Source organism: Cornus florida, unplaced genomic scaffold (genome assembly GCF_030987335.1).
Source record: "Cornus florida cultivar Cherokee Brave unplaced genomic scaffold, ASM3098733v1 CherokeeBrave_3.0.0_Hap2_Chr09, whole genome shotgun sequence".
In the NCBI taxonomy this organism is placed as follows: Eukaryota; Viridiplantae; Streptophyta; class Magnoliopsida; order Cornales; family Cornaceae; genus Cornus; species Cornus florida.
The window spans coordinates 93,324,059-93,468,237 of NW_026775579.1; the positions used below are offsets into that span (position 1 = coordinate 93,324,059).

Consider the following 144,179-nt stretch of genomic DNA (forward strand, 5'->3'; position numbering starts at 1 on the left):
AGTTGCTGGATAACAGAATACAAGTTAGATGTTTGCATCATTACAATTGAAAATCAAAATCAATTATTTACCAAATTGAACTAGTTCCATAATTGTATGTCAAACAAAACCAGGATCATCTACATTGATCTCCCAGACAAAAAAACAATGGTATATCACACCAAGCCTAGAACAGATCTCCAAAATTGCTCAGAGATTAATGAATGTGAATTGATTGCCGCGTTGTATTTCAAACAAAAGCATATTCACAACCCAAGAGTAAATAAGTATAGGAAGCACTATGTGACTAACAAGCTGCAAGGCAAGAAAACGCTGTAATTTGCCATGATTCAAACATCATAGGACCCCACAGTCTCCAATTGGGGATAACTCCTATATTCTAGAATAAAGCAAATTATTAAGTACTTGGAGAGGTGGATTGTTGATGGATGGGACAATGTGTGTTATTCAAATTTGATCAAGTCTTTATTAATTAATGGAAGCTTGTGGAGTCTTGTGTTCATAAACTTTGGCTGTGAAAAGTGTGTGCTTTGTGAACTTTGTTCAAACAATAGCTCTAAACTAAATATAAAAGAGTAGAAGATGTCACTTTTGTTGTTCTCTTTTATCAGAATCCTAACAAGGAAAGAAGCATGCAGTCATGTGTGAAAGAGGGCTCCACAATCCCAAGGACTTGAAGCCATGTCTGAGGAAGCGAGGAAAAGAACAAAACAAAGTCTTGCTTAATTTTGTGGTTTAGAGATGGTAGCCGTAATTGCTTCCTATTTTGTGGTTTACAGAATCTCTTACTTTCCCATTTAATCCCGGTACACCTGATATCAGAATATACCTATTCCAATAATATTTCAGTGCGTCATGTCTTAGAACAAAATGGCACATCAAAAAGGAAAAAAATAGAAGATATAAGCTTGAGCCTGTAGTAAATTCTATCTTCAAAAGTCAATAATACAAACTTTCCCATATATGTAAGTATTGAAAACAAGATGGCAAGGAAACAGAGGGTACAATCATGACATACCAGATGAAGAAAGGAAGTGAGTCTAACTTCATTAAGGGCGGGAAGTGACCATCGAGCAATATAGTCGCGATCAAGATGAAGAAATAATATATAAATGCTACCATGTTTGGGAGCTTTTATTCTGAATTTACAGAAACAAAATCACCTTTCCTTCAATTCTTCCCTCTCATCTTTCTCCCTCTCCTCTCTCCTCTCTCCTCCCTCTCTAATGGCTCAGGCCTGCAGTTGCTCCTTGAAGGTTCAACGGTCACTGTTACCAAGAAATAATATCTGTCGGGAACTTAAGTGGGGATAGCTTGTTAATTTTGTGGCCGTTACTTAAATTCTCAGTTTGGAAAGTCATTCAGCTTATCCTACAGAGTCAACTTCCTTTGATTCTTCTTTCAGAACGTCATTCATTTTCGCTCGTGTCTACTTTCTCTTCACTCCTCTCATTGCATGCTCATAGTTGCTTGTATTTCCTTGAAGGCACCCCTTGTCTACTCTTTCTTGTCAAAACATGCACTCTCTACCTGTAATGCATACATAATCGGTGGAAGAGGCTACCGTGGCCATTTAACACAGAAGAACTTGATTCGTTACTTAGTGGCTATGGTTTAGTGTCTTGAATAATTTTGTGGTTTCAGTTACTGTTTTGGAGATGGTAGCTGTAAGTGCAGCCCAATCAAAGCTTTGTCAAATTCTCCTTGAACTTTTGTGATCATGTGTGCTCCAGAGTGCAGAGTAGAGAGAGAACTTCAATATTCTGGTGGCTATTAAAGCGGCATGTTTACAGGTAGTTGAATGAGTGCAGTGGCTCAGTGCAACAGGCAGCGGCAAGCAATCGATAGCATGGTGGATGTAAAATATTATACTATTATTGTAATGTTGTGATATATATATATATATATATATATATATATATATATATATAATTAATGTTAAAAGAAATAAAGCAAGTGAGCCCCACCCATGTTATAAACACACATAAGGCCATTACACGAGTCCACTTTTCTCTCTCTCTCTTGCTGCAGCCAGACTGCTCTTGGTAGTTTCCATTTTTTTTTTTTTTTTTTTTTTTTTTCCTTTTTGCAACTTCAAACCTTGATCTTGCTTTTTCCTTTGGGAATTTGGTAGAACATTGTAAAGCAAAGTTGTTGAGCTCTTCGAGGCCGTTAATTTGATAGGAGCCAATCATCATTCGGTGCACTCTAGGGAGTTCAAAATTCTAGGGTTCTTAGGCTCAAATTGGGGGTTTTCATCAATTTGAGGTAGGGGTGTTCTAATATACAATTTCTTGGCCTTTGGTGAATTTTTCCCTATAAATTTGATCCTAAGCATGTTAAATTTTAATTACTTAGCTTGCTGTTGTTATAGTTCTGTGTAATTACAATGATAATTGTGTTCTATGTGTTATTTGAGTTTATATACATGTCTATTTTTATTATGGTAAATGAGCATGCTTAGTGTTTGATGTGTTGTATGTTCCATAATTATTTATTTATTGTCTTGAAGAAAAATGGGTGCTATGGTTCTAAATAAATAAATAAATAAAGGAAATGAATGTTTAGAAATTTTCATTAAATTGTGACGATGATGTAAATGGAAATGTGTAAAAATATATAGTTAAATTAATGATTAGAAGCATGAAACATTCATGCATCCATTGGGAAAGAGAAAGGGGGAAAAATATTTGTTAGAATAAATAAAATTGTTTTGGAGAAAATAATTTATAAAAGTGTTGCGAAAACTGGACGCCTAGGAGGCGCATAGTGGTCCGTGATGTTGGTGCAGTCTAGAAGGGAATGTAGTTGAGTTAACTAGGCCGGATGTGACGTCTTGGAGGTGCCTTGTGGTCGTGGATAGTTAACCAACCTTCCTTTCGTGACGCCATGGAGGTGCCTTGGGTCGGACTGCAATAACGGTTTGGTTGTTGAAACGAAATTGTTTCAGAAATGGGAAGTGACATTTGCATAACATTGCACTTTATGACATTGTGGTAAATTGGTGATTGGTTGATATTTGTTACATACTTGTTATTGTGGTTAAGAATGTGCGTTTCCCGATGGCATGATCCCGTTCACTTTTTATCTATTCATTATATGAATTCACGGGAACATAAAAAGTGTGTCTTAGACACTTCCTACTGAGCTTATTGTCACGCCCCGCCTATGGAGGTTGTACCACGCAGGCGACACACAGACGCTGAGGAGGACGCTGCATGGCAAGTGGAGTTTCTAGAGTCTTCCAGAGTAGTCTAGAGTTGTGTGGAAGATTCTATATATGTGTAGTATATTCTAGAAGTGTGTAGAAGGTTCTAGAATTCTCCAGAATTGTGTGGAGTAGTATGGAGGGTTCTAGAATGTTGTAGATATGTATGGAGATGTGTAGAAGGTGGAAGAAGATTCTAGAGAATCAATCTCCACCGTTGGTTAGAATGCATCCTAGCCATCCATTAGGGATGAGGATGTCTATAAATGGGAGTAGGACCTCATTTTGCAACCAACAAGTCCTAGAGTGAGTCTTGAGAGCCTTGTAGAGAGCTTGAGTGCTAGCCTTATACAAAGCATTCTTTGAAGTAATAGAAGTGTTCTTTCCTTGCCAACTTAAGTGTCTTAGTGTGTGTGAGTGTGCAAGCCAAGTGAGGAGAGGGCGAGTGCAACTACAACACTAGTAAGCGCACGAGGGGAGTGTGTTGGCTAAGGTGTGCACGGGAATTAGGCTGACCAAGTACTTGCGAGAGTGGAAGCAACATCTTGGTGCCGCACGGGAGCAGCTAGAGTGGTGCTGAAACTCTAAGCCCGTGACAGTTGGTATCAGAGCAAGTTCATCAAGGGAGCTTTGTTGGAGTAGACATGGCTAGCGGAGGAGACCACCAAGTCCACGTCTTGGAGCAGAGCTTAGAGGAAAAGCTTGCCACACACTTGGTCTACACGGAGACCAAGTTTAATAGGCTCGAGAGAAAGATGGTAGAGCTCTACGATCTGATTGATGGCATCGCTAACAAGGCACAAGAGAAGGAAAGGGACTTGCATGATCTGGTAGACGACTTGCGCGTGGAGATTGCCGAGTGCAAGAAGGAGTTCTCCCAGGCGCGTGAGGTCGTGGTGAAGCCAAGGAAGAAGAAGGCGCCGGAGCCCAAGGAGTACGATGGGGCAAGGAATGCGCGCCAGATTGACAACTTCTTCTGGCACATGGAGCGGTACTTCGAGTGCATGGAGATCGAGGATGATGAGGAGAAGGTGCAGACAGGCACTATGTACCTCACGGACACTGCCGCTCTATGGTGGAGGTAGCGCTTCACAGGTAGAGGCGCAAGAGCAGTTGACACATGGGAGGAGTTCAAGAGGCAGCTCAAGAGGCAATTCTACCCTGAGTGCGTTGAGGACCTGGCCATGATCAACCTAAGGCGCCTGAAGCAGAAGGACAGTAGAAGGGAGTATGTGAAAGAGTACTCCAATTTGATGCTGGAGATCCCAGAGATGCCGGAGCGGCAACGCGTGTGCTTGTTCATTGATGGGCTGTAGTCTTGGGTGGCCACGGAGCTAAGGAGGAGGGAGCTTAGAGACTTGGCATCCGCAATGGCTATAGCGGAGCGCCTCGAAGACTTTAGGCGCGATGACAAGAGGGCCACGTCTCCCAGGAGGGACCACGGCAAAGGTGGGGGAGACCGTCGCTTCAAAAAAAGGGACTCGCCCAAGTCAAGTGATAATGAGCACAGCGATGAGGAGAGACGCCCACGCCATGATAAGGGCAAGGACCATGGAGAGAGGTCTAAGGTTAGTGGCAAAGGGGAGCGCCGCGATAAGGGCAAGTGGGAGCCGAAGTGCTATTTGTGCGAAGGGCCGCACATATTGCGACACTGCCCCAACAAGAAGACCATGAGTGCCCTTGTGAAGGATAAGGGCAAGGGCAAGGTGGATGATGCGGGCAGCGATGAAGATAGGTGCATGGGGGCTATGCAGATGCTGAGTAGCATGGTGCATGACACCAAGAAGAAGGGCAAGGCAAAGAAAGTAGTTGGGGTGCGCTATGTGGATGCGTAGGTTGGTGGCAAAGCCGTGCAAGCGTTGGTGGACACGGGTGCCACGCACAACTTCATTACCCCAGAGGAAGCGCAACGACTTGGCTTGGAGATGCGCAAGACGAAGGGATGGATCAAGGCCGTCAACTCCGAGGAGGCACGCGTGAGTAGAGTGTGCAAGGAGGTGGAGCTATGCATGCAAGGATGGAAGGGCAAGGCCGACTTCCAGGTTGCAGAGATGGACGACCATGATATGGTGCTGGGGCTGGAGTTCATGGACAGGAACAACGCTGCGCCACTATCATGCCTTGGTGCGTTAATGATACTTGGAGGTGAAGAAGGCAAGGCCGCATGCATGGTGCCGCTCGTGGGCAGGAAGGAGAGTCCAGAGGTGGCAGTCAACACGATGGAGCTCGTGAGGACCTCACATCTCCCAAAGGGCGCTCGTACGTTTGGGCCAAGGACATATGCGCAAGTGCTGATGACCTGCGAGAGGCTGGGTCAGCTGAAGAAACCGTGACGAGGGCGTCACGGAAATGGGTGGGGGAGAATGTCACGCCCCGCCTATGGAGGTTGTACCACGCAAGCGACACACAGACGCTGAGGAGGACGCTGCATGGCAAGTGGAGTTTCTAGAGTCTTCCAGAGTAGTCTAGAGTTGTGTGGAAGATTCTAGATATGTGTAGTATATTCTAGAAGTGTGTAGAAGGTTCTAGAATTCTCCAGAATTGTGTGGAGTAGTATGGAGGGTTCTAGAATGTTGTAGATATGTATGGAGATGTGTAGAAGGTGGAAGAAGATTCTAGAGAATCAATCTCCACCGTTGGTTAGAATGCATCCTAGCCATCCATTAGGGATGGGGATGTCTATAAATGGGAGTAGGACCTCATTTTGCAACCAACAAGCCCTAGAGTGAGTCTTGAGAGCCTTGTAGAGAGCTTGAGTGCTAGCCTTATACAAAGCATTCTTTGAAGTAATAGAAGTGTTCTTTCCTTACCAACTTAAGTGTCTTAGTGTGTGTGAGTGTGCAAGCCAAGTGAGGAGAGGGCGAGTGCAACTACAACACTAGTAAGCGCACGAGGGGAGTGTGTTGGCTAAGGTGTGCACGGGAATTAGGCTGACCAAGTACTTGCGAGAGTGGAAGCAACATCTTGGTGCCGCATGGGAGCAGTTAGAGTGGTGCTGAAACTCTAAGCCCGTGACATTATGCTCACCCCATTATTTTTAACATTTTTCAGGATATGGAAAAGAGGTGGCGGACGATGATCCACCACAAGTTTAGACGAGCTTGGGGATCTATTTCATTTTTGTTATCTTTTGTATTAGAACTTTGATATATATATATTTTGTAAATATAATCTTAAATATTTTGGGAAACTTTAGTTTAGTTGATATAACGTTGTAAGTTATAGACTTTAAAATTTTAGCTACAATTATGGACTGTAACTTGAAGTAACGGATGTGTCCCTTGTTTGGATGAGATGGAGGAATGGGAATTTTATATGTATGTAACCATTTTGGGAATGTAATATAATATCTGAATTGTGCGTTGGGACATGATAAGTTGGATTTAAGGCCCAGTGAGGCCATTGCATTTATTTTTTTGTATTTCTACAGGTTGTTGAGGGACATTTTCTGCGGAGGTCATGCCGAAATTTTTATAGATTTTTATTATTATTTTGGCATCTTTTCGGGTCGTTACAAATTTAGTATCAGAGCGATGGTTCGAATACCATTAGGACGACGGGTAGAGGCCTACCTAGGATTGCATGGGGAGTTGAGTTATTTGCTTACTTGTTTAATTGCTTACGTGATTGCATACTTATATGTTTATGTGTTAAGGTATTTAATTATTTGAAAGGCATGCTTAATTGTTTAAATGCTTATATCTTTACGTGTTAAGTGGTTAATGTTATTGTATATTATTATGATTATGTTTATCCTTAGTTGGGTATTTTGGAAGTATGGAAGGTGTTTAAGTGTTTCCATTCTTGTCAAGTCATTCGTGTGAGGACTCCGTTCTCGTGTGTATTTTAGTGTCATCGTAATTGATCCGTTTCCTTTTCTTATAGCTTCATGGCAACACGAAGGGATCCCAGGGAAAGTTCTGGCTCCAATTCCGTGGAAAGGGATCAGGAACAAGTTGAGGAAGATATCTTATTGCGTGATTTGGTCCCACCAAGAGAGGGACAAGCGAGGGGGACCGTTGATCCACCCTTTCAGATAAATAGGGAACAGTTGAGGTTAGCCGTTCAGGCGGCTATTTTTGATGCATATCGACCGACAGGTGCGTCATCGTCACAGTTTGTGCCACTACCGGCACCACCACCACCACCTCCAAAGAAAAATGAGTTAGATGATACTCTTTACCACATTGTTTATGAAGTTAATGTCAACTCTGTTTGAGGGTGGTCCAGATCCACTTGTTGCGGATAGTTTCATGGATAGGGTGGAGAAGCATATTAATGCCATGAATTTGGCAAATGACAAGTTGAAAATTACATTGGCTACTTACAATTTTGTGGGCGATGCGGAGATTTGGTAGAAGACCGTTTCTCACACCCATAATCTAGATACTATGACATATGCTACTTTCAAGAAGTTGTATTATGAGAAGTACTTTCCGGTGCCTAAGCGAAGGGAACTAAAGAAGGAGTTTGATGGGTTGAAGTAAGGAAACATGACAGTTACAGAGTATGAAAACAAGTTTACATCACTTTTGAGGTTTGCACTGGGAATTGCTAATGATGAAGAAGGAAAGATAGAGAAATTTGTTGATGGCCTTGATCTTACCATTAGGCCAATTGTAGCTGCTTCAGAACTGACAGAGTATACAAAAGCAGTGCGAAAGGCTTTAGTGGTTGAGGCTGAGAGCAAGGACAGTAAGGCTATTAGGGAGTCCTACAAGCACAACAGGGGTACGAGTACTTTCTCCGAGGGTCAATCAAGTAAGAAGCAGAAGCATGAGCAGTCAGGGTTCAGGGGATGGTAGCCAGTCAGATCTGCACCCACAGCTTCAGTGTCCATGGGGTCTTTTAGACCGAATGTTACTTGTTTTAGATACGGGCAGTTAGAACATTACAAGTCCCAATGCACTCAGACTCAGGTAGCTCAGGTGATTTGTTTCAAATGTGGGCAGCCAGGGCATCACAAGTCCCAGTGAACCCAGATTCAAGTGGCGTCTGGTGGATGTTTCGGGTGTGGCCAACAGGGCCATAAGGTGAAAGATTGTCCACATCGGGGTAGTGGTTTGGGCAGAGGTGGAGGTTCACAGCAGAGGCAGATGCAGTCTGCCACAGTTCAGTCAGGGTTTCGACCGCCACCACCACCTCAGCCAGCTGTGTTAGCCCAGAGTTCTCGACCTGGTAGGGGAGCTTTTTCGAGTGCACCCACTCAGCAGTCTGGCTATTAGGCAGGCAGTTCTCAGGGGCAGAGGACCCAGGGTCGCGTGTTTGCACTTACTTCAGTCGAGCCACCATTCAGTCCTTCAGTTGTCAGGGGTATGTTTCTTGTGTCCCATTCTTGGGCTCGTGTATTGTTTGATTCCGGTGCTTCTTATTCATTCATTACTTCATCATTTGCACGGGCATTGGGTTTGGAGGTCAGTCAGTTAGACAGACCGCTTTGTGTTGACACGCCTATTGGGGGTTCAGTTACTCTTAGTAGAGTTTGTAGGAGTTGTTCCATCACAATTGCCGGACGTGTTCTTGAGTTCGATCTCATCCTTCTCGAGATGACGGGATTTGACGTCATTCTTGGGATGGACTGGTTGTCATCCTTCAGAGCTGTTATTGATTGTTTCAGAAGCAGAGTTTCAGTGTGTACCCCGGATGGGGATTGTTTCTGTTTTGTGGGAGATCGGTGTGATCCTCTCACTCATTCGTTTTATGGTGTTAGGGGTCGAGATCGGCAGGCATTCTTCTTGGCTAGTCTTCTTGCCGATGATGACGTTAAGTTTTACGGGGTTGATTATCCAGCGGTTATGCGTGACTTTCTTGATGTGTTTCCAGAGGACTTGACTGAGTTGCCTCCACACCGAGAGGTGGAATTTGCTATTGATTTGATGCCTGGTACCGCGCCAATCTCTATGGCACCGTATCGTATGGTACTGATTGAATTAGAAGAATTAAAGAAACAACTTGATGATTTGAGAGTGAAAGGCTTTATACGACCTAGTGTGTCACCGTGGGGTGCACCGGTCTTGTTCGCTAAGAAGAAAGATGGTTCTTTGAGGTTGTGCATTGATTACCGAAAGTTGAATCATGCCACCATCAAGAACAAGAATCATTTACCAATGATAGATGATTTATTTGATCAGTTGAGGGGAGCCAGTTGTTTTTCGAAGATTGACTTGAGGTCAGGCTATTATCAGTTACGGGTTAGAGAGGAGGATATTCCAAAGACCGTGTTCCGTACGCGGTATGGACATTACGAGTTTCTTGTTATACCTTTTGGTTTAACCAATGCGTCGGCGGCATTCATGGATTTAATGAACCGTGTTTTCCACGATTACTTGGATCAGTTTGTAGTAATTTTCGTGGATGATATTTTTGTGTATTCACGGACTCGGGAGGAGCACGAGGTTCATTTGGATATAGTGTTGCAGATTCTATGGGAGCACCGTTTGTACGCCATGTATGAAAAGTGTGAGTTTTGGCTACAAGAGGTGAAATTTTTGGGACGTGTTGTCTCGGAAGGTGGGGTTTCAGTTGATCCTTCAAAGATAGAGACAGTTTTGAGTTGGGAGCAACCCAAGAATGTCTTTGAGATCCGAAGTTTCCTTGGCCTAGCGGGTTATTATCGGAGATTTGTGAAGGATTTTTCCCGTTTGGCAGCTCCTATGACCAGATTGAGCCGGAAATGGATCAAGTTTGCATGGAATGAGGCCTGTGAGTCATCCTTTCAAGAGTTGAAAATAAAGTTGACTACAGCTCCAGTGTTGGTGATACCCGAGCGTTGCTTGGGTTATGTGATCTATTGTGATGCCTCACGTGATGGTTTGGGTTGTGTACTGATGTAAGATGATATAGTAATGGCTTATGGGTCGCGACAGTTAAAGACTCACGAGCTTAACTACCCTACTCATGACTTGGAGCTAGCGGCAGTCGTTTTTGCCTTGAAGTGTTGGAGACACTATTTATATGGTGAAAGATTTGAGGTGTTCTCGGACGACAAGAGTCTCAAGTACCTTTTCCCCCAAAAGGACTTGAACAACAGACAGAGGCGATGGGTTGAATTCTTAGAAGACTATAACTTTGATTTGCAGTATCATCCCGACAAGGCAAATGTGGTAGCTGATGCTTTAAGCCGGAAATCTCCTGGGACTTTGGCTAGTTTAGCCATTCGGAAATGGAAGATGCTGGAAGATTTGGCTGAAATGGGATTGTATTGCTTTGAGGATGATGATGGCAATGATTTAGCATTCTTATTTAGTCTCGTGGCTCAACCCACTCTTGTTAGACTGGTGATTGAGTCACAGAGACAGGATTCAGATTTGGATGCCATTTACACTTTGATCTCCAGTGGTGAGACCGTGAAGGATTGGACCTTACGTGCAGATGGAGGTCTACGGTTTAGGGGTTTGTTGGTTGTTCCTACAGTTTGTCGTGAGGACGTCTTACGGGAGTTTCATACTTCCCGCTTTGCAGTTCATCCGAGTGGTACCAAAATGTATCACAATCTGAGACGTCAGTATTGGTGGAATGGAATGAAGAAGGATGTTGCACAGTTTGTAGCTAAGTGCCTTACCTGTCAGCAGGTGAAGGCCGAGCACCAGAGACCAGCTGGTTTATTGCAGCCGTTGCCGGTAGCGCAGTGGAAATGGGAGGAGATTGCAATGGATTTTGTGACAGGTCTTCCTAGGTCATGGAGGGGAAATGAAGCCATATGGGTCATTATCGATAGATTGACTAAGACGGCTCACTTCTTGCCTATTAAGGCAACAGATGACGCAGAGGCATTTGGTGTACTTTATATGAAAGAGATTGTGAGATTGCATGGAGTTCCAGTGGCTATTGTGTCGGATAGGGATGCTAAGTTCACCTCGAAGTTCTGGGAAGGACTTCAAGCATCTTTTGGCTCAGCGTTGCACCTTAGTACGGCATTCCATCCACAAACGGACGGCCAGTCGGAACGTACCATCCAGATCTTGGAGGATATGCTTCGGGCCTGTGTACTTGACTTGGGTGGTAGTTGGGAGGATCACCTTCCACTTATTGAGTTTGCCTACAACAACAGTTATCAGGCGAGTATTCAGATGGGTCCATTTGAGGCGTTGTATGGTAGACCTTGTAGGTCACCTGTCTGTTGGACTGAGGTGGGTGAGACAGCAGCCTTAGGACCCGACATCGTACTCGAGACTACTGAGAAGATTAAACTGATCAGACAGAGATTGCTTACAGCTCAAAGCCGACAAAAAAGTTATGCAGATAGGCGAAGACGATCGCTATTCTTTGAGGTGGGAGACCACGTTTTTCTTCGGGTTTCTCCACGGAAAGGGTTGATGAGGTTCGTGAAGAGTGGCAAGTTGTCGCTACGATTTATTGGACATTTTGAGATCTTGGACCGTGTAGGAGAGGTTGCCTACAGACTAGCATTGCCACCGCAGATGGACAGGGTTCATAATGTTTTTCACATATCGATGCTACGAAAGTACGAGCCGGATCCGTCTCACATTTTGAGTTGGGTTGATGTGAACATTGATGAGGATGTTTCCTACGAGAATGGACCAATTCAGATCCTTGACACACAATAGAAGGTGTTGAGGAAAAAGACGATACCGTTGGTAAAGGTTCTTTGGAGGCATCATGGAGTTGAGGAGGCTACTTGGGAGCTCGAATAGGAGGTTCATTCCAAGTATCCAGAGTTGTTTTCTTCCTCAGGTATGGCTTGTTTCGGGAACGAAATCTTTTAAAGTTGGGGAGAATGTAATGTTGTGATATATATATATATATATATATATATATATATATATATATAATTAATGTTAAAAGAAATAAAGCAAGTGGGCCCCACCCATGTTATAAACACACATAAGGCCATAAGGCCATTACACGAGCCCACTTTTCTTTCTCTCTCTTGCTGCAACCAGACTGCTCTCGGCAGTTTCCATTTTTTTTTTTTTTTCTTTTTTTTTTTCTTTTTGCAACTTCAAACCTTGATTTTGCTTTTTCCTTTGGGAATTTGGTAGAACATTGTGAAGCAAAGTTGTTGAGCTCTTCGAGGCCGTTAATTTGATAGGAGCCAATCATCATTTGGTGCACTCTAGGGAGTTCAAAATTCTAGGGTTCTTGGGCTCAAATCGGGGGTTTTCATCAATTTGAGGTAGGGGTGTTCTAATCTACAATTTCTTGGCCTTTGGTGAATTTTTCCCCTTAAATTTGAACCTAAGCATGCTAAATTTTAATTACTTAGCTTGTTGTAGTTATAGTTCTGTGTAATTACAATGATAATTGTGTTCCATGTGTTATTTGAGTTTATATACATGTCTATTTTTATTATGGTAAATGAGCATACTTAGTGTTTGATGTGTTGTATGTTCCATGATTATTTATTTATTATCTTGAAGAAAAATGGGTGCTATGGTTCTAAATAAATAAAGGAAATGAATGTTTAGAAATTTTCATTAAATTGTGATGATGATGTAAATAGAAATGTGTAAAAACATATAGTTAAATTAATGATTAGAAGCATGAAACATTCATGCATCCATTGGGAAGGAGAAAGGGGGAAAAATATTTGTTAGAACAAATAAAATTGTTTTGGAGAAAATAATTTCTAAAAGTGTTGCGAAAACCGGACGCTTAGGAGGCGCCTAGTGGTCCGTGATGTTGGTGTAGTTTAGAAAGGAATGTAGTTGAGTTAACTAGGTTGGATGCGACGCCTTGGAGGTGTTTTGTGGTCGTGGATAGTTAACCAACCTTCCTTTCGTGACGCCATGGAGGTGCCTTGGGTCGGACTGCACTAACGGTTTGGTTGTTGAAACGGAATTGTTTCGGAAATGGGAAGTGACATTTGCATAACATTGCACTTCATGACATTGTGGTAAATTGGTGATTGGTTGATATTTGTTACATACTTGTTATTGTGGTTGAGAATGTGCGTTTTCCGATGGCATGATCCCGTTCACTTTTTATCTATTTATTGTATGGATTCACGGGAACATAAGAAGTGTGTCTTAGACACTTCTTACTGAGCTTATGCTCACCCCATTATTTTTAACATTTTTCAGGATATGGAAAAGAGGTGGCGGACGATGATCCACCACAAGTTTAGACGAGCTTGGGGATCTATTTCATTTTTGCTATCTTTTGTATTAGAACTTTGATATATATTTTGTAAATGTAATCTTAAATATTTTGAGAAACTTTAGTTTAGTTGATATAACGTTGTAAACTATAGACTTTAAAATTTTAGCTACAATTATGGACTGTAACTTGAAGTAACGGATATGTCCCTCGTTTGGATGAGATGGAGGAACGGGACTTTTGTATGTATGTAACCATTTTGGGAATGTAATATAATATCTGAATTGTGTGTTGGGACATGATAAGTTGGATTTAAGGCCCAGTGAGGCCATTGCATTTATTTTTTTGTATTTCTATAGGTTGGTGAGGGACATTTTCTGCGGAGGTCATACCGAAATTTTTATTATTATTTTAGTATCTTTTCGGGTCGTTACAAATATTTTGGTTAATCATTGGGATTTGTCTTTTAAGATGCCATGGCCTGTATGACACCATTTTTACAGTCTAGTCAACTAAATAATAAGCTAGTATGCATAAGGCCGGTCTATCCACGATATAGTGAGTCATGTTCTGTTGCCTATATTGCAGGTTTAAGTACTTCCATTTTGTTTCTATTCAGTGTATTTTTGTTTCTTTTAGTAAATGGTTGAAAACATAAATAACCAAGTATTTATATACACCTAGTATGTCGAAAAACATAAATAACCAAGTATATATCTCTATGTTAGAAAAACATAAATAAACTTGTTAATTTGTTGGAAGAAACTTGTTACCAGAAGTCCCTGCAAGTACAGGACCCATCTTTAAAATGATGAAATCTATTCACATCTCTAACAACAAAATCCCTCTCCACAATCTCACTGATCAGCTTGAAAGCCTCATGACAGTCCCTACACATTCTCAAGTTCTTCATCACTCTGATAGTCACTCCTTTAGGTATGCTTATCAACCCAAAACCCAATGCCAATCTCTCACTATGAAGACCCACTATTTCCTCCTTGGTTTCCTCGTCCACATCAAAAAACACCAAACCTGAACTCCCTCCCACATACCCCCTTTCCTTCATTCTCCTCTCCAATTCCCTCAACAAACTCACCACTTCACTACCCCGTGCACACGAAGACACATCCCCAGCATAGAATACATAAGTACAATCCTTTATCTCGAGCCAACTACAACCGGGTTCTTTAGAAACTCCATAACGCTTCATTTCAGACCGTATACTATGAACATTATCCCACCTCCCAGCCAATGCACAAGTGTTTGACATTGTAACATATGCAGCTGCTACTTGTTGGTTTGATTCTATAAGCCACTTACTGGCTTCAAAAGCAATATCTACCCTTCCATAAAGCCTGCTGGTGGAAAGAAGAGTCCCCCACAAGAGAGCCCCTTCATCCGGTTTGACTTGGATAGACTTCGCTATGTCATAAGCCTCATCAAGTCTGCCAGTTCGGCCTAGCATATCAACAACACATGTATAGTGCTTTGAGTCAGGTATTATCCCATGTCTATCAAACATGGACTTCAAGTGCTCAAGACCTTCATCAATGAGACCTGAATGGCTACAAGCATGTAAGACCCCCACAAAGGTGACATCGTTTGGAGTTACCCTTCTCTCGAGCATTTCCTGAAAGAGTTCAAGGGATAATTTGCCAAGTCCATACTTTGCAGCTCCCACAATCATTGAGGTATACGGAATTACAGAGGGACAGTGGATTCTTCGAAAAACCTTAGAAGAATATTCAATGCACCCACATTTTGCATACATATCAACAAGTGCACTCGCAACCACATCACTTGAATCATGCCCATGGCGAATCACAGCTCCATGTGTGACCTTCCCTGAAACTAGCCTGCCTAAACTAGCACACGCGTTTATGACACTAGCCAGCATGAAATGATTAGGATGATCTAAGGTCAACTGATTGAATTCTCTAAACAGTTGGAGAGCATTGTGGCCTTGTGCGTTCTGGGCATATGCAGTAATCATTGAAGTCCAAGAAACAACATTTCTATAGCCCATCAAGTCAAAAACCAGGCGTGCTTCATCAACATCATTGGATTTCCCATACATGTCAACGAGTGAAGAACCCACCACAAGGTTAGATTGAAAACCGAAAATCTCAACCTGGGCATGGACTTTTCTGCCAGTTGATAGGTCAGCGAGAATTGAACACGCATTGACGATAGTTGCAAATGTGAAAGCATTGGGCATGACCGTACTACTGGACATATTTCCAAAAATCCAAAGCGCCATTTTAGGCTGTCCAGTGTTAATATAACCAGCAATGAGAGAAGTCCATGACACAACATTGGGTTCGGACATTTCATCAAACAGTTGATGTGCAACACCAATTCTTTGCAGTTTTATGTAACCATTTATGAGATGATTAGTGGTAAAGGTATCATTTGAAAACCCTAGTTTTACTACATTGGTGTGCATAGAGGTTACAGAAACAGAATCAGTAGATTCTTGAAGAAGTTCAATGATTTGGGTTTTGGTATGAAAAAGTGACAGTCTGATTTGACGGGAAAGAGAGGAGGATGAGAGGGCAAAGATGAGATTTTGGTTTAACAGCTTCTTCATTTGACCCAAAAACTTTGGTGAGTGAAAGTAAGGGCATTTATTTATTTATTTTTTTTAACCCAAATGGGTGGCACAGTGGTAAAGGATTATGCGCATACCATAAACTCGCGAGTGATTGTAGTTATTTAAAAATTCAAAATTTACTTTGCAACCCTTGTTTGTATATTTGAAGTTTATTTTGCGACCCACGCACCAAAGGTTACTAGTTTAGTAAAGAATCTCTAATCTCTATAGTTGTATCCCATCCGCACACTATTGTTTTTTTGTTTTTATTCATTAGATATAATGGGTTAATTTAAGTATGTACCAACGCAGTGTAACATAATGACATTTTTTTATTTTTTAAAGTAGATGGTATGAAGGTTAAGTCTCGCAGGAACATGGGGTGTGCAAGTAAATTTTTTGTCATGGAAAAGAAGAAAAAATAAAAAAATAAATGTAGATCCTATCCACTACGTCACAAGAATAAAAACCATTGCATAAGTTTGAGTAAATTTAAAAATCATTTTTCTTATTTTTTTTTATTTACTTTTGCTGAATGGTCCATAATACTTTATATATCAGCTTATTTTACTAAAATATTTTTGTATTTGAGAGTATCGAATTGTAGTTTTCAATTTAAAATTATAAAGAAAAAATGTAGTTTTAAATTTAAATTAATTTTTTTCAAAATTTAAATTCAAATCACCAACTCGCAAATATAATTTAGGGAAATTTGCACTCACACCCTCTCAGATTTGTAATAAATATATATGTAGATATAATTTAGAGAGAGTGTGATCTAATTGCCCCCTCAAGTTTGCAAACTTGAACAACACCCTAACCATAATAAGAGTACGTAATTACCCTTAGACTTCTACCAAAAATGACCCTTGACCAAAAAAAAAAAAAAAAAAAAAAAAAACAATACACTTCCACCATTAGCCTCCCAATTTTTTTGCAAAACCTAATAGTATTAAATTAAAATTATTTATGGTAATGTTTTACACAAAAATTAAAGTTGATCCCCTCAAATTTTTTGTAACACTCTATTTATGGTACTGAATCATAGATACTAATAGCTGTTTTCTATATAAAAATTAAAGTTGATATCTCTAAAAATTTTTAAAAAAAATCTTTGTGGCTCCCTAATATTAAATATAGTTTAATAATGAAATTACTTTTAACCCCTTCAAATTCCAATAAACCCCTTGTTATAAAAGATCAAATTTAGTAAAAAAAATTTATTAATTATTATGGTAATCCTTATAACAACATATTATATTTACACACACATATATTCACACACATACATAAATATTATTAAATATTGTTGTTCAAGTTTGCTTACTTGAGGGGGTAATTAAATCACACTCTTTTTAAGTTGTATCTGCCTGACCTTATTGCGAATTTGAAGGAGTGTGAATGCAAATTACCCTATAATTTATTTTGAATAAATTCATGACAACTGGATATATACAAATGAGAGGGATGGTTGACCATGTTGTTGGGTTGTGGACTTTTTGAATAGTGGGGATTTTGGACCCCTCTCAGTCTCTCTCCTGCCTTTTCTTTTCAGTCCTTGGTGTCCGTCCATTAACCATTCTCAATGCAACTTTAACCTACAATTGAATTGTGACCTGAAAACTTTTTCCCATGCCTACATTGAACTTGGTTGTTTTGGAGGTAACTTGGATCCCTCTCTCTCTCCTACCTTCTTTTTCAGTCCTTGGTGTCCATTCTCAGTGCAACTTTAACCACTATTGAATTATGACCTGAAACTCCTGATAAGTTTCTCATGCCTACATTGGACTTGTTTGTTTTGTCTTTATTTTCATACCATTTTATGCCACCAACTTCCTTTGTCCCATGCCATTGTCCAAATTATTTAGTTATAATTTTATTTTCAAAGCAATGTCTCCTTCCTAGGACAATATTATATAATAATGTCCAATCAAATGTTTCACGGTAACTTGTTTCAACAAGTAAATATATATATATATATAAATTATCTAACAAGAAACTCACACAACTATTTTATCCCATGGAGGCTTGAATGCTCGAACACTAAGTTACGGCTTTTAGCTTCGATTCAAATTAGACAAAAAGCTACTTAATGCTAAAATTTTGGTTAGTTTAGTAAGTAACAACTAATTAGTAAGAAACTAAAGGTAAAAAAACTCTTAGAGAAGAGGAATTATGATGCTGCCATGAATCCCCAAGAGACTAGAGTGGCGGTGTTAAAGAGGGTTTGGAAAGTTTCTAAGAGTGGCCTGCCAAAGGGGTGTTCTCAGAAGCACTTTTTGAGCACCAGAGGTCAATTGCTTTTCTTAAAGTCTCAAGTTTGTCATAGATTTTTTATTTTTCATTTGTTACTTTTAATTTTATTGGTGCTTAAGAGCTCTTACTAAATGTGGAAAAGGGGAGGAGGACAAAGGGATGATGACAACACACTAGGTCTGGTCTGTAGAAATGGAGACATCTACTCGCAATTGAATATGGCCCCTACTACTACTAACACTACTTATGTGACAACCATAGTATGTACTAATACTAGTACCAGCCCCATTTGATTCCACTTTCTTTCTCAATTTCCCTTCCCCACTCAAGTTTTGCACAAATTCCATGCATATGATGAGATAGATACATACAAACACATATATATATACACACCCACACAAACACATATTGATATAGTAGTTATGAACATTAGTGTTAATTAGAAACAGAGACATCTACTTGCAATTGAATATGGACCCCTACTACTACCATTTTAGTTCTGTCACAAAGAGACACAACCATATTATGTACTAATACTATTACCCCCCATTTAATTCCACTTTCTTTCTCAATCTTCCTCCCCACTCAAGCTATGCACACATTCCAGGCATATGATGGGATACATACAAATATATATATATATATATATATATATATATATATATATATAAATCCACACAAACAAATCTTGATATAATTGTTATAAAAACCTAGTGTTAATTCTAAAAAAATATATTTACTACTTAAACACAGTATTTCACCAAGTTTTTGTGTAAAATTCTTAGAAGTTGGTGAGGTTTTGAGACATGGAAATTTTGGGGTTGCTTATGACTAGTTGGTCCTCCAAACATATAATTTTTGGCTCTGTCCCGGGATCATATTCCAAGAATATATGCGTTAGCACGACATACATATACCAAGTGCATGCCAAGCTGAAAATTAAATGTCGTTATTCGGTGTTCACAGGTGGCACAACCATAAGGCAATTAAGGTGGTCGCCTAAGGCTCCCAATAAGAGAAGAGGCCCATATTTCATTATACTAGTTATATCTTTCTTATTATATTAGTGATATTTTGCTTTTAATGGATTAATTATGCTTGGTGTATTGTATTAATTACCAAATAATTCGGTTCTTCTATTGGTAAATATATATATATATATATATATATATATTATTTATATTAGTTATTTATTTCTTTTAATGCATTAATTATGCTCTGTGTATTCTATTAATTACCAAATAAATACTTGGTCAATATAAGGTTGATTTATATTAGTTATATATATATTTTTAATGAATTAATTATGATTTGTGTATTCTACTAATTATCAAATAAATACAAATGTTATTCTATTGTTCAATACAAGTTTATTTTCTATTAGTTATACTTTTATTTTAATGAATTAATTACGGTAGGTGTATTGTATTAATTACCAAATAAATACAACTGCTGCTCTTCTATTGCTCAATACAAGTTTCTTTTGCCCTTCTATTAGTCAAATACAATTTTCTTTTATAGTAGTAATATAATTCTTTTAATGAATTACTTAAGCTTTCATGTGTTGTATTATTTACTAAATAAATACCCTCTTTTATGGGTCAATACATATTCCTTTTACTTTTATCATATAATTGCTTCATTTTTTCTCTAAACAAATTCACAAATTTTGGATATCTTCTAATTTTTAAATTCTCTTATATATGTGTTCAAAATTTTGTACTTGGTAATTTATTGGCTGTTGGGCTGAATTTTATGTGAGTGCATTATCAGGCCCCCACACACATTGAAGACACGCATTAATGTGCATGATGACTTCACACTGATTTTTCTTCCCTCTATAAATACAGTCCCATGTCCAAAGGCAGAGCAACCAAGCAGAGTTCCTCAACATTCTGTTAATCACTTACCTCTAAATTCTGTTTCCATGGCTCCAGCACCCCTTTCTCCTATCAAAGTTGGTCAAATCGACGATGTCCAAGAATTGAGGAAGGCCAAATCAGTGGCCATTCCTCAAAGATTCGTGCGCGATATGGCTGAAAGGCCAACACTCACTGCAGCCTCTTCTTCTAGCAACATTCCGGTTATCGACGTCTCAAAGCTTATCAAAGGCAGCAAAGACGAGTTCCATAGTGAAATCTTGAAGCTCTCCACTTCCTGCAAGGAGTGGGGTTTTTTTCAGGTATGTGTACATACAAATATGTCCATTTTATTAAGTTAGTTTCTGAACTATGGGCTTGGAAACTAATGTTTAAGTTAACATGGTAGGTGATTAATCATGGGATTGATCTGGTTTTGCTGGAGAGCATTGAGAAGGTGGCTATGGAGTTCTTCATGCTACCTCTAGAGGAGAAAAAGAAGTATCCAATGTTACCGGGGACTGTTCAGGGGTACGGTCAGGCTTTCGTGTTCTCGGAGGAGCAGAAGCTAGACTGGTGCAACATGTTTGCACTTGGAGTTGAGCCTCACTTCATTAGGGACCCAAAGCTGTGGCCAACAAAGCCAGTCAAGTTCAGGTAATATCTCTAGGTCCACACTCCACCATACTAAAAAAATGGTTCCCATATGTCACAAACTTTATTTTATTTTAATATTTTTTTGGTTTCTCATTGCAGTGACACCATAGAGGAATACTCAAGTGAGATAAGAAAACTAGGCCAAAAGTTGCTAAAATTTATAGCTACAAGCCTTGGCTTAAAACAGGACATGTTTGAAGAGATGTTTGGGGAGGCAGTGCAAGCAGTGAGGATGAACTACTACCCACCATGCCCTAGACCTGACCTTGTTTTAGGTCTAAGCCCCCATTCTGATGGAAGTGCCCTCACAGTGTTGCAGCAAGGGAAGGGTAACACAGTAGGCCTTCAAATACTTAAAGACAACGGATGGGTGTCCATTCAGCCCATCCCTAATGCACTTGTCATCAACATTGGAGACACCATTGAAGTAAGTTAAAACCTCTAAATTCCTCAACAATTCTTTTATGATAGGCATTATGAATTTTTCTTATTTTTTTATTTTTTTATATAACAGGTTTTGACAAACGGGCGCTACAAGAGTGTGGAACATAGAGCAGTGACTCACATGGAAAAAGACAGACTCTCAATTGTGACATTCTACGCTCCCAGCTACGAAGTTGAGATTGGACCAATGCCGGAAATGGTAGATCAGAACAATCCTTGCAAGTACAGAAGATACAACCATGGAGAGTACAGCAAGCACTACGTGACTAACAAGCTGCAAGGCAAGAAAACATTGGAATTTGCCAAGATTCAAACTTCATAAAAAAGGATATAACAAAATGTTACTATTAAAGCTCTAGCTTAGGTCATGGATGTAGAATAAAGCAAACACAAGTAGTGGACAGGGTTGTTTATTATTAAATATTTAGAGAGGTGGATTATTGATGGACAGTAGTGTTTGTGTAGTTCAATTTGTACAAGTCTCTATTAAATTAATGGAAGGTTGTGGGGTCTTATGTTCATAAACTTTTGCTGTTGAATGTGTGTGTGCTTGCGAGAACTTTGTTTAAAAACAATAGCTGTCTAAACTAAACATCATATAGAAGAAGATGTCACTTTTACTGTTCTCTCTCTCTCATAATCTCAACAACAAAAGAAGCATGCAGTGATGTGGAGAATCCCAACACCATTACCACACTACGTTTCTCACAAAATCATTCACAACGCGGACAAAATCATCGGTTTTCCATTGTTTAAGAGGGGGGAGAGCTTTTTTCTCAGTGGACGGCGAAAGGAGAGCCCACAAATTGTATGCATATTATTTCTAAGTTGCTCATATTATTGGCGTGAGTGTGAGAGAAGCACTAGCCAAGCAAGTAGTGATGTGTTTTTGATGATTCCAAGTTGAAAGGACAAGTGAGTGCCAAAACAAAGAGCACCAAACACAAATCAAAGGTATGAGTCCAGAGTCCTGATGTCATAGAGAAAATAATTAGCTGGTTTATAATGATTGACAGAGGACTACTACTATTAGTTTCACTAGGAAATAAAAATAATGTGTTAAAGTCGACGAAGTCAAAGATCTAACAGAAAAGGGAATGGTGAGGCAGTTAGTTAAGTGGAAATATTCCAGCAAAGATGACATATTTGAGAAGAAAATTTGATGATCTTAGAATGATTACTCCACCCACATCAATTCCCCAGTACATGGGAACAAGAACAAGGTACTGATATTCATATTCCCCAGGGAAAGAGAGAAAAATGTAATATATATATATAAATACATATCCTAATTTTACTATTCTTCAATACTCACTGAATTAACAATCAAGAATTAGGCTTGAAGGTTTTTAGATGTTCATGTTCACAGAGATAAACAACCGGTCAATCCGGTTTATAAAAGAAAGATTGTATTGTGAAGCAGAATCATTCCACAAACTATGCAACAATGATGATGAAAGAAGAAGTGATCAGAAGTGAATCATTTCAATGCTATAACAAATGGGATTCATTTCATATACTGTATCAAACATAATATTGGTAGTGTTTTGATTTGTTCCAATCAGTACTCAAATATGTGAATTCCTTTTGATATTTTGTGGACACCATGTTTGATTCTCATAAAGAATGGTAAGAAGAAGAGAAAAATGCTGAATCATTTTATTCCCACTCAGAAGAAAATTGGTTTTAAGGTCTAGAAATTAAGCTCGGATTTCTAGTGTTTAAAGCAAACTTAGCTTGTGAATCTGTTGATGGATTCTCTAAAAATGGTCCTAAGTGATAAAAACTATCTTCTTTGTATTGAATGTTAACCAGCTACTTTCTTCAAAATATGCTAGTCACCTGCTTCTATTCATGGAGTAACTTTAAATCCTGGGACACACCCCCTTCATGTATTGTCTTTTTTCTGTCCAACACGTGTTTAGGTTTAGGGGTGAGTCGGGTGACCATGGATTGGATAGGTGTATATGTTAAACCTAAACCAATTCGATCCCTACGGATGGATGAAAATTAAAACCAATCTGATCCGTGGGAAGCTCTAATCCGAACTGATCCAATTCGTAAAATATCATACTGGTTCTACAAATTGGATTTTTCTAAACATTATAGTGATTTTTTTTTTTATTGACCATGGGCCAATAGATGACTTATCAATGAGACAATGAGTACATATTTTTGAAAGTAACAAAGGAATATGCAACAAATGATCATCATTATTAACTCATTCAGCAACATGCAATAGCCACCAAAACAGTAGCCACTCAACATCATAACCAATTTAAAATAAAAGCCTCAGTAGCCAAAACAGCCCCAGTTACTACTTGGAATGATCATTAACACATTCGACAATATATTACATTATTAACAGGTCAGACTCGATTTTTGAGACCCTAGCGTGAACCAAACTGATTCCTAGTTTATGAATCTGCAACCGAACCGATGGGTTAAAAAACCAATTTGGATAAGATTGGAACGGATCAAATGAAAGAATGTGAAGTGTGGGTTCCACAAACACAAGGGGCCTGAAGCCATGTATAAGGAAGTGAGGAACAAAACAAACACAGTAGCAGTATTGACTCTTGGACTCTGTTACAACCCACCAAAGTGATGTAAAACCCAACCATGCCTCATTGCTCACGCTTGCTTGCTTGTTCTTATAAAATTCGATCAATTACCATTACATTTAGCAATTGAGTGTGGTCACACTTAAAACTTGCTTTTGTAAGAACTTTTCTGCATTTGAGGATTGTGATATCAGCAGGTGGGTCCCAAAGTAAACAGGTTTTTGACTTTATTAGTGGTAAATTGCAAAGACTCTGGTTTAAGAAACGTGTGGAGTTTTTGTGGAATAACTGGTGTTATTTGTTTCAGGGTTAGAGAGCCGTTGTTTTTGGTTCATTAACTAGTAAATTAATTAATTAATTATGTGGCACCAATTTTGCACTTTGGGTGCTTAACGCAAATTCATTGAATCTTCCTTTCAACCCTTCCTTTTCACATATATGACACAAGTCACAAATCCCCACTAACCACCATGCTCAAAGCACATTGGATTCTTGCCCGGTTGCGTCACGTTTTGAAAATATCACTTAATTTAGTTCGAAAAAATTTAGGTTGACTAAACGATAGAGTTAAAAGATGATCGATAGAGTTAAATTAATTAATTAATTATGTGGCACCAATTTTGCACTTTGGGTGCTTAACGCAAATTCATTGAATCTTTCTTTCAACCCTTCCTTTTCACATATAGACACAAGCCACAAATCCCCACTAACCACTATGCTCAAATCACATTGTATTCTTGCCCGGTTGCGTCACGTTTTGAAAATATCACTTAATTTAGTTCGAAGAAATCTAGGTTGACTAAACGATAGAGTTAAAAGATGATCGATAGAAGTTTCATTAGAGTTCATATAATGTCGTTCTCTCAGTATTCATGCATTTTCATTCTATGTTATGGGAACTCTAATGATGTTTTTGGAGAGACTTGAACCCTTTATCTTTTACTTTTCAATTAGAGAGATTTGAACCCTTTATCTTTTATTTTGAAAAAAGAGAGATGCTATCAAGCCACAAACTTGGACAGATCTAAAAATAAATAAAAAATTACTTATGACGACGAATTCACAAGAATCTGATAATAAAATAAATTAATAGACAAAGTTCAATAGTGCAAAGAAATATTTACACCTTTATGTTTAAATATGGCCCTAAAAGAAACTAGACAAGAATTTCAAATTCTGTTTCTAGATTCCGCTTTGATTTGAAACTTGATAACATATTGAATCCAAACACAATATTATGCTATGTTTAGTGGCATCAAATCACCACATTAGATATGAGATTGAAAAAATATTAAACTAAACTTCTTCCGATCCTAAACCTAAAACACACCAATTTGACACTCACAAACATAAGTACACTAGAAACTTGGTAACAAAATGGATGAATTTGAATTTGAATTTCATCTAAATTATTTGAACCATTTCTATATTCTGTAGCTTTTTGGAAAAATATTAATTTAACACGGTATTAAAGCTTTTGTCTAAGAGGTATTGGATCAAGTCTTCACATTACCTTTTGTTCTATGTTTGGCTCGGTGCACTATATTTAGATTAAACCTTTGGGGCAAATCGTACCTTACAGGAAGATCATTCTGATTCGTTAACGTTCATCGGAGCATGTAACTCTTCTATATTAGTTGCTTTATTGGGCCATCGGGTCATGTTTGTAAGGTTATCTAAACTGTTTTGGCCCAATGGGCCTTGTAATATTCAGCTAAAGCTGAAGCCCACTTTTAATTACTTTATATTTATATCTATAGCTTAACATTCTCTAGAAAAAAAAAAAAAAAAAAAAAAAAAAAAACACCATTGAACTCTTGCAGAGATACAAGTAGAAGATAATGCTCAAAACATGACATAAAATCAGAAGCTACAAGATCTATGTTATTATAAAATTCATGATCTATAAAATACATTTTGATGCCGAAGAAGAGAGCATTATTTCATGTCAAATTTCTAAATAGATATTACTCAACACAACCACGTGGAATCAGTGCATCACCAAATGAAATCTCTATGTATAAAAAAAAGGAGCATGTACAATAATGCATGTAAAACTCAAGAAATGATGAAGGAAATGTAAAATTAAGATCAGTTCTCTCCCCCATACAAGCAAAAATGAGAGGGAAAAGAAAAGAGAATATATCAATAGAAGTGTTCAGGAAAAAAAAAAAAAAAAAACATTTTTTTTCCCCTTTTTTACAATGGTAACATGCTACAAGGGCATAGAAGCTTTGGCACATATGTAACAATACATTTTGATGCCAAGTTATGGAGATTTGTGTAGTTACGCAACTCTCTATATAATCACACTGGGGTGCACATTCATCACTGAGAAAATGTAACCAGCACTGAAGAAGAAGAGAGCATTATTTCGTGTCAAAATTCTACGGAGATATCACTCAACACAACCACGTTAAATCGATGCATCACCACATGAAATCTCTAGACTGACAAATGCTAAAATAAAATATTAGCGCATACAAAAAATGCATGTAAAACTCAAGAAATGATGAAGAACATGTGAAATTAACATCACAAACAAGCAAAAACAAGAGGGAAAAGCAAATAAAATATATCAATTTCATGCTAATTCAAAACGTGTTTAAAGATCTCCCGTACAAGCATGAGAATGATAAACATTTCACAACACTTGCTCACTAAATAAGCCATCATGATAAAGAAAGGAGATAAATATTAATTCCATAAAATATCCCAGAAACATATAAAAACAAAGCAATTCAGGGGGGAAAATACATTTTTTCTTTTTCTTTTTTACAATGGTACATGCTATAATCTGAATTAACTAAAATACAAGTGTCAACAGTCATGCAAGAGGATGGCAGTAATAAGATGGTAAAAAGCTGGATGGTCTCATTGTATACTGGAAAGCATAACTAAATCAAATTACATATTTTTCTCACACAAACAATCTGTAGAAATTATCCTCACCTGGCTTCAAGAGGGAAATGTACAAGAATACTTGAGCTCTCAGGTCTACGTAATCATCAAAAGAGGCAGTCAAAGAGCGGAAGCATTTACAAGAGTTTGTGCTGAACCCATTCGGCAGATTGATATATCATCTTTTGGAGCTATTTGCAGCTGCAATAGAGTCACGAATTCCTTTGGACGGACAATCAACAGCCAAATCATGCCAAGTACCTGAACAAGTTCGGGTTGTCCTTGTCTCTTTCTAGATAGTCCCGAGTGATTAGATCTTCAAGCCTCTTCTTGATTGCTTTAATGTCGGGCTACATAATTGCATTTTAATTAACACCATTAAGTAAAAACTGAGGAATCAAGTGGGCTGAGGATAGAAATGGAGAAAAGTGCTTCAATATACCTTGAACATGCGACCCAACTGCTCAACGCACTCCATGACCAACTGCTGATAGCCCAAAACTTTGCGACTCTTCATGATACGAACAATTGCAGCATCAATGGCATACCGTCTGTCTTTGTCAACATCTTCAATCACCTTTTTCTTCTCATCAACAGGAGGGAGGGGAATCTGCAGTACAAAGCCATTTTTCGTCCCTCATAAAATCAATAAATGGAAAGGTAATAAAAAGCAATATTGAGATTGAACTTGAATCTTAATACCTTGATCCTCCGCATCTTGTCAGTGAACTTGGAGTTGAACTCAAAGATGTCAGTAGGAGAGATTGTCTTGGTGTTTGGTTCTTTTTTAAGGATCTTATACTTGGCGCATGACAGAGAATGAAGAAGTCTAATAACATCATCGTCGGTTAAGTTTAACTGAGTCATGATTTCCTGATAACTTAATCTATCTGCGGCATTAAATAACAGCAGCGCAGAAGCCTATAGAGAAGAATTGCTAAAACTCAAGCCTCTGTAATGATAATCACGAAAACATACAAAAACTAAAATAAATGTTATATACAAAAACCTGGTAGGTTGTCACAATCAGCTCTATCGTTTTTGGTTCAAATTTTCCATTGATGTTACAAGTACCCAATGAGTATATCCATGTGATTTTTCTGTGTTTTGTTTTTGTGTGATAGAATTCTCTGAAAACTTCGACACACCTAACCTAAAACAGCAATCATTAGATAGAGAATATGGTTAAGCTTTCTCAAACATTAGACTCAACATTCCACAAGTTCACATTAGTATGAGGAATTTACATTTTAGTGGTTAGAAGAGTACCATCTCCGCTGGAAGGTTCAGATCGAAAGACTTGTAACTTGGCCAAAAACCGGTAGTTAAGACAGTAACAGTCAAGTCAATCCCAGGATTTGTATTTGGATTATTGCCGAGATACTCCTCAAAATTGGCTTGATTTTCCCTAGCCAATGTCAGATCTGTGACCTAAAAGATAGGAAAGCAAGAAAAAGAAATTTCATCAGTAACCCAGATGTACCATAAAAAAAAAAAAGATTTCTCATTGCTCAAGAATCTAGGACAGTCTTTTGCCGGATACCATTCCCTCCATCTTCGAAGTGAACTGACCACCGCATTGTTGTTTCAGCTTTGTCAAAATACTTCTCTCATGCTCATCATTTGCACTCTTATCAAAAAGTAGCCGCCGAGCAAGTTTTTTCCTGCCGGCAATGGCAACATCAAGTAATTATAGCCAACTAACGATTCCAGATTGACCAACCAAAAAATTAGATAGTTTACCTATAGAATTCACCGAATAGGTCCTTATCGCTAATGTAAGCAAGCAGCTTCACTACCTGTAGATTATATGCAAGTTCCATTTAAATTTCTACATCCTGCAAATATGTCAAACAGAATACTACAAAGAGTGAGTAACATACCTTCTCGAGTGTTTCCTCGATGGCTTCATCACTCAATTTTTCACTGCCACCTTTCTTAAGAATATTATCACAAAATGTGGCCAGTAGTTCTGCACTTGAGCTTCCAGAAACACCCTTGTTACAAAAGACTTCAAAAGCCTCCTTGAGTGCCTAGCGGGGGAAAAAAAAAAGGAAAAAAATAAAATAAAAAAGAGAGATAATATGGGAAATATAGCATGGAGGTAACTATCATGTAGCAATTCTATAGTACAAACCTTGTGAAAAAGGGTATGATTCATAAAACAGTCATTTACATATGCCAGATACTTGTCATGCAGCTCAATCACTTTTCTAACAAAAACCTGAAGGTTCTAAGCCATTAGTTCCAACATATAAATGCTTCTGAGAGTACAGTGGTACTAAAATTACCTGTTCCTGCAAACCGACCACATCTTTCTTATCTGGCTGTAGAATAAGCAAATTGTTAGCAATACAACCAAAGATAAAAGTTGAATAAATTTCTACTAACACAATGTCTTTATGTATATCTTCTGACAGAAGAAAATTTAAGTGAACATAATTTTGGTAAGAATAATAAAAATAAATAAATAAAAATAAAAAGAAGAAGAAGAAGAAGAAGAAGAAGAAGAAGAAGAAGAAGAAGAAGAACAACAACAACAACAACAACAAAAAATTCAAAAAAGGTAAATGCCGGTTCACAAAGAGGAGAAGCAACTAACAATTCAGAGGGAATAATTAGATGTGAGTTCACTAAGATGGACATTACATAAACTCAAAAGAAGGCGGTATCCCAAACACTTCTATAGAGAACTTTTCCACCTAAGAGATCTTCACAAACATACGAAACTGGGAATGTCCAGACTCTGCACATTTTAAATTGAATGCATGAAAGAGGAATTAAGAAGGGACAACTATTTATAATTTCATATGATGCTGAATGATATACTTAGCAGATAAAGCTCCAATTGGATTGGATCTCCAAAAATGGAGAACAAAAAAGGTTTGATATAGTCTTACCTTTTTGCTTCAATGATTTAAATAAAATAACAATAATAGTAAATAAGCATTATGAAATATGCTTCAAGAAAGTTTCAAAATTAAGACTTCTACACGGTAACACGGATAACATATTCTTTCCACAAGTCATCCCTATCTTAGCTTCTTAAATAACCACATTTGTCTCATTTGAACCCTGAAATAGTTTTATCTCACTGGTTTCAGAAGTTATTCAACATTCATGATTTGGTATCAGCTAACACAGATCAGCTAATTTTTTGCAATATTCATGGGTAAGCTCTTCAATAAGGAGGAAACACGCTCTGCTTGTGGAACATACCTTGCATTTTCTCTTATTTGCATTCATTTTTCCCCACTATCTATTACAACTATGTTACCTATTGAAATCCTCTCACATTGCCAAGTTACAACACGTTAGGCAGACTTACAAAACCAAACCAATCGGACCAAAAGAGTGTTCCCTTAAAATAAAGGTACAAGATTTCAGGCTACACCACAAAATTATCACACATGGGTTAACTGCAATTCAACTTGGGGCTTCCAAACCAACCCAAAAGATAATCAGAGTTAGGGATTGTCAACTCTTAGTCGTTAGGTGTACTAATTAAGGTTATAATTATATAATATGCATAACAGTTTTAATGGTAAAATTAATACAGCTTAGATGCAGTTGCAAAGGAAAGAGAGACATGACTCATGGGTAAATGAACAATCAATAGCATCTGATATAACCACAAATAAAGAGAGAATTTGTCAAAAAATTCAAAAGAAGAACAAAATGGACAATCAATAGCACCTGATATAACCGCAAATAAAGAGAGAATTTGTCAACGAACTCAAAAGGACATTTTTTGGGGAAAAATTAGATAACATTTTTTGTAGTCAGAACAAAATAATATTTTTGAATTTACAAAATGTTTTTGAGAAAGGCCAAGAATAACAAATGACAATTCACATGGAAATCATTAGACAAGACAGAAAAGAAAGAGAATACTTAAATTGTCAGCGCAATGTCCTAAAGCCAAACTGGTGGAAACCTTGCAAGTTAATGACTCAGAAAACCATCTAGTTCTACTTTCTTAGTCCCCAAAATTGAACATAGTATATTGAATAACATTATATAAATTTATCAAAAAATTGAAATGACAAAAATATATTGAAATTATGAACACGAGAATTGTCACCTATACATTTGTAATTAAGACTACACATCTCAAACCCAAATAAAAGCTCCAACTTCCAGACTGCAACTATGTAATAGAAAACCCTAGTTTCCTCGGAAGTCATGTGAAAAACCAAATTAGAATATAGTCAAGGATTTAATGTAAGAATTGTTGTCACCTAGCCATCAAATTGAAATCTAACAAACCTTTTATCTAGTATTAAGACCAACAGAACTAGTTTGAAGCCAAAATTCCAGCAAAATTTTAATTAAATTTCTATGATTAACAGCACGCCAGCACAGCAGATGAAAGGTTGTTATAATGGAACATTATAAATGCTTACAGATAAACAATTACCAGATAAACAATAATATGCAACACACTCACGGATATGTTATATATGACATGCAAATTATTTGACCACCTCAAGTAGCACGCCTAGGCAATTTTAACAAGATTCACCAAGACTTTTTGACATGTATGCTACATAGCATTCCAGGCCTTTCATATCAGCCAGATATGTGTCAACCCTAATATAAATTACATGTGTTTAATTCTCGTTTATGTTGTTATGAAAACCTATAATGACAATTGATATAAGTATATAACCAAACATAAGAGACATTATATTAAAACAAAACATAACACAAGGGATCTAGATCGAATTTCAAATGAACAGTTATCTTACAATAACAAAACGAAGAGAAATATAAGGAAGACTAAAAGAAAAATCATATCTTTATATATATATATATATATATATATATTGTTTCTCTCTGCCAGTCTTGAAACCTTGACCTATGACTTGGAAGTTAAGACCCAAAGCCACCAAGATAGAGGTAGACCGGTAATCATATATTCTTTTCATTAAAGAAAATAGATCCCTGTATTGATCATTTGGCGCAGGAAAACAAAAAGCAACAAGTATTTGACCAACATAAAGAGGAATGTATTGTTGAAAATTCGCAGGCTATATGTGCACAAAGAAACTTATAGATGACGGATTGATTAACATTTTAATTGTAAAACAACAATAATGGAGAAGTAACATGAGACTATACTTACCTCAAAATTTGCTAGATATGGAAACAATGCTTCGAATGAAAAAAAACTAAATTAAAAACACATTAAAAAAAATAGATATATTAACCTTTACGCCCTACTTTTTATGAGACTTTGGCTAGTGAAGAGAATGCTAGGATTACAATGAGTGACACAACCAATTCAGAAAATCATATTTACTTCTTTTTTTATTTTTATTTATATATATATATATATATATATAAATCAGCAAATCATATTTACTTTAAAGATTCAAATGTGGTGCAGAATTTCTACATAGTCATTCAAATGAATTTAATTCCATTTTTTTTTTTTGGTTACTGTTAAATTCCAGCTTATTTTATTCTTTTTGCAAAAAATAGCAGATAAGATGTTCTAATGACAGGTCTATTATCAGCCATATGACATGTACCTTCCAAGGAGACAAATTGCACAAAGACCAAGGAAATGATGGAATCTGATATAAAACAATCAAGATACAGACCTTCTTAGTGCTTGCTGCATCTTCTGCTTGTTTAACCAAGGCTGTACCTTCGGCAGTAACATGCTGCATTAAAGAAACCAGAAAATACTTTAAACTAAAGAAGAGGAAGAAACAAATTACAACAAAGGGATGTCATACTATAAGTTCTTTTTCATTTTTCAGCAAAACAAACTGTAATATATAAACTAATAAACCTGCTTAAATATATTTGAAACAGGATCTAAGCCTCGAGGTACTTTAGAAAAGAGCCTATACATCCTCGACAAATCCTCCACCTGAAAAAAATAGACAAAATCATTAATGAACTTAATAAGTTGCAATTAAACTACACAGCAAAGGGCTTGCATAATACAGCATCCAACGAAGTACCTTGTCATCTCTAAGCAATGCATGACATCCAGAGTGCTCCTTCTCGAGCAACTGGGTTGCATATAAGGACAACAACTCATTTTGAACTTTCTGTAGAAAAAAACAAATGACTCAGATACTAATATTGATTTTAACATAATAAAGGTAACCATGGAAGGCACTAATCAAAAGTGAGTGTCTGACTGTCAAGTAGTTCAAATGACATCCTCCATTCTTCAGATTAACTAACCAAAAATAAAGGCAGATTTCTGTTATTGTGATATTATGAGAACCAAGAACAAACCTCCAGCAACTTTTGCTCACTACTAGAATGTAGATAATGAGAAACCCTATCCTTCTCTCGCTTCAAACATTCCTCGGCCTGGAATTCCAAGAAGATCCCATAAATCATCTAAATGATCAAACAAATGTTTTCTAGAGCTAATTAAAAAAAAAATGTAGATGTTTACTTTCAACATATAATCTGGACAAGAATCTTCTAAGATCCAATTTGAAGCCTTCCGAGAATAGTAAGCAGCAGTATCTTCGAGCATAGCTGATTCAAAGTCGTTGTCATAGTAATCCATTTGCCCCATTCCGATCTCCACAAATATATCTAAAACATTCTTCAATAAAGCCCGGTCAATCTGCTCTCCTTCACGCTCTTTATCAATCTGGTTAAAATGTATTGTTGATTAACATGAATAAGAAATGTGGAAAGAAGAAAGCTGCAGCAATGGAACAAACATACCAGTGCTATTACAGCATCTCTTACTTTCCCATTTAACTCCTGGTAGACCTGATATCCGAATATTAGTTCCAATATTATTTCAGTGCGTCATATTTTACTATTTTAGAACATATGGCACAACAAAAAGGAAAAAAATAGAGTATATAAGCTTGAGGCTGTAGTAAATTTTTCTATCTTCAAAAGGCAATAATGAAAACTTCCCCATATATGTAAGTATTGAAAACAAGATGGCAAGAAAACGGAATGGAACAATCAAGACATACTAAGTGACGAAAGCAAGTGAGTCCAACTTCATTGAGCGCTGGAAGTGACCTTCGAGCAATATAGTAGCGATCAAGATAATGGAAGAAACGAGAAAGCCACCTGACCATAACTTTGTGATTCGACCACCTTTTCACAAGCTCTCTCAACATGAACTCATCATGTTTCTCTCTTAAAGAAGGCAATACCTATATTACAAAACAAACAAAGAATTATCTCCAAGCTTTAAATGATAAAAAAAAAAAAAGAAGAAAAAAAGAAGAAGAAGAAGTATATTGCAAAAGTGAGAATAAAAGAATTCTAAATTAATCCATCAAAGTTAAGCTGGATATGGCATATGACAGGGTCGCATATTGTAGACATCTTGTAATTTGTTTACCTATGGCAGCTTTTTTAATGCATCATAATGACTAATGGTACACACTTGTAGATAAAACTTAACAAAGAAACATGGATTTTTAATGTAATAATTGTTGGGAGTCCTAAGGCTTTGTTTGGGTAGCTCCTGTTGTGTTTTCCTTTTAATGGAAATATATGTTAGGTCCAGAAATTTATTCTCTCTCAGTGTGGTCAACAGTTGTTTTTGATTCATCTCAATGGCATTTCAGCAACAAATACTTCCTTCTTGTTTCGTGGGAGTTATGTACGTCACAAGCTGAGAGGGTATCTCTTTCTTTTCTCTCTTTATCAGTTGCTAGAGGGCAGTGTTGTAATTTCCTTTCAAATGGGATTATTCAAAGGCATATATCCCAACGGTTCTTTTAACCGTTTGTTTCAAATAGGCCACATGTATATGCTTATATCTTTCTCTGTAACGGATAGTTTTTTGAGGAATTATCTCTTTGAAATATTTATTTATTTATTTATTTTTTTGATAAGTAAGATTTTATTAAAAACGCTCAAAAGAGGAGCGGAACCCAAAGAAACAAAAGGGCCAAAGGGCACTTTAGACCTTCAAAGAGGCCAAAAAAACAATAATCTCCTCCGTAAATCTATAATCTCTCCCCGAGACCCAACAAAAAAGAGTGGAAATAATAGAGAACTTAAGCATAGAAATAGAAATTATCTCTTTGAAATATGAGCTAACAAATCTAGAATCTCATGCAAGTTTTTCAGTAACTTGATAAATAAATAAAAAGGCAAAAAGAGAGAAAAAGGCTATGGGTTGTTGCTGCTATTATTGCGAAGAATTCACTCTGTTAATTTGAAGAATTAGCACTTGAGATAAAAAAATTCAGCACGAGATAAAAGGAAGTTTCCCGGTGATCAAACTCCTTACATCAAGAAAACGATTTGCCAAGTATTAAGTGCTAGATGCTCATGAACGTAAAATTCTGACTCAGCCAAAGAGCCTCAGCATTACAAACCAAAATAGAGACTCTGATTCAAGATTGACTTTATTCTATATTGAGTCTCATCTACATGTCTTGTATAATTGCGTGGTCAAGCACTGCTCCATAGCTCTATAATTGTTTATCTCACTGTATTTGTATCCTAGAACAGAGCTGATGCTCAATTTAGGTGTGAAAAGCTTCATGGTCTAGAAGTGGGTTTTTGGTTAGCAATGTGACTGAATATTGGTTGAGTGAGCAGTGAGTGTATTCTGGGAATCACTTGTAATCTGATTGATAATTAGTGGATTGGTTTCAGAGCTTAATAGCTCCGTCAGTCTCCGTGGATGTTTCCCCATTTTGGGGTCTTACCACGTAAAAACTGTGTGTTCAGGTGTCTTTCTAGCTTTTGATAATTTGTTTTAGGAAATTTTGAAACCACTCCCCCCCTTGATTACTACAATAATCCAAAAATGTTGAATCATGTTAGCTACTTAGATAAGGGTTAATTTTTTGTAGATCTAGATTGCTACTTCTTTATTTTTGAATATTCTAATAGATATTTTATATTTCAATTAATATTCTTAGATTTAGGATGTTTGAGTTTAGTTTATTTCGTGTCCATTTTGTTTATCATATAATTTCTAAATTTTCATCTTCCTTTTTGGACTTTTTGAGCATTGTATAGAATATCATTCTGGCACGTTGTAACTGACAACTTTGAGGCCGTCAAATCAACAACCGATAACACAACTTTGAACCATGATACCGACAACATTCTGACTTAAAAAAAAAGAAAAAAAAGAGTGTAGATCATAACCATATCCCGTCGTTTGTCTTGCATAGGACAAAATGACTAAATTTGTCCCCAATCTGAACACTATACACACACTACAAATACATAACTTTCACATTGTTACAAATATAAATAATAAGCAAGCAGCCTTAGACATTCCATTATAGACAATGTATTTAAAGAACATATAGTGTGTGCCTATTCATAAGAACATATATCGATAAGATGGATTAGTCTTCCTTACTGTTGAAATAATGTACTCTTCGAATGACTCCTGGTATTTTTCATACAGCTGCTGAGAGTAATCATGAGGTGGCTTCTGAGTGCACATATTATAGATGGTTCTGTGTACAAAATTAAGGAAAAAACAAAGCATAATAGCAAAAGGGTAACACCAAAACACTATCGCAACAATAGATGCATAAACAAAAGACCAAGGGGATACGTATAGAGCATCATGTAGTCCTCTGAGCTGAATTGTGGCTCGGGCAATCCTTCTAGGATGTTCTTCAGCTTCGTAATCCCCTTCTGCATAAAATCCCATCCTTGTTCTAAGTCAATTGTCTTGCGCTCGTTCATCGTCATCTTGAGCACTATTTTCCAGCTTTAAAAGAGAAAAAACACATACAAATCATACACACATCACCAAAATCAACAACCGCAATGCCATTTTAATGCCACTGATTATTTTAACAAGTAAACTAACAATTTCAACCTCAAAACCATCAAAAGTTACCATAAACCCTAACAAATGATAAATTTTAAAAATAAAAAAAGCCTAAGCTAGCAATTAACTTCAACTACAAAATAAAGCAAATCAAGAACTGGAACCAATACTTGTAAACGATCATTGACAGAAAATCGAAATTTGAACAAAAAGAATGGAATCAAGAAATAATCATATAAATCGATCCAGAATTGGATCACAAACGAACGAAGAAATAAAACAAAGAAGCAAATTCAATAGGCATGATTTATATGTATATACATATAATACTTTACATATAGGTAAACATATATATATAGAGAGAGAAAGAGAGACAGACCTAAGTGGTGAAGTAGAGTAGCGAGCTCAGACAGAGCATTAATGGGGGAGAAAGAGTTGAGTGAACAGTGCCTCGCGCTCTTGCTCTCTCTTTCAGTTTTTAATTGTGCTTTTTTATTTCCGCAAAAATCACTAATAGGTCTTGAATTTTTCATTTATGACAACACCGAGTTTGTACTGTATCTAGTTACTCACCTAGTCAACACTAGTGGTCCAGATACCTTTTTCGACTCTCCCTATTTTGTAAAGAGTCCCCCAATTAAGTCCCCCAACAGCTCCAACCGTTCAACTGTTTTTCAGTGAATTCCAACTGTTTTTATGTGATTGGAGTTGTCACGAACGTCATAACGATCGAAAAAAAACAAAAAACACAGTGCACAATATGCATGGTACTTATGTAGCAATTTGTGTTGGGTATTCGGCCTTGCTTTCAAGGGTAGACCAGGTGGCTGACTTCTCCACGCTGCAGGGATGAATCAAAAACTAAGATTTCGAATAACGGTCCGAATTCAAGTTGATTATATTTCGCTTCTTCTTCAGGTGAAGACGATCAAACAATTCCTAGGCACTCCCACTTTCTGCATTTTCAGGGGTATCACTTAGGGCCTGTTTAGCAATTTTTTTGCTTCTTATTTTATTTTGACCCGAAGCAAAAATAACTTTTCTACTTTGGAGTGTGTTCAATACTGTTTAGAAGCATGTTTGGTAATGTTATATTTGTTGCAAGAATTTTGGAAGTAAAACCATAAAAGTATTGAAAGTTTAAAAAATAAAATGGCTAGTTAAAAATGTATTTTAAGAGATTATTATTATTATTATTTGGGTATAATTCATTGGTACAGTGCATTTGCTACACTGTGGAAGCAACTGGAAACACCTATTTGCTGTTTTTGGTTTTGGCTTCTTTTGAGAAAACGTTTTGGTAGTATTCAAATCGCAGCAAACGTTACCAAATACGCTTCCATGTTTTGCTTCACTACAGTTCACTGTCTGAAGCAAAAAAACACGAAGCAAAAGCGGTTGCCAAGCAGGGCCTTAATAACTTAAATTTTTAAGTACAATTTACATGTAGTCCTTTATTAATGAATAATCAATTTTCCTCAATAATAGAGAAATGATAGTTTTTTTCTTCTTAAAAGTATAAAAATAATTTTCGCAAGATATTTGCAATGAGTAATGCTAATTAATACCCAAGTCGGTTGGTAATTTTTTTAAAAAAAATTATGATAATAATTTTTGCAAGATATTTGCATTGAGTAATGCTATAATACATGTAATTACTACTGAAATCGTTTGGTAAACAAAGACTCTCTGCAATAATAGATAAGATGCTCTCTCTTCTTAGAGCGTTCCTATTAATTATAGTTGCATTAATTGGTGGTAATTGTTACTAATTGGCAAATTTACCTTCTTCTTCTTTTTTTTTTTTCATTTGAAATATTTTCCTCTATTGTATATAGTTTGTAACATTAAGCCTCTGCTTCATGATCATTAAAATCTGTATATTTGGTGATATATATTATATATAGATCAGTGACAAAGTAATTAATTGGAGGGAGTTTTTTATTTTTCGGTAATTAAACTAATTGGAGAAAATTACTAATTCCGGGTTAAAAAAGGTAGGAGAATTTGAAGGGACAAAAAATATGTATTATCTAATTTTATCGTGATGTTGAATAAACAATGTATACAAAATTAAAATAGAATTATTTTTTTGGCGGCAACAAGCAATAAAAAAGTACTACAGTACTATGAAGTTCCCCAGTTGATAATATTAGATTTTTTATTTTTTTTGCAATAAACATATTTATACATTCGTTGACTTGAACTTTTAACTTATATTTTGAAAGGTGTAAAAGTATCACTAAATTACAAACTTTACTTAAATTATTTTTTTTTTAAAAACGAGATTCAAGCATTGATTTAATAAATATAATGTGACAAGTATTTTTTAATTGATCATTTGGTGCTATTATATCTATTTTTATTCACATCACTCAATTAGAGTAGAGGGCCAAACTTTTAGTTGAAGTGAATTAGAACAATTGTAAGGTATTTATTAGAAATAAATTTAATAAAATGCAAGATATAATTAATCGACAAAAAGACTTATTCAAATTTTTTCTTTTCGTTTTTTTATTGTTCCAAGTATAAGTCCTACAGATGACTTTTTTAAGGGAATCATTGAAGCTTATTTAACGAGTCAACGAATTTCAAAGACTTCTACGGCAGTTTGTCTTAGTCAAACGTGGATACTCAATCTTCTATGGTTGAAAAAGAAATAAAAGACTAATAATTACCGACTTTTCAAATAACTAACTTCCAAAAGCCATAGACGTTTCCAACTGAGGAGGGTTTGAACTTGATTCACTATTTGCAATTTCTAAATCAGTCCATTTATTTCAGTTAAAAATGTTAGCACCAAATATTGTCTCCTTACGTTAGGTTGTACAGAATTATCTTCATAGCTCTTTTAAGATAAATTATAACCACAATTTTTAAGATTTGACCTAATTACAAATAAATCTGAGTTTCATTATTTTTTTGCAAAAAAGACCCCATTGCTAGTGCGTTGCCTTTTTGGTCAGTTTTAAATAAAGGCCGGATACCGTTAGGTCACTAACCCGTTGGTCTAATAGAATTGATTGTCTCGTACACTTGTCTAACTATCTTCCTCGTTGGAGAGAGAAAGGAGCATCATACACACATGCCTCTATTGAGGTTGAACTCTTGACCTTCCTTTGGAAAGTAAAGGTCTGATACCACTAAGTCATTGGCCCGTTGATCCAACATAGTTGATTATCTCGTGCTTTTGCCTAGCTATCTTCCTCGTTGAACAGAGGAAGTTGCAATTGCTTGAAATAATGTTAAAACTGTCACCCATTTTATTCATATAATGAAAATGATAATAATTTGGAGTCCAAAAGTCATTTCTATGAGTGGGCTCACATCATTACTATATCCCTGACATCATAATAACATCAGTCTCTACCCATATAAAATTAATCAAATTTGTCATTAATATATATATATATATTTTTTGACAGGCCCGAAGGGTCCCACCCTAAAGGCACCAAACTGGAAATATTACAGCTGGCCCCACAACTACAATACCAGATTAATAAAAGGTAATAAAGGAGGTGGCAAGGCTCGAACCTGGGCGGATTGGGTGCCCAGGCCAACACTCTACCATCTCATCCAATCCCCCGGGGGGGCTATATATATATATATATATTGTCGTCTGTAAATAACCAAAAGTCGTTCTAAATTTAGTATGATAGTATGCTCTGTTATGTTCTTCCCTGCTAAATTAACCAAAGCTGATCAACCATCTAGAAGACGAAAACGTGTGTTTGATGTTTCATCCTATTGCCTCCAGCAGAATTTGGACATCAAGTAATAAATCTTTTCATCATTTTTAGGGTTACTAGTAACAGTCACACCCAGTCAACAACTCACCCTCAAGTCCACAATCACTTCAAAAGTTCAATAACCATTTGTCATAATAGAAAGCTTGAAAGCATTTATATGGATAAAAGAAAAGAAAATGATAAAAAATTATAGGGACAAGAAGTTTGGGTTTGATTCTATAATCCCAGTATTCGATTATATAAATAACCCCTCCAACATCAACAAAATTGAAAATATAATAGCTATATATATACGCCACACAACTACAACTCCAGCTTTGCAAATGCAAAGCGCAACTCATGTTCTACAACCTGTCAACGGAATAAAATTCACAAATGAGAGAGTATATAGTTTCCAATTGTAAAGCACAACATTTAGTTAAATCAGAAATAAAAGAAAGTGCACCCATATTATTTCTTTTAAGCCAGAATAATTGTTGAGAAAGCAAATATAGGATCAAATATGTGACACTTAAATAGGAAAAACTATCCTTAACAGGCCAGTCTGTGTGAATAGAAATAAGAGTACAACTCCATGCGTCCGGTATTCTATAACATAATCTCGAGCATTAGTTTAAACAGTTTTCTCAAAATCTCGAGCATTAGTTTAAACTTTAGCTAACAACACAAACATAAAATGCATCCATCAAGATTTATGAACAAAGAGTTGCAATTGAATAGAGAGAGTACATAAAACTAGGATCACATATACAAAAAGGTCCATCGTGGTCAACACTATTGTGTTAAGACAAAAATATAGAAACAGCTTTATTTGAAAGTTTATACAAAAGGTCGTTCTCCAGTTTTGTTCTTGTGAATGCAGGGTGCTGGATATACGGATACGTGAAGTTGTGTAATGGTTGAGAATCAGAATTATTAGATTATTATTCCAAAATGAGTTGTGATATCCTTCAAGGTAAATTTTCAACTTGGAAATGATTCCCAATGTTATGAATAGAATAAATAGTGATTTTATTCAAATTTGTTTTCAGGAAAATAGAATTTCCTAGCTAGTAATGTTTGAAAAAGGTTTTGCAGCCACAAATACGTACCTCCAATAACTTCTGCTCGCTTCTTTGATGTAAGTAACTTGAAACTCTCTCTCTTTCCTGTTTCAAGCATTCATCCACCTGAATGTCCAAGGAAAAACATTCATCCACTAGGGCTTGATCAATCTGCTCTCCCTCACGTTCCCGATTAATCTGAAATATCAAATTTCAATTACTGTTATTCAGGCGCATAGAGAGTGTCAAGAAGAGTACTTGTGGAATGTTTAGACAACAGTCACAACATATCGAAATCAAAAGGCTTAATTTTGATTGATAATCAAAAAAAAAATCAACTAATGATTTTCTACTTCATCACAAAGCCATCACATATCTCCAAAATCATTGCAACAACAAAGATACACAAAAGTTCATCCCACTCGGGTAATCAATCAGAAGACATACAGAGAAAGGAAAACATCCATATGGTCTCTAGCAACTTTAAGAAGCATCTTGTTCCCAATAGAAGCAAATTTGCTTGTATGGCATAGTTGCGGCGCGTGAAAAGTGAGAACGCTTTTGAGAAGAGATGAGTGAATTTTCAATCCCAATAGACTTTACCTAAAATTATTAGTCACTAGAGAGAGGGTTTGAAGCAGAGCTCCTAAAATTGGAGCACAATGGATGAAGGACATACGAGCATCATGTACAGTGCAGTGCGACTGAAATTTCCTATCATGTTAAAATCATCGAGATAAAATCACCGAGCCAAATTGATCCACACCCTCGCAAAAAAATAATAGAGTTGATCAACAGGCCTGTGACTTAGCGATACAAGGCTCCTACTTTCTAAAGAGAGGTCAGGGTTCGAACATCAGTAGAGGCACTATGTGTGAGTCCCACCTAGGAAAAAAAAATTACTAGAGTTGAATTTGAGGTGGCACAATTACCAACAAGGACAAAGAGGAGACGAAATGCATGTAGTGGTCAAGTCTCTGCAGAATGTCATGAGGGCTTAATATTATGAAATATATACTTCTAGAAACGGTACAAGAGCAAAGAAGTTTCATGTGGCTGAACTCAAACTGTAAAGACACAAGACTAAGTCGAGAAAATAAAGAAACACAGGCTTGTTCAATGGCAACTGAAAAACAATACAGACTACATTTAAAATGTTACGAAGAACATACCAGAAACAGTACAGCATTTCTCACTTGATCATTCATTTCTTCATATACCTAAAACATAAATTACATCAATTATTATTTAAAGCAGAAAAAAGAACAAAATGTTTGTAATGAAAAACCACCATTAGTTTTTAGAGCAAAATGGAACTGATTACATTCAAAATTGGACTCCATTACCAACCATTTTATAGAAGATCAAGTAGCTAGCTGCATTCAGTGACGGAACTTTCTCTCTAACAACAAATAATCTGTCGAGTTCATGAAAGAATCTTGACAACCATCTGGTCATAAGTTTATGATTATCCCATCTTTTTACTAGTTCCTGTAATAAACTCTCACCTTGCTTCTCCCGTAGAGATGGTAAAACCTGAAATTGGGAATTTCCAAAAAAAAAAAAAAAACCGTTGATATTTGTATTTCTTGAGAGCAAGGTATATACATGTAAAATCTCATAATTGTCACATACCTTAAAAGTGATATAATCTTCATAGATCTTCTTATACTGGTCATACAATTTCTGAGATCCACCACCACGACAAATATAGTAACATTTCCTAGTGAACTGAGTCAAGTTATGCAAGTTCATCATATCTACCAATTCACAAGAAAGAAGAAAATAATAGAAATGGTTGCTACTATGTTTAGGGAACACATAATAATTGAAGATTATCACCTAGAAGTGTATTTAGATCCTAGACACAGAAAATATAATGAGCAAGACCCTTTCTAAAAAATTACACCTTAACTATTCTTGGAATTTAAAATTGGAACAGGAATATGGAACCAAATTGATTCCACGGTTCCAATTTCGGTTCTTTATTTATCGGTTTTGGTTATTAACAGTTTTATCGGTTCTTTATGCACCATCATATGAGTTGATATCGACTCAAGAATTTGAAGGCACTAAAATTTTTAGATAATTTTTCAAAAAAATTTGAAATTAAGCATCCACTTCTGATCTGTCTCATCGTGCAACAAAATCCAATTATCTAAACTAGATAGACATGTTTGTGAAAATTGGGAATTTGAAGAAATAAAAATGCTGATGGTGAGGAGAGAGAATGAGAGATATCCACATATTTTGAAAAACCTTCCTAATGCATCAATGTTAAATAACATATGTGTAGGACTATTTTTAAAAAAAAAAAAATTAAGAGTTGTTTTTTCTTCCTTTATTGTTTTCAGTGAAACATTTTTTTGTTAGAAAAAATATATATACACTGAACAACAGAACAAGTGGTGCTTAATCAACCAGAGTTGAAAGGAAAATCGGAATTGGTTTGAACACCACAATTAAGTCCCATTACCTGTAGTCTACTCCAATAATATAACCTCTTCATTCCCACATAGGAAGAGAAGGATTGGTCTAATCGTGAGTAAAAATGTGTATACTTATCTAATAAAAATTAGACATCAAGGATGCGTTTGTTGTAAAATATTTTTTTTGGAAAAGATTTTTTTTTTTTTAAGTAAAATATTTTTTTTTATTTTTACTCATTATTGTTCGACAGATGTTTAGGTCGAAGTTTAAGGTCAAATCTATCGGACGGGACCTATAAAATAACTTACTAAAAATTGATATGTAAATTATTTTTGTTAAATTTTTTCTTCAAAAATATTTTACGACAAAATATTTTACATTCAAATTTACGGAGCCAAAAACAATCAGAAGCTGAGTAATAAAAAAATATTTTACATAGTTGGGTGGTACTCAAATGTAGCACCACTCTTTGTTATTGGGACCCATATTACACGGCATGTACCTGTGTCAGAGAACAGAAGATAGATAGTTTGTAATCAAATAAAATTCTGAGAAATATTCTTCCTACTAGAAAAAGACTTTCACATAATGAAGAATTGGAAGTATAATTGGCCGTTAGTTCTTAGGTTATTGTCGGTTTCCCAAGCTGTCTTGTATTTTGGGGATTTCCACATTTCAAGCCAAATCATCAACAGGCAGCTCCAATTATATAGCAGAATCCGAAATGTTCAAAGCCTAATATGTATACATGGGCTAATCTAATCCATGAAAATCCAAACCCTTATAATCTCTATCTTTCTACATATGTCAACATGACTAAGACCTTTGTTCTTGTTTTTCATGACAAATAATTTAGTGTCTAACCATCAAATGGTGGACCCCATTTCCAAGGACTGCGGGTTAGAGAAACTTGAATCTGGACACTTTCAACCTCGGATCAACATCTGCAGACAGGAACATATGCAATATAAACTAATTGAATAGGAACCTAGACAGTGACTTTATACCAGCATGTTTGGTGTCTGTATTACTTGAGGATTAAGATGGTCTGTCTCCAAACAGGCATAAACCTTGGGAAGATGGATTACAAGCATGAATCTGACAAATGGGACAACAAACATGAACTTTTAAGTTTAAGATATGGGATAAACATGAAAATATGTAATCTAATTAACATCATATAATTACTATGCATGTAGTTCTAAGCTAGGAAGTAATGGACGTTTACAACAGGACATAAAAAATTCCTATTTTGCAACTACAAGGGGCTCTCAACTCACATCTTGAAGGTGAGTAGTTTGAATTTTCTTAGGATCAATTTGAATAAATTTTTCGGTAATTGTCAGATGCATGTACTACGGTAATTGTATTTGCAGGTGGTGAATTATGGGGTAACGCGCTAAGAATTCTTATTATGCAACCCCAAGAAGATAACCTAATGGCAAGACTCTCTCTCTATATATATATATATCGTGGATGTTGAGAGTTCAAATTTCCTTTGAGAGTTCAAATTTCCTTAGGACTATTTCCAAGGAATTTTTCTACTAATTGCTCGGTGCACGCATGTGGGATCGAAAGAACTGCATGTTATTTTATGGTGAATTAATGATTATTATTTATTGATAGAACTGCTAACTCAAAATCAAGTGAAAGATACTTGTCTGTATTTGTTCTAGTGGTTTTGGATCTGAACTATCACTTAGGTCAAAGTTTCGAGACTGGTAGAGAAGAAAAGAAAGGCAAAAAAAAAAAATCCAGTTGAAAGATATTTACTATTTATTACATCATAAGCCAGATTTCAAATTGCCTTCGAGAGTTCAAATTCACTTAGGGCTACTTTCCAAGGAATTTTTCCCGTAACTGTTTAGTGCATGTGGGATTGGAAGAAAGAACATGTTTTTTTATGGTGAATTATAGGATGATTGTTTACTGATTATCACAGTATCACAAACTGTTAACTCAAAATCAAGTAAAAGACAATGATTTGTCTTTGTTCTAGTGGTTTTGGATCTAAACTATAAAAAAGAGAAGAAAAGAAAAGGATGGGTGGGGGTGAATTTCAAGTGAAAGATTGCTATTTTATACATCATCAGCAAGATTTAGCAAATTCAGTCAAAATTAAACTACCAAGTTGCATAATCAAAATTTGCTAATACACCAATAGCTCTTAATTAAATCTAATAAAGTGAAAGCAGCCCTACGATAAAGAGGGAAAAATGAAAACCATAACAAAATCCAGATATATCATCAATTTGACCAAAATCTAGATGTGGAGATACTAGTTAAATCTTATCCCATGCAAAGCTATTGCTCTTCTCAGTTGCTTCAGCTTGGAAATTGGGTACCTTGATATGAGGATGGCTCTCCTTTTTCTTCATCATTGCTCAACTTGTCTTGATTAATAGCTCTATCTCCTTCTAGTTCTCTATACCTATGCAAATACCTTTTCAGTGGTCCAGCATAGTCATCAAAACCCAAAGAACTCAGAGCACTGCAAACATCATCACCATTCACCGTCTTTCGCCTCTCTTTCCGGCACTTCTCAGACGCTTCACTGGTCACAAAGCTTATGAACTCAGACACACATTCTTGCATTGTCTCCTTAGCTTCCTTTGAGATTTTTGCATTGGTTGGCAAAATCTGCTTCATGATTCGCCCCACGTTGGCTATTGGTAACAAACGGTCTTGTTCCTTGATAGAACCATCATGATCACTTGAGCCTATGTTGTCAACCATTTTATTCAGAGAGGAATGAACTTGATCTTGTCAAAACATGCATACATGTGTTGGTCAAACTCCTATATATATAGACACATGCATACATGTGTATGTTACACATACATAATCATCACATGTTGTTGTTGTTGATTATGGTATGTGATGGTGCACGCATGCCAACCAGGTCGGCATCAATGGTGGGGTCATTAAGGTCATGGTGAATCCATTAGGCTCAAATTCGTGATTTGGCTTCATCTGCATGCAACAATTGATGCTGACAAGGTTCTGTGGGCAAAGTTGGACACCCTAAAACTCCAAAATACGAGTCAATTCAATGAATTTACAGCCTTGGATCTCTTGAATTTACCAATGAAACTAGGCTAAGCGTGTTCCAAATTAAATTAAAAAATTTTAAAGGCATCATTTGGTGGGGTGGATGTGGATCCAACCAAGCACTACCTTAAAAAACGCTAATTAATATTGTAATGTATCATTTACTTATGATTATGTCATTCTATATGACAGCAATTTTAACCACAACTTTGGACTCGGTGCATCCATAAGAGGCCCTTTAAGGCCAGGGTTAGCTAACTGTATATATATATATATATATGAGTTCCCATGTTGTTGGAACATCAACCATTTTCTTAGACCTTGGCAGTTTGACAAGCACAGATCTACAGTTAATGAGGATAAAAAATTTCTATTGTTATTATTATTATTATTTATTAATTGTTCTTTTTCTTTGTGGTAGAGTTGTTGGTGAAGTCAATTTTAAAAACTTATGTTATGGTTATGACTCCTTCATTTTATCTTATTGTCTTAGCTAAACAGGCATATTCTGAACGTCAATGCACGTAGCCTTATCTTTATGTACGATTTTTTTTTTTTTTTTTAACTCGTGACTTCCAAATTACAATTAAAAAAACCTTATCGTATAGTTAAGGTTAACCTATCTTATTGTTTTAACTATATAACCATTTTAAAATTTTTATTATTGATATAAATCCCTCAATATTATCCATTCATTGTTTTAGTTTCTGCAAAACATGCAACTAGAGCATCTATGAATAACATTAAAAGGAATGACTCGCCGAATTTTTTTTTTTTTTTATAACTTACCAAAAAAAATATAGATATATTAAAACGAAATCCTAAGTCAACTAACAGCTAAAACTTAGTTGTAATCTGGGTTCATGGAATCATGCCATTTGTGCTAAAACTGTGTTTTCTCTGTCTCTCTCTCTCTCTCTCTCTCTCCAGCTGTTGAAAGTCAGAACCAATGTTCCTTCTTTTATTTTTATTATCCACATTTGATTCTAATTTTTTATAAGAAGACAGTTGGATTTTTAATATTTAACTCTCCACATCCCTTAATTTTTCCATGATTATTCATACATGTGGTGATAGTTGCAATTTGGGAAACAATATTAATCCTGTTTTCTTTCATTTATTTATTTAGATATGTGTCCAAAGATTGTCAGACTAAACAATCTCATTGGCTTGAGATTTCATTTATTAATCAAATAAGAACAAAAGAAAGTACGTACATAATTATATTCCCAATGAACTTGCCTCTAAAGCATATTTTATTAAGATTTATCTACTTTTGGATTGGAGGTTTACAAATAAAACAATAACAGCTCATTGAACCATCCTTGGTTTTGACTATAATATTAGAGATTCCATCCAAGATATACCTTTAAATAAATGTTTTGAGCAAGTAGATATGTATGTTTGGTTGTCTTGTTTCTATGTTATGTACCTTTCAATGTGTAATTACATAGAGAATTTAGTAAGATAGTAAAAAAAACAAGACTAGCTTTAAGTACGTACATTTGCAATAATAATTAAAAAAAAAAAACTCTCTAAAAGTCTTTAAAATATTTTGAGAATCTTGAGAATATTCTGTGGTCTCCTCTTCATCATATTTTTGAAAGATTCCAACCCTTCACTTCCTTCTTTTGTATGATATATTTATCTGGATCCAATTCTTCAAAATCTACTTTGATATAAATAATTTGGATTGCCCTGCAGCTTTGGACTATATCATTTTCTATGTACCACTCTTTAATTTTTTTTTTTTTTTTATTGTTTTATTTTTTTTATAGTAATCCATTGTGCCATTTTTTATATTAGATAATTTCTCTCAAAGTTTACTCTCCACAGTAAACCTAACCAAATCCTTCATTCAAGTAAGTTTGTTAGGACTTTATTCAATTTATAGTAATCAAGTAGTTATCTCATGCTCATAAAACCTTGTACATCACTCTTTACTTTCTTCTCTTTTCCTTTAAATGACATATATATATATATATATATATATATATATATATATATATATATATATATATATATATATATTGCTACATAAATAATGAACCTAAATAACAATTATAACCATTTGATATTTTGATATATATTAACTAACCATCAAACATAAATGTCTAGATATTACATTAACAACCACTGGTAAATGATTCATAACTGTTGTTTCATTAGTTGTATTGTTATCATGATGTCTTAAATCACAATATTCTTGGTTCTTGTTGATGCAAAAGTGCATGCATATATATATATATTACAATTGTGGTATGAAGGAGGGTAGAAATAAGCATAAATAAAATGCAGAGTGATATTTGTACTATAACAATATCTTATGAAACTTATCATTCAAAAAAAATATATATCTTATGAAACTTGCTTCACTTGTATAAAAAATAAAAAAATAAAAAAAAGTTCTGAAACCGCGTATTAATTAAAAAGGTTTATGACCTTGTTATTCATAGAGAATTTTACGCTATCTGTAGAGTGTGTAACATTATTCACCCAATTTGACACACAATCAACATTATTGGCTTCAAACTGAAATCATAGATTATTTATGTACACTTGCATGTGACTATCTAGCCTTGTTAATGTCATTAGGACTTTATGAGTGGACTTGATCGATCAGGTGTCATTCATATCTCAAAAACATGAGCCATGAACTTCTTCATCTTCTCTTTCTCAAGCCCCATCCACATATTAATCCCTCCCTCATCAGTTCCATCAGAAAGCAGCAAAACAAACTCATCATTCCCACTCACAACTGGTCCACAGTGCACAGGTTTCCCGAAGCCGAAATCGAGATCACGAAAATGCAGCTTCCACCAAGCTGACACATAGAAAGTCCCATTACAAGTTGCAGGAATGCCTTTGTACACCTCCAACCAATCTATCACTGACCTCACGTACTCATCTGTCACTCTCTCCGTCGCTTCCTTCACCTTCTCAACACAGAAGCACAAAGGTTTCTCAACCACATCGCTCACTTTCGCGGTGGCAAACGCTGTGATCACAGCATTACCTGTGAATGCACTTGGCAATGGTGGTGAGACTCTTGACCTTATGTCCACTGCAAAGAGAACAGTTGAAAACTCGTCCAAGTTTTCAAACACTGCCTTTGTTCTTGCTTTCCAAAGGTGAGCCACAATGGCTTCGAAGCTCGAGCACTTGATCATTGCTTTCTCTTTGAGTGACTTGATCATTGCTTTCTCTTTGAGTGACTTGATCATTTCAGGAGTGAATGGGAAGAGTTTGTGAGCATACTTCTCTAAAAATATTAGAGGGGATGGGGATGTTTTGTTTTTTGAGGAGAATGATGAAGCTAGAGATGAAATTTTTTTGAGCTTTACATATTCCTTGTGTGGGTATTTTATCTGAGGTGGATTTCTTGCTCTGAACAATGTTCTGTCATTGTTGATGACTTTGGCTTTTAGTCCATCACCTCTGCAAATTGAGGCAAGGTTGTGGAACATATCACTAGCTGATTTCCCATCAAGTACACCATGATTTGTCGCGAACCCAAGAGCAAATCCACCACATTTGAACCTTGTCACCTGTGATATCGACACAGAAGAAAAAAGAAAAGAATTATTGGTAATAGTACTAAAATAAAAGAGTAAAACTGTCAATTTACACAATTTGCTAAACGGTGTTTAGCTGACATACTCTGACAAAGTTGTCAAAGTTATTTTTTCAAAAGTTTCATTTGGAAAAGTGATCATGGGTTAACCTAGTGTCACAAGGCTTCTGTCATAAAAGGGTAAAAATATCAATTTACACAATCTGTTGAGCGGTGTTTAGATGACATACTCTGACAAAGGTGTCAAAGTTATTTTTTCAAAAGTATCATTTGGAAAAGTGATCTAAGGTTAACTTAGTGTCACGAGACTTCAGTCATTGTAAGATCTGAGATGGTCAAATGTAATATGTTATCTTTAACGCTGCAAATTTATCATCTGGGTAATTAAATTTTTGTGTGAAAAAATAAGTTGGGCTTACCTGAATTGTGAAAAGTGCTGTTTCTGCTAGACTTTTGTATAAACCAGGCCGATGAATGAAATGACGAAACGTGTAATTCGGGGCAGAGAGATTGCCAAGATCCTTCAAAGTGAGCCTTGAAGTTGCACTCACAAAGAGAACTCCAGCATTGTTGCATAGAAGCTCAAACCTGTTGGCTTCATGATTGAAGTCAAGCCTACCAGCCAAGAAATAGTAAGGAACCAAAAGCACTTCAGCCACTGCTTTCTTGACAGAATCAGAAATGCCAAGTGTTGAAGTGCTTTTTGTTGGAGGGAGTTCATAAAAGGAGAGTGTTTCAACAGAGAAAATCACTGCTTGATCAATGTTTGATAGAAAAATGGTTTCTAGTGGTGGTGTTGGAGTGTTTGGAGAGAAGAGTTTTATTGGTTCCTCCTTTACTACATCATCTTTTGTTAAGTGAGTTGTAGTAATATCCATAGTGATAACAGTATGATAGTGTGTGTGTGTGTGTGTTGTTGAGTTTGATATGATATATATAGTGTGAGTACTGAGTAGTGATGATGATGTGTGGGGAAAGCATGAGTGGGGATGTATGGTGTGGCTTGATATTGATTGGGCCAAGAAGGTTTATTTAATGGTGAAACAAGTGCACATTCACCATTCATGGCTTCTAAAATGGAGGCATGACATTGTTGTTTCTTTCTTCATCTGTGAGACACTCAAGGCATTAACAGATATGCGCACACGCATGCATGCAGAGAAATAAATGGATTGGATTTTGATCTGTATCCTATTTGAATCCAACTCGATATTTCGGATATGGATAGTAACATAATCCATTAACATTTTGAATTTAATATTTCATTAACTAAAGAAATCAAATATGAATTATAGTTAATTCGATTCAATAATAATCTCATTTGATATAATATAAGATATAATATTATATTATCTAATACTACAATATACAATATTTATATATTATTAAAATATTTTTTATCACCAAAGTTGTTGGTGGGTTCAAATCCTCATACTGGTAAATGGGTACAGGTGTGTTAGTTTCTTGTCAAAGAAAAAAAAAAAAAAATTATCAACAATTTTTTTGTCTTTCTTCTTCCTTCTCCCAATTTTATATCTGTTTATTGGTTTTTTAAAAAAAAAAACAAGAGGTCAAATACATCATTTTCTACTATCTTTTTTGTTTATATAATTTTTTCCCGAATTCTCTCTTTTTTCTTAATCATTGTTTGTTAATTTTTTTTTTTCATTAATTTTTTAATTAAATAATATACTTTCAGATCGAATATTTAATTAATAACAATTATGATATGAATTTAATCTTAAATAATCCGTCGACTTATTAAATTCGGATCAGATCAAGCCTGGTCCAAAACTGATCCATTTATAGGCCGAGATCTGGGGCACCAAACAAATGGGCTTGCACAGAGAGAGAGGCGTTAATCTGGGCCGCGAAACTAATGGGCTTGCAGTTAAATATATTGATGCAAAGATGAATACATTCTTGGTTATCACAGCTTCTATTGGGCTTTTCATCTTTTGGATTTGATATTAGAAACATTCTTGGGCGTATCCGTTTATGGGTCTGGGTTAACTACAGTCTCTCTCTCTCACTCCATAAGCAGAAGCCCATTTCACTTGGTTTCAACTTTCGACCAAATAGGGTAAGGCCCAATCTGTTACCGTTTGTCTAAATTGAATCTGGGCAGAATAGGAACTTCTTAAGATTTATTGGGCTTCTTGAATGATCAACACATTAATGGAGAAGGAGACAGTTGAGGATAGTGGATTTGCGGTAGATTTATCTTTTTATAATGAAAAATGATGATATTCAGGTCCAACAATTTAGTCCAAGTGTTGGATCCAGAGCATCCCAATCAATGGGACATAAGATCATTCGTTTGGTTGGGGTCCAAAACTTCCGCTAACTATAAACTTTATTATTGTGCAAGTGTTGTGTTATTCGGCTGATTTGGTTGATTTCTTTGTTTAGGAGTTTGTATTCGAGCCTTATACTCGCTCCTTCTCCTTTAACAATTAACCCCTAAAACAAAATAATAAATAAAATTAATGCCTCGTGATCTATATCACCTCTAGCAAAAATGGTACATAATAACAATAGCAACCGGACAAATTATTAGACAATCTTGCCTATTGATACTTAGTATACCAATTCAATTTAGACACTCCGATATGGCCACATAAAGAGTATATTAATATATATATTATAAAAAAAAATTCAACGAAGGTGACCAACAGACCAGTACGAGGCCCCTACTTCCCAAAAGCACCATGTTTTCAGGCACGGGTATGTGAAGGGATAAGTGGTGGGCGACACTGAAATTTTTTATTATTGCATTTTATATCCCTAAATGTATACTTTTTTCCATTTATACTCATAAAATTTTGAAATTGCTCCCACTAAAATTATGAAAAAAAATTCTTCTATATAAATTTGTCCCCCCTCATATGAATTCCTAGATCTGTCCCTATTATATTATTCTCTTTATGCTATTAGTCTTTAAAAAAAAAAAAAAAAAAAAATACATTTTGGTCAACTGCTGGAACAAAACAAGTGGCATAATAAACTTCATAAGAAGACCTGTCATTCTAAACTTCCAAGCAATTGCCATTTTGAAAACGTCAATAGTATATACTAAAAGTCTATTGTAGACATTCCAATTTCTATTGTATTTCTTTTCTTTTCTTTTCTTTCTATTGTAATTGATCTTTGTACTAATATGACTATTTTATATTTTTTTACTCATAAGTCATAACATATTTTATTAATACATCGCGTAGGCCTAACCCTATTCCTAACCTCCAATGGACTGATCCAAATTAGCAAAGTTAGTGGACAAAGAATTTGTAGTCGAAAACTTTAACCATTCACACAAATATTCGTTTAGTAAAAGTAAAGTAAAGCATTCACTATTTAATGTAATTAGTGTTGAAATTATATTTTATTGAGTTTATACGTGTATTCAAAATTTTATGATTAAAGTGTCTTTGTTTTAATTAGAATGTGTTAATAATCGAATTTGAATCTTAACTTTTTGCTCCAATATGTAATGAACGACGTGCACATAGAGCAAAAAGGTGAGAGTGCAAATAAAGTTAAATGGAAATGTCATTAAATAACAGGAGAAAATTAGTGCCGTTTGATAACTACAGTTGCTTTATGTTTTTGCTTTGACTCGAAACAGAAGTGTTTTTGCTTTAACCCGAAATAGAAGCAATGTTTCTGTTTTAGAGTATGTTCAACACTATTTCAAAACTTGTTTGGTAACGTAAATTTGTTACAAGATTTTTAGAAACAAAAACGTGAAAGCATTTTTGGTAAAAAGTGTTGCAAATTTGAATGGTTAGTTAAAAATATTATTATTATTATTATTATTTTTTAAACAGTGCTTTGTTACCGTTTAAAAGTAAACAAAAATATTATTTTGATACTTTCGATTTTGGCTTTAATTTTGGAAGCGCTTCGGTATTATTCAAATAGCAACAAATGTTACCAAACATACTTCGTACTTTTGCTTTGTTACAATATACTAGCAAAAGCAAAAAAACACGAAACAAAGGCATTAACCAAATTAATTATACCTTAATTTGTTTAACTTAAAAAAGAAAATAACTATAAAGTTTGTTAATAAAATTTATTCCCCTCACATGTAAAATCTATAGACGTTTGAATATAACCTATATAAAAACTTAATTTATTAATAGGCTTTCAAATAAATAAATCTAAAAGTTTGTCCCTGACTCCCTAAGGATGATGGAAAAGCAAAAAGGAAGGAAATGTAATAATTTATCTTGTTTGGAAATTACAGAAGAGACTATATATAGATTATGAGAATGTTATAATGTCTCCAAGTATGACTCTATGAGAGTTTAAAAAGTTTCCAAAATAAAATATAAAAAAATATAATTATGAAGAAGCATAAAAGTATATTACGTATTACTTATCATAAGAACGTACAAGGATGAAATGGCAAATTACTTTTTATTTTTCTTTCCTTTTCTGTTTTATTTATTTATTTATTTATTATAGTAAAGAAAATACCTATATATATATATATATTTATGGAGTGACTTAGAAACTGGAGTCACAGGACTGGAAATTGCTGAAACATATATGACACTTTTGGCTGCTGCCCAATTCAAAGAAAGATACTTTTTTTATGGTCAATGTGATAACATGGTTATAGTTAAAAAGGTGAAATCTCCCTGTACACTATTTTATTATATATTTTATAATTGTTTAATTTGACCAACGAACTTTTACTCTAAAATTAAACAACAATTAATCATTCTATCAAAATCAAATGCACTTAGTTGGTGGCTTCACCTTTCCATTTACAAGGTTATAAGGACTGTAGCTGACTCCAAGCAAATTTTAAATTCAATAGTAAGCTTGTGTGGGCATAGCTAAACGATCTTAATTTGGATTTTTTTTTTTTTAGTTTTTTCGAGATATATAATTATGCATTTCAATAAATGTTTTTGACACTTATGTTTTTGTGAACCATAATTCTCTTACGTGTCATAATTCTATGGATGCAACAACTATGTAAATATATTAAATTCTCGTTGTAATTACGTAGCATTGTTATATAACTATAGTACACTGTGATGCAAGTATGTTACACTCGTGCACATGATCTCAACAAAGGAAGGAATTAGTGATACAAGTGTTAAAATGAGGTATACAAACAACCTATAAATAAAATTTCAAGCAAGCAAACGAGGAGTCGAGGAGTTTAACAATATTCAAGAAGAGTGCTCTTGATCTTTTCTTTATTTAAGGCTTAAAATGTGTTTTCTCCTGTAGAATCTTATCTCATGTTGAGATTCCATTCCATATGAAATGATTTTCGTATCCATCGAGAAAAATTTGACTGCGCCCACCATTCTTTACAGAGTGTATAATACACGCACCGTGCATGTTTTACATGAACAATTCAAAGACGCCCGTTGCACTTTTTTTTTCCTTGTACATCGACTGTGTTAAGCATGGAAGAAGATTCGGGTTCTTCCCTTCCCTCATTAGTTTCAGTTTCATGATTCACATAATCTCACCATTATTAATAGTTCAATTGAACTCGAGTTGACTTGTTTGGGCTAGTCAATAAGAGCTCTGTAATAACTTGTTTTAAACGTCTTAAACTACATGAACTGAAATAGCTTTTGGCACCTGTTTTTAGTCCCACTCAAAGTTTAAACTTGACCTCAAATGAAATCTAATTAGGATCCAGCCTATTTCTGTTAAGGGCATTCTATGAAAATGTATTTGGTATGCTCAGTCCACCAAAGATAAATTTTATCCAAATTGAATGGATGCATGAAGCGTATTTTATATTTATTTCATTGTTAGATGTCAAATTGGTAGATATTTTCACTCTCCAAACTATGGTTCTAGATATATGTGAAAATTTTCCAACTCATTTTAAAAATTAGAACTTTAGAACCACCCAATACAAATCCAACGTGAATTACTTCATGAAAATGGTAAAATTGAACCCGATTTTGGTTTTGGAAAGTACTCGAGGGTTTTCGTTCCTCACTGCACATGTGTGTATATATACGATAATATATATATATATATATATATATATATAGAATATATTTGATCCAAGATAATTTTAGAAACAATATTTATAAGAAAATAATCCTCAGGGGTAATGCGGTCATTAAAAAAGAGTTGCTTTCTGGACGCGCGTTTAGTGCTTGTAATTCCACACAGAAAAGCTAAGACCTTTTGTACCTTCAGGCATAAACCAATAACATAATGCCAACTCAATACAAGGACAAGGAGTAGGGGTAATAATGTAATAATAATTTGACGTGTTCAGATTTAAATCACTAGTACCTCAAGTTCACACAAGTGTTATGTACTGGATCATTTTTTACTTTTCTATCATCAAAGCATCTCACGTGCCACGTTTAATATATGCAAATGCGTGCTCTCACGCGCCTTCACTGAGCGTACAAATTTCCTTTTCCGTCCTTTAAACGGACCACACCCTCCCCTCTCTCTCTCACTTTCTCTCTCTAAAACTCGTATTTTTATACTTTTCCCTCAAACCCACATAGCATCTCTCTCTCTCTCTAAGAAGCGATTAGCGAGAGTCTTTCGTTTTTCCTCTCCTGGGCTCGTCCTCTGACTCTTCTACGAATTCAACCTTGGTAGCCCATGAAACCACAACTCTCTTAGACCAGGTACAGCCTTTTATCAGTACATGTATATGTATATATATCTGTATATCTATACGTACATAAAGTTCTTGTTCTTATGTTCACGTTTTGTTTGTTTTGCATCTATAACTTGTTAATCGACTCAGCCGAGTAGACCCATTTCCTCAGGTACGATTCTCCACGTGGGTTTTGAAGTTCTGGTGCTTCCATGGAGGTTAGTAAATTATCTGTCTCGTTTTATATATATTATTATATATATGCAATATATATTTTGCTTTGCTTGTGGCACGGTTTAATCTAGTTGTCTCTGTGTTTATGTGGTTTTTAGTGTCTATATAAGTTAATTTGCTGAGATCACATTAAAATTCTTACTACGAACGGTGGTTTGTGTTATCTTCGTTTTTAGTTTATTTTTATTCAATTATTTTGTTTCTTTCTGGGAAGAGTTTGAAATTTGAATGTGGTTTGTTTGGTAGGAATTATATTTAGTTTGGTATTGTTAGATTAATGTACTCGTTGGGTTCTTTTATTTTTCATGTTAAAGTTTTAGTTTTGTAACTGGGGTTGGTTCTATGTCAAAATTGGATCTGTAGATTGGTATTTTTAATGGGTTCGTGGATAATGCTCTGTTTGTATGTATTTCTTGTAGATGTTGGTTATTTTCAAGCTTCTTTTGTTGGTATTATGTCAATATTTGTGTTTGGTTTTCTTAATGTACTGCTTTGAGCATTTCGTCGATTGTTTGGGAAATTTATTTTTCCCCTACCCCAACCCTTTTTCTTTGTTTCCGTCAATACTTTGTCTTTTTGTTCTTCTAAATGTTTTGCTGAATATTTTCTAAATTATGGGTAATTTTAATGAAGAGTTTGGTTATTAAATCTGTTGTGTTTATTTTATTTTTATTTACCTCTCTCTTGCCGAGGTTTCATTTTACTTATCCCGGTATCTTGATTACTTATTGTTTATTGATTTGAATCTACCTTCTTATGGGAACAAAAAAAAATTAAGTTGTCCAGCACCCAATTCAAATAGATTTTTTGCTTCCAAACCTGTACTATTAATTTAAACTTAATTCTTGACAAATGAAGTATTATGTTTCTTTTTCTTACTTGTATCTTTACCTTGTGCTTGTTTTAGAAGTGTTTGTTATAATTTAGGTTTTTGTAAGTCCTTTGTTTACTTTCTTGTTGGCGACGTCTTCAAGCTAATGAGATGAAACACAGTCTTTTAGACTTCATATGCTGCCTGATTTTTTAATTTCAAACTTGATTCACCTGTTGGCAACAAGATGTCTGTGGTAAACAGTTCCATGCATGCACCATCAATTCCTTTGCCGAGTACTTTCTTTTTTAAAATTCAAATGTTTAGTGTTAATTAATTGGCAGATTCACACAAAGCCACAAAGGTTCCAGCTAGGTTAATTTTGCTTGAGCAATTATTTGATCTACAATAGTTGTAAACTGTACTGATTCATGTTTACATATTGAAAAGTTCTGTTTGATTTCTTTGCCAGATGGATTTAGTTCAACTGAATCACAATGTGGATTGTATTGAAGACACGTCAGCTGAGCAGTTACTTTCTCCAGTCGCCTCTGATGCATACAATGTCTTTGGAGATCCAGAGATGTTTCCTCGAGTTGGAGATCAATATCAAGTTGAAGTTCCATCACTAATCACAGAATCTGAATATCTTTCTTATATGAGGAACCCAACTGATGCAGAAATCATTTCTGTTGTTCCTCGTGACTTTCTAATGGGATTACCTATGCCAATAATGTGGATCAATATGGAAGTTGAAAACGTGAAATGTGAGATGGTAAAATCGTCTGGTTATTCCAGTGACGATTCCAATAAAAACGGATCCTTAAGATCTGAGAGCATGAGTGAGACCGAAACCAATGTAAAAGATGAAGATTCAAAACTTAAAGTTGAGTCCTCGGGAATTGCATTGCACTATGGGATAGGAGTAGGAGAATCGACATACTTAGCTTTGGAACAAGAAGTGAGAAGCAAAATGCATCAGAAGTGCAGAGGTCCAGGTTACTGTTTAGTTCCTGGTTCCTTGGGTGATTCATGGAGTGATATTGAAGAGGCTGGTTTCCTCCTTGGTTTATATATCTTTGGGAAGAACCTTGTTCAGGTGAAGAAATTTATTGAGAGTAAAAAGATGGGAGATGTACTGTCATTCTATTATGGGAAGTTTTATAGATCTGATGGATACTGTAGATGGTCAGACTGCCGGAAGATGAGAAGCAGAAGGTGTGTATATGGGCAGAGGATTTTTACTGGATTGAGGCAGCAGGAATTGTTATCTCGTTTGCTTCCCCATTTGTCAGAAGGATGCCAAAATACATTGTTGGAGGTACTCATGAAGTACTCTAGATATCTTTATTCTTCTTGTTCTTCTAGAGCTCATCAAATTAGGATACTTGAATAATTTGTTTATCGAATCAAACTATTATGCATGTGTGCACGTCTGAAAATGCACTCCTAATCAATTTTTATTTTTATTATTTTTTATATTTTAAAATCAGATGAACTAAAATTTTGATTTCCCTATACTTTATAGCATATTTTCTCTCTGATTTTGTTTTGTTTGTTAATAAACTTTGCAAGAGTTGCATACTTTGTATTGTGAATTTGTTCAGCAGTTTCTTAAAATGTAAACTAAGAAAAGTATTTAAATTATTTCACTTATCTCCACTTCTGTAATAGTTAAAAACTCTCTGTAATTGTTCTAAAGTTTTGTCTTGTATACTAATTAGTGGAATAGTCAACTGAAGGGAAACGTCCCTTGAAGAAAGTATGTGTTAACACTAGTCTGATGTCTTGGATTTTAGTTGCTCATCATTTAACCAGGTTGATGAGGCTGTTTCAGTATCTGTTCTATGTATTTGAATTCTCTTGCAGAGTTTAGGCAATAATAGTAAGCTATCAGGATTTGATTGATACTGGAAGTTTATCTCATTTTCTCCTTGGATGTAAATACACTGAAACATTTGAATGTTGCTTTGTTCTATGCTCATTGATTACTGTTACTTCTTTTATTTGTTTGTTAGAAGTGTTTGTTTACATAAATTTCTCTTATTTCATTTTTTCCACTCTCATCTTGATAAAAGTTTTATATTCACACAGCTGCAATTAATATTTATTTTCTTTTATTTATATTTTCTAATTATCAAAGAAGCTTGGTCTTCTAAACAAAGCCTTTTCTCAACTACTTGGTTGGCAATCCAGAAACCTATTTTTCCATTCTGCTACTTATTCTCCATTCCCTTTGTATTAAATGGGGCATTTATAATCGCGGGATGATTTTCCAAGGAGCTCCTGTAGGAGATGAATTGATCAGTAGCAGAGAGTTGCTGCAAGATTTCTTTAATATTGCTACTCGATTTTTATATTGTTTTGAAGTAATTACTCTTGAAAGAGCACCTAAACTTCCAATATGATATTTCTCTAGATGAAACTACTTTTTTCTATTCTATACGGTGCCACTAACAAAGATATCCCTTAGTAATCTTGCACTATGTTTTCCCTAAATGCCTAACTTGCATCCCAAGTTTAAGTTTACTGCAGTATCAGGCCATCAGCTACTCTGTATGCTTCTTGGTAGTTATGATTTACTTCTAATCAACTCTCATTTCTATGGAATTGAGTAAATGTTACCATTTTTCTCGACATGATGACTATTGTTAGATGCTTCATTTCGGTAAGAAATTAACAAATCTACTTATTATTTTGATTTGCTTGATTAAGGGTTTTTCTGGATGAGAATGACTTTTGGATGTGGAATTGGAAATGAGCCTTTAAAGATTTCTGTAAATGGCAGATTAGGAAATGACATAAGACAATTCCATTATGTAAGGGAGGTTTTATTCAGTTCCTCACCCAATAGATTTAATTATTTGCCAAAAAAATGAGAAAGACAACAAAATTCTGTTAGGGAGGAATTACAAAGAAGTTTAATAGGGCAAAAGTGATGTGTATGATTTGGTTTTTTCATTAGAGTACCATGAATGCAGGTGACTAGTATGACATCAAAATACTTTACCAACCAAGCCGGTGTCTTATTTCATTGAGCCAAATCTAATAATCCATGATTAGTTAGATATAGACATAAAGACATGGTTTGTAATAGATAGAGTGGAAGTAGAGAATTTGTGAGGTCAATCCCATTCGAAAGGGACCAAGGAAAGGATGGCGATGATGAGATATGATGTTAAGGGGAAAATGTAATCCAGTAAGAAACAAGATAGATATTGCACCATAACCAGTTCCAGATGAGATTTTGAAGAAGAATGAAAATCAGTTCAAATTGAGAAAGAACCTATTTAGGGTCACATTTTAAAGATAGTAATGCACACTGGAACATGTAGTGCACTACACCAAGTAGGAGGCGCTGAAAATATATATTTACTCTAAACTAAATCTGGAAGCACAAAGAATTACATGGATTGTGATCATTAGAATAGGGCAAAGGAATGCATATTATTCCTCTTCTGGTTCTGGTTGCATGTTAAATTCATTAATTACATGTTTAGGTTCAAAAAGATACATCAAGATCTTGGAATGAATGCATCAAGATTATTAAAGGGGTATACAAAATGCTGATTGTTTGGAGAAATGAGTTTTTGCTGCCAGTGTTGCTTTTTGTCGATTAACTTTGTCTCTCATCAGATCATTCCATGGTTCATTTTATCATTTTGCCAGCCAGTTCCAGTCTGGGCATCCTGTGTATATTCTGTTGGAGAACAAAATATTAGAATTACTTTTGGTCAAAAAAATATTGTGATTGGCATGGTTTCTGATTTTATTCAATTTTTTTGTTAGCCCATCCTTTTCAAACTGGTGGTCCTTAGACCAGTCTTATCAATATTTCAAGTTGTAAAGTTCTTATATTTTGCTATCATTTACTGTTTCCATGAGTTCCTATATGTGAAGGCTGCTGCAAAATCCTTCAACTAATTTGTTACAGAATTTCAGAATGAGGCCATTGATTCAGGGATTATTGTGCTGCTAAATGTTTTTTTTGTTCTGTATCTCAGAAACATATTCCCTAATCACCTATAATTTTGATCCAACTGGCAGGTCTCTAAGACATTTGGAGAGGGGAAAATTTCATTGGAAGAATATGTCTCCACTTTAAAAGCTATGGTCGGGATGAAAAATATTGTAGAGGCGGTGGGAATTGGTAAAGGAAAGCAAGACCTCACAGGTTTCGCCATGGAGCCTCCCAAGTCCAATCATGCCATCTCGGCACGCCCAGAGATTCCAATTGGGAAAGCATGCTCTTCTCTTACACCTGGGGAAATTATCAAGTTTCTAACTGGAGATTTTCGGTTGAGCAAAGCTCGATCAAATGATTTGTTTTGGGAAGCAGTTTGGCCCCGTCTGCTAGCAAGAGGATGGCACTCAGAGCAGCCTAAGAACCAGGGCTATGCCGCTGGTTCCAAGCATTCTTTGGTCTTTCTAGTGCCTGGTGTTAAAAAGTTCTCAAGAAGGAGACTAGTGAAAGGAAACCACTATTTTGATTCTGTTAGTGATGTCTTGAGTAAAGTTGCTTCAGACCCAGGACTCCTTGAGCTCGACAATGAAGCAGATGAAGCCAACAGAAACAAGGAAGAATGTGTCTGGACCACTGAAACAAAATTGGAACAAGATGATTTGTCTAATCGGCAGCGTCATTGTTATCTTCAGCCACGAACTCCAAATCGCAATATTGATGATCTCATGAAATTTACTGTAGTGGATACAAGCCTGGCTGATGGGAAAACATTCAAGGTAAGGGAATTAAGACCTTTGCCTGTCAGTGTTTCTAAAGTGATCTCGTCTAGAATTCCTTCTGAAGAAAGTGATGGGGATACTTCTGAGATGTCAACTGACGAATCGGACTATGGTGATACCTTCTCATTTGATCAAAAGGGGACTAATAATTCCAAACCCACAAAGTTTATATCTGATATGGGAATATTTTCTGATGGGAAAAATCTTGAATTTGGTGCTTCAAACCAAGAAGTTCCAATTAATGGTCCAGAATCTACAAATGCACCTTTGAAAAATTCCAAGGACCACAAGTGTGAAGAGAAGCAGCCAAGAAAGGCTGCAAAGTGCAACGTAAGTCGGAAGCTGAAACAAGAGAGCTTAAATTATTTAGCCCCGGTCACAAAACGTCGTCGGAGATTAAGTGCTTGTAGCCGTGCAGAGACAAACCATGGTACGGTCAGTTTCTCGGTCAGCACCGGATTGGAGCAAGAGAAGCGGAGTTGCTGCTCAGACACTCCAGAATCAAGTGAGACCAATTTCTCAGAGATGGGTTCATCTCAGAAGAGAATGTCATCAACCAGTTCATCTAAAGGCAGCCCTATTGATTGCAGTGAAACCAATTTTAATGTGGAACATCCTTATGAGAAACCTCAATCCGTGACACTGATTGACCTGAATTTGCCTCACGTCACACCAGATTTTGAAACTGGTGAAATCTTCATGATGGAGTCAAGAGAAGGACAAGATGATCAGACAAGCAAGAAGCCTGATGATTCTGACGCACTAAAAACCTCAATGGGTATGGCTAGTTGTGAGCAGCAGTCTAACATGAACTCTCGGCGGCAGAGCACGAGAGTCCGGCCACCAACAGCAAGGGCGTTGGAAGCTCTTGCAAGTGGGTTCTTAACCATAAATCGGAGGCAGAAGAGGGAAAAGACTAATCCACGAGAGAACTTGACATCAAGATCTCGACGTGCACGCAGTGGGGTAGGCATTGCCGATAATTTGGGTATCGCTACTGCAGCTTCTAAGGTAGGAGAATCTGAAAATGGTGTGTTATCATTGGTAGGAGAGTCTGAAAATGGTGTGTGTAATGATAACGACGACATCATCAGCAAATTTCAGGATCTATCTGAGGGAAGGGCTCAAGTTTCAGGCCTCTAAGTTGGTGAGATGATAAGCTCTAAACTTTTTTGTGGAGGAAGAATATGACTTATACCAGCATTGGTTTTACTGTACACTAGCAGGAGCGCTATGGTCTTGTTACAACTGTGAAAGAGCTCTTGTTGTATCTCTGTTTGCAGCCTCAACAACCCATGATATTCAGAGGGCATAGCAATATCTTTTACACTTCTAAATGCTGGTCACTGAAACACAAACGGGTAACATAGACATCTTGCTTAGATGCTAATTTCGTCAATTAAAAGCACGGCCAGCTGTGACATTCTGATGATTGGAAACAAAAGATGATGAAATTTTGCTCCTGTCAAATTTTAGTTAAAGATCATTTGATGGGACAAAAGATTATTCTTTGGTGAACACTTTGGAGTGTCTGATCACATTTATCTGTTCTTTTACTGAGGTCTGAGGTTGGATTGGGGAAAGTTACGGCAACTGTCTTGATTAACATTTAGGTGGCCATTTCTGTTGCTCTCATTCTGATCAAGTTTATCCGACGACTATGCTGCTACATTAACAAGTGAGTCCATTATAGCCCGGTTTTGGTGGATGCAGTCTCTTTTAGTATTCTGTAACACAGGGAATCAAAATTTCGGTGATTGCCAAAAGAGAAGGCATGAATTCTTGCAATCTTGTTGGCAATAAAACCTGATGTTACTGTTACTTGTTTCACTTTCGAATCTTCAGCTTCAATAAGAAAAGTGATATACAATATATCGTTACTGATTTCGTTTTGAATTCCCATATAGAGAGCAATCAACAATTCCTGTGGAATGGAAAAAACTTTTTTTTTTTCCGAAGAGTTGGTATTTATCAAATTATTGGTTCTGTTTTGTGCATTTCATGAGTTGGTATTTATAAAAAATACGTCACTTCTACATTGTTGTTGCATTCTTTATTTATTTAATGTTATTGCGTAGTGTTGCATTCTTGAAATTCTTTTTTGAGATGGAAAATGGTATAATATGATAAAAAATGATATAATTGTCAATTAGGCGTTGGTACGGACTAATGTGACAATTATTAAGATAAACACTAAAAATGAGAGAGTATTCTTATCCATTGTTGTTGTTGACAGAGTGTCTTTGTTGGACTCTGTTCATTGGAGTTGCATCACATCCATTTTTATATCATTACTCAACTTGATATATCTGCGCATCTTGTGATTGCAGCTAATAAAGTTTCCGATATCATGTCATCCCATCCTCACTTACTTAGGGCTATTGGACAAAGTAAAGGTCATACGACTCATACGATTATGATTTGACCTTCTTATTTATTTTAGGATTAAATGCAAAAAATCCTTCTGAATTATCGGTCAATTGTAACAAACTCTTGAGCTAACAAAAAAAAATCCTTAAACTATGAATTTGTTGCAATTAAGGACATTTCGGCAGTTGAGTTGATCGAAAAAATAAAAAGACGAGAATACCCTTACTGAAAGGATGTAGTTTTGGGAGAGTTTAAGTTAATAAAATCAAAATACACATTTATCCCTATAAATTTTAAGCTAACAGATACAGATCCTCTCCATAATCATCTCTCTCTTGCTTTCTCCAAATCTAAATTTAAGTGCTTTCTCCAAATCTAAATCTAAATTTAAGTGTTTTCTCCAAATCTAAATTTAAGTGCTTTCTCCAAATCTAAATCTAAGGATTAATATTAAGACACATCTTCACTACCTAAACCTAAAAATTAATTATATATCGAGTACTGTACTGCAGTTGATAAAAAAAAAGGGGGAAATAGAGTTAGATAAATTAATAGTAATTAAGAAACTAATTGATTTTTTCACTTTTTGTCTATAATTTATTATTATTATTATTATTATTGTTAAAACTTGATTTTTCAATTTTTTATTTTGAAAGACAAAAAATATAACATAAAACTATTGTCATTAGCTAATGGTTAAAATCTCATAATTTATCAGCAATATTTTTAAACGGTACCAGATTTTTGGTCCACTGGCAATATTAAAAATGGCTATGCAATTATGCATGTAATTTAAAAGGGTCGGTGTGCCCTATTGTCCTTATTTCACCAACTAAGCACGGTGGTCCACGCCTTGAAACAATTAAAGAGCATTGATTTTATGGTTTTGTTTTAACTAATTAAATATAATAAAAAAAATATATGGAGTGTTGCAGAATAATGAAGTATTCTTCGACGTTGAAGAGTTTGTAAGAATTAGTAGATTCGAAGAATTTCGAATAGTATAGAGTTAATAAATATATATTTTTAGACAAAGAGTTCTAATGAATAAATCTTAATTATTAATTATAATTCATTATAAGGCAGAGAGATGAGATGGCCTATATACAAATAGAGTGTGATTTATAAATATTAAACTTACAAGTTGGTGTTGAAAATGTACACTTAATTATATGTCCATTATATATTGTGCGTCATACCTTCGCCGTGATTCACACATTTTAGAATTTTTTTGAAATAGAGGGGTTATACAAAATTAAAGATGTTCGCAAAGTAAAATATGGTGGCATTGACTAGATGAGAACTCTATTGGAGCGCTATTGCAATATTCTATGTGGTAGAGATAATATTATACTTGTGTACGCATTTATTTAAATACTAATAAAATGACATGTGAATTACTTACTCTAAGAAAATTTAAATTGGTTGAAATATCTCATGCGCATTTATTATATTCCAAATTAATAAAGTAGTCGATTTTTAAGGACAAACACAAAAATAAATAACACTAAGTTTAAAAATAAATGTATGTACAGCAATCCATCTAAGTGTAGAGTACAATACTTCATTTAAGCACTTTTAATGCTTTTGAAATCAAATTTTAAAAGCATTGTTTTTAGTCTGAGAAATCAAAAACAAAAGATTGTGTGTTGTTGTGGCCCGAATTTAGTTTTGGGTTGCATTATGGCTTATTTACGACCCGATGGTTCATTGGATGCTTGTGGGTTGTGAACCCTAATTAATATTATTTTGTAGTCCAATATTTAAGGGAGCTTAAGGTTTAAAGTGCTTAAGAGACACTGAAAGCTGTACAAAAAAAGAGGGGCTGGAATTTGTAATCTCCAATTTTATACATAGTGAAGACTTTCGCCGGATCTTCACTACTTAAGTTTTGCCGAACCACTTATAAATTTTTGTGTTTCTTGTGTTCTTTGTGTGTGGTGTGTTTACTTTTCTGTCATTGTTGGTTAGATTCACTGTGTTAAGACGAAATTTAAACATAATTACGAATGCTCTATTCGGTAGGAAAAAATAATAATAATAAATAAATAAAATAAAATTTTGATGGAAGTGAGAGAAGAAGGGATGGATGAGTCTCATCTCTAAGGAAGAGATTGTGCATTTACTTCTTTTTGTTCGATGGGATAGAAGGGAAAGCATAAATTCATAATTTACTATGTTAGTTAAGAAAGAAGGAAAACAGAAAGTTTTAATTGTTTTAACCATTATATACAATATTATAAATAATATTGTAATTTAGAGGGGATAGTGTTGTCCTATAATTTAAAACTTATATAAGTTAGGATAGTCTTTAATTTAAAACTTCTATAATAGTCCACCTCTGTGACGTTCCGAATTTTCACAAACCCAAATATGTCAATGTAACCTGAAAGTTGACCCAATAACGGATTCGGAATGCGGAAGTAGAAAAAATAAAAAATAATAAAATAATAAATAAATAAATAAATAAAGTCTATGGGAATAATCGGTATCTCTAAGACGCCATGATGACTTTCAATGAAGCCACGGAACTAAAAGAAAACAATTGCGGAAGCGAAAAGGTGAAATAAACCAAGTATGCCCACAAGAGCAGAATGGTCATTTCACATGAGAACAAAGTCTTGAGAGATATACGTCACCCCTAAGACACAAACATGACTTCCCATGTAGTCACGGAACTTAAAAGAAAACAAAATGCGGAAGCGACGTTTTAAAAACGAACAAGTTTAGCCTTAAGGGAAAATGGTAATTTCTAGAAAGTTATGGGTGCTACTGAGCACACCATTGGATAGATAGCGAAAAATTAACGACGATAGACTCAAGAATCACTTGATTCGAAATCCGGTCGGAAGAAAACGGTCAAAACAAAAATGGGTGTCGTTGCAGCCAAGGGGCACCAAGGCCAAGCCCCGTGCGCGCACCGCGCTCTTCTCTCCTTTCTTCTACTCAATTTTGGACCGATGAAAATTTGTAAAGGAGGAAGGATGGGTTATCCTTATTCTCCTTTCTTTTCTTGTATCATTTCTACCGAACAAAGAAAGTTTGTTTCTTCCTTTCCATTTTCTCTCCACACATCTTCCTTCCTTCTTACCGAACACAATATAAGGGTTTTATGGTCCCGTAATATCTCATTTACCTCCTATAGTGGATGGTGATCATTAGAGTTCCCAAAGAGACAAAGTAGATGTATGAGTAGGGTGTGTGTTTCCTGCCAATTAATAATAATAATAATAATAAAGGCTTTTTTTTTTTACCAAAGTCCCATAATAGTTTGCCATAATTATAGGAATCTCCTCTATGGTTTGAAAAATTACTCAGCACCCTAAAAATAAAACCATCTGACCTCCAACAAATTGTGCTGATGTCATGTACTTCATTAAGTGAAATGCCCATAATATCCTTCATCCGTCTCATCTCTCTCTATATAATATTCACTTTCTTGCAAATCACCACCATGGCCGACGACCAAAGATAATATTTCTAACTTCAGGTAAGCATATACAATTTTTAAAGTAATAATTTATATGTTACTCAAATTAGTTACACACTCTCTCTATATTATATATCCTGAATCACCACCATCGCCACCGCTGACGACCTCCACCCAATGACAACTGTTCCGGCGACCTTTTGTTAGCACCTTTGCAGCCATTTATTATTAGCATATAACATGTATATAAACAAAATGTAGTATATAAAACCCATATGGATATAAATTCATAGACCCAAAACCATAGACCCAAAAGTCCAGTATCTTTCAAAATCATTAAAAACACAAATAATGCATAAACCCAATATTAAACTCCAATAACAAGTAGTCTTGAACCCAATATTGTAGTGGTTCCTAGAGAGAGAGAGAGTTACGAAGATGGGTAACATGTAGTGAAGATGGGTCTTGGGTAGTTGCCGTTCGATTACTAGGCGCTGGATTTCACGGGCCCCTTCCGGTGAGAACTATAATCCTTCAAATCCTCCATTAACTCCGGTGAATGCTGACTCAACTCTCAAATCTGAAACCCCTCTCCGGCGAGAACAGTTCCTCTCTTTTGACGACTAAACTCTTAAATCCTTGGTGAGAACATCATGCGTTCCAAGGACATATATCATCCCTCGAAAAGCCAAGCACCATGCAAGTAACCAGCACAAGTGTAAAATGAAGGAAGAACAATTCATAATTCACAAAGTTTGAGTGCAATAGCTACTCTCTTATAAGCCTTAATTTCCACCTCCAAATTTTGTGTCAATGATACAAATCTATGGCCTACAAAAAATGACTAAATTAAACAATATAAATCGGCCTCGTTGTTTTCTACTTATACAGGGTCTTTCAAGGAACAAACCAAAAATGGGTTAAGGAGCAGGTCAGCTTCGAGTCAATAGGGTCTCTAACCAGTCCGATGTGAATTCATAAGCAACAAATGTTACAGCGCCTGCTGGTGCCGCTTTCACAATTGATGGGACAATGCCCTTATAGAGGCCAGCCCAACCTTCCTTTTGTAAAATTCGGCGGAGTGCATCATACATATTTCTGTAAGCATGATACTCAACTCGAGCTCCATACTTTGGGTCCCTCTGTAGCCCTTCAACCTGCAACAGAAACATTCACATATCTGAGCTGAATTTGGAAGCAACATTTGCAGCTTTAGAGATGTGTGTCTTTTTCTTTCATATTAGCTCTTATTTTCATTCACGTTACAACCACAAAATTCTATAACAAAGTAGTAAAAAGGGCGAATAGTCAAGTAACTGTCAAAGGCTTAAATCTTGATAAATACACATTAGAAATTATACGTATGTATAACTCTGCCCAGGTAAACTGTTTCCAAACAATCATGCATCAAGAGTAGTGGAGAAAGAATCATCCTACACAGAACCAAACAAGTAACCACTGTTATGAGGAGTGTTTTATACCATATAATCCATTATTTTCGCATTTGGGTGTCCCATTTCAGATGTCACACAGCAACGGTAACTTGGATCAGATGTTCTATAACCTAGTGATGTTTAAAAGTAAAAATACATGATAATCTAGCAAAACTTGAACATTTTATTAAAATAACGGTGTTAAGTACATAAATCACCCAGTTCAACAAGGTTGGAAATCTACCTGAAACCTCTTCTTGACCACATCAAGTGGGTGACAAACAGCTTTAGCACATGTGCCAGCGGCTAACCCGCAGAGAAAAAGCTGGAAGCTTGAAAGGGTATTGTCAGCTACGTTTATATTAGAAGATCTAAACTGGTTCCAGGCCTACAAGAAATGAAGTAAATTGTTATGGGCCTGAAACAAAAATCTATTGTCATCAACTCGTCAGAGTAGAAGCATTAAAGAACATTTACCCACATTGAAACATGAAGCAAAAAGGAAAAAAGGAAAATCAGAAACTTTTAGTCAGTCAGCTGCATATATTTAGCCTCCCCCCACACACACCACACACACACACACACACACAAAGGTGAAAAAACTCCCAGGACCCCCCTCAATCCTTGACCCGTGCTTGTCTAATTCAGCATCTTACCAAATCTGAATCAGGCAGACTCAGGAACCAGCTATGGTACTTCACTGAATCAGTTGAGTATACAGACCCAGAGAGGGCATGGAAATACACAAAATGGATATTCATTAAAAAAAAATCCAGAAACCTCTAAAATTACCAAGTGCCTGATTCTTCTTGAATCATCCCAAATCTTTTTCGAGGTCTGTCTTTCTCTTAGTTTTGCAATATTAAATGGCATATCCTACATGCACATTATGTGTAAATTGTAATATACTGCTGCGTCAACAAATCAATTTCCTAGATTCACCAAATGATGTTAGAATAATCTTATTTTCTCACCCTAAAAAGAAAGGCAATTTTTAATAGAACTGAAATCATATACATCATCAAAGCCATACATATTAAATAATGTAGAATGACTTTTAAATAGTAGAACATTACCATGGTCCAACGCTTGAATGTATCATAAGTTCCAAACTGCAGGCCGGCATAAGGAATAATCTCAACCAATGTTGGTGATAACCCATAATACAACCCTTGGAAACCACGAGTTCTGATGATATGAAGGAATGCAGATCTCATGTTTGGATACACCTAAATGTGAATATGAATCTCAGTTAATTCAAAACTATCATATGCATGGACAGATGACAGATAAAACGCAATACCTTTACATGTCTCATTCTACCTAACTATTTTTCAGTCAGTCAAAATTTTCATGGAATGAATTGGGAATAGAAGTCATGTCTATAACCTGATTTAGGCTTCTATTTTCCCTTTCTAGACTAGCTTCAAACTCAGGATTTAAGATGCATGCGCTTCCAACACCAAAAGGATCCCAGAAGGATCAAAGCCACAATTAGGTATAGTTGTCTAATAAGCTAACTGATAATGCATAAAAACTATCAACACATGATGTGTTAACATTCAATGCACCAACAAACTACATACATTTATTGTTTTATTGCTTTTAAATTATTTTTTAAAAAACAAAGAAGAGGGGGGAGGGGGTATATGGTGAACCTTGGAAAGTATTATGAAATAAATGAGAAAGGCCTCTTGGCTAATGGGTATGAAACAGTGGCGATGGTTAAGAGTCCATAAGTGGCAAATACAAATGCCTAGGAGATACCTCGCAAGTAAGTAAGTGCAAGAATGCAAAGCAAATAAGTCTTTATTTCATTCTTTTTTCTAGCTGTCTTATTTCGCTCACTGATTTTTATGGTTCTTTTTTCTTTTTTATGATATACTTGGTTGTGTTGGATGATTGACATGTACTGTTAAATTAAGGAAAAAAGTTTTTAATAGATACTGTATTAATTAAGAACTGGAACCCTAATTCCAGCTACCCTTTAGATGTCATAACAACACTTCAGTTACCATGCTACAACAGCTTTGGCGACCCTAATAACTTACTTTTTTGTGCACAGGCAATGCCAACAAACAAAATAAAGTTATCCATGGGCTAAATTTTTTTTGTTTGCTCAAGTAGACCGACAACTTAAATCACTAATAACAAAGTAAACATAAATCCCAGGTAATACTAACCATTAAAAAGTTCCAAAAGCTCTAATTAGCAGGATTCACTAACAGTGTTCAAAATCTATGTAAAAACAGATCGTTTTTTTGCACCACATAGTTTTGAATAAATTATGCTCCAGAAAACCTCAGAAGCGATATCACTACTAGAAGATAATAAAGAAATGAAGTGCACCTTATATTTATCACATTGACAAAAGCTGAGAATTCTAGAATTAGTCCATAAGCAAAAGAAATTAAGAAATTTGTTGCATATATGTATATGCATAATATATAATTCACGCATATGATGCCTACCTATGTAGGCAAGCATGTATTTATGCAAATATCCATGCAAATGCCTAGTTAGAGTGATCCATGTAGCAATTAACAGATCATATTTGAAGGGTACAAAATCTCCACAAAAGGCCCCTTATATAAATAAGACTCATAACCTACAAGGATTCAGAGTTGAGGTTCTTCAACGTTTAATTACTCAAAACGCAAAATTAAATTTATTGGAAAAAGATATATGGTTATCTTAATGCATTTACTTAAAAGCTATACCTTTGGCTCACCCTGTGAAGCTAAAATAGTTCGTAGGAGGTCAAATGGATATGATCCAACTGTAGCTGCACATCCTGCTAATGCCCCACTGATATAAGAAAGGTAAGGGCTCAAATGAATGTGATCCTCTGCATCACAGCAAAACAGAAATCAAGTCATGGCTTGAAATAGACCAAGACACATCCGAAAGAGCACATCCCAACAGTCTGCATCATACTTTACGGATCAGTAACAAAACCACAGAAAACTATTCCCCTCCAAGACATCATAGTTACAAGATAAAATGAACAAGATGCCTAGTGCATTACATCAGAAAATCTGAAACTAACAGTCAGTTTATAACCTCCTTGAACCTTTTAAAGATGAATAGAAAAAAACCAAAATTAAACTACAATAAGTTAAGCAGCTAAACAAATCAAAGCCGCAGCTAGAAAAGTCAAGGGCATATCATTTAAGACCACCTTCTTGACAAGTACACTAGAAGGGTGCCAGAGGTGGCACAACCTTTATGATTTCAGGTGAAAATTATTAGTGATTTAATCAAATCAGCGGTTAATGAGAGAAGTTGAAAGTAGCATGTAGCCTTTCTTCTATTGACATTTGCATAAAGTTGAGGAAAAAGAAAGTTAATTTTAATTACGAATACAGCATTAATTATGAACGTCATAAGAGATTGCAAGTTGCAAAATCTAATTATGCATAACACAGCATTGCCAAAGAGGGAAAATTAACCATCTCTATGAAAGTTTTGATAGCATCCTAGAACGAACCTGCCTTGGAAGAACCAGATGCAAACGTCTTCAATTTGTGCAGCACCGTGAATTGTATGGCAGTATATGGCATAACCATGAGTAGTGCTGGGACATTACCACGCCAAAAACCCTTCAATGAAAAATTAAATTGAATAAAATTCTAAACATGACATGTGTAGACGTGTAAGCAAATCCACTCTGGAACAACAAATGAAAATATTTCATTCAGGTATAATTTGAGATGCATAAAATATGTTTGGAAATACTAGGCCATCCATCAAAGCTTGAAAGGCACAGAACCAAAATATTCCATGTTAAAACCTCCCTTCTAATAGAAATTCCATGTTTAGCCCATTGGTTTAGAGTTGATCCATGAAACTAGTTGATTAGGAGAGAATCACCACGACTCAGTGGTTCAACCACTCAAAGATGGTAATGTACATTTCCAGGTTCTGTGGAATCAAATTGCCAAACATATATTTACAGGTAAATAAATGCATTATACAAAAGAAAATGTATTTCTTAGTCTATAAAGAGAGTGATCCATACCCGTAAACCTTCCTCTCTAAAGATGTCCTTAGTTGCCTGTATCATTCCAGTATATTTTGATGCTCCGTACACATCCTTGTGTAGCAAAGCCCATGAAGTAGTTGGTTCCAGTTGAACCTGCCCAGAAATACCAATAGATAATTGAGTCCAACAGGAGTTATCCAGCTGCAACCAGGTTCTTGTGTCAATGCACATAATTGTAGAGAGAGGACAATGGAATGAACTTATGCACTTAAAAAAATGATTTAAGTCGATAAACACTTAAAACTTCCAAATGTTAAAACAGTTGTAGATGATAAAAATGCCCGCATAGCATATTACAGGATATGATGGAATTAGGGGTTCAATTCTATTGCTGTCAAATGTCAAAAGACCAAAAAATTTTGCATATCATAATATATAATCAAACCAGTGAACAGTGAAAATATGTGACATGTAAAAAAATCATTTAGACTCTTTTATGCCCTTGGTAACTTGCTATTTCTATAGGAATGTCAATTACAGAAAGTTGTTGAATTTTAAGTTTTCAAACTCTTGAAAGTAGAACTGCACAAGAATTGAGATGACAGTATTAGAATTTTCCTAGAATCTCAAAATTATGCACTAACTTTTGAAAAACTACATGTAAATAAAAGCAACCCTTAGCTTACCGAAGTAATCTCATGTTTATTTTTTCATTTAAAACTTTTCTAGATAGAAATCTAGATTTTGATGCCCTTACAATTAAGAAACCATTGTTTGATCAAAACTACTTACACTTTTCAAAATTAATCCCGAAAACTTTCCTTCTTTATAATGGAATATAGATAAATTAAGAAAGACTCACAAATTCAAAATAAGTTAGGATTGTTAATTCATAACCATGCAGTTGGGGGTTAGAGCTCCAATGTTTAAGGACAAATACCAAGCCACCCAGAATCTATAATAGCAGCAAGTTTCTTCTTTTCTCTTGTGTTTATTTATTCTGGTCCATGTTTATTTTTTCATGGTTGATATCTTTTCTTTTGGTCTTGCTTATATTGACAAGCTTTCATACTTATTTTATTTTCTAATTCTGAAAATAGAAACCACTAGTGTTGTGAATCTTTGTTTTCTATGTGGAAAACTATTTTTAAATGAAAGTTTAAGATTATATGGGTTAACTAACAAACATCTATTTTACATTCAAATAATACTACTTCTCATGGATTATTTTTGTTGACAGTCAAACGAAATGAAAATTGTCCTCATTCACCATTTTAATAATAGGGCCTTGTCATGGTCCAAGCATTTTGGTTGTTTTATTGAATCCATGGGATGTGGCAGAATTTTGGTTGGTTGTTTGACCATTTACATGAAGAGGGATAGTGGGCAAAAACTGTAGGGTGCATGCAATCACGGTGCCAAACTTCTTCCAGCTAAAATTCATACAGATGAGACAATTAATCTCAGTCTATGATCATTCATACTTCCCAATTGTCAACATGTTAAAGTTGAATTTTAAACCAAAGTACTTTAGACAATGTTGGGAAAAAGGCTTGGTGATTGTTGTTGTTGCTATAGTAGTAGTAGTAGTATCTGAGATTATGTATTTAAAGGCCTGGGATCCAAGATGAACACTCCACATGGGCAGACATTCTCCACTTCACACCTTGACACGTCACAATGGAGGATTCCAAGGAGATTACAGTTTGGTGAGCTACGTGGAAAGTGACAAATCACAGACGATGCCATAAAGATTTTGCCACTATGACCGTGCAAAAGCACTCATATCAAATCCATTGTCAGTGGTCCCACAACCATGGTTTCGAGACTCAGCCGAGTCTTTCTATATCAGCCATGTTCCAGTCCAATACTTACCAATACTATGGCAATTGTAATCACATCAGACTCGGCCAAGACAGCCAATCTGATGGCGTACAAGGTCAAGAAATTTTCACAAGTATAGTTTGCCCATTACACCACAACTGTGTCTACAACCACAACCCTTAGGTCCTTTGAGTGCAGCCTCTAGCTAGAGGATCCATATCAGATACTAAACTGATAAGAAATGATACTACACTTGATCTTAGGTAAAAAGCCGAGGAAGGTATGTAATATGGTAGTGATTCTATAGAACATGTGTTAAAAAATTGACTGATCATACACAGTCAATAATACCAACCACAATGCAAAATATGAAGTCATATTATTCAAGTTCATCCTTTAACATGAACACAAAACTATCGACATACATGCAAACATATCGATTCTAATCTTGTTCTAGCACAATTGTGGCAATGGGAAGACAGTAAGTGAAATTATCAAATTCAAAAACATTAAATATATATGTATGTGTGTGTGTGTATTAGGAGTTTCTCTTTTTCTCACTCCTTTGTAGCCATACTTTTACAATTACTTTGGTCACAAGAAGAAGAATTATTCAATGCGTGCGCGTGGAAGAAACACCCAAAACTTTTTTAATCCATTTATAATAAAGTAATCAACAACACATTGAACAGATGAAAGTAGCTATCAATTATTGCAATTTTTAATATGTGTATAATAAAGTAATCAACACCACATTGAGCATATGAAAGTAGCCATCAGTGTCCACTTTATGGGTTTTACAGAATAAGTGTTCGACAAATCCAAATGAGCCTCAATACTTCCAATTTTCTGGTTAGCAGGCAGTAAATGCGTGCAAACGGGCATTGGGATTTACTAGCGCTGGAAGATGAATAAATATAATGAAATTTAGAGCTAATTGCATTTGAAAAAAATGGACCCAAGACTTATTTATGGAAGTATAATCAAAATCTGACCTGGAATCTGATCTTAATAACATCAAGGGGCGATGTTACAGTCCGAGATATACCACCAGAGATTGCCCCTGCGGATGCATCTATCAGAGCCCGTTTCAGCTGCCCTGGCTCTTCCATCACCCAAAAATTCAGCTCAAATTATAAAACCTACACTCCATGCCAAAAACCAACTCCCTCAAATTCACAATACCAAAAAACTATGCTCAAAATTGACCCAAAAAAAAGAGAAACAATAAATTGCATCCAACAAATCCAATACTGAATAACACAACCTACATGAGAATTATTCAATTTCAAGCAATTACTACAATTTCATGGCTGTTGTCACAAACTCTAAAAAATCAACAAATTGCAACTTGTAACAGAATATAAACAGGCATAAATCGACCAAAATAGTAGCGGAAAATCAACCAAGAGTATACGCATAACAGGAACCAGACCTGAAGATCCTCTAGAAAATTAGGGTTTAGCAATAAAATCGTGAAATTTTGAATAACTAGAGTTCAAATAACATAAATATTTCCAGTATAAATCCCAAATTCATCATATAAATATAGTACCTGAGAAGAGGGAAACAGAACCGCCGACATTGATATTTTGAGAAGAGTCAGAGAGGAGAATTGACTGTTGCAGCGTCAATGTGAGCAGCGGGTAACTTGGAAGTTGGAACGCCTTTTGGAGAGAGAGATTTAGGCAGCGCCTGAGCTGTGTGGGGTGAGTTTGGGGGAAAAGAAAAGAAAAATATCAAAGGAAACATTCGGTATCTTAAAAAAATGTGAGGGAAATAAATGGAAAACTGCCCGCCGCTTGTATAGTGTGGGAGAATAAATTCATTCAGTCAACCTTTTGAACTTGCTTTCATTACCCAGATATTTTTTTTTTTCTTTATTTATTTTTTTTTTTTACACGGATATTATTTTTATTGAACCCACCACATTGGGTGGGTGTAGTTGGGCTTTGCATTTATTTTTTTAAAAATTATTATATATATATTTTTTTCCGGAGATATTATGTGACAAAATTCTTAATTTTCAACCGTAATAATAATTTTTATTTAATAATAAATAAGAACAAAATTTTTAGCTTCCACCACCACGCCTTCACCTTTCACCACTCTGACGCCGCCTCTAAACTTTTGTTAATTAACACACAATTCTTAGCTCTTTGTTATAACTTATCAGAGAGCTTTTCTTAGCCTTATCCAACTAAAAATTGTTGTTAGTTTGGATACTGGTAAAAATATTTAATCTTGGGAAAAAAAAAAATTAATTATTATAAAAAAAAGTAACATGTCTCTCTATAGTCTCTATTACCAACCGGCTAGGCATGAAGAATCTGATGGGGAGGATCATTTATTTTATCAAAGTTGTATCTGAAAAAGTTTCAGATTACTATAACGGTGCTACACTGCTACATTAAAGGGTACTGAACATTTGCAGTGTGGCCAAATATGGTGCATAAGCTGTTTACAACTTTTGAGATTTTTTTTTTTTTTGTCGTTACTTGTGAGATTAATCTACCCTCATTTTGTGTCAATAACCTGAACAAAATAACAATTTAATCATATTCTCATCGCATCCTAAGGTAGTGATTACACCACCAAGTGGACTTATCACGTGATGTGGTCCAACCTCAACACCAATTATGCAATTTTCACCGTAGATGAAGCACGGGACCGGGCGGCCGAGCAATCCAAGTATCCATTATTATCATCTCATAAACTCAATGGCTCCAATTTCCATAATAATAATAATAATAATAATAAAATAGTTGTCACATTCATTGTTCACAATAACAGACTCAGGCGAATATCGACCTAAATTGACAAAACTGGTTGCGTCATGGAGGTGTGTAACGGTGTCGGACCTCAAAAATAGAATTACAAACCGACCGATACGCGACGTATCAGCGGAGCCATAGTTACAATTGAAGAAATATCACCAAACTTTATCCACACCATGAATATATTAAATATTATTAAAGACCATTTAACATGATTGTTTTAAAGGACAAGTGCAGAAAACACTCTTAAAGTATACTCGACGTAGTATTTTTACCCTCTTTTTGAAAATGTGTGCAAAAAATACTCCTAATCTTTTCACATTGTCCAAAAATAATCTATCTAACATAAATTAGTATTGTAATACCCGTTTTACCCTTTTACTCATTCGAAAATGTCCGATGGGACATATATGCTACCAGTCTTATAATATAGGGATGTTATGTATACATTACCATATATATATATATATATACGAAACTTTTTTCTCTATATTTATCCCTAAACCTTTTTTTTTTTTTTTTTTTTTTTTTAAACTTTGAGAATTTGTAAACACAGAATTTGAATTTTTTTAGATTTTAGTTTACATCTACTATTTTTTTCTTTATTTTATTTTTTTTCGTACCCACAAAAAAATTAAAAAAAATCTCAATCTCAAAATCTCAAAAAAAAAAAATATTGATATTTAGTTTTCTTTTACTATTTTAGTTTGCACTTTATTTTCTTTCTTTTTTATTTTTATTTTTATCTTTACTTTTCTTTTATACTTTTATTTTTTATTTCCTATTTTTATCTTTACTTGTCCATTGTCGGCATCCTCCTGCCATTTTCGGTCATTTTACAAAATTAATTATTTATATATATTTTATAAAATAGTTCAATAATTATAATTTAGTCAACTTATAGTTTAAACTTACCAGGAACCTATTTGCACCAAATTGAAACTTTAGAGGTGTTTTTTTCAGGGCATCCTCCAATATTATCCTTTTCCATCATTTTACAAAATTATTTTTTTTTATATATTTTATAAAATAGTTTAGTAACGGTAATTTAGTCAACATAAGGTTTAAATTTATCAGAGGAATCTTTTTGTACCAAATTAAATTTTTATGGGTATTTTTTGCACGTAAAAAGTGTGATATGTATTGTAAACATATTTTAAAGATGTCTTATGCATCTGACCATATTTTTAAATATAAAATGTAAACAACAAATGATATATTAAACTTTAAGTTTTTTCACTTGGTAAAAGAAATTTTGCAAACTATGATTTTATTAGTGATAACAGGTGTGTGACAATATTATCAAACTTGTTTTCATAACTTAGAGAATGAAAAAACATTTTTTTTTTTTATTTACCAATAAAAATAAAAAAGAAATATTTTACTTCCTCGAGAAACTCACACATATCTATTTCTTTATTATTTCTGTGTGGACACGTGTCCTCTTTTGCTGACAGTACTATACACGTCCTCTTTTGCAGACGCTTTTGCTGGTATTATTAGTGCCACAACAAGGGCACGCCCCTCACACCCTGTTGATATCCACTTTCAGAGAATCAGAGTATACCCCACACACTCTCTCTCTCTCTACAAATGTATACATGTATAGTATAATGGATGTGTATCGTTAGGGTTAAGTAAAAAGTAAGGTGTAGCAGTGAATGCATATGCTTCAAATATCCGCTTAAGAGGTATGATTCCTCTGTTTTTGATCCATTTTCATGTTCAAAGTTAATGTTTCTTTTGCATATTGAAACTACTTTTATGGAATTCAATAGAGACAATAAAAGCACCATATGATTCCAAAATCAAAAGTAAGTGCGTTGAAAATACTACACGTTGTTTGTTTAGCATTTCTATAATTGTTGTTTTGTTATTCATATTTGCTTTTCAAGAACAGGAAAAGTACTTTGAAAAATGCTAACCAATTACATTAACCCTTTAGGGTTTTGCTTTTGATACAATAACTATGGATTAGTCTGAAACTCTTTACATTTTTGTTAATAGGCCGTTTATACTAGGTTTCTAATAGTTACCCACTGATCAAACAGTGTAACAATGCCTTAAATGCAGTCCTGGTTGTATGTTTAATAGAATGAGAACTTTGTCAATGGAAATGGGGTCTGAGGAAGCTAAAAGATTTTCAGAAGTCGATTTGAAAAACATGTACAGCAGAGTTAAAAATGGGGCTCTGAATGGTAGGGTTTGTGCCGGCAGAGATGGTAATTTGGCTTCCAAAAATGTCAAATCATTGAATGATGGGTCTATGAAATCTAGGGTTTCTGATGAGGTTAATTTTGGAGGGATTGGTAGGAAAATGGAAGGTGTGGATTCTGTAATTAAAACTAAGGAGTTAGCAACTAGTGAGAGTAACAATGTGAGTGCCGCTAAACGCACTAAGTTGGCGCATTCGGTGATAGTGGATGGAGGGCAAGTGGCAATTTCTTCTAGAGCAAGAAATAGAAACAGAGGAGCAAGAGAGGGACATGCCATTTTGGGTTGTAATTTTTTGAATCCCAAGTCGGATGAAGGCATTGCGTTAAAAATGCTTGATGTATCGAGAGAAAAAAGATTGAACACTTCGGGATACAAATATGAAGTAGGAGATCTAGTTTGGGGAAAGGTTAAATCACATCCATGGTGGCCAGCGCAGATATTTGACGAAGCATTTGCTTCTCCTTCAGTTTTTGCTAATAAGAAAGAGGGTCATGTTTGGGTTTCATTTTATGGTGATAACAGCTATGGATGGTTGAAACCGACAGATGTCATCCCTTTTGATGTTCATTATGCTGAGAAATCAAAGCAGATAAATGCTCGGAAATTTTTAACTGCGGTTGAGGAGGTTGTGGATGAAGTCAAAAGGAGAGCTGCACTTGGCTTGGCTTGTCCTTGCCAGTTCCTTTCTAATTTTCGGCCTACAAGTGTTCAGGGGTTCTTTGAAGTTGATGTCAGGGGCTATGAACCTGATGGTCTGTATTCACTGAAGCATATTGAAAAGGCTAAGGATGATTTTCAACTATTTAAGATACTCTCTTTCGTACGGAAATTGGCGTTAGTGCCTCAAATTGATGTTCAAATAGACATCAATGTATGAAGAACGTAGCTCAAGTGCTTGCTTATCGAATGAGAGTGTCTAAGGAGTTTGATGAGACCAATGCTCAGGAATTTGGGAAGCAACCAATAAGGGCTAGAGATTCAGTGGTGGTTGTTTTAAAGGACCAGGAAAAGATGCCATTGGAAGATATAATTAATTTGTTTTTTCTTCACAAGTTTTCTTCCAATTTTGTTGTTGCATTATTTTCTTTTGTTCGACTGTTTGTGTGCTACAGGTTGTTTTCTTGCTTAGTTACCTTGTTTCATGCATAAAAGAGTAATGTGCCACCTAATGCATCGATCTTGAAGGTGGTTAGGAACTTTTACAGAGAGTTATAATAACTTAATTGTATGAAATTCGAAAATTGAATCAGTTTGAATCTTATTAGTAGTTTTTTCAGCTTAGACTATGGTTTCAATCTGGATTAATATACATACATACAGATATATATATATATATATACATACATACAGATATATATATATATATATACATACATACAGATATATATATATATATATACATACATACAGATATATATATATATATATATATATATATATATATATATATATATATATATATATATATATAGTTTGGTGCTTAATTTTGGATACACGCAAGCAATTACAGAGAGTTGAGCCAGCTGGCCACATGAATCCCCAGAATGTCTGCAAACAATTATCACTTCGCCATCCAACTTATAGCCACCTTACTAATGGTGCAACACTGATAGTTTCACTTTACTGATTAAAGCCTTTTTCTAGTAGTACGTTCTGAGTCTAGCTGCAAGTTTTTACTTTTATTCAAGTATTTTATATATATATATATATATATATATATATATTAGTGGCATCTGAAAGAATTTGAGTATAGGTTCTTTTTCATTAGTTACTTAAAGTTTTCATCCTTTCGTTGTATTTCGAACCTTAAGGATGGCATTTCCATTGAAATGTTTTGAGTATTTGATTGCTACAATTGTTATTATACTCTACTTACTCCTTGACGAATTGCCTTCAATTTATGGCCATTGCCCCTATAATTGCTGCTCATCGATATTACATGTTCCTGTACGATTTTAATTTTTGTAAAAGCAATAGTCCATAATTGCTTTAGTATGTCCATCTGCTTGCAGAAAAGATGACTTCTCTCCATGGGGTAGCTTTCAACCAATTGAATCCCAAGCTTCATCTCAGAATAGATGGCTTCTCTCCATTAGAACAAATTGAAAAGGAGAACAGATCGTCCAAGGAACTTCGTCAGATTGGGATAACAAAAATGATATGGGAGGAATCAGTGAGTTTGTGGGGTGAAGAAGGTGAAAACCAAATGGGGAGAGTGAAGGTTCAAGAGTTGAGCTTCTTAAATGCAGAGGTGCTTTCTTTCTTTAGTGACTCCACAGTTGCTTGCACTATGGAAGCTTTTGAAGATGGACCTCATAAAGGCTTGTCTGTTCATAGATTCCTTTCTGACCAGCAAGTCAATGTGTTTGGCACAAGAAAGTCTTCATCAGTTCCTGCTCCTTCTGGTATATATACATGTCTCTATCTCTTTTAATTGATGTTAATATCTAACTTGTAACCTATAAATACATAACAATCTCTATGTGAGCTCACTACATCTTTCCTTTCCCTCTGGGTGAAGGTAAAGCGGATATTTGTTGAATAAAGGTAGCTTGCTTACTTTTTGATTAGTATATAACCAATTAGTATACTATATTGAACCCGTGGGCCATGACCTTCAGACCACAGTGCTAAAGCTCGTCCTCAATATAGTATAACCAACTGTATTCTTAGTAATTTCAGGCCAATTATATCCAGCCAAATCATTCTTTTTAACTAATTAGAAAAATTATTCCTATAAAATTTAATATCCTTGTCCAATGCTTAAAGCCACATTACGCCCAAGTCCTAAATTTAACCGCCCACTCTAAAGATTAGAACAAGAAAAAATAGTTCTGTCTCACGAATTGCAATGTCAAGTACTACATTTGTAATCACAAAATTATAAGCAGTTCATGCACAAAAGAATTAAGAGACAAGTGTTAGATCATAGTAGCATTAATCAGGTGTCTAGCTCAGTTGCTTCATCAGCAAAGAGCCAGTAATAGGAGGGTTGTTCTTTTGTTTTCTAATGTCTTTAATCTGATGTATAGGATGGAAGTGGTTGTATGTTGTGGGATGCTTTGTCCTTCTTTTTATCTTTTCTAGTTCTGGAAGTGGTCTTGAGGGTTGTACTTTAGTTTTGTAATGTCTTTAATCAGATGTATAGGATGAAAGTGGTTATATGTTGGGGGATGTTTTGTCCTTCTTTTTATCTTTTTTGGTTTAGGAAGTGGTCTTTCTCTATTGTTGAGAGAGGGTATGCCCTCTCTTTCTTGCTTTATATCTTTGCTGTTTTCTAATTAATAAAGTTCACATAGGAAAATAAAAAATAAAAAGCTCTGAATTTGACACTGGGAACTTTGTTTTAAATAAAGCTGAAGCATTAATCTTGGATTTATCAAATGGAACAGAAAGAGAGGACTCCAAAGACCTTTCATGTCTAGAATATCTAAATGCTTCCGCAATTCTTGGAACAGGAAGGAACACATATGGTTTGAAGAATCAGCCCGTATTGTGTTTGATCCTTTTTAGAGGTTTCCTCTTAAAGAATGTCTGCAACTCCCTTATGAGGCTGCAATCGGAAACCCAAAATTTGAAGAATTCTAAGACTTGTGCTCAAGGGCCTCGGTATACCACGTTCCCTTCTGATAATAACTCCAGATCATCAAATAGATCAAATGTCTAAGGCGCAGGTTGAAGAAGAGCCATAAGAACTGTTCCTTGCATTTGTGAATGAAATATTGAATGCATTTTACAATTTATATATCATATTTAGACATGAATTGTAAATCTTCAGCACTACCCATCCTTATAATCTCACCATATCTATAATTTGATAATGATTAATGGGTTGTTATTGAGGCATTAGTAAACCTATTTTCTTTTAAAAGAAAATATTGACATTGCTCTGGTTCCAAGGTTACATATGGTTAAATAAATTTATGTATGCGTTTGTGATTTATATATATTAATATAGCGGTAATTGGGCAGCTTGTGTTGGTGCAGCTATTCCTCCATTGGAATTCAAGGACCCAATTGAGTACTACTTGGAGCGTCTACGAGTTCCAGAACAAACACTACCAAGCTTGCATGAGCTCTGGGGGAAGTTATGAGAACCACCACCTGTGGAGCTTCTTTTCCCACTTCAAAATGATGTGTACAGAGACTTGCCTCCAGGGAAAGAAAGATTCTTCACTACCTCAGAACAATTAGATTGTAGAGCTATCACATCTGACATCTTCGGCCCAATTATCCGACCCAACCCTGGTCTAATTAGTACCACTGCTGGTAGTAGAGACTCCTTCATTGGCCTTTGGGATGATTGCATCAATAGATAGCGTCCAAATTTTGCTCAATCAACATGGTCTTAATTCGGAAACCTAGTACTACTTCATCTTCCTTAGACACATTGCAGGATCAATGGCCGAACCTAACTGGTTTGATAAGAAATTTCTGTCTCTGGAGAGGAGAGGAAACTGATCAATTAAGGTCAGGTGATATTACACCCTCTACTTCAATACTGTTGAAGCATATGTGGACTTACATGGACATACCTTATATATTGGGCTACTATGCTGTTGGCCACAGGGTCACCTTCTGTGCACTGAGTCGATTACATGCCCGCACAATAAAGAACGATCTTTATACGGTGGACTTATCAGTGCGAGCAGAGAGACTAAACGTCCTAGTCCCATGTTGGAGAATTGCAGGCTTATTAACATTGTTGGCTGACCGGTGTTCCAATTGCAAACTCTTTCTCTACAGCGATTTTGACAGGATCCATATGGGTAATGGGGATACATTTGAAATGACTCCGAACATGACGACTAGGTTCTTCACCAAGCTGAGAGAATGGGCTGCCGTGAAAGAAATCTATGGCTTCTTGGACAATAAAATCCCCCACGCAGAAGTTTTGGTTGGGTCATCGGAGAGAGAATTGGCATTGGTGTTTAACTCCAGAGGGTTCAAAATTAAGCCCCAGAACTGTGACCAGCTAGTGAAGGCTCTGATACACGTGACAGAGGCTTTGGTTGAATTGCATAAACTTTCTTTCATGCATAGAGACTTGGGGTGGGAAAAGGTGATAATGAGGATCAGAAACGGATAGAGAGAGTGGTTCTTGACTAGGTTCGATGAGGCAGTGTCGACACCACAAATGTCCCCACATGGAGGAGGAGGAGTTGGTGGCACGCCGGAGATGTGGACGGGGTTGCATGACATAAAAGTGGACATGTGGGGTGTGGGTCAGTTGGTGTGGACTTGTGGGTTATTGGATCTACCTGGGTGGCTCACAGCATTGCAGGACTTGTGTCTGCAACCCAACCCAGAGCACCGTCCCACGGCAGCTCAATGCCTCAACCTTCTTCAGAGAAGATATTGAGTGTGACGTGCATGCCATGTCATTGGCAATCTTTTGTCTACTGTGTCTTCAAATTTTGAACCACTTAATTTGGTATCATAGTCAATGGATAGAGGTGGATATATGCTCTTGCATTCTCTTTTGCTATATATATATATATATATATATAAATGTTTACTATTAACTGTTTAATGGATATTGGTGGATCCTTGCTTTTGGAAGTTGTATTCTCTGTTGGCATTTTTTTTTTTCCCTCTCTCCCTGAGATATCTAGTGTTTTGAAAGTTGAAACTGTATAATTTACTACTTAAATGTCGAGGTTGGGGGATTTGTGAAATTATTATTGTCAATTTAATCTTGTGACATGACAAAATTCAATACTGGACCTTTGTGCCTCCTGCCCTTGTGCTTTCTACCTTCATTTTTGTTTATAATTTAATCACATTTCTATCTCAAAACAGCTCAATGAAACACATTTTTATAACTATGCTTCAAGATAATCAAGACCAAATCACCATATACTCTTAGTAAATCAAATCACCAACGTTGCATCAACCTCCAACAACATGAATTATGTTACACCTCTGCTTCATAAAATTAATGGACATTTATTGTCAATATATATATATATATATATATATATATATATAACAATTTATAACTGTTACAGAAGGTCTATGTATCACGATTTTCTCACCTTCGAGAAGGTGTTGTACTCCATATAAGGTAGTGATTACACCACCAAATTGAATAATTGTATGATGGTCCAATCTCATCACCAATTATGTAATCTAATATTCACCATTGGTGAATTATAAGATCTCCTGGCGTGTTAGAGAGATTTAAGTATTCATATGTTATTATCTCATTAACTCCAATTTTTTTAAAATAAAAGAAAAAAAAAATAGTTATTGTCAATTAGAAAAGTGATAGCAAAACTTTATCCACTCCATGAATTTCCATATTTCCAAACACGAAACGCAAAGAACAAATGAGCATTCACATGAATGGCTATATTAAGATCTAATAAGAGTGAAAACATTATTAAACTTGTTTTCAAAAGTGTCAATATAATAAGTGTGACAATATCATTAAACTTATTTTCATAGAAAATGAAATATCATTTTATTATTATTTATCAATAAAAATACATAACGAAAATTATGAAATACGGAGTTTTTTTTTTTTTTTTGGGAAAATTAAAATGAAATATTTTACGTAGGCAAAAATTCACCCACGTAAATTATCGAAAAAAGAAAAAGAAAAAGAAATTCACCGACGTATCTATTTTGGTGATATTTCTATGTGGACACGTGTCCTCTTTTGCGAGAGTACTATACTACATTGAGGCATTTGCTGGTATTTTTAGTGCCACAACCAGAGCACGCCCCCACTCCCTGTTTATATCATTTTCAGAGAATCGGAGTCTGTTCTCTCTCTCTCTCTCTACAAGTATATACACGTATATTGAATATGTATCTTTAGGGTTAAGTAAGAAGTAAGGTGTAGTAGTGAATGCATATGCTTCAAACATCAACTTAAGAGGTATGATTCCTCTGTTTTTTTTTACATTTTCGTGTTTAAATTTAATGTTTGTATTGCATATTGAAATTACTTTTATGGAATCCACTAGAGACGATAAATGCACCATTTGATTCCAAAATCAAAAGTAAGTGTGTTGAAAATGCTAACATGGTGTTTGGTTAGCATTTCTATAATTGTTGTTTCGTTATCCATATTTGCTTTTCAAGAGCAGGAAGAATACTTCGAAAACTGCTAACCAAATACAGTAATGCTTTAGGGCTTTGCTTTTGATTCAATGACTATGGATTAGTCTGAAACTCTTTACATTTTTGTTAATGGGCCTTTTATATTAGGTTTCCAGTTGTTACCCACATACCAAACAGTGTAGCAATGGTATAAATGAAGTCTTCAGATGGTTATGAGTTTCATGGAATGAAAAGTTTGTAGATGGAAATGGGGTCTGAGGAAGCTAAAAGATTTTTTTCAGAAGTCGATTTCGGAGGCATGTACAGCAGAGTTGAACTTAGAGGTATGAATGGTAGGGTTTATGTCATCAGAGACGACAATTTGGCTTCCAAAAATGTCAAATCATTGAACGATAGGTCTAAGAAATCTAGGATTTCTGATGAGGTTAATTCTGGAGGGATTGGTAGGAAAATGGAAGGTGTGGATTCTGAAATTAATACTAAAAAGTTAGCAACTAGTGGGAGTAACTATCTTAGTGCCGCTAAACGCAGAGAGTTGGCGCATTCGGTGGTGGGGGATGGAGGGCAAGCAGAAATTTCTTCTAGAGCGAGAACGGGAAACAGAGGAGCAAGAGAGAGACATGCCATTTTGGATTGTAATTTTTTGGATCCCAAGTCAGATGAAGGCATTGCGATTAAAATGCATGATGCATTGAGAGAAGAAATATTCACTTTGGGATACAAATATGAAGAGGGAGATCTGGTTTGGGGAAATGTTAAGTCACATCCGTGGTGGCCAGGACAGATGTTTGATGAATCATTTGCTTCTCCGTCAGTTTTTGCTAGGAAGAAAGAGGGTCATATTTGGGTTTCGTTTTATGGTAATAACAGCTATGGATGGTTGAAACCAGCAGATCTCATCCCTTTTGATGCTCATTATGCTGAGAAATCAAAGCAAACAAATGCTCGGAAATTTTTAACTGCAGTTGAAAGGGTTATGGATGAAGTCAAAAGGAGAGCTGCACTTGGCTTGGCTTGGCTTGTCCTTACCAGTTCCTTTCTAATTTTCGGCCTACAAGTGTTCAGGGTTTCTTTGAAGTTGATGTGAGGGGCTATGAACCTGAAGTTCTGTATTCACTGAAGCAGATTGAAAAGGATGTGAGGGGCTATGAACCTGAAGTTCTGTATTCACTGAAGCAGATTGAAAAGGCTAGAGATGATTTTCAACCAATTAAAACACTCTCTTTCATACGGAAATTGGCATTAGTGCCTCGAACTGATGTTCAAAGAGACATCAAATGGATGAAAAACGTAGCTCAAGTTCGTGCTTATCGAATGGCAGTGTCTGAGGAGTTTGATGAGACCTATGCTCAGGAATTTGGGAAGCAATCAGCAAGGGCTAAAGATTCAATGGTGGTTTTAAAGGACCAGGAAAAGATGTTATTGGAAGGTATAATTAATTTGTTTTTTCTTCACAAGTTTTCTTCTAATTGTGTTGTTGCATTATATTCTTTTTGGGTGTTTGCCTGTTTGTGTGCTACTGGTTGTTTTTTTGCTTTGTTGCCTTGTTTCATACATAAAAGTGTAATGTGCCACCTAATAGATCGATGTTGATTGCGTTGTTGCATACTCCTTGACGAATTGCCTTCAGTTTCTGGCCATTGCACCTATAATTGCTGCTCATCGAATTCACTGATAACTTATAGTGGCCTTGTCAAATTGGAGTCATTTGGTTGACTGCTTCCCAATAGTACATGTTCCTGTACAATTATAATTTTTGCAAAAGCAATACTCCATAATTGCTTTAGTATATCCTTCACCTCCTTGCAGAGAAGATGACTTATCTCCATGGGGTAGCTTTCAACCAATTGAATCCCAGCCTTCACCTCAGAATAGATGGCTTCTCTCCATTAGAACAAATTGAAACAGATAGCACATCTTCAAAGGAGCTTCGTCAGATTGGGATGTTAAAAATGATATGGGAGGAATCAGTGAGTTTGTGGGGGGAAGAAGGTGAAAACCAAATGGGGAGAGTGAAGGTTCAAGAGTTGAGCTTCTTGAACGCAGGGAAGTTTTCTTTCTTTGATGACACCACAGTTGCTTGCACTATGGAATCTTTTGAAGATGGACCTCATAAAGGCTTGTCTGTTCATAGATTCCTTTCTGACCAACAAGTCAAAGTGTATGGCACAAGAAAGTCTTACTCAGCTCCTGCTCCTTCTGGTATATATACATATCTCTGTCTCTTTCAATTGATGTTAATCTCTAAATTGTAACCTATAAATACATAACAATCTCTATGTGTACTGACTACATGTTTCAATTAATGAATTTAATATAGTATAACAAATTAGTATACTATATTGAACCCGTGGGCTGTGACCTTCAGATCACAATGGAGAGACACCTTTCCCTTTTTTACTAAGTAGACTAATTATTCCTATAAAATTTAATATTATTGTTCCATGCTTAATGCCACATTACGCCCAAGTCCTAAATTCAACCAGGCACTCTAAGATTAGAACAAGAAAAAATAGTTCTGCCTCACAAATTGCAAGGTAAGTATTACATTTGTATTCATAAAATTATAAGCAGTTTAAATTGACAAGATTCTAAAGACAAGTATTAGATCATAGTAGCGTTAATCAGGTGTATAGCAACTGGGCGTCGTCAGTTGCTTCATCAGCAGAGCGTTAGTAATAGGGGGGTTGTTCTTAAGTTTTGTAATGTCTTTAATCAGGTATATAGGATGAAAGTGGTTATATGGTGTGGGATGTTTTTTCTTCTTTTTATTTTTTGGTTCTGGAAGTGGTCTTTCTCTAGTGTTGAGAGAGGGTATGCCCTTTTTCTTGCTTTGTAACTTTGTTGTCTTATAGTTAATAAAGTTCACTAAGGGATAAGAAAGAAAAAAAAAAAAAAAAAAGGCATGATTTAAAAAGCTCTGAATTTGACACTGGGAACTTTGTCTTTAAATAGAGCTGAAGTATTAATCTTGGATTTATCAAATGGAACTGTATTGTGATTGATCCTTTTTAGAGGTTACCTCTTAAAGAAAGTATGCAACTCCTTTATGAAAGGGCAATTGGAAACCCAAAAATTCGAAGAAATTTAAGACTTGTGCTCAAGGGCCTTGGTATACCACGTGGTCTTCTGAAAATAACACCAGATCATCACATAGATCAAATGTCTCAGGCGCAGGCTGAAGAAGAGACATAAGAACCGTTCCTTGCATTTGGTGAACAAAATTCTGAATGTAATTTCACCATAGGTCCATATCTATAATTTGATAATGATCAACGGGTTGTTATTGAGTCATTAGTAAACCTATTCTCTTTTCTTTTCTTTCTTTTCTTTTTTTTAAAAAAAAAAAAAAAAAAAATTCACATTGTTCTGGTGCTTAAATAAATTTATGTATGTTTGTGATTTATATATATTAATATTGCAGTAATTCTGCAACTTGTGTTGGTGCAGCTATTCCTCCATTGGAACTCAAGGACCCAACTGAGTACTACTTGGAGCGTCTACGAGTTCCAGAACAAACACTACCAAGCTTGCATGAGCTCTGGGGGAAGTTACGAGAGCCACCGCCTGTGGAGCTTCGTTTCCCACTTCATAATGATGTGTTCAGAGAATTGCCTCCAGGGAAAGAAAGATTCTTCACTACCTCGGAACAATTAGATTGTAAGGCTATCACATTTGACATCCTAGGCCCAATTATCCGACACCCTTGTCTCATTAGTGTCACTGCTGGCAGTAGAGATTACTCCTTTATTGGCCTTTTGGATGATTGCATAAATAGGATAGTATCCAAATTTTGCTCAATGGAGATGGTCTTAATCTGGAAACCCAGTATTACCTCATCTTCCTTAGACACTTTGCAGGATCAATAGCCGAACCTAACCGATTTGATAAGAAATTTCTGTCTGTGGAGAGGAGATGAAACTGATTAATTAAGGTCAAGTGATATTAAACCCTCTACTTCAATATTGTTGAAGCATATGTGGACTTACATGGACACACCTTATATATTGGGCTACTATGCTGTTGGCCACAGGGTCACCCTCTGTGCACTGAGTCGGTTACATGATCGAACAATAAGGAATGATCTTTATACAGTGGACTTATCAGTGCCAGCAGGGAGACTAAACGCCCTAGTCCCATGTTGGAGAATTGCAGGCTTATTAACATTGTTGGCCGACCGATGCTCCAATTGCAAACTCTTTCTTTACAGTGATTTTGGCAGGATCCATTTGGGTAACGGCGATACATGTGAAATGACTCCGAACACGACGATTCGGTTCTTCTCCGAGCAGAGAGAATAGGTTGCTGTGAAAGCAATTTATGACTTCTTGGATAGTAAAATCCCCCACGCCGAAGTTATGGTTCGGTCATCGGAAAAAGATTTGGCATTGGTGTTTAACTCTAGAGGGTTCAAAATTAATCCCCAGAACTGTGACCAACTAGTGAAGGCTCTGATACACGTGACAGTGGCTTTGGTTGAATTGCATAAACTTTCTTTCATGCATAGAGACTTGGGGTGGGACAAGGTGATGATGAGGTTCAGAAACGGAGAGAAAGAGTGGTTCTTGACTGGGTTCGATGAGGCGGTGTCAACGCCGCGAATGTCCCCACGTGGAGGAGGAGGAGTTGGTGGTGCGCCGGAGATGGGGACAGGGTTGCATGACATAAAGGTAGACGGGTGGGGTGTGGGTCAGTTGGTGCGGACATGTGGGTTGTTGGGTGTGCCCGGGTGGCTCATAGAATTGCAGGACATGTGTTTGCAACCCTACCCGGACCACCGTCCGACGGCGGCTGAATGCCTCTACCTTCTTCAAAGAAGATATTAAGTGAGACGGTCACGTCATGTTATTGACAATCCTTATTTATGTTGTCTTCAATTTTTTTACCACATAATTTGAATGAGACAGGTATGTCATGTTATTGACAATCCTATGGCGTCTTCAAATATTTTACTACATAATTTGGTATCCCGGTCAGTGGATACAGGTGGATACCTGCTCCAGTAAGTCGCATTTCTCTTTGGGTATATATAATACCATATTTAAGTGTTTTACTATAAACCTGTTCAAGGGTCAATGGATATAGGTGGATCCTTGCTTTTGTAAGTCGCATTCTCTGTTGGGTTTTTTTCTTTTTCTTCTTTTCTTCTTTTCTTCTTTTCTTCTTCTTCTTCTTCTTTTTTTTTTTTTTTTTTTTTTTTTTTTTCTGAGATATATATAGTATGTTGAAACTATATGATTTACTTCTTAAATCTTGAGGGTGGGCGATTAGTGAAATTATAGTCAATTTGATCTTGTGACAATGCAAATTGGACCTCCATTTCATTCTTGGTAATTTATTCTTTGTACCTCCTGCCCTTGTGCTTTGTATTTATTCTTAGTTATATTGGTTGATTTACATAATTAAGTTGCTTCGGAAAGAATCAGAGTATAAATTCTTTTTCATTAGTTACTTCAAGTTTTCTATCATTTCGTTGTATTTCCGTCCTTGAGGATGGAATTTCCTTTCAAATGCTTTGAGTATTTGATTAATGTGTTTGGGCACAAAAGCCAATCATGTTTGGTTTATTTATTTATTTATTTATTTGTTAAAATGGGTAAGCTTTAATAAAAGAAATAAAGCGTACAGGGACACTTAGAAGAGAGTATCAAGGGCTGAAGGTTGCAGATCATGTTAGTATCACATTTTGAATCAGTAACTAAAAATTGTCACTATCTAAATTATGTTTTCAATAATTATAAATAAAATAAAAAAAGGCAAAATACCTTAATTTCTATCACCAACAGGAGGAGGCTAGGCTTGAAGAATTAATGTGTTCCCATTTTTTAATATAAGTTATTCTTGTGTCTGATACAGTTTCCAAAGTTTTCAAAGTCAAAAGCACCATTTTCAGGTTACTAAAAATGGTGCGACATAGAAGGGTACTGAAATTTTGAAGTACCACTAAATATGGGTGCATGAGCTGTTTACAACCTTTGAGCCCATTCTATTTCTAACTTCATTTTTTTGTTTCAAAAACTGAACAAAATGACAATTTAATTACATCTTTTTCGGTAATGGTGAGATTTCGTGTACTTTACTAGCAGGGACATCTTCAGAAAATTGTATAAGACTAAATGATTTTGAACAACAACAGTATATAATGGGATATTATTAAAATTTAAGTAGGGACGTTCTTAAAATTTTTACAAAAACAATAAGAATATTTTCAAAATTTTCATAAAATGTATTAATAACTTTGTAAATAAATAAATAAAAAATTCAATGAGGGGGCTGCCCCCACTAAACCCTTCATTGTCTCAGCAATTGCAGCACATGGTAAGAGTGTGAGACACATCATGATGGTCCAATTTCATCACCAATCATGCAATCTCTACTTTTCTCATTAGCTCAATTTTCCAAAAAATAAAAAATAGTTGTTGCGAATTATAAAAGTTATCACCATACTTTATTCCGTGCATGAATTTATTTTGTGAATATATTTAAAGTCCATCTAATACGGTATTATTAAAAAGGAAATGTAGAGAACAAATGAACATTCATATATAAATATAGATATATGTGGTAACTATATTAGCATCGATTTTTTCACTTCGTAAAAGGATAGTGATTAATGATATAACAAGTGTGACAATATCATTAAACTTTTTTTTTTTTTAGTTAAAGCAATATCATTAAACTTGTTTTGGGAGAATGCATAATTTTTTTTTTTTTACTCAAAAAAATAAAAAAAAGAAATATTAATGGCACTTTGAAGATGAATTTCACACAAAATATATCAATTTTTTTTTTTTTTTACTCAAAAAAATAAAAAAAAAGAAAAGAAATATTAATGGCACTTTGAAGATGAATTTCACATAAAATACATCAACTGTGATTAAGGGGGGTATGTGATCGGTAGAAAGTACATGGTCTCACATAATCTAATGATTTTTGCACAAAATATATTAAATGTGATTATTTGACACTTTGTAATTGGTCGGAACTGCATGCACTACCAAAAATTTATTTCATTGTTCCGGATTATGTGATTCCCAATTCTAACCAATTAAATACTGTCACGTAATTAAAAAATTAAATAAAATTAATATATATTTAAATTATGTGACAATATATAATCTACGTGGTCCCAGACACATGTCCTCTTCTGCACATAGCAGTATACTATACTGAAGCTTTTGATGGTAATGTTACCAGAGCACGTCCCTCAGTACCTGTTTATGCCACCACTACTATTATTCAGAATCTGCATTCTATATCTCTCTCTTTCTCTTTCTCTTTCTCTCTCTACAAATATATATAGATGTAAATTGAATATGGAGCATATATTTGGGGTTTAAGCAAGAAGTAAGGCGTAGCGGTGAAGGTATATCCTTTAGAAGATAAGCTTAAGAGGTATGTTATCTCTTTTTTTTGATACATGTTCATGTTCAAATTTCAAACTCATAAGTTAATGTTTGTTTTGCATATTGAAATTGCTTTTATGGAATTCACTAGAGGCAATAAATGCATCATTTGATTCCAAAAGCAAAAGTAGGTGTGTTGAAAATGCTAACATGTTGTTTGGTTGGCATTTCTATTCTTGTTTTGTTCTTCATATTTGCTTTTCAAGAGCAGGACAAACACTTTGAAAAATGCTTAATCAAATACAGTAACGATTTAGGGTTTTGCTTTTGATAAAATGACTATGGATAAGTATGAAAATTTCTACTTTTTTTTTTTGTTAATCTGCCATGTATACTAGGCTTCTAATAATTACCAACCTATAAAACAGTGTAACAATGGCTTAAATGCAGTCTTCAGATGGTTTTAAGTTTAGTGGAATGAGAAGTTTGTCAATGGAAATGGGGTCTGAGGAAGCTAAAAGATTTTCAGAAGTCGATTCAAGAGACATGTACAGCAGAGTTAAACTTAGGGCTGTGAATGGTAGGATTTGTGCAGGCAGAGATGGTAATTTGGCTGTCGAAAATGTCAAATCATTGAATGATGGGTCGAAGAAATCTAGGGTTTCTGATGAGGTTAATTCTGTGGGGATTCATAGGAAAATGGAAGATGTGGATTCTGTAATTAATACTAAGAAGTTGGCAATTAGTGGGAGTAACAATGAGAACGCCACAAAACGCATTAAGTTGGTTAATTCGGTGGTGGTGGATGGAGGGCAAGCAGAGATTTCTTCTAGAGCGAGAAAGGGAAACAGAGGAGCAAGAGAGGGAAATGCCATTTTGGATTTGATTGATGCATCTAGAGAAGAAAGATTGAACACTTCGGGATTAAAATATGAAGTGGGGGATCTGGTTTGGGGAAAGGTTAAATCACATCCGTGGTGGCCAGGGCAGATTTTTGAAGAAGCATTTGCTTCTCCTTCAGTTTTTTCTACGAAGAGAGAGGGACATGTTTTGGTTTCGTTTTATGGTGATAACAGCTATGGATGGTTGAAACCGGCAGCTCTCATCCCTTTCGATGTTCATTATGCTGAGAAATCAAAACAGACAGATGATCAGCCATTTTTAACTGCAGTTGAAGGGGTTGTAGATGAAGTGAAAAAAAGAGCTGCACTTGGCTTGGCTTGTTGTCACCAGTTCCTTTCTAATTTTCGGCCTACAAGTGTTCAGGGTTTCTTTGAAGTTGATGTGAGGGGCTATGAACCTGGAGGTCTGTATTCATTGAAGCAAATTGGAAAGGCTAGAGATGATTTTCAACCATTTAAGACACTCTCTTTCATACGGAAATTGGCATTAGTGCCTCGAAGTGATGTTCAAAGAAATGTCAGCTGGATGAAGAATGTAGCTCAAGTTATTGCTTATCGAATGGCAGTGTTTGAGGAGTTTGATGAGACCTATGCTCAGGCATTTGGGAGGAAACTAGTAAGGGCTAGAGATTCAGTGGTGGTTTTAAAGGACCAGGAGAAGGTGTCATTGCAAGGTATGACTAATTTGTTTTTTCTTTACAGGTTTTCTAAGGATTGTGTTGTTGCATTATTTTCTTTTTTGCATGTTTGCCTGCATGTGTGTGCCATGAGTCGTTTTCTTGCTTAGTTGCCTTGTTCAGAACATAAAAGAGTTATGTGCCACCTAATGCATTGGTCTTGAAGGCAGTTAAGGACTTTGACAGAGAGTTATAATAACTAGATTGTCTGAAATTTACACCTTTGAGTTTTATTAGTAGTTTTTTTCAGCTTAAACTATGGTTTCAATCTGGAGATATATATATAAATATATATATTGTTTGCTGCTTAGTTTTGGATACACGCCAGCAATTGCAGTGAGTTGAGCCAGCCATCCAATTATCACTTTGCTGTTCAACTTATAACCCCCTTACTAATGGTGCAACACTGATTGTTGCACTTTTACTGATTAAGTCATTTTCTAGTAATATGTTCTGAGTCTAGCTGCAAGTTTTTACTCCTAGTCTTCGAGTAATTATATATATATATATATATATATATATGTGTGTGTGTGTGTATATATTTTAATGGCATTGGAAAGAATCTGAGTATAGATTCTTTTTCATTAGTTACTTCAAGTTTTCATCCTTGCATTGTATGTTGATTCGTTGAACCTTAAGGATGGAATTTCCATTGAAATGATTTGGGTTTTTTATCACTACAATTGTAATTATGCTCTACTTCCTCCTTGACAATTGCCTTCAATTTCTGGCCAATGCCCGTATAATTGATACTCGTCGAATTCACTGATAATTCATGGTGGCCTTGTCAAATTGGAGTCATTTGGTTGACTGATTCTCAATATTACATTTCCTATACAATTTTAATTTTTGCAAAAGCAATTGTTCATAATTGCTTTAGCATGTCCTGGAATCACTTTGACAAGGAACCTATCATATGATGCAGTTTGATATTATCTGGTTACAGAGGGTAGACATAAACTGAAGTAAATTATAAGGAGGTTTCTTTTAGCTTGATCTTCGATGTGGTTTGTGTTGTCTTGTCAGGAATTATACATTTATACAGTAGCATTACAATTGACCTAGAGTATGTTTTTAACAATTTATTAATGTTACTGATATAATGAACGGATAATTGTTAATTGTACTTGTCTTGCCTTAGCTCTGGGTTACCAATGTCAGTCATTAACTACCCATGTTGACTGTATACATCTATTGCCATATGCAGCTTTGATTCACTCTGAAACAATAAAATTCCATGAATAGTTAAGAGTTGTCACCACTTCGAAACAGCTACATTTAGACATTATCCAAATGCAATTCCTCAGCTGTGTACAAGTTATGACCAAAAGTATTTTTTACAAAGTGAAGAGCACAATTTTCTTTATTGGTTCTTAGGAAATGGAAACAAATCACTATGGAGCTTGGAAGCATGGGTTATTTTATCGAATTAATTGTTTTAGTTGACATCTCATTGCATAAAATGTCTTCATAAATTATCATTTTCTAAATTCTAGCATAGGCAGACTCACAATAAGATTGCATTAATTTTCTTAAATGGCACATCTTTTGGCTCATCGATGATATATTGTTTTTCATGTCATTTTAAGTTTGGTGTGCATTCATGCCATTCAGAATGTTCAATTTGATTTTTTTTTTTGCCCAAAGTTTTGAACTTGTTCTTGCTTGCAGCTTTGTGATTGACATGTGAGCTTTTCATGGGTTTGAAAATTAATGTGTTTGGGCACAAAAGCACAAAATGGTTTGGAACTAATTTCCCCAATGCATTATTTGGGAAATTCAAGGAGACTTGATACTCCAGAAGTTTTAGGATTTTTTTTTTGACACCCTTTGGTAGTGGATGATAGGTTTTTGTTACTGTTCTGCATATCTTTGGGGTCTCTTTGAACTGTTCATGCAATTTACTTTATGGGTGCAAGCACATTATTAAAATCTTAGATCTCCATTAGGGAAGTTTGTATTCTGTTGTTTTAGGGAGGGTTTAGGGGGTGCCTTTGAGTCCATTCTTGGTCTCTAAATAATGTGGATCTTCTCACATAGTGCTTTGGTGCTTGTTGATTGAAGCACACTCTAGACTGGAGCCCTTTTGTTCTCTTTCATACAGTGCATTTTGTTGCTGCAGACCTATTGAGTAGTCAACCCATGATTGCTGATGTCCTAGGCGAAAGCAAGGGTTCTATGAAGCCTGTAAACGTGGAGGCAACGCCGAAGAAAGACAAGATTCTTTCCAAATGGAGGGATGAGCAGAATGTTACAAGAGATCATCGCTTGAGCAAGGGCTCTGTAGATCATATCTTGCAAAAGGGAGCTCCTCCTTCTGCCATGACATCTGAATTCTCAGGGAAATACAACCCACATGGATTTGTTGTCAGGGATAATGCGACTCCGAGTCCTGGTTGTGTAGGCAGAGAAGCTTTGACTAAGGATAAGAAATCAGTACTTGTAAAGGCTACTTCAGTTGATGGTCAGTTGAACAAGGGTAATGTCAAGTCACCAACTGGATTCTCAGTTGATCCAACAACACAGTCGTCAACATACACCAAAGATTTTCATCGTGTTAGTTTGTCGGCAAAATCAGAATCCAGTGGTCCTCAGGAGAAAGGTGAGGAGCTAGTTGGCATGAAACCATATAGGATGGAATCATCAAACACATCTCAGTGTTTTCAAAATTCCCTAAAACATGAGCTACAAACGGTGGACGTGACTTGGGAATTATCACCTCTGGATGCCAAGTGTCATAACAAATTTCTTGTTACGAGTGATAATGCAGGTGACCAGAAGCCAAACATTCTTAAACATCCTGGGAAACACTTGCATCTAAATAAATCTGATATAGGAGAGATGAAGATGAAAGAAGAATCTGTCCCAGAGCAAAATCAGAAATGCCTCAAAACTAGAAGCATCAACGAGTTAACAAGAAAATTAGATAGGAAATCCTGTGGAACTGGTTTGTGTCAAAGAGAAAATTCACAGATCGACCAAGAGAGAAAAGGGAATGGAAACTTTAGCACCGTATATTCTGATTTGGGAAATTTTGAATGTGAACTTTCTGTATTAGTTAAGGATCTGTTAGTTCTTGCCCGGGATCCATTTTATGGGCTGGAAATCAACATTCATGAAAATGTACAGCATTTCGTCTTGCGATTCCGATCTCTTGTTTATAAAAAAAGCTCAAGTTTAGCCCCTTCAGCAGAGGCTAAAACGATGGATATTGGACTGATCAAGTCTCCTAACTGTAATGTGGCCACTGAGACCCCTCGTCATGTGAATATAAAGGACTTGCCTTCCGCCTTTAAACCATTAAAAAAGCGGTTCAGACTAGATGATCCTGCACAGGCCAGTGAAAATCATGGCACCTTTTTTTGCCAGGAAGAGACATACATGAAGAGGCTAGATAGATCGAATGAGATGAATTCATTGACTGCAGAAATGAAGGATGGTGATCAGAAGCATCCGAAGGTCCAAAGAGAAGATGAAAAAAAGATCGGGGTGATTGTCTCTGCAAATCCAGTAAAAGATTCTCCCATGAAACAAGAAACTGTGACTGGGGCTGCTGAACCAACAATGCTGGTGATGAAGTTTCCTCCTCATACAGGATTACCTTCAGTTTCAGAGCTAAAAGCAAAATTTGGACGGTTTGGATCCCTTGATCAATCTGCCACTCGTGTGTTTTGGAAATCATTAACATGCCATGTTGTGTTTCAGACCAAATATGATGCTCAGGCAGCATACTATCACGCACTTCAAAGCAGAATCCTGTTTGGCAACCGAAAGGTACATTACCATTTGCAGGCCTTGGATGTTTCAGGATTAGGGTTACTTGAATCAGGCAAGTGGCTTGATGAAGAAGCTTCCGGTAAGTTTCCACCTTTGAGGTCCACGAGCGCTAGAGATTCAGCTGGTGAAATAAGGTCTACTGCACTGCAGCAGATAGCTATGCCTCCAGGGGTCCAGCTAAAGTCATGTCTGAAGATGCCAACAGAAGATGACAAGGAATCCTCACCAAGTGTCTTGACTAAGATCTCGCGTGTAAAATTTATGTTGGATGGGGATGGAGATGACAAGGGAGGGAAACTTTTGCTTGGTAATAGCAAAATCAACAACTCTGTCGGTGGTGATTTTTCCAATGTTAGTGCATCATCATTTTTGTAGAAACTTCAATAACAGCACTGAAATCTTTCCAAGGACCGACTCTTGGACCTTGCCGCCTCACTTTCTTTTTTCTTCCCATATGCTGGATTTGCAGGAAAATGATAGAATCAATCACTTTGTGAATGTTATTAACGAGAAGTATCACCAAGTGGAGGCGAGGAACAGACACACTGATCACACCACCACTGGCACCACCCACGTAGACATCTCCCACGAGATGCTGAACCTTTTAAGGAGTTGCAGTGACATTGTGGCTGATGCGAAGCGTTCATTTGGATATGTTCCTTACCATGCTCTCTGATGATGACTTGCACAATTCAACATCATGATTGGACTATGCACGCGTGCCATTGATTATCTCCTGCACAGCCAATCTGCAATGATATGAAGGTACAGGTATATAGTGAACCAAAAATATATTAATGGGACAAAGCTAAGACTTACATAGGCTCTGGATATTGGTATAGAAAGAGCAATACAGATAGTAAAAGGAAATTTATGAACCTAAAATTTTAGAAAACATATAGATTGGAAAAAGATAGAATATAGTAATGTTTTTATCTATCTTTAGTTGTTTATATTTTGTTTCAGTTGTTGAGAACCTGAGATACCGCATATATAAGTAATTAGAAGGAAGTTATAGGAGAAAGGTTTGACGCCTAATATTTCTCTGTTTAGACTTTAGTCATGTGAATGATTAGTTGCTTTCAATCTTCTGGGATTTATATTGTAGATATCATATGCCTCGATGCATCTAAATCTATTGGTTTAGCTGATTTTTGTGTTATTGAGATAGAGCTATACCATACATGATGCATGGAGTTGAATGATTTGTAGCGTCCAGTGAACACATATAAATGTTAAAGCTCGTTGTTGTTGTTGCTGTTTTTTTTTTTTTTTTTTTTGGCGACAAGAATGTTGGTTTGTTGATTATGTATTTTCATGCCTTGTTTGCTTGAATATTCATAACAGGGGAACAAAGGAAGTGACAATGAAAATGGTGATGAAGGGGGGGAGGAAGAAACCTTTCCCGCCACTTGCCCCTTTAAAAAAGCAGCTTTCCCACTAACCAAACTCATCTTAGACTCGTTGGTACAGGAATGTGAAACTATGGTGGGACTAAGTTGCAACTTGTCCCACTTGTACCAACATCCCAGGAGGACCTTTTTTATTGCGCCTTTTTCTTTCTTCAAGTGTAATGCATACATGGACCCTGCTCCTATCTGGCACATTTTTTATTTAAGTTTTTGTGCAATTATGGCTCCTTGTTGAGCGTTTAGGTAACACCTTTTTTAGGTAGAATTTTTTTTATTTTTTAGTGTTTGTTAAAGGTTTTGAAAGTATTTTTAAAAAAATATTTTTGATGTCTGACTTTAAGAAGTATTTTAAAATTAAAATCAAAATTCTTATTTGAGTCATTGATTATTCAATTTTTCTCTTATTATCCATTAGTCTAATTATTTTTATATTAGTAATAATAATTATTTGACAAACAATATAAAAAAAATAATCAATTGATTTTTGAAAAATTGATAAAGAAACCAAAACAAGTCTCTCTATCATCAAATGCAACAAGTGAGCTTTTTTTTTTTTTCTTCACTTTACATATCACTTTTTAAGGTTTTAGAAAGTAATAATATACGGCAATAATAATGATAAAGAAAATATAATAATAAAAGCAAATTGAAGAAACAAAAAAAGAAAAGAAATTATATTATTGTTGTTAAAGAAAAGATTGACCCTGTGCCTCTCACCTCATAATAGGTGTTGGCCTATTAGCTTTTTTCTTAATAGATGTTTTTTTTTTCGGTCACTAATCTTAGTCTCTTTCTCTCTCTAGACTCCCTCTTTATTTATCTTATCTCTTTCTAGACTGCCTTTTGGCCACCATGTAAATCTTCCATGTACTTGATTGATATTTTTTTTTTTTAGTTGGTACTCACACAGACATCTCTTTTGAGACTTGAACCCTTGATCTCCTTTTGGGAAGTAAGAGGTTGATACTGCTAGACCACTGGCCCGTTAATTACTTGATTGATATTTTCAATGCCTTATGTTTTTGTTGAAGAGATCTAGAGTGAAATTGAAAACAATTTTTGGAGGATTAATTGATAAGTTGTTTTGGCTTAGTTTTGAAAAATTATTTTCTTCGTAAGAGATTTTCTTTGAATTTGAGACTACCAAATTTTGAAAAACATGCTTAGACAAACGAGTCTAATTGAGAATGCAACACTATTAAAATAATGAGGGGAAAAGTGTTGCATTTTTGAATTGTATCTCAATGTAATATATTGTACAAGTGTTACATCATAATTGTAAATGCTTTAAACGTGTATCCTTCATGAGTGTTGCGTCGTCGGACTTGAAATGTATATATCATCATCTTGAGCACTAGAGAGAATCTTGATGCATTTGAAAGCACTCTTTTTGACAACCTTGATGACATCCTTGTGGTCACGGCAATGGACGATCAATATTCAACCCACATTCAAAGCCCACTAGAGAAGATGGAATACAGTCATATATATAGATATATTTTAAAGTCACATAATTTTTTTGAATGGGTGAAGTTTTGACATTTTGTTATAATTCAAGTCTCAAGCTCTTTGCGTTTTATTTCTCACTGATTTAAATCTTACATTTTCTCCAATCACTTTCTGTGATTTAGATTTTCTCCACTCTTGCTCCCTGCACTTGTATAAATTGAATATACCATCAAATATGCTATAATATCTTTTTCAATCTGCTTTTTCTTTTTAGGTTTCTTTTTCCAATCTCAAAACATGACCAAGTAAGGTGAAATGTCCATAAATTTTTTTTCCCCCAATAAATGTCCATTCGTAGAAAAATCAATTGGTTTATCAATTGGGTAATTCTGATTTCAGTTCTGCCATTGTTTTCTCAATTTTGTATAGTAGTCCCTAGTCTCTATTCGATTATTAGGTTTCTAGTACCTAAATTCATTAAAATTGTTCAAACTTCGGGTTAAACATTCTAAGAAGTCCTTAACCATGGTTAAAACTTAGTAATTAACCACCAATCAATTTAACCCAACCATGGTTTACGTCTCATCGCATTAACCGGACCACACGGTCAGACTTGACCGTGTAAGAGTTGACCTCACCTTTAATTGCTTCGTAAATAATAACCTCCATAGGTGTTGGGTTTGGTATTTGGGCATATTCCTCTCTGCTACATCCGCCTCTCTCTCTCTCTCAAACTCTCTCTCTGTATATCTCTTCTAGTATATCTCTCTCCGTCGAGCTTTCATTTCTCTGATTCGGATCAATATGGAGTACCGTACCTTAGAAATCAACGTTGTCTCCGCAAAAGACCTCAAGAAAGTCAACTTCATCACCAAGATGGACGTGTACGTCGTCGTTTCGATCGCCGGCGACTACAGCACCAAGCAGAAGACCATCGTCGACAGAGACGGCGACGACAACCCCACCTGGAACTTCCCCGTGAAATTCACCATAGACGAGTCGGCTGCCCGACAGAACCGCCTGACCCTCGTCTTCAACCTCCGTTGCGAGCGTACCCTTGGCGACAAAGACGTCGGAGAAGTGACCGTTCCCGTCAAAGAGCTCCTCGACGCCACCGGAGACGATAAACCCGTGCAATTCGTGAGTTACCAGGTGAGAAAGCCGTCCGGAAAGCCCAAAGGTCAGCTGAGCTTTTCCTATAAGTTCGGCGAGAAATTCGCCGGAGCAACGGCGCCGGCGGAGAAGAAATCTGATCAGCCCATCACAGCCTATCCCGCCGTTGCTCCGGCTGTGGGGACCAGTTCATTATACCCACAGGTGGCTGGGCCAGCAAGTGGTGGTCCGTACCCCGGAGCATATCCTCCTCCACCGCCGGTTGCTGGATATGGATATCCACCGCCGCCGCCATATGGTGGTTACCCACCTCCTCCACCACCACCGGGTTATGGGTACCCGCCCCAACCAGGATATGGATATACGCCACAACAAGGGTATGGGTATCCACAAGTGCAGCAACCGCCGAAGAAAAATAAGCTCGGGTTAGGGTTGGGAGCTGGTTTGCTGGGTGGAGCGATCGGAGGTTTGTTGATCGGTGATATGGTATCGGACGCAGCGGATTTTGATGGCGGGTGTGATTTTGATGCTGGGTTTTGATTTTAGTTTATGTTGGTCTGAGATTTTCATTTTCGCGTGTTTGGACTTTGTATGACGTTGATGTTTTGATTATTGTATCTATCTTTTAATCTTATATGATAGCATTTTTTTTTTTTTTTTTAGCATTAAGGTCTTACCGTAGAGGGAGGGTTCTTGAAGGTGCTCTATGTAGTAGATTGTAGATCCAAGCATGTTATTAAAAATAATAATAATTTTTTTAAAAAAAATAGTAATAGCACACACTTATGATCCCAAGTGTCGCTCATTTTCTTTTCGCTAGTCCAGTTAACTCCTAACTTTTTAACAATTGTCAGGTAAAAAAGTTAAAAAATAAAATAGATAAAACTTTTTAACAATTGTCAGGTAAAAAAGTAAAAAAATAAAATAGATGATTCAGTTCAATTGGGGGAAAACAGCTACTTAGCTCCATTGATTTCGGCCAACCTTCACTCGTACCATATAGCTGCTCATAACAGAAACAAACTAGTGAAGCCCGGCGAGTCGCGGAGACCCATTCTGGCTAGCTTCACAAGGTTCGGTTCTGAGACCTCCTCTCTTTTGTGAGTAGACATCTAATATGGGGCTAGCTTCACAAGGTTTGGTTGGAGACCTCTTTTTTGTGAGTAGACAGATATAGATAATATATAAAAGGAATATGATTAAAAATGATTTTAGAAGACTCAGAAATAAAAAGTCTTAGTCAGACAAAGTTTTTGAAATAGATAATTAATATGAGACGGAAATAGTATATCATTCCCTTGCTCAAGCTCTAAATCATTTAAACCCATTTCCTCATTCCCTTCACCAACCCTAAAATCTGGATCCAAATTCAGTTTTGTTGATGATTTTTGCGTGGCTTTGAACAACAGCCATTATTGCCTCGACATCCGGCGGCTCCTCCTCTTGATCCGCCACTGACGAGTAGCGACTCTCTCATTTTCCTCCAAACCTCCTATTTCTCTCTTTCTATATCGATCCAGAGAGTTTTGTGTCACATCGAATTGGATTCACAAGTATTGTTGAAAGTGGTATTTCAAATGGCCAGTTTGGGAATCAATATATAAATATACAGTAGATTTTCATGATTTTCGCCTTTAACCTTCTTAAATCCATGTTTTTAAAAAAAAAAGTAGATTTGACTTCATGATTTTGGTTTTTATCACCACAAATTTATTTATTTTTTAAATAATCCCTATATATATATATATGTGTGTGTATATATAACTTCTATTGATACTTTCTAATTGTTTCTATGTTTAGGATCTTTGAATTTAGACAATACTACATCCTCACTATTTAGGTTGAGTTTATCTTTAAATTTAGACAATAGTAGGTCCTCACTGGTGAGGATTTACAATATAAATAAATATTTATATTTTAATTACTAAATCATAAATAGTAAAATCAAATTATTATATCTGATTTGGTAAGTGAATATCTGCCCTGCTATATTTGATTTGGTAATTAAAAATTATATGTCCATTTATTATTTAATTTGGTAATTATATCTCTACATCAATAGTAAGTATATTGTAAATCCTCAAGGACCGAAGTATTGTCCGGTAATTATTTTTGGAAAAGGAAATGGTTGGGAATGTCTCTAGCATTTTCCATAACAATTTCCTTTCCATTTCCTAGAAATGGATATTTCTGTGGGAAAAAAAAAAAAAATGAGAATACGTAGAAAGTAGAGGAAACGTCAAAAACAGAGGCCCAAAAAACGTGGGCGTGGAAAAAGGACGGAAGGATCCAAACAACGTCTTGGAAGTACAACATTTTGCTTGTCATATTAACATGGAACATGACATGGTATTCTTTTTCCATGAACAAGTTTGACACTTAAAAAACTCCATTTACTATTATTTGATATAAGCTCCTTTTCATGAGGTGGACAAACTAACAACCGAAAGGCCAAGCATCGTTTGAGATGGCCTTACTACCAACATCCACTATAATACATACATGTATAAAACATATTTGTCATTCATTATTATCAATATGTAGTACTATATATTAATCTCAACAATAATATTAGAGTACTTTTAGGTTTGTTGACAGGTGGGTGAGACCTGATGTATAAACAAGTGAATAATCAATGTCTAAACTCAATTAGTCCATCTAGAAGATATTTTGAGTGTATATATATATATATAAATTTTGATTAAAAAAAAAAAGTCAAGAGTGAATAATTCACAACTTCGATTGTTTTAATATAAGTTAAGATAATCACTCACATCAAAGCAGTCCGTCCCACTACTTTAAAATTATTTTCCAATAAATTTTTGTTAAAACCTTATGTTTAGCTTCCATTGGTCCAACAATTGTTATCAGAAACTTGTAGTGGTGAACACGAAAAATTCAAGAAATGAAATAAAGAAAAGTAAAGAGACTTTTTACAAGGTAAAGTTACACATGTACTTTAAGTTAAAGTAATGGTGTATTTTAGTGTGCTTTTTTTTTATCCTTTAATATTTGAGGTGTTTGTTGTTCCCAAAATTATTACCAATCCTGCCCAAAAAAAAAATCTAATGCTGCAAATCTCAGAATATAAAACCAATAGATGTTATACATTCATACTCCATATTAAGTAAAGAATAAAATAGGTTGAATCGTTCTCCTCACTTTCTATAGTCCACCAAAAATGAAAATACAAAAATAAATAATAATAATTTAAATATAAGAGTGTGTGTGAGAGAGAAAAAGTAAAAATTTGGAAGTAAATTTTCGAATGCACTAGGCAAGGCTTTTAACAAAAATTGCTGCTTCAATTTCTGCAACTTGTGATTTTCAAACAAACATGCAACAATTTATCCCTACGATATTGGATTGCATAAGTGATACACAATTAACATAAAAATCACTTATAATAAAAATAAATAAAAAATTTAAAATTTCAAAATCACTAATAATCATCTATAATTGATTCACTTTTTCTTTATTCATAGTTAATGTGTTCGCTTTTATCATTCTCTCTCGTATGCTTATGACGACCTTTTATGCGTGTAGTCTTGTACATAGATCACACATCACAAAGAGATAATTGTAATAACAAATTCGGGAAAAAACTAATGAGATGCAACTCACTATAATTGCTAAAAGCTTTCTTTCATGTTATAAATTGTGCAGTTTGATCACATGAAAGTATTTTTTAAATGTTTTTTGAGTTGATTTTTTTAATAATGAGACCAACCATTATTTTTCATGCTAAAAATATATTAATGTAAGCTCCACCTAATGATAACTTTACTCTACAAATACTTTACCCAAATTAAGAAAACTCTACAAATACAAATAACAATTTCTTAATAAATTCTTTTATATTTTTCATCAAATAAGGATACGTGAAATTACCATATATCTATACATTGTCACAAAATAAAAAAATAAAAAAATAAAAATTCCCCATAAAATCAACCTGGAAGATGGAACAAGTATACTACAAATTAAAATAATAATTTTTTAAATAAATTATGCCATAGTTAAAAGGGCCGCGTGTGAATAACCCCCCCGTAGTATTCATATTGAGGGTATAACCCCTTACCATTTGTTAACCACCCCTTTACATAAAAATAGGTATAAATTAGCCCCTTTTGTCTGTTCAAAACTGCAAATAGACTTAAATACCCTTTTTCTATATGATTTTAAAAAATAATTAAACTAACATGAACTGTGAAAATACAAAAGAGGCCAAGTCAATACAACGTCGTTCATAGTTAGGGCATTTAAGATGGCTCGATGTCTTGATGTCCTTTATATTCTCACTTTATGCATAAAACACTCTCTCTAAAACATAATGTCTCTCTCTACAACAAAATAAGATCTAGGTTGTGTGCCGACTGCATATTCAATTTTTAGGTTCTTCACAGCTCTCCACAGCCATTCAGCCATTGTCGCCCACTGCTCTCCATAGCCCGCCATCCATCACAGTCGCGAACCGCTCGCCCATCGCCGGATTTGTCTCGCAGACCACTGTTCCTCTCACGGCCGAGCCCTCCACCGAGCTCCCCACTGTCCATCACGGGCCGAGCTTTCCACCACCATTCCGCGCTCTCTACCGCAAACCGTCCATCTCCGTCACCGTCTTTGCTGTTCAGCCCACCCGTCTCGCCGTCACAAATTGTTAAATTATAAAATACATTGAAGAGAGAAATAAAATAGAACAAAGCACGAATATAAAGTGGTTCAACCACTAGGGCTACATACAAAGCCTAAAGGGCTACATCAATCACTTTTTATTATGAACTCTCTTAATCATATTTACAAATACACACCTCTATTTATAGGTGAGTTGGAAAATAGTTGTAAATAAATAATAGCAAAGACTTGCTTTACAAGTATTTTTGTTTTACAAGAATATGATTATAAAGGAAAGACTTCAAAGAAAGTCAAAAGACAAATATAATAACAATCAATCAGTCCTATTAGGAAAATATAGTAATTTTAACACTCCGGTGGAACGTGTATGAAAATAACGTCCAGCTTGCATATCAAATCATGATTGAAACAAAAAATTTTCCAACAATTTGGTAAAGATATACCCAAGTGGACATAGGGTCAGCAAGAGTGAAGAACATGATTCTGAGCACTTCATCAGAAGTTCGGCATATAGCCAACAATATGCATTCAAGCATATAAAAAATAACTCTGCAGCGATAACAAGATGAAAATATATGATGATATTTGGTGTAGAGGCTCCCCTGATGATATGGTCACAAAGAGACTCCTTTGAAGATGTCATTATTCAGTTGACATGAAGAAGAAATGCACGAAATGAGGCAACGTGCAAAACGATGGCAAAAAATCAATAATTTTTGCCAAACACTTTAATAATGGAGAGAAAATCAATCAAGATGAAATGAGCAGAATAATGATCTAGAGTAGGGTACAATAAACCTACTCTGATACCATGCTAAAATATATAAAAACATTGAAGAAAGAAATAAAATAGAACAAAGCACGAATATAATGTGGATCAATCACTAGGGTTTACATCCATGACACACAAAGCCCAAATGGCTACATCACTTTTTATTATGAATTCTCTTAATCGTGTTTAAAAATGCACATCTCTATTTATAGGTGAGTTAGAAAATAGTTGTAAACAAATAATAACAAAGACTTGCTTTACAAGTATATTTACGTTACAAGAATATGATTATAAAGGGAAGACTTCAAAGAAAGTCAAAAGACAAATATAGTAACAATCAATCAGTCTTACGAAAAACTTGTTACTCAAAGTATAGTTTATTTTAACACAAATAACCTGTCTCCACCTCACCGTCACAGCCAGCCCGTCCTCACCACCATCCATTTGGTATTCTTCTACACAAGTTGTGAAGTCGAAGCACAGTGGTTTTTTTGGTAATGTTGAACATCTGAAGATGCTTGGTTGTAAAGATGGGACTTAAGGGAAGGGCAGTGCAATGCAGCGATTTAATTTTGATTTTTGTATGTCATGAACAAGTGCCCTTTGCGCTGATTTATTTTAACTTTTGTATGTCATGAGCAAGTGCAATGGTTCCAACATGTTTTGTTAATGATCAAATTGATTTGTTCCATCAAATTGATTTGTATGGTTTGCAGGTTTAATTGACTTTATTGGGAATGGTTTCCAGGTTGAATAACTTAATGAATGGTTTACAGGTTTCTTTTATGTATGAACAATACAAAATCCATTTTCATTCAATAACAGGTTTCATTTATATATAATTAATAGAAAATCCATTCAATAACCAGCAAACTGATAACAAAATTCAAAAAAGCCATAAGTATTCAACAGCGTACAAGTCCTATAACCAGTTGGAGGAAGAAAGATACGAAAATGGGACGAGAGACAGATCAGGGCCCTGTATATCCATATATATATATATATATATATATGAAGAATATTGTTAGGGGCAATTACTGAATATAAGGTTTTAAAATAGTGCACAAACAGCTATATATATGGAATTTGGAAAAGGGCATTTTTGAAATTTAAAATTTTAAAATAGTCATGTGCATGGCACACGACCAACTAATGGCCATTCTCTGCCGGAAGTTTGACAGGAGGAGGTTAGTTGCAACATTGTTTAATCTAGCGTGGATTTATATGCACAAAATAAATTATAAGAATGTAATGCGCACAAAAACAAAACTACGAGTGTGTTTTCCAGACTTTACCCAAGTTAAAATAATAATTTAATAGCTCTAGTTGCCGAAGGAATTTTTTTAGTAAATTCCTGGGCTAATTCACTTACTAACTTCATGGGCATGCCTTTCAACATTCACATCAGAATAGCCCAATTACCCCACTAGAATGATACCCTCCTGATTCGCAATTCGGGTAAGTTGGGCTGGTTGGAGGTAAAGTTTCAGCCCAACTTAATATACAAAATGTTCTAACTCTAATATAATTTTCCATGCTACTCAATTTCACCTAACTCAACTGAGATTTGGAGTTGGAAAGTCGGGTTAGTCATAAATAATAATAATAGTAATAAGTAAATAAATAAACAAATGTACAAACTTATGTAAATTTTTAATAAATTACAAATAAATTTTAAAAAGTTAACTCTTTTAGATACAATAAATCTCTAACCCTAACTCATGCTCATGATTTTAAGTCAGGAGGATTGTGGTTTTAGTATATAAGGTAAAAGAATAGTAAATATAGCTCTAAATAGGCATAGTATTATTCTAGTAAATTTAATATATGATTTTAAGTCAGGAGGATCGTGGTTTTAGTATATAAGGTAAAAGAACAGTAAATATAGCTCTAAATAGGCTTAGTATTATTCTAGTAAATTTAATATTATTATTTTTCATTATCATTATTAAAGGAGTGATGAAATTATACTCTACACACTCACCAATATATATAGGTATCATCCAAATTGAATAATTGAATATATACTTTTTTTTACTAGATCAAGAAATAAAATTTATGTTGAATAAATTGACTCTTTTGATTCGACCAAAAAGATAAAAAAATAAAATATTAAAAAAATTATCTCTTTTGACATGAAAAAAAAAAATCCCAAAAAAATATTTATTAAAGAAATTATATTTTTTTGTCAACATCCTGAAAAGAAAAGAATAAAAATATGAAAAGAAGAGGATTATATATTTTTTTTATATAAATTGAATAAATAATCTACTAAAAAAAAAGTTATTTTTATTTAATATATTATTTCTTTTGATATGATCTGTAAAAAATTATCAAAAAAAAAATAATAATAACTTTTTTGACTGAAAAAAAGTTAACTTTATTGAGTTGTTAAAAAAGAAAGGAAGCGATCATTTAAAAAAAAACAAAGGAAAATGAATGTTTTAATTATTTTTACTATTATATTAAATAATATTATAATTTCTATAAAATAAAATTATAATTTAAAACTTATATAATTTAGGATCTATAATAAAATTTGTAAAATAGAAAAGATATGTTCCTTTCCTTTTTTGTATCAAACTGTAAACTGTACTGAACAAAGGAAATTCCTTCTTCACTTTCTATTTTCTATCGACACCCCTTCCTTCTTTCTTACCGAAAAGAGGAGAATCCCCCTTAGGATAGGAAGGAACACTCTAGAACTTTCGTCTATATATATATATATATATATATATCTACTGTGCTCACAGAAAGCAAACCTACTCTGAAACTCAGTTACAATCGCCAGCATTGAAACCCTAACATTGAAGGTCAGATAGCAATGACGGATCCTAACTCATCCGCTCCAGACAATGTTCAGTCTTCTTCATCTACAACTTCGTATGTTTTTTAACTGAATTTAGTATACTTACATTCTCATATTGTACTTGTTCTGGATCCCACCTTTTATATGTTTATATGTTTTGAGTTTTGAACTTTTGTGTTTCATAAGCTTTTATATGTTTTGAGTTCGAAGTGAACAATGATTTTGAGTCTACATGGTTATTGTAGAAGAGATCAAATTTATTTATTTTTGATAAGTAGAAGAGATCAAATTTTGAAGGTTACGGGTTAATTAACAGGGGGAAATTGAATTTCTGAGCTTGGAATTTCTTTAAATTTAGGTAAGTTCATATGTGTGTACACATGCATGTGTTTGTGCTCTAGAATAACACAAACTGCTTGACGTGTCAGATGTCTGATAGTAACACAGTTTGGACTCTGGTAGCGCAATTATGAACACTATAGATTTTCATGAAAGAATTTGAATGATCTTTTAGAATTGTTTTACATCCAGTGGACTTGGAAATTAGGCTGCGTACTTCAGAATTGAATACTGAAACCAGCAAAACACATACATCTCTTTTTAGTTTCACTATCAACGATCAAAGCCTATCAAGCTTTAGAGAGTTGTGATAGAACTATAAATAATTTACACTAGATACGTGGAAGACTTTTTGAGAAGGGTAAAACTTTTTGGGGGGCAATTTTATAATTATGCAAAACATGTATATAAATTTAAAACTCCCTTTGTCTCCTAGGGCACACTCATGGCTCCATCATTGGTTGTCAACGAGGTGGGTTTGTTGTTGTGCTCGTCTTGGGTACATAGCTCGAGCTGACATTGACCTATTTATTTGAAGACAATCTTTTCCATGTTGATATTATGAAATTTCTTATGTACCGGTTCAAATTAAAACTTATATGATAATTTGTATTTGTGCTTTGTCATATGGGTTTAGGGAAAGAGGGAAAGAAAGAGAGACCTGTTGATTTACTAATGCGGGTTGTTGGGAGGGGTGGACTGAATGTAGTCCTAAGTTGTAACCTCCCCCACCCCAACAAAAGACTTGAACCTGATTTTTCATGTTTTGTAGGTTAGGATTTTCAGTGCACCACATAATGGCTCCTTCATTGTATGAGTTCAATTTGCATAAATTATTAATTGCTATGGGTTCTCATTCTTGTATGATTTTCCATTGTTTAGAAATTATCTAGTTGTTGGATTTCTATTTATATTAAAACAATTCATCTGTTGTATTAGGAAAAGTAATAAGAGAGATTATTCCACTGCTATTTTGGAACGCAAGAAGTCCCCCAACCGTCTTATTGTTGACGAAGCCATAAATGATGATAATTCTGTGGTTTCCATGCACCCTACTCAAATGGAAGCTCTTCAGCTCTTTCGAGGAGACACAGTTTTGATCAAGGTGATTTTCCTTTTCTGTTTTTCCTATCCAAGGTTGGATTTGCTTTTGAGAGTTTACAAAGAATCTGTCTGTGATACAGGGGAAGAAACGAAAAGATACAGTATGCATTGCTATTACCGATGAAGAATGTGAAGAACCCAAAATTAGAATGAACAAAGTTGTTAGAGCTAACCTCAGGGTACGCCTTGGAGATGTTGTGTCTGTCCACCAATGTCCTGATGTGAAGTACGGAAAGCAGGTTCACATTCTTCCTATTGATGACTCCGTTGAAGGTCTTACAGGCAACTTGTTTGACGTATACCTGAAGCGTAAGTCTACACTGACCTTTTTTTTTTTATCATTATTCTGTTTTCTCATTCTCACTCTGTATTATGTTATCTAATTCATCTCTGATTTTGTTTGATTATTACTTCTTGATACAACAGCATATTTCTTAGAATCTTACCGACCTGTGAGGAAGGGTGACCTTTTCATAGTTAGAGGTGGAATGCGCAGTGTGGAATTCAAAGTAGTTGAGACAGATCCCGGTGAATATTGTGTTGTTGCACCGGATACAGAGATCTTTTGCGGAGGAGAACCCATCAAGCGCGAGGATGAGGAGAGATTGAATGAAATTGGCTATGATGATGTAGGCGGTGTAAGGAAGCAAATGGCTCAGATCCGTGAGCTAGTAGAACTTCCTCTAAGGCACCCACAGCTCTTCAAGTCAATTGGTGTGAAGCCCCCAAAAGGTATCTTGCTTTATGGGCCACCTGGGTCTGGAAAAACTCTGATTGCTAGAGCTGTAGCTAATGAGACTGGTGCATTTTTCTTCTTAATAAATGGGCCTGAAATAATGTCAAAGTTGGCTGGTGAGAGTGAAAGCAACTTGAGGAAGGCATTTGTGGAAGCTGAGAAGAATGCCCCATCTATTATCTTTATTGATGAGATAGATTCCATTGCTCCAAAGCGGGAAAAGACACACGGTGAAGTGGAGAGGCGTATAGTATCCCAACTCCTGACCTTGATGGATGGCCTCAAGGCACGAGCTCATGTGATTGTCATGGGGGCTACGAACAGGCCCAACAGTATTGACCCTGCTCTGAGGAGATTTGGTAGATTTGATCGAGAGATTGACATTGGTGTACCAGATGAAGTGGGGAGATTGGAAGTTCTTCGGATCCATACAAAAAATATGAAACTTGCTGAAGATGTAAGATTCGATCTACTGTTTTCACATTTACTGCTGCACTACTATCGATACTTGAACCAATATGATCTTTTTTTTTATTGATACTGTTTTACAGGTTGATCTTGAAAGAGTTTCGAAAGATACGCATGGTTATGTTGGTGCAGATCTTGCTGCTCTATGCACAGAAGGTGCTCTTCAATGTATAAGGGAGAAAATGGATGTGATTGATTTAGAGGATGAGACAATTGATGTTGAAATATTGAATTCCATGGCTGTGACTAATGAGCACTTCCAAACTGCATTGGGGGCTTCGAATCCATCAGCCTTGCGTGAAACAGTAAGGCTTTATGATCATCTGCGTCTGATTTTAATTTGAAAATATCTGTTTTGAGTGCCATTTGTTTTTAAGGAAATTAGTCTGGTAGAATATATGGAATATATATTTAGTAACTGTCTAAGATTGACAATATAATAATAACACTTCCAAATCAAGGGATTGTCCAAAATAATAGTTTTTGATATTTAGGATCAATAATACAAAAGGACTAAGAGATAGATTATAACATAATTAGTAGAAGTGGATAAGGTTGGACAAAATGTTATATGTGATAAAAGAATATCAAATAAATTTAAAGGACTAGTATTAGGCCAGCTATCTTATTATATGGAGGAGAGCTGTTGAGCTTTTAAAAAAGAAATAAGAATAAAGCATTCATGTAGCTGAAATGAGAGCACCTATTAATGATAGAATAAGAGAAAGTAGAGTTGGATGGTATGGATTTATACAACGAATACCTATAAATGCACCAGTAAGAAGAGGATTAAATCTCATACAAGATGAGAGATAGAGAGATCAACCAAAAATAACCCAATATTATCCACACACACAAATAAATAAATAAATAAAAAATGGACTTTTTTTTTTTTCCGGGTATGCTCCCCTTTTGAGCACCTTTCAATGAAATTTTACTCATTAAATTTTTTATTAGAAATGATTGTTTTTAGTTTGGCAGAACATATCTATTTTTCTGAGCAATGGACTCGTTTGAATGCATGCACAGTTTCTTTTATTTAAGATGTTAAGTTTTCCTTTGCATAAATTGATTATATAGTTCTTTTGAAATTGAGAATTGGTTATTGGCTACTAGGAGTTGTTTCAAATGTTTCCTTGGTGTTGTTAGATAGTCGCATGAACATAACAAACATGGCTTATCTTGGTTGCAGGTTGTGGAGGTTCCTAATGTCAGCTGGGAGGATATTGGTGGATTGGACAATGTTAAGAGAGAGCTTCAAGAGGTATATTTATAATTCATAAGTTCATAGTTTCATTTTTATGTATACTACGAACTATTTTTTTCCCCCTGAATTAATATATTATCTTGTAAATTCTCAAGTTTTCATTTACTTGTCTCTCTCTCTCTCTACTTTAGTTGACTAGATTTTCATTAGTGGTTTTGTTAACTATTTTGCCCAAGATGACTGTGTGATTACATAACAAATTTGTGATTGCTGGCAGACTGTCCAATATCCAGTCGAGCATCCAGAGAAGTTTGAAAAATTTGGCATGTCACCTTCTAAAGGAGTTCTCTTTTATGGACCTCCTGGCTGTGGCAAGACTCTACTTGCCAAAGCAATTGCTAACGAATGTCAAGCCAACTTCATAAGTGTCAAAGGACCTGAGTTACTGACAATGTGGTTCGGAGAAAGTGAGGCCAACGTTCGAGAGATATTTGACAAGGCACGTCAGTCGGCTCCGTGTGTACTTTTCTTTGATGAGCTTGATTCCATTGCCACTCAGGTACCAAATTCTAAGCCTTTCTCAATAAGTTAATCTTTTGGTAACATGAACCGCGTCAGAGGTTGTATGCTCAATTGCTCATTGACTGATATAGAGCTGTGACTTTTCACTTAATTCTTGTTGCATCACATTGATTTACTCCTGCAAATTATTAATCTCAATCATGCTCGACCCTGTCCCTATCTCAGCGTGGCAACTCGAGAGGAGATGGAGGGGGTGCTGCTGATAGAGTTTTAAACCAACTATTGACAGAAATGGATGGGATGAATGCGAAGAAAACAGTTTTCATCATAGGGGCAACAAATAGGCCAGATATTATTGATTCGGCATTGCTCAGGCCTGGACGTCTTGATCAGTTGATTTACATCCCACTACCGGATGAAGCTTCCCGTCTTCAGATCTTCAAAGCATGTTTGCGCAAATCTCCAATCTCCAAGCATGTTGACCTGTCAGCTCTTGCACGGTACACACATGGATTTAGTGGTGCAGATATAACTGAAATTTCTCAGCGTGCCTGCAAATATGCCATCAGAGAAGATATTGAGAAGGTAAAACAAATTTTCTTTAACTTGATGTACCTTAGTTGCGTTAGCTTGCATATGTCAAAATCTATCCATTATTTTGAAGCAATAAAATTAGAGGTAATGAATATAGCTGGTCTAATAACACAATTCGCAAGCTGTTGGCATGACATCTACAAGGGGGAGGTGGGGCCAGTCTGTCAGGGTTCAAATTCTGTCGCCTTCAATTAAGAATTGGCAGATAGGAATGCGAAGAGACAGGCCCTCAGTTGATTGGTCATGGTCGTTTATGTTAGTCATACCCTCCTTTTTCTTTATTTATTAAATTTCAAAATGTCAACATAGAAGTTTGTAACTAACCCACAGCACAAAGCCAGTTGCTTTGTGCACAGGAAGTCAACAGCATTCGAGAGAATGGATATCTTCCAGGTTCATCATTATTTGTGAAATTGTGATTTTATCCCTACTTGAAAACTCGCCCACTTTGTCCCCATGGGGAACCCTTCACCTTCTAAAGATGCACTGCCTGTGTTACAGGGGTGACCTTTGCATAAATTTTTTTACTCCATATCTGCATTTGAGTTTTAGGAACATTACTTTGTTTTTTCTAACCCCACTTTTCGCTTTTGCCCCTTGTATATATACTGATGTTAACACCTTGGGGATGGCAGGATATTGGAAGGAAGAGAAAAAGGATGGAGAACCCTGAAATGATGGAAGAAGATGATGTTGATGATGTCCCCGAGATTAAGGCAGGTCACTTTGAGGAGTCGATGAAATATGCCCGACGAAGTGTCAGTGATGCGGACATTAGCAAGTATCAACGTTTTGCTCAAACTTTACAGCAATCTCGTGGAATTGGATCTGAGTTTCGGTTCTCAGATCATGCTGCAAGGACAGTTGGAACTGCAGACCCCTTTGCTTCTGCCACTGGTGCTGGCGATGATGAAGACCTGTACAACTGAACTGAAGTCAATGCAATCTACAGATTTAGCAGTTGATGTGTAGCATCAACTTCTTTGACAGTAGGGAGGGAGGATATCATAAGTTTATAATACTAGTTAGGTATTGTCCTTCATACTTGTTCAGTCATATGAGGAGTCGTGCAGGCATGATACAATTTGGGGGAGAGAGAGTTAACACAAAGGTCAATTGGGGGATTTAACACTTCAACACAAATGGGTAGTGGTCATTTTATTTTTTAGATTTTTTCAGTCAAATTATATTCCATTTTTCTCTAACAGGTTAGTTATTCAATGCCCCCAACTTTTAAAATTTGACACTTAATATTCTCATATATGCAATTTTGGGGAATATACGAATTGTTTATATATCGTGGCTTGTGTAACTTGTGTTGTGTTATCTGTTATTTTCTTTTTCTTTTTTATTCTTTCTTGGAGGAAAAATCCTACAAAAATTAAGAATAAAAAACCCATAAAACTTCATATATATATTTATTATTTTGAATTAAAGCAGAATTTAAATGATACTCAATTACTCATGCTATATTTGGCAGTATGAAATTGAAGTTTTAGAATTGGAGAAAATTTTTGAATTATTTTTTTTCAATTTCAGTAATTTCAATTCTAAAATTACAATTTCAATTTCAAAATTACAATTGCATCCTGCCAACATAGCAATAGTGGTATTTCCTATAAAATCTTTGCATGTGTAGGACGGAGGGGAAGTCTAGACAAAGCAAAGTTCAAGTTTCTTCCAATAATAAAAGGCCAAAGCAGCTGTTGTCATTCCAATGTAGATTTATGGAAGAAATTGGTATCGTGTTTTCCAAAGCACTTGCTTTAATAATAGCACGCCAGTTTTGTTTTACAGTAGCATTAATAGTCCAATAAATAAGGCACAGTCAACCAACACTATTGATTAAAACAAGCATATATATATATATATATATATATATATATATATATATATATGACCATGTTGGAAAGCACAACATGGTTTTGAATATATATACAGTATATATATAACCACGTTGGCAAGCACAACATGGTTTTGAAGAACAATATAAATAAAACAAAATTAGTCAATCTAGAAAGTAGAATCTTTTTACAATATTGTTTTGTCTTTTTTTTTTTTTTTTTCCCCCAATTACAGGACAAACACCAAGCCCTTGCATTCACGAGGCAAATGGCCCAATTGTCTTTTTTATTTATTTATTCAGACAATGTCAGCAGACACCACCGAATCTTACTTTTCAACGAATCTGATAAAGAAAAAAAGAAAAGAAAATTCAGAGTGTTTGAAGCCTTTTAATTATGAACAATTTAATTTGTTTTGGTTACAAATAATTTTTTTTGGAAGGGTTGCCTAAGTACCTACTAAGAAAATATATATAAACATTATGTTCATATTAAAAGAGGGCGGGTCTTAGTGTCACGACAAAATTATTATATTATAATTTGAAATTATGGGTTCAAAAAAATAAAAAATATCTCTGTATCAGAAGGTAAAATTAAGTACATTTAATTCTTTTAGATCTTACGATGACATGAGTCTCATCCACTGGATTTGTTCCGTTTTGATTCATATTAAGAAGAAAGTCTTAAACAGTCTCATCTGATGATATGGTTTACACATGTATTCACAGTCTATCACCCAAAGAAGGCTAAGTTGTCACATTTGCAACTATACAAAATAACAAAACACTACAATGAATCTCTTTGTAGTTTAACCTAAAATCCTAATCGAGATAATTCCATCTCTTAGAGCTCAGAGAATTTTATTCCTTGAATGGATTGAATAATTAAAAAAATTTATGTTAAGATTTTTTGTTAGACTATTAGACCATAATAACATTGTCTAAAATTAAATGAAATTCGAGAAATATATTGCGGAACAATTCAGCCTAGTACTGCAAAGTTTTTTCACTTTCTCCCGTGCAGAAAAAGATTCCTATTTTTTTTTAATTCAAACTAATAAATATATATGGAATCCAACGAAATTAATTCAAACTCTTAAAATTAAGGATTAAATAAATTAATAAATAACAAAAAAAATAACTTGAAACTTTAGTTTCCCAACTAGCTTCAAGTTTGTCCAATTGGCAGGTCTGCTCCCGTCATAGAGCATTCACGACCCCTCCCCACTAACCCCACTCACCTTTAATATTCTTTGGCATGAAGAAAAATAAAAAAAATAAAAAAATCAACTATTTGGGATCAATTAGCTGGGCCACCAACTTGGGAGGGATAAGGGTCAACTCAAATCAAACTTTGGACCTGATTGATTTAATTTTCTAAGGGCATGTTTAGTAACATTTTTACTTTTTAATTTTTACTTTCAATTTCTAAAATTGTAAAGTAAAAATAAAAATTATATTTAGTAATATAATTTTACTTTTTACCTGTTAGAAAGTACTTTCAGATTTAATGAAGGAAAGAGAAAGTGAGGATTGGTTACTTTCCCTACTTTCTAAACTGTTCACAAGAAGTGTTTTCTCTACTGTAGCGTTAAAAAAAAAATTATTATCACCAATCGGTCCACGCTGCCTCCCCTGCCCATGGCCGCCGGCCTATCGCCACCACCATCACCTCCTCCCCACCATAGCCACTGTCACAACCATCTCTCTCCTCTCTCATAAGTTTTGCGAGGTCAGATCTTGAAACCCCAATAGAAGGAATGAAGAGAGAGAGACTTTGGGATGAACTCCTGAGAATTCCAGCTAAACCGTGGCGGGAAGTGGTGATCGGAGGGCTTGCCGGAATCTGCAGAAACTCGTCGAAAGTTGCAGAGATCCGGAAAAAATAAATACATAAATAAAATAAAATGAGAGAGAGAGACTTTGGAATGAACTCCAGAGAATTCCAGCTAAACCGTGGCCGGAAGTGGTGATCGGAGGGCTTGCCGGAATCTGCAGAAACTCGCCGGAAGTTGCAGAGATCCGGAAAAATAAATAAATAAGAAAATAAAATGAGAGAGAGAGAGACTTTGGGATGAACTCCAGATAATTCCAGCTAAACCGTGGCGGGAAGTGGTGATCGGAGGGCTCGCCGGAATCTGCAGAAACTCGCCGGAAGTTGCAAAGATCCGGGAAAAAATAAAATAAAATAAAATAAAATGAGAGAGAGATAGCAGGGAAAACAAAATTAAAATTAAGGGGAGGTGAGAGAGAGAGAACCAAGTTTTGGTGTCTCGTGGGGTGGGGTGGGGTGAGGACGAAGTGGAGGCCGATGAGAGAGACTGAGATGTGGTTGGGATGAGGTGGGTCTGTGATGAGTGGGGCGATAAGAGAGACTGATGATATATATATATATATGTATATATACATATATATAGTATATAACATTAATTGTGAAATAGAAAGCAAAATCAAAATTATAATTATTAAACTTAGTTTCTAATTTTTTACTTTGAAAATACTAAAAGCATAAAAAGTTAGTAAACATAATTTTACTTTATATTTCATCTTTAGGAATGAAAAGTATGATTTTACTTTTAAAGAAAGTAAAAGTAAGAAAGTGAAAGCGTTAATAAACGGGCCCTAAAAGAATTATTTCAATATCTAAAAATAAATTCAAATTAAAAGGTATGAGAACTATAGGTTAATTTTTTCTCAAGCATAAAATTGCTCAAAATTGGTGAGACGTAGGACCAACCCGTCTTCTTTGTTTAGAGGGATGGGTGGCCGCGTTTGGTTCCAGCCTTTGACCTGGGCATATGTCGCAGGTGACAGAGGACCTATGACATTTGAGAGCGCTGATTGTATGGGCAACCTTGGCCCTTTTTATAGCTTTTGCCTGGAGGTCTTGGAGTAACATGGTCTCTATGTTGGCTAAACGTTCTCCCAGTTCCCGCTGGGTCTGTAGTAATGACTGTGAGGTGGACACATGTGGGTAAGAATATGTCGACTAAAATCGACTGATAGCCATTTCGGTGCGTCGGGGAGCAGCACTTTCGCCTTGGTCCGAGTGCTTTGACTGTGCTGGCTTATTGTTTAGGTCCATCGACTATGTACCGATGTCCCCAGCGAAGATGCCAAAATGTAAAGGTTCTTTATTACAATGATTATTACAAGTAACAGGGGTGATATCTAAATACAAAATATGATAAAAGATGAACAATAGCCTTACCAAAGAGGGAGAAAGGGAGAGATGCATTTTCGGCCCTTTCTTTATCTTCCCCTTTTATTCCTTTTATAGTTCCAGACCTTCGCTTTACTCTCAAGGGCTAAGAAGGGTGTACGGTTCGTGTGGGATGAACATTGTCAGGAAGCTTTTGATGAGCTGAAGACTAAGTTGACTTCTGCACCGGTTTTGTCTACCCCACAGAGCGGGATAGAGTATCTAGTTTACACGGATACTTCTTTGCAGGGTCTTGGATGTGTTTTGATGCAGGAGGAGCGACCGATTTCCTATGAATCTCAGAAGTTTAAGCCTCATGAGCTTAATTATCTAACACATGATTTGGAGTTGGCAGCGGTGGTCTTTGCCTTACGTATTTGGAGGTATTATCTGGTGGGTGAGTCCTTCAGATTATTTAGTGATCACAAGAGTCTACAGTATTTGTTCACTCAGCGGGAGTTGAATATGAGACAGCGCAGGTGGTTGGAGTTTGTCAAGGATTATCATTTTTCTATACAGTATCATCCAAGGAAAGCGAATATTAGTCGCCAACCTGTTGGTAGTCTTTCCGCTCTATTCACTACTGAGTGGAATGCGTTGAAGAAGGTGGATAAATTGTCAGATGCGTTCATGACTTGTATGGTAGTTACACCTTCTATCATTCACAAGGTTTTGAAAGCACAACTCACGAATCAGCAGTGCATTGACAAAGTTACAGAGATAGCTTCCAGAGAGGTTCCATTTTACTATGTTGGGGCTGATGGAGGTTTGAGGTACAAGGGACGGTTAGTGGTACCTTCTGCTGATAATTTGAGGAAGGATGTGATGACTGAGACTCACCACTCTGAGTTTTCTGTTCATCCAGGAGGCAACAAGATGTATCAGGATATGAAGCGGCAGTTTTGGTGGGCAGGTATGAGGAGGGACATTGCTCTATTTGTCTCATGATATAGTACTTGTCAGATGGTCAAGATTGATCATCAGAGGCCGCCAGGAGCTCTACAGCCACTGCCGATACCGGAGTGGAAATGGGAGAGCATTTCTATGAATTTTGTAGAGGGATTGCCCAACTCTTTCACAGGTCATAATTCTATTTGGGTCATTGTGGATAGGTTGACCAAATCAGCTCATTTCTTGCCTATTTGCACTGACTACACTTCGGAGCAGTGGACAAGGCTTTACATTTCAGAGATTGTGAAGCTGCATGGTATTCCATTGTCTATCATATCGGACAGGGATTCGAGCTTTGTGTCTAGATTTTGGAAGAATTTTCAGAAGGCTTTGGGTACGGAGTTGCATCTTAGCACTGCTTATCATCCTCAGACTGACAGACAAACTGAGAGGGTGAATCAGATTATGGAGGATATGCTTCGATCATGTGTTCTTGATTTCAAGGGCTACTGGGATGATTACTTGCCACTTGTAGAGTTTGCGTACAACAATAGTTTCCAGAAGACTATTGGTATGGCACCATTTGAGGCATTGTATGGTCGACCATGTCGATCACCTATTTGTTGGATGGAGGTTGGAGAGAGCAGATTCTTGGGTCCTGAGTTTATTAAGGATACCTCGGAGAAGATTGCTCTTGTTCGGGATCGCATACGTACTGCCCAGAGTAGGCAGAAGAGTTATGCTGATCGGCGTACCCGTGCTTTGGAGTTTAGGGTTGGAGATCAGGTTTTACTTAAAGTGTCGCCTATGAAGGGTGTTATGCGCTTTGGGAAGAAAGGGAAGTTGGCACTGCAGTTTGTGGGTCCATTTATGATTACGGACCGAGTTGGCGCTGTTGCTTATCGGTTGGCACTTCCAGATAATTTAGATTGCGTACACAACATGTTTCATGTTTCCATGTTGCGGAAATTTCTGCAAGATGAGGATCGATATCAGCATATCGATGTTGGGGAGATTGAATTGCAGCCGGATGAACCTTATTTGGAGCCACCGTGTCGTATTGTTGACTGGCGGGATCAAAACCTTCGTAATAAGGTTATTCCATTAGTTTGTGTTCGGTGGAGTCATCACAATGAGGCTGAGTCCACTTGGGAACGGGAGGATATCTTTCGCTCCAAATTTCCTGAAATATTGGAAAAAGGTAAGAGCGAATTCCGATGACGGAATTCCTTTTATTAGGGGAGAAAAATGTAATACCCCTAATTTTTAAAGGATATTCCTGGAATTTATTTTTTTATTTGGTTGCATTTTATTTAATTATTCGCTTAATTGTTTTATTTAAAATTTAGATTATTTGTTAATTGTTTTGTTTTGATTGTTTTATTTAATGATTTTAATTGTTGTATTTTGTTTGTTTTGTTTAATTATTTGTTATTTGTTTTGTGTTAATTTGGTTGGTTATTTTAGTTAATTAATATTTGATTAGTTGTTTTAATTTCATGGTTTATTTTAATTGGCTTAGGTTAAATGAAATTATTGAATTAGGTTATAGTTTTAGCTGTACAATGGAATTCAAGTGAGTAGCCGACACTGTTTTAAAGCGTCGATTTTGTTATGGGCCGATAGGGATTATAATTAGGGCTCTGTCTCTACACGTACAGCGAATAGGGTTTATTTACGTCGCTATATATATGTAGAACAGTGTGTGGATTTAGGGTTTTTAGAATACAAAAGTTCTGTCACGTCTCAAGGTTACAGAGTGAAAACGGAGAGGGGTTTTGTAAAAACAGAGTATCATAAGGTCTGTCAAGGGAAGAATAGAGAGGACCAAGGAGGTGTGGTGGTGGATTTACTAGAACCAGAGGAGGCTGGACAGTGGGTTGTGTTGCCAGAACAAGCAAATTCTGAACTGGCAAGTTTTTTTATTTCTCCTTCCCTTTGTCTATGTTTTGTGCACCTAGATAGCCTCTAGGGGATTAATTGGACAATAATTGAACCATGTATAATTGTTGTATGATATATTTAATTTAAAGAGTGTATTTAAATTAATTTTGTGTTAGGTTAATTTTTTTTTAATGTGTAGATTTAATCACCTTGTAATTATATATGTTAGATTAGTTAATTAATTTTATTTATTTGTGCATGTAATATTGATTTATGTTCTATATAGTATAATGATTAGTTTTGAAATTTTTATTGGTTATGTTTTAGATTAATTATTATTATTTAATTAAAGTATTTAATTTGTATATAATAATAATAATAATTATTATAAAAGTTTATTAATAATAATAATAGTTATAATAATAATAATAGTATTAAACCAATGTCATGATGAAATTAGATATTAGGATAGGATTTCATCAATGTTTATGGGTGGAATTGAAGCCATATGGTTGGGAAGGTGGTTAGTAAATGTAAAAATTAGATATTTGTAATATTTATATTATATAATTTGTATATAAATTAGCTAGCCTACCTTAGAAGGAAGGAAAGGGAGTTAAACACAAATTATAAATTCTAGTGAGCCATTGTAAGAGTGTGGAAAGGAAGAGAGAGAAAGAAAGGAGCTTGGACCGGTGTAGGGAATTTACCCGACTACGCGCAACCGGTGGATTTATTTTAAATCCAAAAAGGCAAGTTATTATCTATTTTTCCCCTTTGAATTAATAAATTAATTGTTTAGTTTATTGATATTATTTTAGAGCATAGAGACCATGTAAGGAGTTTAATAAATTAGGAATTTTAGTTTATTAAATTTGTGAAATTTTAATTATTTAGGATGGTATATAATTAGTTATTATCCTAGGATGTTCAAAATATCTAAAAATATTTCCTTAAGGCATTAGGGATTTTTTTAGAATTTTTAGGAATTTTTCGGGCATTTTCTGTAATTTCCGGCGAGACTCCGACGAGTTTTCCGGCCACCGGCAGTGAGGAAGGTGACCGGAGTTATCTGGTGTGTTGCGGTGTATTGTAACAAGCATGCGCATGGATCAGCAGCCGTTAGATGGGTTGTGAATCCTTAGATTGATTCGGTGTAGCGCGGGACACCATATGATGGTGCGCGCTAATCATCAGCCGTAGGATGAAAGGAGCATATGTGGATTGATCCGGTGTGGCGCGCATGTAGGAAAGGTGATGCAGCCAACCAACCGGAGGACGCCACGTCAGCAGGAAGCCATCAACGCGCGCGTGGGAGCTCGTGCGCGCTCGTGGAACTCTCCAAACGCGCGTGGGAGCGCGTGCGCGCGCGTGGCTGATGCCAGACGCGCGTGGAGGCGCGTGTGAGCGCGTGAGAGGGTGGAAAACATAGGGCTGCGCGTGGGGAAGCTTAGGGCGGCGCGTGGGGGCGCGTGAAGGGCCCGGTCAGCTGCTAGAAATTACCAGAATACCCCTAGGGCCTGTTTTGTAATTTCCAGAACCTTAAACTTGCACTTTTGGGCCTATGGTTGGTACTTACGGGTTTAACGGGACATTAAATTATTATTTTATTAACCGTTATTATTATTATGTCCGATTAATATTTTTAAATATTAATTGTATCGTTTTCAATACAGATCACCATTAAACGGATGTAGTTAATTTAATGACATTGTTAATCATTAATTGTGTTATTATTTTATTAAACAGTATTAAATCATTAATGTTAAAATTAAATGATTACATGGTTTTAATTCAAATAAATTGTCCGTTATACATTGCAGGATTATTTTTGTTGTTAATGATATACAAACCATAATTATTATGCTGTGTTCATTTCAGGAAATAAATGAACAGTTAATTAGGTCACATTTATATTATATGGATGAGTTGCCATATAGAACCATGTGAGCTGGCTAATAAGTTTAGACTCATTTATACCTTATGCATTCGTTGCGATAGACAGATGTGTGGTTGTCGGGGTATGTGGTTTAATATTATTGGCATGTGTTGCCTAATTAACATACTCAGTATATTTATTAATATTGCTGGCATGTGTTGCCTAACTTATATGCTTAGTATATTCATCAGTACTTTGCGAGGTGTTATCACTGTGTAGTTCGTTATAGTCTGTGTTGTCAGTACCGTGCACCATATATAATAGCTGATTTCCCGGGTAGGGAAAGGCGACACTTAACCACCTAGTGTGAGTCTAAGTGATCACCGTCTATTCTGGTTGAGGTCATGTTATACATTGGATGGTTCCCTTAGGATGTATACAGATATAGTACTCATCCGGATATAAATGATTAATTTATTTGATTCTCTGATTTGGGTCATAGTAGAGAGGACTTGCTCGTGGGGTTGACCCACCATTGTTGTTATTTCAGGATACGGTCAGTACCCGTTCCAAGGTTGAGGTTAGCAGTGTGGGACCACCATCCGAACTCATCTACTCTTACGATCCAGTTCAGGGTAGAAGTTTTACGTATTACTTCAGTTTCAGTTTTATTTACTTTTGACGTTGAACTCTCAGGTTTATACTTAGGGATCCTTGACATAGGATCTCCAAGTTGTAATGGAGTACTGTATTTAAATAAAGGATGGATGGATGTTATATTATTTAGTGTTCCTTTCCTGTCTAAATTCTTTTATTATCATCATTTTGTATTCCATGCTTGTATATTGCCAATTGTTTTGATATCCCTCGTTTTTCATGTATAAGCCTGATCAACTTATGTGTGGAAAATGTGGGGGTGTTACAGTTGGTATCAGAGCATTCCAGGTTCGAGTGTCTTAGGGATCTGTGATTACTATACTTGCGCGTTGTGTATTCTGATAATTAGAGCCTAAGTATTAGGGTTCTTTGTATTCTTTTAGTCGGTCCATTATAATGTACTGACGTTAGATTTTTTCTGAATTTAAAAGAAGGATGTCTCGGCGTGGGACAAGGAATGCGAACCGTCATCGCAGTATTTCCCCAACTCAAAATGAGAATCAGGAATTTTCCCCTCAAGTTGCTGATATCATTGCACGAGCTGTAGCAGCAGGAGTAGCATCTGCTCTACGAAACCAGCAACCTCCTCCAATAGTACCTGTTACTGAACTAGTGGCACAGCCAATGTCATGGGACAAAGTTCGTCACTCGTTCATCCGGGGAAATCCACCGACATTTGCGGGGTCCACAGATGTCTTGTTAGCATATCAGTAGAAACAGGAGAGCGAGCGTCATCTTCGGATGGTAATCTGTACCGAAGTGCAGAAACAGATGCTGGCTACGTTTATGCTGATAGGCAATGCATTGCAGTGGTGGGAGTCTATTACTACTGTCGAAGAGAGGACCAGATTGACTTATGCTGAATTTCAGACTCGCTTTGACGACAAGTATTTTCCTATGTCAGTAAGATCAGCGATGAAGACTGAATTTCTGGATCTGCAACAGGAGGATATGACTGTGGCTGAGTATGAACAGAAGTTCATTAATTTGTCATTATTTGCACCAGAGGAGGTCAATACGGAAGAAAAGAAGAGAGACCGCTTTGTGAAGGGGTTGATATGGCCGATTAAAGTGGTGATCATAGGTAGTCCTGCATATACTACTTATATCCAGGTGGTTAATGCCGCCTTACAGCACTGCCAGATGAGGAGTGATTACCGGAAGTCCAAGGGAGATAAGCGGGCTAACCGAGACTACCAGGCAGTGGAGAAAGGAAGCAGTAGTGGTACAAAGTCCAATGATCGGGGCAGATTTCAAGGACATCAACCTTGGAAGAAAAACAAAGGAAACCCAGATGTGCAGAGGGATGGAGTCCCTAATCAGGGTAGACAAGGTGGGATACCTCAGACCGGACAGGAACAGTGGTCGGGAAGTCAACAGAGAAGGCAGGCAGGTCCTTTTACGGGACGTTGTTATCACTGTAGAGAAATTGGGCATCCGGCCAAGATGTGTCCCAAAGCTAAGCAGGGACAGTATGGGCAGCCGAGACCTAATCAGCCGTTACCTCTACCGGCCCCACCGATGCCACATGGGCAAGTTCAAAATGTTCCGGTACTTCCAGCACCACCATTTCCTCCGGGACAACCTCCACAGCAGTTGCATCATGGCAGAGTTTATAACTTCATGCCACATAATGCGCAGGCTCCTCAGGCTATTGAGGGTATGTTTTCTATACATGGTAGAACTGCTCGTATACTGTTTGACACTGGTGCATCACATTCTTTTATGTCTAGATCTTTTGTTATCTTATCTGGTATGACGACTCAGTTATGTGACCAACCTCTTAATATTTATACACCATTGGGAGTTGGCGCAATTTTACGAGAGTGTAGCGGTGATATCCTTATAGATATGGCCGGCTTTGATTTCTTGCAAATTTGTTAGTGTTAGATATGCATTCGTATGATGTTATACTTGGGATGGACTGGTTATCTCAGTACCATGCTCAGGTTAACTGTTACGAAAAGTCTATTGTATTTTCTATACCAGGACAGGAGATGTATCTTCTTGTTGTACCACAACCTGATAGAGGGCCTAGCACTTATTTATTCGTTCTTGAGGAGGACTCACAGGAAGCGACTGCGGTATCTCGGGACAGTATCCCGGTAGTACAGGAATTACAGGATGTATTCCAGGAAATTCCAGGCTTGCCACCGAGTCGAGAGATAGACTTCGTTATTGATTTAGCTCCAGGCACTACGCCTATTGCTAAGGCGCCGTACCGAATAGCACCAGTAGAGATGCGAGAGTTGAAGGATCAAATTCAGCAGTTGCTCAGCCAGGGATTTATTCGCAGGAGTACTTCACCATGGGGAGCACCAGTACTGTTTGTAAAGAAGAAGGATGGATCTCTTCGTCTTTGTATTGATTACAGAGAACTGAACAAGGTCATTGTTCGTAACAAGTACCCGTTGCCCAGAATTGATGACCTGTTTGATCAGTTGAAGGGAGCTACTTACTTCTCAAAGATCGATTTGAGGTCTGGTTATCATCAGCTACGAGTCAGAGAACAAGATGTTCCAAAGACAGCATTTCTCACGAGGTACGGATCTTATGAGTTTCGTGTTATGTCTTTCAGTTTAACGAACGCTCCAGCTGTCTTTATGGACTTGATGAATAGAGTATTCAGAGAATACTTAGATCAGTTTGTCATTATTTTCATTGATGATATTCTGGTTTACTCTAAGTCGGAGAAGGACCATGCCAGACATTTACGCACAGTATTGCAGACACTTCGAGAACATCAGTTGTTTGCAAAGTTTGAGAAGTGTGAATTTTGGCAGAAATAGGTCAAATTTCTGGGTCATGTAGTGTCAGAAGAAGGGTTAGCAGTAGATCCAGCCAAGGTTGCGGCTATTATGGAGTGGGGACAGCCTACCTCGCCGACAGAGATTCGCAGTTTTCTGGGATTGGCGGGGTATTATCGCAGGTTCATCCAGGGATTTTCCAAAATTGCGGGTCCACTTACTCATCTGACTAAGAAGAATGTACCATTTGTATGGGATGATTCTTGTCAGACTGCTTTTGCTGAATTGAAGAGTAAGTTAACTTCTGCACCTGTCTTAGCCACACCTCAGAGTGGAATCGAATATTTAGTATTTACCGACGCTTCTCTGAAGGGTTTGGGTTGTGTGTTGATGCAAGAAGAGCGACCAGTTTCTTATGGGTCTAGGAAGCTTAAGCCTCATGAGCTTAATTACCCGACTCACGATCTAGAGCTCGCAGTAGTGGTTTTTGCCTTGCGTATTTGGAGACATTATCTTTTGGGGGAGACTTTTCGATTGTTTAGCGATCATAAAAGTCTACAGTATTTGTTCACACAGAGGGAACTGAATATGAGACAGTGCAGATGGTTGGAGTTCGTGAAAGACTATCACTTCTCTATACAGTATCATCCAGGGAAAGCGAATATTGTAGCAGACGCACTCAGCCGCCGACCCTATGTCAGCCTTTCACCTTTGTTTGCAACAGAGTGGGATGCTTTGAAGACGGTTAATGAGTTAGCAGACGCTTTTATGGCATGTGTGGTAGTAACTCCTTCTATCATTCATCAGGTCATTCAAGCGCAACTCTCAGATCAATAGTGTATTGATCGGGTTTCGGAGCTAGCCTCCGGAGATGTTCCTTTTTATTCTATAGGGACTGATGGAGGATTGAGGTACAAGGGACGTTTAATCGTGCCTTCAGCTGACAATTTGAGAAATGTTGTGATGAGAGAGACACACACTTCTCAGTTCTCTGTACATCCAGGGGGAGACAAGATGTATCAGGACATGAAACGCCAGTTTTGGTGGGCCGGCATGAAAAGAGATATAGCTATCTTTGTCTCTAAATGTAGCACCTGTTAGATGATTAAGATTGATCATCAGAGACCGCCAGGATCGTTACAGCCACTTCCCATACCAGAGTGGAAATGGGAGAGTATTTCCATGGACTTCATAGAGGGATTACCTACTTCACAGCATAATCACAACTCTATTTGGGTCATTGTTGATAGATTGACCAAGTCCGCTCACTTTCTGCCTGTTCGGTCAAACTTTACGTCAGAACAGTACGCTAAGTTGTATATTGCAGAAATGGTGAAACTTCATGGAGTACCATTGTCCATCGTATCAGATAGAGATCCGAAGTTTGTATCAGGATTTTGGAGGAGCTTTCAGCAGGCTTCGGGTACAAAACTTCATCTTAGCACTGCCTATCATCCTCAAACAGATGGACAGACTGAGCGAGTTAATCAGATTTTAGAAGACATGTTACGGGCATGTGTTCTTGATTTTAAGGGCAATTGGGAGGAATATTTGCCGCTTTCAGAATTTGCTTATAATAATAGTTATCAGAAAACTATTGGTATGGCACCATTTGAGGCTTTGTACGGTAGACTGTGTAGGTCTCCTGTCTGTTGGCTTGGAGTTGGTGAGAACAGCTTTTTGGGTCCTGAATTTATTAAGGACACGTCAGAAAAGATCGCTATCATTAGGGATCGGATGCGTACAGCTCAAAGCAGACAGAAAAGTTATGCTGACCGTCGAACTCGTGCTTTGGAGTTTAAGGTTGGTGATCAGGTTTTGCTTAAGGTTTCTCCCCTGAAGGGAGTAATGCGGTTTGGGTCAAAGGGTAAGTTATCGCCTCGGTTTGTGGGTCCTTTTATGATTATAGATCGGATTGGGGCAGTAGCTTATCGTCTGGCTCTACCAGATAATCTTCATAGGGTACATAATGTTTTTCATGTATCTATGCTGCGAAAATTTCTACGGGACGAAGATCGATATCAACACATTGATGTGGGTGAGATTGAGTTGCAACCCGATACAACCTATTTGGAACAACCTTACTGTATTCTCGATCGTAGGAATCAGATACTGCGCACGAAGACTATTCCATTAGTACGTGTACAGTGGAGTCATCATAGTGCTACAGAGTCTACTTGGGAACGGGAAGATATTATCCGTGCCAAGTATCCAGAACTTTTTAATACAGGTATGTAGTGAATTTCGGGGACGAAATTCCCTTACTAGGGGGGGAGAATGTAATACCCCGTAATTTTAAAGAGTGTATTTAAATTAATTTTGTGTTAGGTTAATTTTTTTTTTAATGTGTAGATTTAATCACCTTGTAATTATATATGTTAGATTAGTTAATTAATTTTATTTATTTGTGCATGTAATATTGATTTATGTTCTATATAGTATAATGATTAGTTTTGAAATTTTTATTGGTTATGTTTTAGATTAATTATTATTATTTAATTAAAGTATTTAATTTGTATATAATAATAATAATAATATAATAATTATAATTATAAAAGTTTATTAATAATAATAATAGTTATAATAATAATAATAGTATTAAACCAATGTCATGATGAAATTAGAGATTAGGATAGGATTTCATCAATGTTTATGGGTGGAATTGAAGCCATATGGTTGGGAAGGTGGTTAGTAAATGTAAAAATTAGATATTTGTAATATTTATATTATATAATTTGTATATAAATTAGCTAGCCTACCTTAGAAGGAAGGAAAGGGAGTTAAACACAAATTATAAATTCTAGTGAGCCATTGTAAGAGTGTGGAAAGGAAGAGAGAGAAAGAAAGGAGCTTGGACCGGTGTAGGGAATTTACCCGACTACGCGCAACCGGCGGATTTATTTTAAATCCAAAAAGGCAAGTTATTATCTATTTTTCCCCTTTGAATTAATAAATTAATTGTTTAGTTTATTGATATTATTTTAGAGCATAGAGACCATGTAAGGAGTTTAATAAATTAGGAATTTTAGTTTATTAAATTTGTGAAATTTTAATTATTTAGGATGGTATATAATTAGTTATTATCCTAGGATGTTCAAAATATCTAAAAATATTTCCTTAAGGCATTAGGGATTTTTTTAGAATTTTTAGGAATTTTTCGGGCATTTTCTGTAATTTCCGGCGAGACTCCGGCGAGTTTTCCGGCCACCGGCAGTGAGGAAGGTGACCGGAGTTATCTGGTGTGTTGCGGTGTATTGTAACAAGCATGCGCATGGATCAGCAGCCGTTAGATGGGTTGTGAATCCTTAGATTGATTCGGTGTAGCGCGGGACACCATATGATGGTGCGCGCTAATCATCAGCCGTAGGATGAAAGGAGCATAGGTGGATTGATCCGGTGTGGCGCGCATGTAGGAAAGGTGATGCAGCCAACCAACCGGAGGACGCCACGTCAGCAGGAAGCCATCAACACGCGCGTGGGAGCACGTGCGCGCGCGTGGAACTCTCCAGACGCGCGTGGGAGCGCGTGCGCGCGCGTGGCTGATGCCAGACGCGCGTGGAGGCGCGTGTGAGCGCGTGAGAGGGTGGAAAACATAGGGCTGCGCGTGGGGAAGCTTAGGGCGGCGCGTGGGGGAACGTGAAGGGCCCGGTCAGCTGCTGGAAATTACCAGAATACCCCTAGGGCCTGTTTTGTAATTTCCAAAACCTTAAACTTGCACTTTTGGGCCTATGGTTGGTACTTACGGGTTTAACGGGACATTAAATTATTATTTTATTAACCGTTATTATTATTATGTCCGATTAATATTTTTAAATATTAATTGTATCGTTTTCAATACAGATCACCATTAAACGGATGTAATTAATTTAATGACATTGTTAATCATTAATTGTGTTATTATTTTATTAAACAGTATTAAATCATTAATGTTAAAATTAAATGATTACATGGTTTTAATTCAAATAAATTGTCCGTTATACATTGCAGGATTATTTATGTTGTTAATGAGATACAAACCATAATTATTATGCTGTGTGCATTTCAGGAAATAAATGAACTATTTAATTAGGTCACATTTATATTATATGGATGAGTTGCCATATAGAACCATGTGAGCTGGCTAATAAGTTTAGACTCATTTATACCTTATGCATTTGTTGCGATAGACAGATGTGTGGCTGTCGGGGTATGTGGTTTAATATTATTGGCATGTATTGCCTAATTAACATACTCAGTATATTTATTAATATTGCTGGCATGTGTTGCCTAACTTATATGCTCAGTATATTCATCAGTACTTTGCGAGGTGTTATCACTGTGTAGTTTGTTATAGTCTGTGTTGTCAGTACCGTGCACCATGTATAATAGCTGATTTCCCGGGTAGGGAAAGGCGACACTTAACCACCTGGTGTGAGTCTAAGTGATCGCCGTCTATTCTGGTTGAGGTCATGTTATACATTGGATGGTTCCCTTATGATGTATACAGATATAGTACTCATCCGGATATAAATGATTAATTTATTTTATTCTCTGATTTGGGTCATAGTAGAGAGGACTTGTTCGTGGGGTTGACCCACCATTGTTGTTATTTCAGGATACGGTCAGTACCCGTTCCAAGGTTGAGGTTAGCAGTGTGGGACCACTATCCGAACTCATCTACTCTTACGATCCAGTTCAGGGTAGAAGTTTTACGTATTACTTCAGTTTCAGTTTTATTTACTTTTAACGTTGAACTCTCAGGTTTATATTTAGGGATCCTTGACATAGGATTTCCAAGTTGTAATGGAGTACTGTATTTAAATAAAGGATGGATGGATGTTGTATTATTTAGTGTTCCTTTCTTGTCTAAATTATTTTATTATCATCATTTTGTATTCCATGCTTGTATATTGCCAATTGTTTTGATATCCCTCGTTTTTCATGTATAAGCCTGATCAACTTATGCGTGGAAAATGTGGGGGTGTTACAACAGTGAGATCTACGCGTGGGTGTAAATAATTTCTTGTTTGGCCAACTCTAGGGATTTCAAAATTAGAGCACAAAATTTGGGAATTTTCATAATTTTGGAGGTAGGGGTTCCTAATTCACTTTTTCTTGCTCTTTTGTGAATCATCTTACTTGATTCGTTGTCGAGCATGTTAAATTGTGTTACTTTTCCTTAAAATGATCATATTATTGTAATGAGATATGTGTCTATGTATTTCAATTGGTGTTACATGAAATATCATGTTTATATGAATTTAATTCCACGTCTTACTTGCTTACCATGATAGAATTTTGTTGAAGGAAGTATGTTAGTTCTTTGGAACTTTTTGTGAATCATGCTAAGTAGTTAAATCTTAAAATTGGTGTGTGTAATACCTCTAATTTTAAAAGGATATTCCAGGAATTTAATTTATTATTATTTGATTATCTGCTTAGTTGTTTTATTTAATTGTTTGCTTAATTGTTTTATTTAATTATTTGTTAATTGTTTTATTTGGTTTACTTATTTAATTGGAATTTATTGTTAATTGTTTTCTTTTGTTTACTTAATTAGAATTACTTGTTTAAGTGGTTAATTGTATTCTCTTGCATTAATTGTATTAATATTATTTTTATTAATTTAATTAGTTGTATAATTGTTTAAGTGCAAAATTATTTTAACGGTAGTATAGGTTTTATCACATTATGGGAACGTAGCCGACTCAAGGTTAGTGTGGGATTAGAATTAGGGTTTTGGCTTTAATTTTACACGGAGTAGGGTAATTGTTTGAGCTTATAAATAGATAATGTTACTGGGGTTTAGGGTTTGAGAACAAACGTAATCTTAAGTCTGTGACACAAAGAGATACAGAGGAGGAAACATAGAGTGACCTTGGGGTGCTTAACAAAGCAGTTCAAGGAGGAAGGAACTGGGTTGTTTCTGGGTGGAACCAAAGCACCGGAGGAGTAAACCTGCAATATAGGACACTAACGTAGCATTCAGAAACTATGGAATTAAAGTTTCGAATCTGAAACTCAAAGGCAAGTTTCTGGTCTATTGAAAAGGATTAAAAGAATGTTATAACACATCAATTACGCATGCTTAAACAGTATTTAATTTCGTTGAATTATCTGTGTTGTATTGTTTAAGAATTTTCAACCGGAAGCTGTTGTCTTTATTTTCAAACGTTGAGTTCAATTCAACTTGTGGCTGAATACTAATGATTTAAGATTAATCCGGAACATAAATAAAACCTTAGAATAATGGTTAAACAAACTACAGAGATTTGGGTATCGCCGGAGGCGAAGAGGACAGAGTAGAAAACACAGAAAGCCTAGGAGAGAGAGGGAGAAGGCTCCCTCACCAAAGGAGCCAGCTCCAAGGAGCATGGAGCCTGCTCCATGCTACAAAGAGCAGGCTCCCTAGTATAGGGAGCCGGCTCCCACATTAAAAGAGCAGGCTCTCAATTTTGAGAGAGCCTGCTCTCACACAAAATGTTCATTTTTGGTTTTTAGGTTGTGTTTGGGACTGTACAGAGTTTTGGTACTTTGTCTAAATGGTTTTAAATGATGCATGTTAATGTTTTAGACCTGTAAGAACATGTTTAAACAATAATTCATAAAGGGATTAAGGAGGAAGCAGTGTACAGCTTGGAAAAGAACTTACAGGTTGCACTTTGAAAGTTGATCAGTTTAAACTCTGGAACTTGGAGGATTGTCTATATGTGATTTAATTTTGATTAATCATGTTTAAATATGATTATAAGTAACATGGATTACTTGAATTTAACCATACTTATGTTGGACCAAATTTGTATGCACCTTACTATTCAACTGCATTAGCTTATAGACAATTTGGAGGATATGAATGCTTATATTTGTTTTAGCAGTTTACATTATATGTTTAGGCTCTATAATGAATGCCTAATATTAATATATATGTGTTAAGTTATACTGATGCATATCTTGTAGGTTGGTTGTTAATTATTTAGCGTTGTTTAATTAACTATACTATTTGGAGGATTGTATGCACCGGTATGGGACGGTGGCATACTAGGAATGGATTAGTTTAGATACTAAGTCCTACCTAAACCGGATTGAGGTATGGATTAACTAGCCAAAAAGGTTAAGTCCATCTCATATTTAGTCATGTCAATAAAATAATTGAATGACCTAGTAGTTTCTGGAGGATTTATTATACATATATCATATCACTATACAAATGGGTGATATTTTGTATTAGGAATATACGGACCTTATATAATTATGATATGGTGCTATGATATGAGCTTGAGTCTCAGGACCATGGTTAGGGTGCGTATATCGCCTAGGATGGATAGCTGGACAGTAGTTGTTGTTCCCTGGTAGGTATAGGTACACATAACCACGTAATGTGCGATTTACATGGTATCTCTACTCAGGCTGAGACAGACCTACTGGACTAGTGAGCGCCCTTTAGTGTGTAATATATACATATATGGACTACTCTAGATATTGTTGACTCTACTTAGGATGTATCTGCGTATCGGATTCCTGTTTGGATCGTAGTAGATCAGGACTTGCATGTAGGCTTGATCCACTCTTTTATTTTTCAGGTGCTCGTCAGTTCCAGGGTTAGAGTTTGGTCGTACAGAGCAGATACAGACATCCATTCTACCGACTACGTAGGACTGCTTACTTATTAGCTTTGGATCTTATTTCAGTTATTTCACTTTACAATTGGGATTTTTATTAGGGGTCCACTAGATGGATTCCTGAGTTGTTAATTAATTAGAGGTTTTGGAGTTTGGATATTTATAACATTATTTTGAGGATTTTCAATTAGAATTCTTTTCAGCTATTATTATTTACTTCTTATTATTTCATCTTGTATTCTGTGTTCATTAAGTATTAATTGTTTGATATTTCTCTTGGATTTGGGCTTGAGCCTGATCAACCCGTGTCTCGGATCCGATGGGTATCACAGTGTATGATGATAAATGTTAATATGACATAAAAGGCATGAAGCAACTATACACTTCATTGGGAAAGAGATGGGAACTTGAATTTGAATATATATATATATATTAGGAAATAATTTTGAAAAGGATTTTGTGAAAAACCCGGCCACCTAGGAGTTGCCTAGGGATCGCGGTGTTAGTGAGGCCTATAGGGGCTAGGGAAATCGCCCTAGTGTGGTTGAGTTACCTGGGTCCTAAATGACGTCATGGAGTTGTTATGGGTCAGAGATAGTGGTCAATCCTCATCTCGTGCCGCCATAGAGTTACCATGGGATGGGTTCACTAACGATTTGGAAATGATAATGGAAATGGTTTTGGAAAATGAGGAGTGATATTGCATGGCATGGCATCTTATTGCATGGCATATTTATTTGTGGTTTTGGATTAATGATGTGGTATCGTAGTTATATATTTACTCCCGACATGGTATGATCCCAATTTCCTTATTCCTATTCATTGTGTGGATTCACGGGGGTCTCAAGAGGTGTGTCTTAGGCATCTCCTACTGAGTTTATGCTCACCCCTTCATTTTAATATTTTTCAGGAAACGGGAATGAAGTGGCAGATGACGTTCCACCACAGGCCTAGTATAGATTAGATGACCATTTTGTTATTTTTGTATCTAAGTCCCACTATTTTTGTAAAACTTAGCATATTGTATTCTGTACTGAGATTTATGGACTCTTGTTATTATAGTTATATTCATGGGCTGTAATTTTGATATAAGTTATCTTAACGTTGTATGACATGGACTTTTGATCGTAACAATATTTTTGGGACTGCAATTATGATATTTGGATTAAATAGCATGTAGTTGTTCCACCATAAGCTGAACTATGTTGAAGCAAAATGAATGGATGAAAAAAATGTTGAAATGTATTATTTGCATTGTGTTAGGACAGGTTAGGTAAATTTTGAAGGTCCAAGAGAGGCCTTTGTATTTTTATGTATTTTAGCAGGTTGTCGTAGGATCCTTTTTAGCAGAGGTCATACCATTTTTTTTTTTTTTTTTTTTTTTGTATCATTTTAGGGTCGTTACAACATATTCTTCGACGGCAATTCAGAATAACAACATGATGTGTACGCCACTGGCGAGGAGAGAATATTGCATGGCTTTGTGGATCTATGGTGGGTCTCTAATCACAATAGCCTTGTCGAGAGCTTTGTTCACAGACATAGCATTCTTCTTTTATAATTGATTCTTGTCAGCAATTGCTTCTTCCCAATTCGCCTCTATTCATATCAATTCAACCCTTATAAACCCAAAGCTCTTCCTTAGCGGAACGATTATACATATCTTGAATTATGAAGAAAAAAAAAGATTATACATATCTCTGTATGTATGTTTATATATATATATATATATATATATATAGAGAGGGTTGCAAAGAGAGGCATTTGCGTATAGGGGTGTGTATATATATTTGTGAGTGTGTAATATATATAATACAAAAGAAAATAGCAAGTATAGAGTGAACGCGATTAAGAGATGGGAGCAATGTGTTCAGAGAGCAATTTTCAGTTTATGAAGGTTGTCTTGGGCGATGTTGGTTATGTCACACGCCACCTAAAGTTCTGCGCGTAGATTTCAAGCGTCGTCATGGGCCCTACGCGTCTTCTCCGGCGAAAATTCGATTCCAGCGAGTTTTCCGGCAAGAATCCGGTTACATCTCCGGCGAGCCAAGCCGTTTAGCCGGTACTAGCCGAGTCGAGCCATATTTGGGTGTGGTGCAAAATAGGAATCAAAAGGGTAAAATAAGGTTTTCGTATTTAGTTTTGGTCAAAAAGGGGTCAGAGGGGCTTATTTGTACTTTTTTTGAATTTTATGGGCTAACATGCACATTTTCAAAAAATAGAGACTAATTTTGCACAAACTCTATATATCAGGGTGGTTTTTTGCATTTAACCCTTCAAACAGTGGGTTACAATGGTAAGAATCCCTATTACAATCAGTAGGAACATTCTTAAGCTTTCGTCTCTCTACATATGTCTATCTACTGCGCCACAGACAGTGAACCGACTCTTAAACCCAGTTATAATCGGAAAAAACATTCTCGAGCTTTTCATCGCGAACCGACAATATTCAGTGTTCTTTATCTACCAATTCGTATGTTTTTTTCATCGTTTAAAGCTCTCAATTCACTGAATTTAGTATACTTTCATTCTCATATTCTGAAACCCACATTTGTGTTCTTATCTTAACGTATGTGTTTGAGTTTAGTGTACTTCTAAAGCATAAACCCTAACTTTAGCTTTTATATGTTTTGAGTTTGAAGTGAACAATGATTTTGACTCTACATTGTTATTTTGACTCACCAATATATATAGGCATCATCATTTCTTATCGATGGTTAATCTAACCTTCTGCTAGATGGTTAAATGGTTAAAGTACTTTACAATCAATGGTTAACATGTAACTTTCTAAAAACTCTTCTAAAATGTTACAAAATTAAACTCTCCTAGAAGTCTTTCTCATACACAATTTCTTACAAACTTTTAAATTTTTTAAAAACAAATTTCATCCATTGATATTTCGCACTGTGTGATTTAACAATTATGTTTTTTCTTAGATAGGGGCATCTTCGGATTACACATTACCTAAGTATCTTTCCAATAATTGTAGAGGCGGAACCAGAAATTAAATTTAGGGGTACATTGCAATATATATATATATATATATATATATATATATATATATATATCAATAAACATGACAATAAATATAAATTATTCAAATCAAGAGGAAAGAAGAAAAATTACTCAAAATAATATGTCAATCAATGAGTGAAGATAATTAGTTAACAAAAATTTTAAAAATAAAAGAAAAATGAGAGAATTTTGAAATGAAAAAAGAAGAAGAAAAGGTTGGACTTTGATTTAAAAGGGAAATTTTAACTTGTTATAAGGAAATTAAACAAATTTAAAAAGTAACAAAGAGAAAATACAAAATTTGAGAAATAATTGTAGAAAATACAAATTTTAGGGGGGCATTATAAAAATTTATTCACATATACATATAAAAATACATAAATTTAGTATATATATTATAGTAAGAGGGGCTAGGCTAGAGGAGGCACGTGCCCTTTGGGCATACACTGATTCTGCTCTTGAATAATTTTATGCATTGTGATGGAATTGGGTTGTTTCATATTGTTTTTAGGAGTTCGGTTTCGAATTTGGCACTTTTAACTTTATAATCTAACATTCAATGTCTTTGGGAGTTGAACCTACCTCTTACTTTTTAATCTAACATTCAAATAGGTGTGAATTAATTTTGAGCACAAGAATTATTATTTAGTACTAAAAATTAAAGAAAAAACTAAAAACAGAAAACCATTCTCAAAGAACAATTTTTTATAATTATCTGAAAATAAAAATTTTTATAATTGAATTTTCACAAAACAGTTTTTTGAAAACTGAACAAATCAAAAAAAATTATACTATTTGTTTATTTTCAATTTTTTTTTGTTTATTTTCAATTTTTTTGAGAATACAAAACTGTTTACATAATTACAAATTAAGCAATCCTGTTTTCATTTTTGAAAATATCATAAGAATGTTTGAGAATATAGTAAGAATGTAGATAAAAATAGCAATCAGAATCTATATTCTAGAGAATGATAAGGAAAATGAAAATAAATTTGATTGAGGTAAGAAAAAAGAAGTTATTTAACATGACAAATAAGTAGTTATATAATTAATAATTCAAAAACAAATCAAATAGTAATTTATATAATAAATAAAAAATGTATCAGGAAAAGTCCTAAAATTGTAGATTACTGTATTATTTAGGAAGATAATAACAAGATAAAAAATAAAAAGGCGTTATAATATTTTAAATGCGCAAAACCCTAGCCCATTCAACTTAAGCCTTCAGGTCGCAGAGAGAAAGCTAGGTCGCACAGAGAGAGCGGCAAAGATTTGCCGAAGATGAGACCTCTAGACGAGAACGAGACCACCCAAGTCTTTGAGAAGCTCTTCAAATTCACAGGCAACAATCTGAAGAACATCGTCGAAAACCCATCTCACGAAGGCTCCGAAACCAAACCAGGTCGGTACTGCTTTCGAATGAACACGAACAGAGTATACTACGTGAGCGAGTCGTTGGTCAAACGAGCCACGAACATCAAACGAGACAATCTTGTTTCGCTGGGGACGAACATCGGGAAGTTCACGAAAGGTGGGAACTTTCATCTCACCGTACAGTGTCTCAATTTGCTCGCCGTCAATGCGAAGCAAAAGGTGTGGCTCAAACCCACTTCGGAGATGTCGTTTTTGTACGGAAATCATGTGTTGAAGGGTGGGTTAGGGAGGATTACAGAGAACATCGCGGTGGGGGACGGTGTGGTGGTGTTTTCGATGTCCGACGTGCCGTTGGGGTTTGGAATTGCGGCTAAGTCGACTCAGGATTGTAGAAAAATGGACCCCAATGGGATTGTTGTGCTTCACCAAGCGGATATTGGTGAGTATCTGAGAATGGAGGACGAGCTTTGAAGCTTCACCAAGCGCGGTTATTGGTGAGTATCTGAGGATGGAGGACGAGCTTTGAAGGGTTTTGGGAGGTTTGGTAAGCTGGTTTTGGTGTTGGGAACTTATACTGAGTTCTCATGAACTGGTAATTTTCAATTTTGGGTGATAACAGTCTTTTTAAGTTATTTGATATTGGTACTGAATGAACTGTTTCTGTAATATGAATGTGTTGATTAGCATAATTTACTCGAAATTTGACATTATTAATGAATTTTGTTTCAGGCAAGGTAACATATATATGTTTGGATGGTTTAAATACTTTTGTCTATATTAGGGTTTATGATTGTGGAACTTATTAACTCTCTTCATCATTTAGTTATATATAGCATTTATCTATTTTTTGTTCCATGGTTTTGATTGATAGGTATTGTGATTTTCATTTTCCGTTTGTTTATTGGTCTATTACTGTAGGATAGGGTTTTGCATGTTTGAATTTTTAAGGTTTTCTAAGAGTCATTTTCTTGTTTTTGAGTGAGGAGAGTGCACGCTCTGCATTCAGAGAAATTTGGGCAAAGAAAGGTGTATGGTGGTGGTAGCATGATATTGTTTGATAAACTGTCAAAAGGGGCTCTGCAGGTGTCAAGTGGCTTTGATGCATACTGTGAAAAATGGCAATCCATCTTTAATAGTAGTAGTGATTTAATTTCATCACATCAAGCTCAATCTCAAGCTCAAGTGAATCTGATATCTTGCTTTTGTTGGTATGCTATCAATAGATCTGTGCTTGATTCACTTTTAAGGTACAGGATTGGCTTTTTAGTAATTGCTTCCATCAAGGACTGCAATGTTTATGAGTCGCAATACTGCAATATTGCTGAGAGTGAGGGTGAGGAGGATGAAGCCCTATTGATTCAAATGAATTGTTTATATGCTATCACTATGGTAGAATTATATTTACCTTTTAGATTGGGGTGTTTTTTGTACTTCTTTGAACTTGGCTTTTTCTTGTTTACTGATAGCCATAAGCCTTCCTTGTGTTGATGCCATATTGTAGAGTTTCTTAACTCTGGTTAGCTATTACCTACCTTCCCAAAAAAAATTAAATAAATAAAGAAGAGGGAAAA

General features: G+C 35.7%; 12 protein-coding genes and 1 pseudogene across 17 annotated transcripts; 8 read left to right on the forward strand and 5 right to left on the reverse strand.

Annotated features, from left to right (window-relative positions):
- Positions 1-13,920: 13,920 nt before the first annotated feature.
- On the reverse strand, positions 13,921-16,305 carry LOC132275270 (pentatricopeptide repeat-containing protein At4g15720). The gene has a single exon (XM_059776729.1). The coding sequence runs from the start codon at positions 15,855-15,857 to the stop codon at positions 14,037-14,039; it is 1,821 nt and encodes a 606-aa protein (XP_059632712.1). The 5' UTR covers positions 15,858-16,305; the 3' UTR covers positions 13,921-14,036.
- Positions 16,306-20,002: 3,697 nt separating this feature from the next.
- On the forward strand, positions 20,003-21,601 carry LOC132273492 (protein SRG1-like). The gene is made up of 4 exons (XM_059774446.1): positions 20,003-20,298; positions 20,385-20,632; positions 20,732-21,059; positions 21,147-21,601. The coding sequence occupies exons 1-4, from the start codon at positions 20,044-20,046 to the stop codon at positions 21,396-21,398; spliced, it is 1,083 nt and encodes a 360-aa protein (XP_059630429.1). The 5' UTR covers positions 20,003-20,043; the 3' UTR covers positions 21,399-21,601.
- Positions 21,602-26,380: 4,779 nt separating this feature from the next.
- LOC132275272 (cullin-1) lies at positions 26,381-36,817 on the reverse strand. 2 transcript variants are annotated; one of them, XM_059776730.1, is made up of 20 exons: positions 36,684-36,817; positions 36,083-36,241; positions 35,882-35,981; positions 33,513-33,698; positions 33,250-33,297; positions 32,969-33,172; positions 32,803-32,880; positions 32,520-32,609; positions 32,345-32,425; positions 32,151-32,213; positions 28,833-28,868; positions 28,679-28,765; positions 28,425-28,574; positions 28,285-28,340; positions 28,085-28,205; positions 27,811-27,972; positions 27,551-27,694; positions 27,244-27,462; positions 26,984-27,151; positions 26,381-26,891 (listed from the first exon to the last, which is right to left on the reverse strand). In XM_059776730.1, exons 2-20 carry the CDS (start codon positions 36,220-36,222, stop codon positions 26,790-26,792), a joined length of 2,235 nt encoding a protein of 744 aa, XP_059632713.1. In that variant the 5' UTR covers positions 36,223-36,241; positions 36,684-36,817; the 3' UTR covers positions 26,381-26,789. The 2 variants fall into 2 exon arrangements, with proteins under 2 accessions (XP_059632713.1, XP_059632714.1); XM_059776731.1 differs by lacking the exons at positions 26,381-26,891; positions 26,984-27,151; positions 27,244-27,462 and having other exon boundaries at positions 27,557-27,694; positions 27,789-27,972.
- A 12,390-nt stretch (positions 36,818-49,207) lies between these two features.
- On the reverse strand, positions 49,208-51,029 carry LOC132273162 (acyltransferase GLAUCE-like). The gene is made up of 2 exons (XM_059774185.1): positions 50,571-51,029; positions 49,208-50,125 (listed from the first exon to the last, which is right to left on the reverse strand). The coding sequence occupies exons 1-2, from the start codon at positions 51,027-51,029 to the stop codon at positions 49,208-49,210; spliced, it is 1,377 nt and encodes a 458-aa protein (XP_059630168.1).
- Positions 51,030-56,631: 5,602 nt separating this feature from the next.
- Positions 56,632-64,501, forward strand: LOC132275273 (uncharacterized). Of its 3 annotated transcripts, none has more exons than XM_059776733.1 (4): positions 56,632-56,789; positions 56,920-56,979; positions 58,279-59,127; positions 61,854-64,501. In XM_059776733.1, the coding sequence occupies exons 2-4, from the start codon at positions 56,974-56,976 to the stop codon at positions 63,690-63,692; spliced, it is 2,694 nt and encodes an 897-aa protein (XP_059632716.1). In that variant the 5' UTR covers positions 56,632-56,789; positions 56,920-56,973; the 3' UTR covers positions 63,693-64,501. The 3 variants fall into 3 exon arrangements, with proteins under 3 accessions (XP_059632716.1, XP_059632715.1, XP_059632717.1); XM_059776732.1 differs by having other exon boundaries at positions 56,633-56,789; positions 56,912-56,979; XM_059776734.1 differs by having other exon boundaries at positions 56,633-56,789; positions 56,934-56,979.
- Positions 64,502-69,094: 4,593 nt separating this feature from the next.
- LOC132275275 (mitochondrial thiamine diphosphate carrier 2) lies at positions 69,095-77,393 on the reverse strand. The gene is made up of 8 exons (XM_059776735.1): positions 77,147-77,393; positions 76,587-76,733; positions 73,804-73,920; positions 73,273-73,384; positions 72,503-72,630; positions 70,859-71,011; positions 70,027-70,170; positions 69,095-69,506 (listed from the first exon to the last, which is right to left on the reverse strand). The coding sequence occupies exons 2-8, from the start codon at positions 76,701-76,703 to the stop codon at positions 69,282-69,284; spliced, it is 996 nt and encodes a 331-aa protein (XP_059632718.1). The 5' UTR covers positions 76,704-76,733; positions 77,147-77,393; the 3' UTR covers positions 69,095-69,281.
- Positions 75,659-75,875, reverse strand: LOC132275492 (U2 spliceosomal RNA; annotated as a pseudogene).
- A 2,521-nt stretch (positions 77,394-79,914) lies between the features above and the next one.
- Positions 79,915-86,298, forward strand: LOC132273494 (crinkler effector protein 8-like). Of its 2 annotated transcripts, none has more exons than XM_059774447.1 (3): positions 79,915-80,059; positions 82,598-82,990; positions 84,573-86,298. In XM_059774447.1, exon 3 carries the CDS (start codon positions 84,928-84,930, stop codon positions 85,672-85,674), a length of 747 nt encoding a protein of 248 aa, XP_059630430.1. In that variant the 5' UTR covers positions 79,915-80,059; positions 82,598-82,990; positions 84,573-84,927; the 3' UTR covers positions 85,675-86,298. Both variants share the same exon structure in this region, with proteins under 2 accessions (XP_059630430.1, XP_059630431.1).
- Positions 86,299-87,306: 1,008 nt separating this feature from the next.
- On the forward strand, positions 87,307-91,528 carry LOC132275276 (uncharacterized). Its single transcript, XM_059776736.1, has 4 exons — positions 87,307-87,471; positions 87,804-89,085; positions 89,466-89,858; positions 91,107-91,528. The coding sequence occupies exons 2-4, from the start codon at positions 88,938-88,940 to the stop codon at positions 91,523-91,525; spliced, it is 960 nt and encodes a 319-aa protein (XP_059632719.1). The 5' UTR covers positions 87,307-87,471; positions 87,804-88,937; the 3' UTR covers positions 91,526-91,528.
- Positions 91,529-94,914: 3,386 nt separating this feature from the next.
- LOC132275277 (PWWP domain-containing protein 1-like) lies at positions 94,915-102,829 on the forward strand. Of its 2 annotated transcripts, XM_059776737.1 has the most exons (4): positions 94,915-95,051; positions 95,431-96,578; positions 98,704-100,709; positions 100,828-102,829. In XM_059776737.1, exons 2-4 carry the CDS (start codon positions 95,447-95,449, stop codon positions 101,032-101,034), a joined length of 3,345 nt encoding a protein of 1,114 aa, XP_059632720.1. In that variant the 5' UTR covers positions 94,915-95,051; positions 95,431-95,446; the 3' UTR covers positions 101,035-102,829. The 2 variants fall into 2 exon arrangements, with proteins under 2 accessions (XP_059632720.1, XP_059632721.1); XM_059776738.1 differs by lacking the exon at positions 94,915-95,051 and having other exon boundaries at positions 95,111-96,578.
- Positions 102,830-103,851: 1,022 nt separating this feature from the next.
- On the forward strand, positions 103,852-104,966 carry LOC132275278 (protein SRC2-like). Its single transcript, XM_059776739.1, has one exon. The coding sequence runs from the start codon at positions 104,024-104,026 to the stop codon at positions 104,870-104,872; it is 849 nt and encodes a 282-aa protein (XP_059632722.1). The 5' UTR covers positions 103,852-104,023; the 3' UTR covers positions 104,873-104,966.
- A 7,358-nt stretch (positions 104,967-112,324) lies between these two features.
- Positions 112,325-118,798, forward strand: LOC132275279 (cell division cycle protein 48 homolog). The gene is made up of 9 exons (XM_059776740.1): positions 112,325-112,622; positions 113,827-113,992; positions 114,072-114,300; positions 114,418-115,184; positions 115,279-115,500; positions 116,388-116,459; positions 116,680-116,961; positions 117,150-117,509; positions 118,154-118,798. The coding sequence occupies exons 1-9, from the start codon at positions 112,564-112,566 to the stop codon at positions 118,445-118,447; spliced, it is 2,451 nt and encodes an 816-aa protein (XP_059632723.1). The 5' UTR covers positions 112,325-112,563; the 3' UTR covers positions 118,448-118,798.
- A 23,617-nt stretch (positions 118,799-142,415) lies between these two features.
- On the forward strand, positions 142,416-143,341 carry LOC132275280 (uncharacterized). Its single transcript, XM_059776741.1, has one exon. It carries the CDS (start codon positions 142,516-142,518, stop codon positions 143,077-143,079), a length of 564 nt encoding a protein of 187 aa, XP_059632724.1. The 5' UTR covers positions 142,416-142,515; the 3' UTR covers positions 143,080-143,341.
- Positions 143,342-144,179: the final 838 nt, after the last annotated feature.

Excerpts from the sequence above, each read along its gene's own strand:
- LOC132275270 (XM_059776729.1), bottom strand. The coding sequence starts at position 15,857 with ATGAAGAAGCTGTTAAACCAAAATCTCATCTTTGCCCTCTCATCCTCC.
- LOC132273492 (XM_059774446.1), top strand. The coding sequence starts at position 20,044 with ATGGCTCCAGCACCCCTTTCTCCTATCAAAGTTGGTCAAATCGACGAT. Across the intron at positions 20,299-20,384 it reads AGGAGTGGGGTTTTTTTCAG|GTGATTAATCATGGGATTGA; the intron begins GTATGTGTACAT and ends TTAACATGGTAG. Across the intron at positions 21,060-21,146 it reads ACATTGGAGACACCATTGAA|GTTTTGACAAACGGGCGCTA; the intron begins GTAAGTTAAAAC and ends TTTATATAACAG.
- LOC132275272 (XM_059776730.1), bottom strand. The coding sequence starts at position 36,222 with ATGACGATGAACGAGCGCAAGACAATTGACTTAGAACAAGGATGGGAT. Across the intron at positions 35,982-36,082 it reads GACTACATGATGCTCTATAC|AACCATCTATAATATGTGCA; the intron begins GTATCCCCTTGG and ends TTTTGTACACAG. Across the intron at positions 27,695-27,810 it reads TGAACCTTCCAGCGGAGATG|GTTAGGTGTGTCGAAGTTTT; the intron begins GTACTCTTCTAA and ends TTGCTGTTTTAG.
- LOC132273162 (XM_059774185.1), bottom strand. The coding sequence starts at position 51,029 with ATGGATATTACTACAACTCACTTAACAAAAGATGATGTAGTAAAGGAG. Across the intron at positions 50,126-50,570 it reads CAGCACTTTTCACAATTCAG|GTGACAAGGTTCAAATGTGG; the intron begins GTAAGCCCAACT and ends TCGATATCACAG.
- LOC132275273 (XM_059776733.1), top strand. Across the intron at positions 59,128-61,853 it reads GCCAAAATACATTGTTGGAG|GTCTCTAAGACATTTGGAGA; the intron begins GTACTCATGAAG and ends TCCAACTGGCAG.
- LOC132275275 (XM_059776735.1), bottom strand. The coding sequence starts at position 76,703 with ATGGAAGAGCCAGGGCAGCTGAAACGGGCTCTGATAGATGCATCCGCA. Across the intron at positions 71,012-72,502 it reads CTTCACAGGGTGAGCCAAAG|GTGTATCCAAACATGAGATC; the intron begins GTATAGCTTTTA and ends ATTCACATTTAG. Across the intron at positions 70,171-70,858 it reads CATTCAAGCGTTGGACCATG|GCCTGGAACCAGTTTAGATC; the intron begins GTAATGTTCTAC and ends CATTTCTTGTAG.
- LOC132273494 (XM_059774447.1), top strand. The coding sequence starts at position 84,928 with ATGGTCTTAATTCGGAAACCTAGTACTACTTCATCTTCCTTAGACACA.
- LOC132275276 (XM_059776736.1), top strand. The coding sequence starts at position 88,938 with ATGAAAAACGTAGCTCAAGTTCGTGCTTATCGAATGGCAGTGTCTGAG. Across the intron at positions 89,086-89,465 it reads GGAAAAGATGTTATTGGAAG|AGAAGATGACTTATCTCCAT; the intron begins GTATAATTAATT and ends ACCTCCTTGCAG. Across the intron at positions 89,859-91,106 it reads CTCAGCTCCTGCTCCTTCTG|CTATTCCTCCATTGGAACTC; the intron begins GTATATATACAT and ends GTGTTGGTGCAG.
- LOC132275277 (XM_059776737.1), top strand. The coding sequence starts at position 95,447 with ATGCAGTCTTCAGATGGTTTTAAGTTTAGTGGAATGAGAAGTTTGTCA. Across the intron at positions 96,579-98,703 it reads GGAGAAGGTGTCATTGCAAG|ACCTATTGAGTAGTCAACCC; the intron begins GTATGACTAATT and ends TTGTTGCTGCAG. Across the intron at positions 100,710-100,827 it reads TCGGTGGTGATTTTTCCAAT|GAAAATGATAGAATCAATCA; the intron begins GTTAGTGCATCA and ends CTGGATTTGCAG.
- LOC132275278 (XM_059776739.1), top strand. The coding sequence starts at position 104,024 with ATGGAGTACCGTACCTTAGAAATCAACGTTGTCTCCGCAAAAGACCTC.
- LOC132275279 (XM_059776740.1), top strand. The coding sequence starts at position 112,564 with ATGACGGATCCTAACTCATCCGCTCCAGACAATGTTCAGTCTTCTTCA. Across the intron at positions 116,460-116,679 it reads TTAAGAGAGAGCTTCAAGAG|ACTGTCCAATATCCAGTCGA; the intron begins GTATATTTATAA and ends GATTGCTGGCAG. Across the intron at positions 116,962-117,149 it reads TTGATTCCATTGCCACTCAG|CGTGGCAACTCGAGAGGAGA; the intron begins GTACCAAATTCT and ends TCCCTATCTCAG.
- LOC132275280 (XM_059776741.1), top strand. The coding sequence starts at position 142,516 with ATGAGACCTCTAGACGAGAACGAGACCACCCAAGTCTTTGAGAAGCTC.